Source organism: Lycorma delicatula, chromosome 1, assembly GCF_047948215.1.
Source record: "Lycorma delicatula isolate Av1 chromosome 1, ASM4794821v1, whole genome shotgun sequence".
Lineage (NCBI taxonomy): Eukaryota > Metazoa > Arthropoda > Insecta > Hemiptera > Fulgoridae > Lycorma > Lycorma delicatula.
In genome coordinates, this window is record NC_134455.1 from 261,384,518 (window position 1) to 261,528,696 (window position 144,179).

General features: G+C 31.7%; 1 protein-coding gene across 2 annotated transcripts; it reads right to left on the reverse strand.

Moving 5' to 3' along the window:
• Nucleotides 1–17,650: 17,650 nt before the first annotated feature.
• Nucleotides 17,651–118,700, reverse strand: LOC142330979 (trehalose transporter 1-like protein). Of its 2 annotated transcripts, none has more exons than XM_075376480.1 (7): nt 118,543–118,700; nt 60,950–61,099; nt 56,222–56,472; nt 52,300–52,476; nt 32,304–32,504; nt 29,466–29,609; nt 17,651–19,132 (listed from the first exon to the last, which is right to left on the reverse strand). In XM_075376480.1, exons 2-7 carry the CDS (start codon nt 61,044–61,046, stop codon nt 18,542–18,544), a joined length of 1,461 nt encoding a protein of 486 aa, XP_075232595.1. In that variant the 5' UTR covers nt 61,047–61,099; nt 118,543–118,700; the 3' UTR covers nt 17,651–18,541. The 2 variants fall into 2 exon arrangements, with proteins under 2 accessions (XP_075232595.1, XP_075232586.1); XM_075376471.1 differs by lacking the exon at nt 118,543–118,700 and adding an exon at nt 89,707–90,074.
• Between the last annotated feature and the right edge of the window lie 25,479 nt (nt 118,701–144,179).

Here is a 144,179-nt window from a genome sequence, read left to right on the forward strand (position 1 = left end):
CTAGCGTGTTGCTTCTGTGAAACTCTTGTCCATCTTGGCATCAGTCTCAAGTCCTTCTTACTCGATTCTAGCAGTCCGGTCGAGTTGCAATCAACCCCCATAATTAAACGGAGGGGACCCTTTCAGATACACAATTATTTAGTCGCTCTTCGACGAAAGATAAGCCCAAATTTTAGGCTTTTAGGTCCCTTAGCTTTTGTTTATCTCTAGTTTGGCCATCGTACCATCGGACAGGCGACAGAATGCGGCTATCATGGATACTAGTTTCCGTTATTCCATGAGGAAGACTGGAGTTGGAGCCGAGTATGTTTTGGTTGAGCTGACGGAGGTCATCATCAGTTGCTACTTTTCCCCCAATGTCGACTTCAAGGAGTTCTTGATGAATATTGACGTTCTAGGGAGGACCTTCAGCACTGGAGGGGGCGCTGCGTGATCGTAGCAGGGTATTTCAACTCCAAACATACTATATTTGGTGGAACTATTATAAATCGAAGAGGCCTAGCTCTGGTCGTAATAATGAGTGGGTTCACTAGGCTAAACAGACACGATGCACCTAGTTTTGTCAGAGGAGTTAGTTCCTTATACATAGATGTTACTTTCTTTGAAGAAAATTATCTGCACAGGATCACTGAGTGGAGTGTTATTGACGATATCAGTGATCACGCAGAAATAATAGTAGAGATTGGGGACCGTATTATAAGAGACCTACGTATCAGCCGAAGCCTTTATTCAATCAAGAACCTCTAACCTGCTTTGGAGAAAAAATATTGATGCGTCTTATGTATGAGGTGCTTGTGACACCAGAACTCTTCACTGAGGTAATTAGAGTAACATATGAAGAGGTAGTGGGGGTTATCTACCGTAGTCGTTGGAGAAAGGTCTATTGGTGAACTCTAGAAATTAAGGAGTTGAAGAGTATTTGTCTCAAGGCGAGAAAGAAATACCAGACATGCAGCCAGGACGCGGATAGAAGAGATGAGTTGCGCTTGGCTCACCTTGAAACTACGAAGGTTTTAAAAGTTCCTATTAGGGAGTCCAAGCGTAGCAACTGGAAAGGACTGTGCAGGCGTTAGATGGGAATGTGTGGCACGGCCTATAAAATTGTTATGAAAAAGTTTGGAAGGAAGCCCTCCATCCTGCGTACTGAGATTTTTCAAAGGGTCATTGAGCAATTGTTTCCAGAGGGCCCACCAGTGGTTAACGAGGAAATTGCGGCGGCTGATATCCCGCTTTTCAAACTGGAGTAACTAAGAGTCACATATAGTAGGTGCAGCTTAGGTAAGAGCCCGGGGCCAGATGGTGTCCCTTAGAAGATTGTCGGGGCCGCAATGGATACGGCATCAGAGAGGTTCTGCAGGCATTTAACACCATCTTCCTACAGGAGTGTATCCCGAGAAAGTGGAAAGTGGCGAAGATAGTGTTATTGAGAAAACAAGATAGGCCGCATGACGATGCCTCTGCATACAGGCCAATATGTTTGCTCAGCACTTTGGCGAAACTGTTCGAGCGCATGTTGGTTGGTAGATTGCAGAGGGATTTGGAATGGAGAATGAGGGACTAAGTCCGAATCAGTGTGGTTTAAAGCTGGACTCTCTATGGTAGATGCTATTTATAGTCTAATGACCATAGTAGACAAAGCGGCATGGAGGAGTAGTTATATAAGGAGAATAGTATAGTAGTCATACTCATCGAAGTGAAGAATGCCTTCAACAGCCTGCAATGGTCTGCGGTGAACGAAGAGCTGAAGAGGAGAAATTTTCGTCCTTATCTGAGGAGATTAGTACAGGATTATCTCTCACGTAAGGCGGTAATCGGCTCCACTGAAGATGGTGAACATCGACTTCAGGTTACAATAGGAGTTCCACAGGGATCCTTCCTAGGGCCCCTGTTATGGAAAACGACGTATGACGGGGTCCTGGGTCTAAACTACTTTCTAAGAGTGCATTCAATCGCCTACGCCGATAATTTGGCGTTGGAGATTGCAAAGAGAACTGAGGATGAGATCATTGCCTCAGGGAATGAGTCGCTCGCTATGGTTAGAATTTGAATGGCGGACAAAGAATTCGAGACTGCAGTAGAGCAAACCCAAGCAGTAGTGATGGTTGGTAGGAGGCAAGTTAGGGAAATATTCTTTGTCCTAGATGGAAAAGTAATTACCCCTCCCCAGAGTGAAATATTTGGGAGTCTGGCTCGACCAGAGAAGATCTTTTGTCCCATATTTTGGAGACGGCGAGTAAAGCGGAGAGGGTGGTTAGGACACTGTCCGGCATCATTGCCAGTATATTTGGTCCTAGATATTTTAAAAGAAGAATCTACGCGCACGTAATGAACTCCGTCATCCTATATGCGGTCTTAGTTTGGTCGCGTGGATTGATGGTGAAGCATGCGCGGACCTGGCTGAACAGTATTCAGAGGAGACTGGCAATGCAGGTCTATTGTGGGTATAGGACGATATCCACAGACACAGCGCTAGTAGTTGCGACCATTCCACCATTTGACTTGCTCGCACGACAACGTGTTGAGATGAGAGAGGGGCTGAAAAAGAAGGAGGCTTATAACCAACTGATGCGGAGGTGGCAGGTTATTGGAATCCTTGGCCACAGAGATTACTCCCAAAGTTACATCCGTGGGTTGAAAGGGAATTTGGGGAGACTGGTTTTGAGCTATCCCAATCTCTGACCCGACATGGCTGTTTTAATGCGTATTTGAAGAGATTTAAGAGAGCTGAATAGGATACCTGTCCTTATGTGAAATGGTGGATAATGCAGAACATACAGTCTTTTAGTGCATAAGATTGGAACAAGAAAAGAGAATACGTTACCTGCAACTTGGTATTTTGAGTGGTGATAATATCGTGAAGAAAATGCTCGAATCCAAGAGCAACTGGGCCACGGTCGAGAATATAATTACAGTGATTATTAGGGGGAAGCTGGCGGATGAGTAGTGGGGGATTATCAATACGTGGGAGTGGGACGCGTGGATTCCGTTGGGTCATCGTCTGCCAATAACCCCCGGGGAACGCCTGATCCTCCTGCTTGAAAGCCAGCTAACCTAGAAGTAGCCCACACACACACACACACACACACATACATATTTGTTTCCTTGTACAACAACCCGCCGGTTCTCCGAATCTTTGACACCTAAAGCAGATAGATGTATACAGCAAATTCGCCAATATTCTTCAATCCTAGGATCTTCTGCGACTGTGCATCATTAGTCGTCTCTACATAAAGACCATTATATGTTTTCCTGATCTCTTTAACAGAGCCTCCAGCACATTCACTTATTTCTCCAGCAATAATAAAAGGACTTACTTTCGAAAAATTTCCATCAGTTCTCGTAATTACCAGATATTTTGGCTTTGGTATAGTACTCTTGAATAGAGCTCTCTGCACACTCTTAGCCTCATTTTCAATACTTTTTTCAACATTCCGTAAACTCGGAGTAATTTGTACCAACAAGATTAGGCTTGCTATTGTTAACTAAGTGCCTTCCGGGCAACATAGCAGGTGTCAATTATCACGCTCCTTTGCATTAGCACGTGGGTCTTCCACTGGATCTTCAGTTTTTCAAAACTGCTGTTCAAAGTAATGGTATTATTCGCTGCGCAGATAAAATTATTGGGATTATATAAACTTCTTTTTGATTCCACATTTCTTTAATTTCAAAAGCAAGATCTGTATATTTCTGCAGCTTCTTATTGTGTTTAGTGTTGATTTTAATTGATGGGATGGCTACGTCTATTAGGTAAGTTACTTTTTCCATTTTATCAACTACTACTATATCTGGCATATTACAGTTGGTGGGTTTTCTGTTACAATTCCCTGGTTCCAGAAAATTTTTGCGTTGTTCTCCAAAAAGAAGGCTCGCTCATAAGTATAGTAGAGCCCTTTTTGAAACTTTAACTTGTATCTATTGCAGAGTTCCATGTGTACAATTTTTGCCACGTTGTTGTGCCTCCTGGTGTACTCAGTCGGAGCTAGAATCGGACAGCCAGTGACTATATGGTCTATTGTTCCAATTTGTTGCATACATCGCCTATATTTGTTGTTGATATTTTCTTTAAGAATAAATCTCTTAAAATTTCTTGTTGCTACTACCTGATACTGTATGCTACATATAAGCCCCTCTGTCTCGGAATGTAATTTTTCTTGCACAAGCCAGTTATTTGAAGCTGCTTTGTTGACTCCTTCCTGGCCTAGACGGTGTCTATATCTCCCATGCAGCTCTTTTCTTCCCCAATCTAGAATTTTATCTGCATTGCTCTCTTTCTTGTGTTCTACGTTGTTAGTCCTGTTCGGTAGGTTTAATGGGGTATAGTTTTGGTCTGCCGCTACGATGGCTTGATGGATGTTGCCTACTATGGAAGTAATCCCTTAAGTTTTCGTTCTGGCCATAGCATAGATTTTTAATATCGATTACTCCTCTTCCACCTTCCTTCCTTTCTGGGGAGCGTGAATCTTTCTTTTGACACGGGGATGTGGTGGGACTTTTCTTGGCAGAATATTTTTCTAGTGAGTCTGTTCAACTCGTCTAAATCTGCTTCCCTGTATTTTATTATACCTAACGTATACGTGAGTATTGGTACTGCATATGTGTTCACTGCCTTCACTTTATTTCCCCCATTAATTTCCGATTTTAAAATTAATTTTAATCTCTTTTCATACACTTTCTTAAGTTTTTCCTTAATGGCTCTGTGCTCCAATTTTATCGTTTGATCACATCCTAGGTACTTGTACATGTCCTCTTCTTTCATTGCTTCTATGTTATCCTGGGCCTGCAGGTCGTAATTCTGCGCCTGGTGGAACTTTCCCTTCACAATGGCGTTTATCTTGCATTTACTTATTCCTAGCTCCATTTTAATGTCTTCGCTGAACATTTCGACAAGTTTGAGCAGTTGCTGCAGCTAATGTTCAGTCCCTCCATAAATCTTTAAATTTTCCATATAGAATAGATGTGCCAGTTTGTAATCTCCTGCTCTTGATTTTATATTGTAACCGTATCTTGCCTCCTTTAGCATGCTTAAGAGCAGATTGATAGCCATACAGAACCAGAGCGGGCTTAGGACGTCCCCTTGAAATATTCCTCTACTTACATTTATGGATCCTGTTTGTATTTTTCTTGTTCCACTGTTTGCAATTAGTATTGTGCTCCAAGTACCCATCGCATGCCTCAAGAACCTAATCGTACTTTCATCAACTTGATAGGTTTCTAAGATCTTTGTCAGCCATGAGTACGGCACACTATCGAATGCCTTTTTATAGTCTATATAGGTCATCCACAGATTTCTTTTAGTGTATTGGGCTTGTTGTGTGGTTACCGTATCTATGATTATTTGTGCTTTGCTCCCCCTCGCGGCTTTTCCACATCCCTTCTACTCCAAATGGAGGATTTTGTTGGTTTCCAGGTGCTTGTATATTTTGTTGGCAGTAATTGCTTTCAATAATTTATATGTTGTCTGAAGGCAACATATTTATATATTATAATTGAGCTGGGTTTTTCGTGTTATTACTTTTAGGCAAAAGGAATTTTACCCCCTCTGTTAACCATTAAGGTGTATTCTCTGGACGTTCAGTTATATCATTAGATGCCTTTGCTGATATTGGGTACGCTATATATCAAACATTTTTAACCAAAATTTATGCACTTTATCTGATCCTGGTGACTTCCAATTCTGAATGTGCTTAACTGCTTCCCTCACATCATTGAGTGTGATGTTACTGTAACCCATTAGTGTTGAGGTATTCTTTCGATGCACCAATTTAGGTAATCGTGGTCGTGTAGGGGGTTCCAGGTCATTGTATTCCATTAGGGATCTTTGGAATTCTTTTCTTACTACTTCCACCGTCATTTTGATTTATATTTTTCAATATATTCAGTGGAGACTGCTGACTATCGATCACTTATTGCATTCTCATTATCGCTAGTGTTATCATTGACAGTATTTGGTGTTAGCCTTCCCGGTTCTTGTGCTGTTGGTTGATCTTGCTCACTTCTTTGGTCCAATGATTCTCTGACTTCATTCTTTAATTTCTCTAGCGTGTGCGTCGGGATCCGGTTGTTTTTCTCAATGACCCGCTTTTGGTCTGCAATTCGTTGTTCTGTCAGGTTTGAGTACTGCGGAAATTTATGAATGAACTGCTGATACAATGGCACCTTGTATGCTGTCATGTCGTTTTTCAATCTAGTTATTGTATAGTAACAGCGCATGATGTGCTCGTTCATTTCGTCTGTCCATTTTAAGCGCTATCTCGGTTTTCCAGCAGCAGTGGTCGCAGGCATTGCCTGCGAAGCAGTAGCAGTGGGCTCGGCATGACAATGTTGGGCGCCGTTTTCTTCAAGTTGTGCAGCAGCAGTCGTTCTACGTGGCTCGATGTTACTGACTCCATCAGAGGCCACGGGGGGGCTGTCGCATATAGAATGGACGGGGACCAGCCCGTCCACATCCTTGTTCATCCATATTATCTGAGGCTTTATTATTATTATTTCAGGAAGAATGACTTATAGCTTACTACAGTGTGTATTTTGGTTGAGATACGAATGAGTGTTGGTAGTAATTGATAACCATTATTTTAGCCTGAACACTCTTCCTGAGTTATTGACAGGATATTTTAATGAGCACTGCAGCAAATTTAATTGGAACCAATATAGAATTGCAATCCTAGACAACTTCAATGTGCTGTACCAGAAGTTAAATGAAGTAGTCTCCTTCAAACCTGGAATGCAATATTACACAAGAAAAAAAGCAAAGGCTCTTTTTGAATTTATGGATGTTGACAGTTTAGATCAATGTAATTTTCATCTGCCAAAGGGTCATACTTTGATCTTGGACCTTGTTTTAATCAATGATGTGAGTGTGGACATGGAGACTGATCATTTTGTTTACCCTGATGTTCCTCATGATTCCACTGCAATGAATATCAAGGTAGAGACGATAGTAGACATTAAATCTATCAGGCAAGCTTTCAACTATCTTAAAGGTGATCTTGGTTTGTATAATGATGTAAAAGAGACAGACTCTACTTCTTCAAATATTACTGTTGCTGCTTTTGTTTTTGATGATATTCTATCTACTAAAATTAGTGATTATGTTCCTATGTGGAGAACAAGGTCAAATTCCTGGCTGTGATTTCATAAGCACGCATTGTCTTAAGCATAAGAAAGTAGCACATTGAAACATCAAGATAACCAGGTTGTCTGTTCACAAGGTGAGTGCACTCTGCTAAGAAAACAGAGTAAGAATCTGCTACAGATGGACATCATTGCAGGAAGCAGGAAGCTCTTCCTCTGAAGAGCTTAAAATAAAAATATTTAAATACATGAAATCCTTCACAAAGGAAGCTAGTGGAGTAAATCCAATTAAAATTGGAGACAAAATTATTAACCCTTAACTGGTCAAGTCATCAGTGACCCAAGTAAATTTAGTTTTCGTTTTTATTAACAAAACTACTGCTGTGACCCAACCATACCTTTTGTGTAACTTAGTAGTATTCATAATTCATTAGTGTGTTTTTTTTTAGTAATCATTTATCTATGTTTTAATTGTATAATCATAATTTATCAGTAGTTATTATTAGTGTTACTTCATATTCATCTTTGTTAGTATGTGTGTCAGATTCGTATTTTTACGGGCATTTGCAAACCAAAAACAATAAATGAACAATAAATTCTGAATGCACTGGAAGAAAACTTGTCAGACTCTACCAATGCTCTATCTTATCACTTGGACTGGAATATAGACTCAGAAGTGTGTGCCATTTGCTCAGATGGTATTAGTGATGATGATATAGACATTGACTCTGGCTAAAATCCACTACTAAATCTGAAGATCAAGACGATACTAGATATGACGATAATTTTGAAACAGTTCATGCTGAAGGTGGTGGATTTGCTCCTATTCATGAACACGGGGGAGCACGTAAACGCAGGGGTGTATGAGGTTGAAGGCAAGGTGTTAGCCGCAATCATAATAGTTACATTAAAGAATTTTTTTATGATATGGTGCAACAATCAATGTTAAGGTAGGCAGGGAAAGCACAGATTACTACCATGGCAAACATAAATTTAAATGAGCCAAAAAACTGCCAGCTGCTCGTAGAATTGGAGCCTACCTGGTATAATAAGGAAATGCAAAGAATATTAAACATGTATAGTCATTAGAAGCTTGGCAGCTTCTTATTGTTAAACATGTAAATAAAATAATTGTTGAACACAGAAATTAAAAGATACTAAATTAGTTACTCATTATGGCCAAACTTCTACAGCCTGTCAGTTTGCTGAACACACTGATATAGTGGAAATTGAAGCACTTCAAGGACTTCTGTATTTGAGTAGAATACTTAAATTCTATCATAATGATGTTGAATCTTTATTTACAACAAATAGAACTAGAAGGGATATTTTTCAATGTAGCATGACAATAAAACGATTTCTATTCTTACTTGGAGTCCTTTGTTTTTGACAATAGTAAAAGTCTTAAGAAAAGATTGAAAGATGATCAACTTGCACCGATATCTGATCTCTTTATTAGTTGATAGTGAATAGTAAAGAAAACTATTCCTGTGGAGAATACCTCACAGTTGACAAGGTGCTGCTACCATTCCGAGGGAGGTGTAAGTTTCAAGTTTAGATGAAAAGTAAGCCTGCAAAGTATGGTCTGAAAGTTATATGTCTGAGTGAATCTAGAAATTTTATCTACAAAATACCTATATGTACACAGGAAGAAACTCCGTTCCAAATCTGAAAAACTGCCGATTCCTACGGCATCTGTTCTTCATCTTGCAGAACCCGTTTTTCAATCTAACTGCAATATAACAACAGACAACTGGTTCATATCACTACAACTTGTCAACAAATTGACACTGAAAGGTCTAACTTGTGTAGGATGATTCAAAGCAACAAAAGGGAAATGTCACCAGCCTTCAAAGCAAATAATCAACCAGTTCATTATTCAATTTTTTTGTTTCACCAGAGAAAAAAACAGTTATTTCATACATTTCAAAAAAAGGGAATATCTAAAATGCACCATGATAAGTCAGACACAAAAATGCTGAGAATAAACCTAAAATAATTTAATTTTATAACATTACTAAATCTGGAGTTCAATGTGCTAACTATTCTGTCAGTAGAAGAACTAGAAGGTGGCTCGTAATAGTGTGGTGCAGAATTATGAACATTGTAGGTGTAAGTGCGTATGTCATAAGAAATGCTGCAGACAAAGAAAAAACTATTGATCAATGATTTTTCTTGATCGATCTGAGAATGAATCTGATCCAACAGCAGTTAACATGCAGATCACAGCTAAAGAATATTCCAAAGAGTCTATGTGTGCTTATATGTACATATGCAAAGATGCAACCTCAGGAAGTACAGCCTCAGTGGTTCTAAAACAACACTGGTGTCACTTGTGCAATCATAGTGACAACAATTACTCTACAGAGTATGGAAAATGCAAGAAAGCAGCAGTCTGCAAAGCCCTCAACATTGGAACAGTGACCTGCACCACTATGCTGATGATGATTAGGTAAGGAAAAATTAATCGTAAATGACCTAAGAGTATACCCCTGTTTGGTTAACATTTTTAGTGTCTTTTACAGGTTTTATAACTATTGATATATACAATGTAAACAGCATAACAACTAAAGCTTGATGGAATTTGGAACTGCTATCAGCAACTAAACACTATTTGCCATCTTTACCAAACCACTGTTAGGCCAGTATAAAAATATTGTTCAGTGATTTAAAACTTCAAGAAAAGAGTTCATTAATATGAAGATTAAAGCTACACAAAGGAAATTCCAGAGGAATTTACAGCAGCAAGACCTGAGTGCACATGAACTTTTTTATGTAGCAGAATGTTTAAATTGGAAATTTTATCTTTGGAATCAAAGAGGAAAATGCAGGGTGTTATGCATTAATATAAGGCAATCCATAAACTTACTAATGCAGAAAATTCAGATGTAGGTATCAGGGTTCCTTTCATAAATAATAGGAAGCTTAACATATTTAATATTCAAACCAAACCTCCTGTGACTGTCTTATCCTCAATGACTAGATCTGTTAAAAGTCTAAACTTAGTAGAGTTAAAATCAACAAATTAAACTAATAATAACCAAGTAGACATTTCATCAAAATTTAATTTCATTTAAAATGACAATTAGAAAAATATTTTTGGATGGCTGCTACTTTGAAATTTTTAAAATCACTTTTCTTTTCTGTTTATAACTGTTGGCACAAAAAACTACTAGCATTCAGCAAACATTTGAAACATTTGGACCGACTGAAAACATTGTCAGTTTAATATACATGTTATTTATAGCAAAAAATACATACAATGCTATTTAATTAAAGCTAGTTTAATATCCCAGTTACTATCATTATTTTAAAGTACTTTAAATAATTATTTTTTCTACTCACTTTGTTAGTAGAAAGTTAGTAAAGTGAGTCAGTTTTTATTACTGTAGCTCGCAAATTCCGATGTCGTTGTCGTCAATAGATTCTAAAGAGTTCGAGTCCGATTCTGAATTCACATTTATCACAAAATTGTCGATGTGGGCACATCACACAAACGTTCATCTTCACTGTATTTTTGTTAACGTTGACAACATGCTCGCAGACATTGCTCCATTCAGCTTGAGACAATTTATGAAATTCCTCTTTAGCTAACTTACGAACGTCCGGCATGTTAAAAGTTGTATTTCTTTTAGCTACTTACCCTTTCACGTGACTCCAAATCATTTCAATGGCATTTTAGTCAGAATGATAAGGTGGCAACCGTAGAACTGTGTGACCATATTTTTCGAAAATGTGATCTATTAGAAATTTCTTTTGATTTTCTTTGTGTAATTTTTTAGAAAAATAATGTAATTCAAATAAAATAATAATAATTCATATAATATGATTTTATATAATTCAGCCGTCGTCATAGTAGAACAGTTACTTCGTTGTTCGGCTAACCATTTTATCAAATGGCTTTTTAAAGATTTAGAATTTGGCTGTTTTTGTAGCAGAACGTTGTGATACGATGCGTTATCTAGTACAATGACCGGGAATACACTTCTACCGTAACCATTTAGTGAACTTTTCGGGATCCATCGATTTATGATAACCTCCTTTCTTGTTTGACTCATACATAAGTAAAGCACTGTTAATTGATCCTTTATTACAGTCGACATGAACAATTACTAATAGTGAGCCTTTGGAAACTGGTGTTTCCAGTCCCTCATGAAGGTTTGTTGTGTCTCACTCACGATTTTGATGTCCCATGACTACTTTGAATTTAAATATCACTTGTGTATACAATCGGTCTTCCTTCTTCGCGAAACAGGGAAATTTTTCATAGAAATTTCATTCTTTACGTTTTAATGTCATACAATTCTATCAGTATTTTCCAGTCATCTTCTGTTTTGTTTTTTTTTTCACATAAATCCAATTTTACGAAATATTCTCCTTAAAGATCTTTCACTCCCTTTGAAATTAATTTAATTTTCGCGGGCTTTTTACATAATTCCCTCCACATTAGGAACGCATTTTTCGATTACATAAAATTTATTTATTAAACGCTTGAAAGCATCCGTGTCAAACGAATCTAAATTGTACACAGTATTGGGGCGATTTACACGTTTTTTCGGCGAAATAAACGCGGATGGGTTTTCAATTTTATTTGATTTTCCTTCTGCTATAAATCTTTGGACCGTTCGTTTTGATAATTCTGTCGCTTGAAAACTATTCAGCACTTCTGTTTTCCTCACTATTCCGGTTCCGGCATTGTTTTGTAAAAATAAATTTGAAACACTGAACACAATCCTTTGCCTGACAATGAACTACTGTACCTTTTCCTCCTAACTTGGACATTTTAAAGAAAATAACTATTGAAATATAAAAAATTTAAATGACTGAATTTATGACAAAGCCTTAAATGAAAACAACACAAGAAATAGTAGAAATAAATTCCTAACAGCAATTCACTTCATTAAGTAAAATGTACACCGCAATAAATGTTTCTTCAATAACCACTTCTCTCTTTTCTGTTTAGTCTCGAGAACCACTGTAAGATATTACTTCAGAGGATGAATAAAGGATGATATGTATGAATGTTAAAGAACTGTAGTCTAGTACAGTCTCAGATCGACCATTCGTTGAGTAAAAATCAAGAGGAGCGGCGCCGGGGCTATTAGTACGGAACGGGAGGATAGCCCCAGAGGTGAGGGCGGCGGCATGCCCAGGTGTGTCAGTGCCTATGATCCAGTAAAAGAAAAAAGACCCGGCGCTGTGTTTTGGGCAGATATGTCCGGACACGGCGTCAAGAAAGGGCACAATAAAGACTCATCAAAAGAGCTGACCGGCGAGCCGACCTACCATGCCGGATATACAACCGGTTGGTGGAGTAACCAGACACTCCTCTGGGTGGAGTTATACCCAACAGTCCGGACCGACCTGGAGGAGTGGAGGAAAAAAAAGGTCGACCATTCCTGAGAAGTGTGGTTAATTGAAACCCAACCACCAAAGAACGATTTATTATTCAAATCTGTATAAAAGTAATCAACTACCTTTACTAGGATTTCAATCTTAGAACTCTCGACTTTGAAATCAGCTGATTTGCGATGACGAGTTAACCACTAGACCAGCCTGGTGTGCTATAATAACCACATCTAGAACACAATTGCAAGCGATGCGTGACGTATGATTTTTCAGAGAGCAAGGATTAGAGTAAATTAAAAATAAGTAAATGAAATTCTTATTATTTAATCTATTTCTAGATTAAATGAAATAAGTAAATGTAATGGTTTAAAATAGTTTTAGAATTGTGTGTTGTGTTTACAGCAATTCATAAATAGTACATTAGCCGTGTATGATTAATGATGATTTTACTATTATTAATCGCTATACAACAGGAAGTAGGCCTAGATCACAACATCAATAATATAATTTAGAATAAAACTCAACAATTACATACGCTATAGCAAGTTTGTGTATACAGTACACAGTTTGTGTATACTGTATACAGTTATGTGAAATCTGACTGCAGAAATGAATTCCTGGTAAAATCAATCTGTTTTGATACGTCACATGATGCCCTTCCATTTAAATAAATAGACGGCGATTCAAAATGGTGGCCATTGTTGTGTTATGCCCCAAAGGTGGGTCCTCATACCTAATTCACGTTAGTATATCCTAATGTTTCATTTTCTTTACAACTTTGAAATAATAGGCTGTATACTGCGACTTTTGGACCATTCTGTATATGTATGTATATACAGAAGTAAAGTGATGTATTATATATATTATTGTTATTCTGACAGTTTGAACTCTGTTTTTCGATTTAATTGGGAATGTTATTTTATCATAAAAATTTTATGTCATAATACTGTAGAATCCAGTTATTCCTTATCATTTTCTTTTGTTTTTTTTTTTTCACTTAAGTAAATAAGGAAGGATTAAATTAAATCTAATTACTTTGTCTCTTCCTGTTTTCAGTAAAAACAAAAATGTACAATTCTAATAGATAATTAATGTTAGTGGTCTATGTTATTTGTTTTTTGGTTTTTTTTTTTGCTTCATTTAAGGCATTATTACCAAAATATTTTATCACCTTTTATACTTTGAATCTATCTGATTGTATAGCAGATGTTGGAAGGATTTTTCAACGTTTCGATGACTTTTCCAAAGCTAGTGGCTTTTCTTTTAATCACGACAGTGTTTTGAACTGTTTTTTTTATTAGAGTAAAAAGTAAAAAATTTCACTAGAATACACTCCAAGCATTTATCAGTCCAATTATTGATGACTTAAAAGATTTTGATTTTGGAAGAAACTAATGTCAACGATGAATTTTTGAAGTGCCATTTAGAGGGGTTTACCTTAATTTCCCCTAGGTGAAATGGTGGGGGGATTTCCATTTATCACAGATCAGATTTAAAAACTAAAAAGAAAGTGATATGAGTTTCACTACAGCGGAAGTTCTCTCAATAGAAATTGAAACTGTAGTCAATAAAAAACTGACCATATCTGCTAAGAATAATAAACCACCTGAAACAAGTGAAGTAACTTTTAATATTGAATTGGAGAGATGGTTAGAATCTGAGGCGACTAAGATTGTATTCCTTATTGGGGATTTTGATACATACTTACTGGATCCATCTACACCGCCTCAGAGAACATACATGGACATTCTTAGTTCCAATGGTTGTATTAGTGGAATAACGAGCACTACTCGACAAGAGATTCGTAATAACACTCTTACAAGTTCTTGTATTGATCCAATGCGAAAAGTGATGAAAAAAAGTTAAATTTTTTTACGGTTAGCTCGAAAATAGCAGATCATTATTTATGAGGTTTAGGTATAATAAAAGTTTGAAATCAGAGCAGGATGAACGAAATATAAATTTATGCTTACAGATAAAAAAGTTAATGAGTTAATTCAGAATTTTGGATACCAAAATATCCTTGTGGAATTGAATCCAAATATAATTTATAATAAAATTGTCGAATTTGTAGGATTTACTCAGAATCAATATTAAAAATTAAATTAAAGCATTAAAATTTAAAAAATCCTTGGTATAATAAAGAAATTGAATTTCACGTAAAATAGAAAAATGATTATGGAACCTTCTGAAACGAAACCGTGGAAATCAGTTCCTTAAAGTAAATTACAATAAACAAAGAAATTTTGTAACGGGTTTAATTTTTGTTTTTGCCTTCAGTCATTTGACTGGTTAGATGCATCTCTCCAAGATTCCCTATCTAGTGCTAGTCGTTTCCTTTCGGTATACCCCCTACATCCTACATCCCTAACAGTTTGTTTTACATATTCCAAATGTTGCCTGCCTGCACAATTATTTCCTTCTACCCGACCCTCTAATATTAAAGCGACTATTCCAGGATTCCTTAATATGTGGCCTATAAGCTCTTCATTTGTCACTTTATCCACCCATCTGATTTTTAATATTCTCGTATAGCATCACATTTCAAAAGCTCCTAATCTTTTCTTCTCAGGTACTCCGATCATCCAAGTTTCACTTCCATAAAGCGACGCTCTTAACATATACTTTCAAAAATCTTTTCCTGACATTGAATTTAATTTTTGATGTAAAAAAATTATATTTCTGACTGAAAGGTCGTTTCGCCTGTGCTAGTCGGCATTTTATATCGCTTCTGCTTCGTCCATCTTTAGTAATTCTACTTCCCAAATAACAATATTCTTCTCCATAATCTTTTCTCTTCCTATTTTCACATTCAGTAGTCCATCTTCATTACTTCTACTACATTTCATTACTTTCGTTTTGTTTATTTTCGTACGGTATTTCTTGCATAGGATTTCGTCTATGCCATTCACTGTTTCTTCTAAATCCTTTTTACTCTCAGCTAGAATTACCGTATCATCAACAAATCGTAGCATCTTTATCTTTTCACCTTGTATTGTTACTCCGGATATAAATTGTTCTTTAACACCATTAACTGCTATCTATGTAAAGATTAAAAAGTAACGGGGATAGGGAACATTCTTGTCGGACTCCCTTTCTTATTACGGCTTCTTTTTTATGTTCTTCAATTATTACTGTTGCTGTTTGGCTTCTGTAAATGTTCTTAAATGTTCTTCTATCTTTGTATTTGAACCCGAAGTTTTTTTAAAATTCTGAACATTTTATTCCAGTCTACGTTATCGAATGCCTTTTCTAGGTCTATAAATGCCAAGTATAGTATATAAATATAGCAGCTATAACTTTCTTATTAAATAAAATATCGAATTCTTTTAACGTTCCTAATATTCTTTGGATAAGGGCCTAAAACTTATCTAAGTAAAGTTTTTTGATATCACCAATCATTGGACGAACGGGTGGAAAAATGGGGTTTTCAAGACAAAAAAAAATCATACCTCCCTTAATAGGCACAGTATCGAATCGGTTTAAAGTGGTCATCAGTCCTCTAAATATTACCTAAAACGTTTGTTTGAAACATTTTTTTATATGACCAGCCCTTATGGCAAGGGATGACCAAAATGTTGCTGGAATTGTAAGAAGATGGGGCTTGTTGTACGCTACACATGTAAAAATTTTTCACATGCAACAATTCTCATATTGAGTAAATTTGAAGTTTTTCTTAACATTAAGGTGGAAATTTTTTTATCCCCTACTTAGCACCGGTGAAATCTACCTTCACCTTCTGAGATGTTGAAAGGGATTTTTTTTTTATTAATATTATACAGTAAAAAATCTTCTGTATGTACGTTTTCTTTACGTATATGTAGATTTTCTGTATGTAATTCCTAAAAAAAGATTATTGTAGCTTAGAGGAGATTTTCTTATGATTGTAATACAACAGAATAAATTTTTGAAAAAAAAATTATTTAGAGCTTATGATATTTGAGATTTAAAAATTAAAAATGTGATAAAAAATTAGTTTCATATATGTATGTCATATCATATATCTTCAAACCGATTGATTTCTATGAGTACTTATCATACTTAACGTATTAATTTTTTTTTTTTTTTAAATTATATATGAATAAATTTGGTCGATTTATTATTACTATTATTATGTTTAACTGACTTAAAATAAAAATACTGTATAATTTAATGTTTTAATCCTTTCTAAACAATTAAACTAGTCAGGGGGTGAATAAGTTTATTTTTGTGAAACAGAATCTGTTGTAGAAATTTAGAATTAACAAAGTGATGAATTATTATTATAGGTAAAAAATTTGTTTATCTCTGGACTGAAAACAAAACTACAGTAAATAAGAAGGAAGTTTAGGGAGCTGTTAAATAATTTATAGTTTATAACATTTTAGTTTGAATTCAATTTAGTTGTAATGAAATGCATTATAGAAAAATAACTTTAAAACATGAAATTAAAACATTTACAATATCAAAACATGTATTTATTTCTCCTATGCTTAGTTTTTTTTATTTTATTATTTGTTATGCTGAAGAAAATTTCAGATTAGATAAATAGATCAAGATTATTTCTCAGATTGTATAATTTTATTATTTAAAACTGCTAGCAGTATTAACTTTATTTTCAAAATGGTATTTTTTATTTATGAATCTGTTCATACGTATTAAGAGAATATAAATTATAATGAACAGATTATTGTAATTTTTTACCCATCTTTTAATTGGGTTGTTTATTAATTATATAAAGAATATAGTAAATTGAGTTGAGCTAACTGTTAGAACGGAAATCAGAAAATTTGATCTAATAAGTGACTAGAAATAGAAAGTAAGTTATCCATTTTAAAATTTAACTCAAAATTTCTTACCTTAATTCCTTTTTTGACTTATAATTATCATCATTAATACTTATTAATCTTTGACTTATGACTATAACAAATAATTATTATATTTAATAATGTAGACAAAATAAATTTTGTCTGATTAAGGTGTAAGAGTACAAAGTGTTTTGGGAAAAAAAATTCCTCTCTATGAATAGCATAGATATTTTCTGTGAAGAACTGAATTATTGATTAATTTATTTGATAGTTCCAATAACACTAGAATAATCTTGTCTTTAGATGTCTGAAGTTCACCAACCCAAAATAGCCTGACAACCTCAGTTAAAATTGTGTATCCAATATTGAGTAATTATTTCATTTTATTTTAAATAGAAGAAGCAGAAAAAATGAAAGGATTATATAAAAGAAAATACAAAGAATAATTAGAAGTTATGTATTTATTGTTAACGTCATAGGAAGAAAAATATGGTCCTCAAGACAGCAACAGATATCTTTTACTAATAAAGCATATGTTTAATTACTAGCAAAAAAATAACTTATTTACTTTATACAACATAATTCTAAATGTATATAGGTACTACATAAGTAGTTTATCATGGCACAATCTTTGTAACAAAAGCCATTATTACATTAAAATTATATTTACAATATAATACAAATTTTAATAGACAAACACAAAAATATTAATGAAATTATATTTTTGTGTTCATACTTAAAAATATAATTAAGCAACATACCAGAGTGTAATATCTACATTATTTATTAGACATAAAATATATATTTATGTATTTAATATTTGTACTTTCAAACTGGATCAGTATTAAGATGATTTCAGAATAATATTTCTAAATGCAGCTATTCTTAATTTAACGCAGTTATAAATTATTGGATTACATTTTTTTTTCAATGTTACATCTTTTTTTATTAAAAATGAATGTTTTTAAAAACAAAATTAAATTTAGGAATTTAAGTAAACATAATAAAATACATAGTTTAGTAAATTATGAAAACACTTATTGCCATCAGTATTTTCATAATTTCCAAGTTCTATTTGGATTTAAGAAATATATAAATAATAATTAAAATTAGATAAAGGAATCATGATACTCAACTATTTTTAAGAAGAACATTTAATTTATGTATAGTTTGTATGAAAATATTACCAAGTGATCAGTGTAAACTTTCATATTTTTTTCCATAAATATATAAATACTGTATCCTAGGAGAGATAGTAATTATCAGTAATTACTCTCAGACCTGTATTTTTTTAATGTTCAAATATCATAATTAATATTGTGATTTATTCCATTTCATAACTTAGTTGGCTTTTGATCAGAATTTTTATTAGGTTCCTCTACTGACATTTGAGGAATAGCACCAAGCTCTCTTTGTATTTCCTCCATAGACTTCCCTTTGGTTTCTGGTACCAAATTCCAAACAAAAATTGTTCCAGCTACAGAAATTCCAGCAAATATCCAGAATGTGCAATACGTATTGAATACAGAAACTAAATCATTGTAATATTTTGTCACAAAAAATACACAAAGCCAGTTAAACAAGCAAGCAATAGAACAGGCTGATCCTTTGATTTGAGGTGGAAATATTTCACTCATAAACATCCAAGGAATTGGACCAAATCCCAGTGAGAAGGCAATTACAAAAAGAGACAAGCTAGTAATTGGAATCAACCCAATGGTTTTTGCAGTTTCAGGGCTTATATTTTTTATATAAAAGTATATCCCAAGAACAGCTGAACAAATTGCCATAATTAGTGCTGAAATAAGTAATAATGGCCGTCTTCCAGCTCGATCAATAACTAGACTTGATACCCATGTCATGAAAACCATAATAACTCCAACAATAATTGCTGACAAATTTTCATTCAAATCACTTCCAGCATCCTAAAAAAAAAAAAATTATAAATAATCCATCCAAACAAATTTAAAATAAAATCAAAAACAGAATATTATGCAGAAAGAAATGAAGTATATTTTTAGGCAATATTATATCAACACTATTAATTTATTGTCCAAAAATTAAACTTTACCATACATGTCTAAAATTAAAAACCAATTTGCCATTATTGTATTCTATCATGAATGTTCTTTATTAAATGATATATGATTTCTAAAGATTTCTTTTTTAATTAAAATTGTTCTTAAATTTTATATAACATCAAGTTACAACTTTTAAAATATTGATTTGAAAATAATATTATAGCATATTAACTTAATAGGAATGTATGCAAATTAAAGCAAACTCAGCAGGACATTTGTTTCTTTCTTCATTATGGTCACACTGCTTGACACCCTGTACCCACAGTCTGAAGGTAACATGTAATCTTTATTCTCAGGATAATGTGAATAAAGAGTACAGAGTTATGTACTCTTTATTCTCAGGGTTATGTTTTTTGTTCATCCAGTAAATGGGATATGTTAGATAGTGTTTTGTGGAACTTTATTCACTTTTTTGTTATAAAATCGCACTTTAAATCTAAAGAAGCAGTTACTCGTTTGAAACTCCAAAGAATGTTTCTTCTTCAGATCATATGATTTTGCTGGCAAAGATTATCACACAACTTCATACGTTGTTTCCTCAGAGAAATAGAATGCTACAATAACATTCACACATACTAAACTCCCAGAAAAGTAAAAACATTTTTATAGAACAAATCATCAAAATGATTCAATGAAAGCTAACTAAATCAATATTAATCCAATCAAAAATGAAATTGTAAAAAAAAAAATGGTAAAAATTAAATATACCATAAGATCCATACCACTGATCTCAGTAAATTAATAATACAGGTAAAGTTTTATGATGAAAAGACCAAACATCTAATATGCTCATTGAATCATGAATACACTCACACATACACGAGAATTTTTGTTTTTTGGAAAGAATTTTATTTATTCATCGACATTAATGTTATCCCATTCAAAATCCTTTAAATATTATACACTTATGCTAGCGTTTTTCCAATCCCCAAAACACTTCTAGAACTCGATCTTTGGCTCTTTCAGCTACTCGCTTTTAATCTCATCTATGTTTATAAAACGACGGCCCTTTAAGGTTCTCTTTATTTTTGGGAATAGAAAAAAGTAAGACGGCACCATGTCTGGCGAATGTGGCGGCTGGGTATCATTACAGTGTTGTTTTTGGCTAAAACTTGACGAACAAGCAATGAAGTGTGAGTAGGCGAATTATGGTGGTGCAAAGGCCATGAATTGTTTTGCCACAAAAACGATTATGACACGTTTCAGTAGTTCTGCATCGTTGTTGACATTATTAGCGACTTCTGAACAACTTCCATTCGCCGCTGTTTTTGTTCGAAATTATTATAACGTATACAGCAACATTGTAACATTATAACGAATAATAGCAAAATTCGTTCTAATTTTGGAACAAATTTGCTGTCACACATTTCATACCCAAAACATCCGAAAAAATTTCATGGCATGAGCCAATTGATATCCCAACATCAACAGCGACTTCTCTGATTGTGATTCGGCGATCACTCATAGTCATTTCTTTCACTTTTTCTGTGTTTTCATCGGTTGTTGATGTGCTGGGGCGTCCGAGACGCTCGTCATCTTCCAGGTCTCTACGATCTTCTTGAAAACGCTTATACCACTCGTAAACTTTACTCATAGCAGACTCACAAAAAGCAATATTTAACATTTTTAAAACTCTGCTACACTTTATTCCATACTTATAGCAAAATTTAACACAAATTCTCTGATCCAATATTTATACAAATAAAAAATCGCCGATCGTATCAAAATACAAATACAATGACTAAAAATAAATAATAATTCAGAAGGCATTAATGAAAATCATTTGAGCACATATTTGTGTTCATGTTAAACAGAAATAAAGAAAATTCATGAATTATTTTATTACATTTTAATTATTATTATTTTAAATTGTCAACAGAGTAATATTGTTTTTGTAACAGAATATCTTATCATTTTATTTGAATAAATTGATAGAAAGGTCTTTTTAAGTACAAATATATTATTTCTGATTTAATTGCACATTGTAACTAATCAACATACATTTTGTTATCAATATGTGTATTCCATAATTTATAACTATAATTGAGCTAAAAAAGAATAATAAAAATGGTGGAAAATCGTAATAATTATAATTTTTTATGGTCCTTATATGCCCCCTGCTAGCCACCCCAACCTCCATGAAGATAACAGAAAGTGGTATGACCTACACTAAGTATGTGAAGAAATGCACAGAACAGTAATACCTTAATACGTGCATTTTACCTATCAGGGGACACATAAAAGCAGGATGATCTTTAATACTAAAATTAAAAAATGTATTAAAACCAAACTATGTTAGTAGTGCCATAAACTACACTATGTTTTATTCTAAACATAGTATAAAAGAAAAAAATCAATTAAGATTAAACTTTGGCAGAAGTAAACGTTTGTTAAAAGAATCAAAAGTAATAAAAAATAACACACAAAGGTCACATAATACACAAAAAAATACAAAACATTCCCACAAAAATCAGATTAAGAATACAATTGAAAACTGCTTAATTTCCTTTGACTTCCTCTGAAAAATATTAGTTAAATGATGATACTGATTGAGTCTTATCAATACATTTAGCAAAAAGATTCAGTCTTGTATGGATAGACTGCTAAAACAGATAGTGTTTCCTAGAGTGGCATACAGAACATGAAAATATTGTCAGTGATACAAGGAATAGAACCACTGATAAATTTATAGGGGGAAAAAGCAGTTAATACGAGTATATAATATGCCAAATTTTACAGGTACAAACTTCCCATTTCTTTCATGTATTCTCATAACTGTTACTTGGGTGAGCAAAGCTATGGAAATGTAACGCATGATTTGTCTTTTTTGAGCCTCTTCTGTATTAGACAAGATGTAGTCCTTACAATAGTTCCAAACTACAGCACAATTTCATCAAGATGGACCAAACATACCTTTACATAGATCATTTTAAAAAGGTTTACAAAAGAAGCGACCCAAGGTTTCTTCTAGCTTTAGAGACTATAATAGAAACATGGTCACTGTAACAAACAACACACAAGTACAAAAATATAGCAGGTCTTAAATATATATATGCTACATATTTTTGTACAATTTGCTCCCACAAAGAAAAAATGGTATTTTATTCAGCAGCACTGATTTGACTTCTGAAGTCAATTTCATATTAGAGTTTGTGCCCAAAACTGTTTATTCTATTAAAGAAGGTTATTTTATCTTTATAAATAAACAAATAAATTAAGTACTGTTTTCTTTTACTTTGCAAATATTAACTATGATGTTATTTAGAGCAGAGTGAATTATGAATAATAAAGAAGAAACAAGAAAATGTTTTATAATCTTATGATGCTGCAAGCTCAGGCAAGTTTGAAATCTATATGGTTTTGTGTATCCTTACAGTATTTATAGTAAAATAATTAACAAAAAGAGTTTGTAACATTCCTCATATTACAAGCTAACTTTCTGAAGTGAACAAATTTTGCATTTGAAGGAAAATTAACCCAACTAACTATGTTTATCCACTATAAAGAATAAATCAATTTAGAGCTTCTCTCTTCCATTTTTAACAATTCCTTCTAGTTTACATACAAAAATCACAATGGAAAAAAATTGTTAAAATGTCAGGTTGGGTACCTGTACCAGTCTCATATTCGCCATATACTAACAAAGTATCTAATTATAAAAAGTTACTCTGTGTCTTCAAATACACATGTAGTAAATGTTACAATGGTGTATGAAAGTTAACAATAGGTTTGAAATTATTACCACATTCTTCCATTAAAAACATATGAAAATACTGAAATATAATATATTTTCTATTTGACGAGCTGTTTTAACTAATGAATAATTTAGGTTGGGAATAGTTTATTCAACTTAAGTTTGGTTTATAAACTCAAGTCCTGGCTTTAGTCTAGCTAATTAAAGGAAACAATAGGTTACATATGATTACTAATAAATCACAATATTTTAAATTTAATAATATAAAAAACATTATAAATATGTTAAATTATATTGTGACTGGGTTTTTATATGTTCAAGTCCAGCACCATCTGTTCGACTATATTTAATCAATATCCTGAGTTCTGATGATTCTGAAAAAGATGCTAATTATTATTATGATGAAGATCTGCTAGTGGATTTGCTGTCATCAGAAGAAGATAACCCGCATCCAAAAAAAAAAAATAATTAAAATAAAATAAATAAATAAATAAATAAAATAATTATAATTAAAATAAATAATTAATAATTAAAATAATATTTAATTTTGAAAAAAGTAATAAGGATAAGACAATAGTAGCTTATGAAAAAACCTTACATGAATTTACTGATCAAAATAAAATGCCTAAAGAAGTAAACCTAGACCTAACAGAACGAATACATCTGGACCAAACAGTTCCTGTAATGGAAGAAAGAAACGTTACTGAAGGTGTTGACCAACCAAATCATGATGAAACTAAAAACAAAAAAATTCTAACCAAGAGTGGAACTATAAGAAAAAAGAGATTTACAAGGAGAAAGAAGGAAAACTCAGAAAGAAAGAAAACAAATGAGAAGCAGGGGTCAAGAATATAAAAAAAATGGTACAATTGTAAAAGCAAGGAAGTCTGAAGCTCTTGGACCATGTACGAGCAAGTAACAAGTGTTCAGAGAAAATACTGGTTTTCAAAAACTTGTAAACAAGAAGAATATCTCACAAAAGCAAGGGAATTTCTTAATAAAATTTCAGCATACAAAGGCCACTATTAGCAAAGGGATTGTGGAAAAATATATATTTCTCCTCATTTAACAATAACAGGACTTTCTAAAGAGTACAAAAAAAAATTTTGGGAGAGCAATTCCATCCCTATTTCTTGTCATAAGTTCTGTGATGTTTCACAGATTAGATCTAAAAATAAAAAACCAAAAATAGATAAATGTGCCAAATGTGAAAAATTAGACATACAATAAATATTTCATCTGGAGAAGACAAGGAAAAATTTCTGAAAGAACTTAAGGATCACCATGATGATGCAGAGTATGGTTATGATTAAAAAAAATATGATAAAGAAAATTCAAAAAATGATCAAAAAATTAAAACAATTACTTTTGTTATGCAACAGTCCCTTCCAGTTCCCTTGATACACAATTCAATGGCTTTTTATAAACGCCAACTATGGACTTTTAACCTAACAGTCTAACTGTGATGATGGTAAAACATATATTTTTTTATAGCATGAAGGTCTGGCTGGAAGAGGTGCCAATGAAATTGGCTCATGTGTTTATAAATTTATTTTAGAAGACATCAAACAAGTAAAGTCTCTAATCATGTATTCATATACTTGTGGAGGGCAGAACAAGAATGCACACATAGCTGCTATGTGTATTATAATGTTATAATACTCACCATTTTTAGAAGAAATAAATCTTAAGTTTTTGGTTCCTGGCCAGACTCATATGGAGTGTGACACTTCACATGGACTGATTGAAAATAATTAAAAGCATTTCAGTGGAAACATTCACCGCCCACATGACTGGGCTCAATTGATTCAAAGACTGGTAAAAAAATCCTTTTATAGTCAGGCAAATGACCCAAGAAAATTTCTTTGACTTTGCAATGTTGCTGAAAGGTGAACTTCAGCAATGCAAACAAGCTATCATAGAAAATTCTTTCAGTTGGAGAGAAGTTCAGTGGCTCCTATGTAAAAAAGAAGAGCCTGGATTGATTTACCTCAAGACATCTCTTGATCCTTATCAACCATTCCAATGTATAAATTTTAAAAGAAGAGGAATGAAAATCATTAGTAATATGACACCAAAGTTACGTTACACAGAACCAAACCTTATATCAGAAAAGAAGAAAGCTGATTTACTTGATTTTCCATTTATCTTGCCTGTTTTCCACTCGTTCTACAAAAAACTAAAATCTTCTCAAAAAGCAATAGATATTTACCCAGATCATTGGATCTTAATAGAGGATAAAGACTCAGACAAAATGAATGTAGAAAGAAAAAATCAAAGAACTAAAAAGGGGAAAGAAAGAGAGAAAACTGGAAAAGAAGAAGCAGAGAGCGACAGCGAGCCAGAATCAAAAAGAAAAAGTCATTAAAAAAAATAGGAATAAATTGTTATAATACTTTTTCATTCAGTTAAAACAAGTTTGAATTGTATGATTTTTTTTTAGCATTAATATTACTAAAATTTTTAATTAGAAAAATACCAACAAATTTTGATTCAGTTATTTCGCCTTAAATACATTTGTGTGTAAAAGATGTTATGTCCAATCAAACTTTTTCCAGTTAATTTTTATACTTTTAAACTATTGAGTTTAAACATTTTGAAATCTTTATTCATGAAATTTGAAGTAACAATATACAAATTATTTTGAAATACTAAAACATGTATATAAAATATAAATAATTTTGAAAATATCAAGAAAATGATATTAAAATCAATGCAAATTTTTAATTCCACTTTTCTCAAAAGTATTATTTAGGACTAAGCACCCTTTATGCATCAAGCACAGATTTCACATCTTTCGCAGTCCAATATTTTGAATGCCTTGTTTATAGAACCTCTACAAATTAGACAGTTGATCTGTAAATTTTCCTTTTTCCCTTTTGGATTACTTAATATCAAAAAGGGTACAACTGAATTATATTAATATTTATATTTTAGCTACCTCCATGTACGATTTAACTTATTAAAAAAAAAAATTCAGATCAGAGACAAATTTAATTTCACAATCAGAACTGAAAGTGACTACTTCTAATCTGAATGCATGTTTTTGCACTCTTGATGACATTTGAAGATATTTTCAGAAATGTTGAAATCTCACTTCAGTTTTATTTTTCAGTTCATCATCCAGGTAAAAGAAACATCATAAATATTATAAACATAACCCAGCACCTCAATCCCATTTTCACAAAAGATTAATATCGACAACAGTACTGTAAATGTTTTTCAGGGAGTGATTATTTCAATTCATGAACAATATCAATTCAGTGAGCATGCAATTTTCTCTTTATTGTAGCTCTGAAAGCACTAGCACTAATATTTAACAGTTGATCGATGAGGGTAATTTTCTAGCAAATTTTTGGGTTGACTTAAACACCCTTTCAAATTGTTAAGAACTTCCTGATTCACAGTTTTTTTTTATTTTTTTTTTTTTTTTAGTTCCCAGTCTCTCACAACATCTATTTATGAAACATATTGTTAATAATTAATTTGAACTCCATACCAAAGAAATCTCGACTGAAACTAACAGAAAATGGTAGGTCTGATACAATACAAAGGAACTGGTACATGTAAGGCGAAGATTATTATTGTTGTTTGCACAGTTAACTTTTGAATAGAGTATTGTTATCCAACGAAATGATGAAAAGTTTACCCACATGTACTCATTTCTTAGGGGTGTGTTCATTTTAAACCAGGTGTTACATTAAAATCTAACATTTCTATAAAACTTAACCTAATCTAATTACTCTTTCCTCATGGTATCACTAACAATTTTAAAAATAAGATTACTTCATATTTGTTATTTTCTCCTTTACATTAAATCAAATCAATGTCACATCCAAAAATAAGGATATTAAAACAGTTGCTCTAGAACTAAACAGTTAACACAATTTTAACAGAATAGGATATTTTCCTTATATTCCTCCAACAACAGAAAAGAATTCAATAGAATTTTTAATAGAGTAATGAAATCAACAATAACCATTAGTAAAGGCCAGATGGATTTCAAAATTAGATTTATGTTACTTAACCATTATTCTTTTAATTGTGAAGAATGAATGAACTATTCTAAAACAACTTTGCTCCTGATATGCTGTTACTTTTGTAATACTTTTCAGGTAATTATCTATAAGTAAGTCTTGTAAGTGACATTAAATCTAGACTAGATGCCATAATAGTTGCAGAAACAAATAAATAAATTCCCCATAAAAAAAAATATATAAGGAACTGATAAATGAAAAACTGTATTATAGTTTTTTCCATTATTTTTAGGTTCCAGATTTTATATTAAGCTCATAATGTACACCGAAATAAATCAAAACAGCATTAATGCCCCTCAATGTGTAGCTTTTTTGTACACTACACAACCCATCAACTGAATCCATATAAATTACACAGGGACAGTAGCAGATAGCAGAACATTAATGTTCACTATCCAATCTGCAGTCTTCTTAGCACAATGCAAATATTTATAGTACTTCCTGCTTTCATTGCAAATCATAACAATAACTGATGTTTTTCTTTTAAGAAAAAAAAAGTATAATAACTTTATATTTATACAAATTTCTTAAATGGATATGAACATCTACTATCTTAAAAATGTATCTTATAAGCCTTGTTGAACCGCCTAATAATTTTCTTGAAAAAACTTATTTTCAGTCTACCATTTTCTTATGACTGGTGTTTTCATCTGCAAGCAATCAAATTAGATCCTTTGATTTTCTCTGAATGGTTTTTTAATCTTTAATTAATTCCACCCAGTTACTCTTTCCCAGTGACTTTAAATGCTGCTTCCTATACCTACCTAATGTTGCCTCGTAACATTTAACTGGAAAAAGTTTTTACAACCCATACATACTTTTTTTCATACATAATTCTAAAATGAACTGAATACTTTTTTAATAATTCTTTCTGTTTTGTTTTTTATGATTTTTTAAATGCTTTTGTTTTAATTAGATTCACCTCAACCTCCCTTCTTTTACAGAATTATATAATTATAAAATTATATTCAATTTATCATTAAATTATATTAGACTAGCCAGTCAGGTCCTGCTTCACTCACCTGACCATCTAGCCAGGGGTTGACCCATGGGTTCTCCAGTCCCAGCCCTCCCTGGAGCATTCTGGGGTCCCTGAGGGGCTTCTGAGCCAGTCGGGCGAGCAAAGCAATCCCAATCGGACCCTGGACCCCTGACACCTCATTTTGCTTGCCAGTACCATTTAGCCAACCACTGCAGTGTTGTTACCCTCATGGTTGTAACAATAATACTGATAAATAACAATTGAAGTATTCAGGCTCTTTTACCTTAAAAGAAACTAAATTACAAAAAACAGAGTAATAGTAACTGTGGTAATAAAGTACAGAGACCTTTGATGAGGAAAATTTCACAATTATTTCTGCTGTCATGGTGACAGAAATATAGCAATGAAGAAAATAGATAGTTTTTTTCTTTAATGAATAGTTAAGTCACAACTTCATTTATGGCTTATGATTTATAGCTTAAACCTTCCCCTGGATAACACAAATGTATCCTGAAAATTTGAAAGCAATTGGTCTTGTGAGATGTGATAATAAACAAACTGACAAGCTTTCAGCTTTATATATAAGATCACACAAACAATTTAACTTCTTTTTTTAGTAACCAGTATCACTTACAGTAACATTAAGTAAGATCACCCTTTTACTATTGTTTATAAATTCCCAGTATCCCATACTATGTAACACTATTAAGATTAACAGATAACTTGTTACAGTTTAAGAATATTAAAGAATTAATGCACTATCAAGAATATTTAGTTAAAATTTTTAAAATTTTGCTCCAGTACCAATGTAAAGCATTAACCGTACCAATGTAAAGCAGATTAGTTCAATTTAAATATAAAGTTCACTAGACTATTATTGTATACTTTAACACAACACAAAACATTAATTGCAGACGAATATGCTCCAAATTTTTATCAGAATCATTCCCTAAGCCAAATTTAATTTTATATAATCATTCTTAAAAAAACCACGAATCTCACATTCTTTTAGAAGTTTGCATTTTAATACTCATCTTTGTGCATCTATATACACATAGGCCAAGATTTAGTAGTATAGAGAGATACTAATTTTTTTTTTTTTTTTCTGTAATCATATTTACAACTCAAAGAAAAGACTGTTATGGTCTCATTCTACAACAATATCCAAGGCAAATGATTTATTATCTGAAATGTATCCTCTGTCCAAACCTGCAGGCATTTTGTGTGTGCGTGTGTGTGTGTGTGTGTGTGTGTGTGTGTGTGTATGATCTCGCATACTTGAATGTGCATGCTTGTTCATAAAAATTTTATAAGTATATTGCTAGCTAACAGACAAATAAAATGTACACAAACATACAGAAAAAGAGACAAATGTGTTATGAATTAATCTCTTTAAAAGACAAGAATAATTATTTAAAAATCAAGTTTCTTATGTTAAGGAGACATTAGGTATTAATTAATTACCTTAAATATTTTACTGGCGTAAAAAATAACTGCATTTATACCACTAAACTGTTGGAAGAACATTACTCCTAAACCAATAACCAAACCCCTCTTGGCTGGAGTAGTTGTGAATGCCTGAGTAATTGGTACTTTTTCTGCTTCCATCTGAAAAATTGCAATCATAAGCATAATATTTGTTGTTATTTTTAAACATTAGTGCTTTAAAATTCATAATTGTATCAATGTATGAATAAATAATAAATTCATTTAACAACTTCATATAAAGAGTGAAGCTTGACTGTATGTGTATTAATCAAAGTATATGTCTCAGTAAATCAGAAAATAATATGTTTCCATTTTTTTATATTTAAAAAACAGAAACAAACAAACAGATAGAAAACGATGTGTTTTGAAACTCATGTTTACATGAATTTCTTTTTACACTGATGTAAGGAGCACACTATAAAAAATAATTAATTACCCTTTTTATGCAACCAGAACACACACATAAATCGTAAAAGTGTAATGGAGATCTATCTATCAATTCTTTTTATGATATCTCTCAAAAATTACAATTTTTGTATCAGACTGAATAGTTGCTAAACTCAGTTTAATTTCAAAATAAATTGAAATCACTAAGTCTAAAGTACATCTCCTGTTCATGGTTTCTTTTAACAGATTCCATAATCACTAATTGGTATACTAATATGATTCCACTTCAATCTACTCATTACCATAGCATCTTATTATCTACCTTTTTTTATAATAACAGTATTTAAATTAAATCGTCATTACAGTTAGAAAATAAATGCAAATTATACCTACATAAACATTTTTGAGGTTTTAAGTTCATATATCAAAGTAAAAATAAAACTGATATATGACTTTCTTATTTTGAAAAAAATATTTACAAATTATTTTTATGTTTCTTCTAATATGAATTCATAAACAATTCATAACTGTTTACCATAATTTTTTTTTTCTTAATGAATAAACCATATTCTTGCAGTATACAGTATTTTATTTATGATTCCAGTAAATAATTGTTTTCTAAAGAATTTTCTAGAAAGTTTCATTATCACCTTCTCATGTTCTGAATTTTGACTGTTATTAGCCCACATTACAAGGTTAAATTCTTTAACATGCTAGATTGACAAATATGTTTTAAAAATTCATTTCCATAATGAATATAAATTTGAACAAATTTTATGATTTCATTTATTTTCTGCACATGTTAATTTTTGGTGTAAATAACACTTTTAGTGATAAAATAATGAATAAAACAGCAGGAAAAGTATGTCAATAAAACATGGTGTACCCCACTTAATTGCTAAAATAAAACATAAAGGAGAAATGAATCAACAAAAACCCTAGAACTGTAAAAAGCTAAATAGTCTATGAGAGTTTTCAAAATTTAAGAATTCTAATAAGATAATGCATAAATATTGTATTAAACAATATGTGAATTAAAATGCAGATAATTCACTAAACCGGTACAAAATTTCAGATTAATTTTTAAATCTAAAAAAATTTCATCCACCAGAATTTTTTATCAATTTCCATTTGTCAAAGTCTCAAAAAGTAATAACAAAAAAAATTCTCTTGATTAGTTTACTACCACTTGGTTTCACTATATATTTAGATATCATGACAAATATTTATGAGGTTTATAGTAGAAATTAACATATTGTACAGGATGACAATCTTTTTTAAAGAAAAGATGTCCTTCAGAAAAACAAACTGTCACTAAGAAAAATGTAGTCAGCTTGAGAAATTCTGATTAGTTAAGTCATAATAATTATGACTTAAAACTATAATTTCATCACAGATATGATTAGTAATCAGTATGTTATATTGGTGTAATAATAAAAAAAAAAATTAAGAAGTATGAGAAACATAAATAATTAATTCATTTATTTATGATACCCTGCTATAACATCATATTAACATAATGAACAAACTAACAGCTTTCATTTAATAATGATTGAAGTGCCAGTAAGCAGTGTGAAATAAATAAGATGTAAGTAAATAACTGAAAGCATGAAATCTGGTCTGATCCTTGACTAGAAGGCATACCAAGCAGACCAAAGGTAAAAGCAAGTTACTTTCCCTTCTTTCACAGATAAGAATGTACAATGAATTTATACCTTAATCAATAAAAAAAAATTCTCTGAAGTTATCTTGAAAGCAACATAAAGCATAAAATGTTAAACGTTATCTCCTCAACACATGTAACTGCTTTGTTCATAGAGATTCCAAAGCCAAACACACTCTCTGGACATCACTTCATGCTTTGGCTCAAATGAAGATAATTATTTAATTTATCTTGCTTTATCTGAACAATTACATATAGAAATATATTTTGTAGAATGTAATTTTACATAATATTAACATTTTAATTATTTAAAAATATTTCTATTGTTTTGTTAAATTTAAGAAACTTGTCAGGAGCAGAGTTAATTGTTTATTAAATTTATGAATGTATGTTTCATTCATTTCCCTTTGCACATCCTTAGCAAAGAATTCAATTTTTTTAAAATGGAAATCAAAATTCAGATTTACTTATTAAACAAAAACATTCATTATTCATATCTCTCATTACTGTTGGGAAATGTCTATAAATATTAAACCACTATACATGAATTACCAGTTAAATTTTTAATTAATTAACATAAATTTATAAAAATGAATTTACTTACCACAATAACCAAATTAAATACTGCTGATAAATAATGACTTTTTAAACTAAAAAAGATAATATGGATTAAGAACACTGCTGAAAATAAAACTATACTTTTGTTAAGAAATTATGTTAAATTATGCAACATTCTAAGACAGTTATTACAAGAATCTAAATACCTGATCTAGATTTTGTTTCTTTTCTTGTAGTTCAGGTTCAACATCATAATGGCTTCCCCTAAACCATTGCAATGACCTCCTGGCATCATCTAGTCTAAATTTTTTCAAATAATATATTGGTGATTCTGGCATGAATATCATTGTTGCTGCTAAAATTACTGGCACAATAGCACATACCACAGTCAGCGAGAATATAGTCACCTAAACAAAAACTGATTTTAACTACCATTTACATTTTTCTATTAAAAACACAAATAAAATCTTCTCTGATAAATATTTAATTATAAAAAATCAAAAATTTTGTTAAACCAAATAAATGAGAAGAAAAATTAAGATATATTTAAAATAGTATGTTTCTCCTCATGGCTCAAATGATTCAATTAATAATATCAGCAAAATGTCAGGGTAGCATTCAGAATTTTAAATAGAATGAGATGAGCATAATATACCCATAGCTGATGTAGTATTAGATGAACTGTTTCCTACAAAAAATGGAAAACTTATAACAAAAAATTGTTTTCAGAAAAATCTTTAAAAAATATTTTTGCAAGAAAAATAAATAAATGTTGATATGAAAGAATTATAACAATTTTACTATTTATAACTGTTAATCTATAAATGTAGAAAACAGTCTTGCTATTGAAAAAAATCATAGACAAATTTAGTTAGCTGATGGCTTACATAGTTCATATACTAAGCAGCTGATTACTACAAACCAATATTGGATATTTAAACAGTTTTTTGTGTCTTTATCTTTTCAAGCCAAGAAAACATTTTTACCCATAAATTGACATATATTTTGTATATTAAAGTAAATTTGAAATTCTATTTGTGAAAACAATATACAAATGAGTATCTTATTTCTGTTTCATCGTTAATATGAATGCTTCTGTTAAATTTTTCCGTAACTTTTGGAATAGAAACTAGAGATATACCTTCATTCAGTTTCACCCATTACAGGGCAGTTTAAAGAGGAATCAGAAAAACATTTTAATAGATTTTCTTAATTGCCTTCGTAAAAATATTGGTATTTTCCTTTTCCACTCAAAAAGGATTAAACAGGATAAGCATTGACTAACTAATTCTGTTGATATTTTAAATTATTAAATTGAAAAACTTGGTGAAGAAGGTAGTTTTTCAATTTAATAATTTAAAATATCAAAAGAATTAGTTAGTCAATGCTTATCCTGTTTAATCCATTTTGAGTGGAAAAGGAAAATACCAATTTTTTTAGAGTTAATGGCAATCAGAATTGAACTACAAAATACGTAACTATGAAATTCATCTTGTTTAGTTTCATCCTTTCAAGGGTAGTTAGTTTAAAGCAGAAATCCTGAATTTTTTTAAAAGAATCTATTTAGTTACATCTGTGCTAAATTTCAAATTTCTATCAAAACACTGGGAGCAAAAATTACCTGGTCTTCAGTTACTAAAAAACCTGAAAACCTAGTAATCTTTAGTTTTTTTGTGGGATGGTTGCAATGAAAATTACTTAATTATTTTTTTTGAAAATTACCAATTGAATCAAATTTTTTAAATAAAACTTTTTTAATAAATTTCTTCAAAACATTTTCACTCACCCTTGCAACCATCTCCCAAAGATAAATTGCAACAAGCGACTGAAAACATTTAAGTAAGTTAAAAATAATTGTTTCAATAAAATTTTTTTTGGTTTCATTTAAAAAGTTTGTAGTTTTAAATAAACTGACTTAATTCTATATGGAATGGTTTTAAGGAAACTTCTTAAACTTAAAGTAAATATTACTTTGATTATTGTTGAAGTAAACATTCATGGAAAATTTCAGTGTTTCACATAACTAGAATGAGAGGTGCTAGTTCTGAAAACCTTATTTACATTCTATTATAGATAAAGAGAAAAAATACTTCAGCAGGATTTTATTACCTAAAAGAAACATGAATGTTAGGTCAAGTTTCCAGCTCTTATTTTCAAGTTATTAAAAACATTTTTCAAGCAACTTGCATCCCTTTCCAACTAGATTTAATTTAACCCTTTAAAATCTATTAATCAAAATAATTTTCAATTTTTTCCCTGAAGGCCTCTCACAAACAACTAAACCAAATCTGAAATTTCTAGTTAACCAGAAAATAGGATAATTATTGATGAAAGTGTCAACTGCCAAAGTTTTTCTAGTTTTACTTTTAAAATACCTAACTAAAAGGCAGGTATCAGATTGTACATTTTACTATTACTTATACAATCTATAGCACGTTTGATTTGTTTTTGTTACTGTTACTTTTATTACTTTAAGCATAACCTCTTTAGTGCATAATTTAGCACTTAAAATTCTCATTTTTTAATTATTCCAGTTTATTTCTAGTTGTTTCTATTATAAGGTATCAAATTATTATGAGGTATTTCATTTATGTTCGCAATCATATTCAAAAAAGTGATGCAAATAAAATCACACCCAACATCAGCCACAACATTATTACAGAAGTGGACTCTAATATCAAATGACTTTTCCTTATATTGACATATAAGAGTTACAAGAAGATTGTACATAACTAAATTCTTGGTAAAGGTACTGTTTACGCCGTTTGCGTAAAGTCGTTTTATTCCAATGAATTCAAGGTTATGGTCGAGTCTTGTAGTGTACAGGCTTGGTAATTTTATTTTGCATTTTTTGTAACTCTTATCTACGTGTATTTTTAAATAGGTTGTTTGAGTTTATTTTCGATATCATTTCTCTCAGGCTCCAGCTTGACTGACTGTTGCATCATCATATTGGTGTTAGCTTATTTCTATCACGCATTATTTTATTGCTGTTTAATCTTATTATATATATTATTCTTAAGTGTTTTTTATTCTCAACCAATTTCAATATTGTCATAGTTCCTAGAAGTCTATTTCTCTTTGTCTGCCCTGATGTCATTTCTTCAACTTGCGTATTCAGAAATTTATTTTATCAATCTTACGTAATTCTTTAGTGGTCTGCTTGCTTGTAAATTATTTTTTGTTATGTCTTCGTTCCCGAATTCCACAAGTTTTCTCTAACCGTTCTCATACTAACACTTAGACACTACTCTTGTTGTCAACACAAACACACACACTCTTCTGTCCATTGCTTTGTTCGCTTCCCCTACCTCTCACCACGCCAGCTTTGGTCATTCTAATCCTGACTTTCACACTGTGCGGATCCTGGTCCTCCACTGGAGGACCAGGCTTCGATGTTCTCTTTCGCTCGTATAATGTTAATACTTTCGTCCTCTTCATACTCTTATAAATGTTGCGGTATTTCTCTGTCAAAATATTCTCTAGTTCTACTCGTCAGTTTTTCGTGATTTCACAGTTTTCTATGTTCGTCCAGCCTCGTTTCTTTGTTAAGTTATTCTTAAAATTCACTATATTACGTCTCTATCGAAAGTTTTTCAATCACTACATACTGATGCAGAATCTCTCCAAACTCGTTGCTACATTTTTGAGACGCCACGTCCTGCTCAACCTCTAAACCACGTCTCACCCCTGTATTCCTGATACACGACTGCAGGCTACGCCCAGGTTTACTGTACGTATTCATTTACCTTCATTCACGAGTTCGTCTCTTGCTAATATTTGTGTGCTACAGGCAAGTTCAATTTTCATTATTTATTACGTTAAACAGTTATTTTATCATTAAAATTTGTGGAACATTCAGTTCATCGTACCTTATGCATTTCACTTTCAAGTTTAGTTTAAAAACCATTTATTCACTTAAGTGCATTCACGACAGGTGACTTATATAAGGTTGTGTCATTGTTCAGCTGCAACCTATTTTACGTGTTTAATTATTACAATTTGTTGTTATTGTTATTAACTCTATAATTTAATCTTGTAATTTGTTAATCGTCGAGATTATTCTTTTCTACTCATGAACTGTATTCATAATACTTCTCATAAATTAACCTAAAGCAAATTACTCCTGATGTGCAATTATGTTTGAGGACTTCTTTGCAATTTTATATTTTCAAGAATGCTTATTTACCAAAATGAACTCTACTTATATGTTTACTTATTTCAATTTGATTATTGTAATTAACTTTTTTTATACTAGAATATTATTGTGGCCTTTTTTCTCCACTAAACTAAAATTGCTAGTTTTAATTATTTAATGCTAAGTTTGATGATGTTCATAAATTAGAAAAGTCCAGTGCCAATTAAGATTTACTGTAATTTATTTTTCTAAGTTAATGACATTTGTTCATTGCTAATTTTTTTCAATATTACAGCATATGTCAGTAATGCAATAGTTTTCCAGTCATACTATGTTTATTTACGTTATGTTTTTCTAAGTATATAATTGTAAATAAGGTTTTTTATGTTCTCTTGTTTTCAGGCTTTGTTAAATTGTAGATTTTCAAAATGTGTATTTGAAAAATGTATTTTCTCATTTAATATCATTATTCATATGTTAATTCAGCTGATATTTATTATCATTAAGTTTAGTTAATTTCATAATTTCTTTTTATTTTTTAAGGTTATGATTTAACTTAAGTTCATTTGTTTTCTTTCCAATTAAAGTCCAATTTCTTTTGGCAAATACGAGCTGTGTTTTTTGTTAACTTTACCCAACAGGTACACAAAAAAAATTTTACATGGCAAAACTATTTAATCTTACATCAAGTTTAGAATCCATATAGCTTTCTTCCTAAACAGTTGAAATGCTCGGTATGATTATGGAAAAAAATGAACTAGTGTTATATAACTCTACTCCCCACTATTCCTTGATTAAACTATTCTCCTGAGACTAGATTTTAAGTTTGTACTGTTTTCATTTACACTCCATTCATTAACTTATTTAGGGATGGAAGATCTTTACCATAAAGGGTGCAGTTAAAAAGAGAAATCCATATTACTGTGTTCCTTTCAAAACCACATACAAAATACATAGGTCACACAATATATTGATAAAAATATATTGATAAATACACTGGGCAGTGTATGCAAATTAAATCATAATTGCATTATTACATTGAGTAATCTCAACACACATTCACCTACAGATACACTAACACACAAAATCACTGCATACAACAAAATCAACCTTCGCAAACCACCTGAGAGAAATTGAATACACATAATCACACTGACTACAAAATGAAAATTTTACATATATCATACAAAACCCAAGAACTCAATTTGAACACAATAAAACTAGTAAACTGTATAAATATATATTTTTTTAAAATACAATATTAAACAAAAGACTCAGAACAATGATATTTTTTAACCACCTATTGAACTGTTTTCTATCAATTTCAAGACAAATGCCGTTAATAACTATGTTACCTCAGCACCACTGAAAATGAAACTGCAACATTTTTTTTAAACATCCCCTGAAAGCATACTTCCTTGTATTCAATTAACTTGTTTAACTTTTTTTTTATGAAAGTTTAAACAGTTTGTCACACTGATTTATGAATATAATTTACTTTATTCTAATTAAAATTTATATTAGTATTGTAATGCATTAAAGTAACTTAAATGGAATGAACTAAACCTAAGTTGAAAAATTTAATAAAAATTATCTTAAAATAAATGTGTGTGTGTGTGAAAATGAAAAATAGAAATAAATTTCAACATGAGAATTAAAATGAGCAGCATTTTTGGTTGTAATTTTTCTTTTGAATTGCACAAAATGCTTGTAAAAACAAAACATGGTAAGCATTAAAATATTTAATTTATATTTTTATTTTAAGATTTCTTTCCAGTGCAAAATAAGCATAACTACAGTCCAATATATTGTCAAATCCCACGCCTTTGAATTCTGTAACAGTTCTATTATTACAGTACTATTAAATTGGAATCTTATCGATATTTGGACAGTGAGTAATCATGTTGCTGATACGCCTGGCTGAAGATCAAAAACAGTTTTCAAATCTGTCCATAGAAACTCTTGCCAAGATCTTACATTCTTACAAAAAAAAAAAAGAAAGTAATTGATTAAACAGATATACGACTATTTAGAATTAAAAGGCAAAAATTAAAAATTGCAAATCTGGCATACTTCACATTGTACTGAGATTTAAAAAGTGTTTTTACTTCCTTACATGAGTAATGGAAGTATTGTATCATCGTGACAGGAAGTATTTGTCATCGTGAAAAATTTCGGTTTTCAGATTTAAATAGAAATATCCATTTCAACCATCCCTGAATCCATTTTGGCATGACGTCTGTACGTATGTATTATATGTACATTCATACGTATGTATCCCGCATAACTCAAACATGATTAGACATAGGATGTTGAAATTTTAGATTTAGGATGGTTCTAACATCTTGCTGTAAACCTCCCCTTTTGATTGCAATCGACTGGACTAAAAGTGACCAAAAAATCCAAAATCAAAAAAATTGAATTTTTTAACAGTAATAAGCAACATTGAGAGCTTATTGAGAGTAATAACATTGAGAGCTTTTCAACGATATATTATAAATGGTACTTATTTTTATTGGTTCCAGAGTTATAGCCAAATAAAATTTTAATTAATGAAATATTTGGATCTTACAAGGGGAAGGCACATCGGTTTGAATTAGACTTCATATACTTTTTATTAACTTTCTTTTTTTTTAATTTAAATATATTGATTTATTAATAATTATTAACCTCTGAATGTAAAAAAGTTTTACAATAAATCATAATTGAATAATAACAATAAAAAAAATGAAAAAATATTGGAAGATATTAATGAAATAAAATTTCATTTCAAATTAGATTTTTTAACAAAATTTTATTTGTATTAATCATTATTACATAAAACTGATTTTATTGAATATTTTATTTTAAATTTATATAAAAACATTATTTTTTGTTATTTGTTTATATGAGTCATTTTGATAATGACTCATACTTTTGAGTATTTGCAAATGCTAATAAGGTAGGGACAGAGATGTGATAGGAGTTGTCATTTGTGATCTTAAAGTCTTATAATGCTCTATGAACAAATAACAGTTGATGAATTTTATTTACTAATGTTTGAACAACTGTGTAGTTGTCAACAAATGAATGTGTTTCAGCAATAACTGAAATGAATGAAAAACAGAATTAAATTTTTACATCAAAATTAAAAGTATGATTGTTAAATAACAATAATTTAGAATATTTTCATACTCATGAACACCAAAAATGCTGCTCATGAGCATGAGAAGTAAAATTTAATAATTGATTTTTTTTTTGTTTACAAATGATTTATTAAAATCTAATAAATTTAAACAAAATTTTTAATATTATCAAAATGTATAACACAAACTATCATATTAAATTGTATGCCCATAGACATTGACTTCTACGATCATTACCCTCACTACTTGTTTAAAACTGTGGAAAAATTACCAATAGGATCATCAGATGAAAGAGTGTATAAGGTCTGACATTTAAATAAAAAACAAAATTAAACATAATATTAAATATATTTAAATAGAAAACACAAATTACTAGACAACAGCAAAAAGAAACCCTATATTAAGTGTAAAGGGCCGTCACATAAGGTATTCACAGTCAAACATAACACCAATCTTTATTTCCCTGAAGGCTTACTGCATGTTAGTAGTCTGCTGGCAAAAAGGCCAGCAACTACTGTTTCCTCTTTACCATTTTGCAAATCATTTACAATATCATGCCTTAATCCATACCTCTTTCTGAGATTGTCATACATAGTTCACTCTTCAAGTAGGTGCTTTAGAGTGAGTGGATTGTCGCACACACTACACATTGGTTTTTCTTCACCAGTAAGCATACATAAATTTTTGATTTGTGTATTACCAATTCGCAGTCTTGACAGCAACACTTGTTCCCAGCGAGTGTTATATGGAATAATTTTGATTGTATTTAGTTTGGTGTTTAATCTTCTCCATTCTTTGTTCCAAGCGTTTCTGATAATCTTGGTCAGAGGATTTTTGAAGTCTGACACTCGCACAAGGTTTATATCCATTATTCTCACTTGATACCATTCTGGTGACTTCACCTGAGCTTTCATTTTCTGAGACACCGCCCTGGATTCCATATAAATACACATCACTGTCTCATTGGTATAACACATATAGAATGAGCAGCATGTTTGCGAAAGATCATCCTCAATGTTTTTGTTCCAAATAGCAGTTTAATGAGTCAGAACATACAAGCACTCTTTCTTCACAGAAATTTTCTGTAAAGTTAAACACTTGCTGTATAGAAATGAGTTCTACCATACTTGGCAGTCCCTGCCCATACAGGGCATACCTGGCAGTCTTCAACAATGAGCTTCATCATTACTGTATACTGCAAATCCAAATCACGTTCAGTTTTAAAACCATAGTATAAGTTATTATATATTGTTCATAGCTACTGAGAATTATGAAAACTCCTGTTGGATGATTACTGATTTATTTTTCCTTACAGCAGAATCTCTCTACTACAATATAATAGCAAAATACTAGCTTCAGACATTAGGCCAGTTGCCATGCTTGTTTGAAAAGTGCTTAGGGCATACTTAATTCCATTACTGTTTATAGCATCTAACTTTCTTATATGTGACTTCCTAGAGGATGATTAAGCAATAAATCAGTAACTGTGCTTTGATTGAACCATTGTTTTACATAACTACAATAATGCCTCTTTATCTGAGCCCCAATTGACATATTTATTATATCTACTAAATATTTTATCCAAAATACTGACATAATATTAATTTAATATTAATATTAAATATTATATTAATATTAATATTTTATCTATATTGACATATTTATTATATCTAAGAAAGCTCTCAGCTTTCTTCCATCTAATACTTAAAATTCTATATGTAAAATCCCCAAATAAGGGATTTATTTAATAAGAGACCTATAACTGAACAATAGGTTATCTTTGTACTGAATTAAATTACAATCAATAGTCAAAACAGGACTAGGATATAGGTTTCTCTTTCTACAGAAGTGTACACAGCATGTTTTCTTTGGTGAAAATTTATTCTATTATTGTTTAAAACTTCATTGAGCACGTTTATGGATTTTTACAAATTAAACTTCATCATATTTGTACAGTTACCGCCATATGCAAGATTTTGGAGTTGAACGCTTTTGCTGATTTCTTCTAGAATTGCTAATAATAGTTTATTAGCGACAATTGTGTACAAGTTCCCGCTCAACAGCGAACCATGTGGTATGCCATTTTCTCAGGTTTTTTTCAAACGTATAAGTCTGAAAATAACGTTATAAACTCATACATGAAAAGTACAGTCGTTTATGAAGTTGCCAAGCAATATAACTAAATTCCTACGATTGCTCCATTCATATAGCTGAAGCATTATTCCATGATGCCAAGTCACACAAAAGGCCTTCTGCAGATCGTAGAAGACTGCAACACAGTGTTTCTTGGTGATGATACTGTTATACGTAATATTTACTAAATTAATTATTTGATTAGTAGTTTAATGTTGTCGAAATCTTTCTTAATGTGAGGAGAAAAGATTTTCTCTTTCTAACATCCCCAGTCGATTCATTATCCTTTTCTCAAACAATTTTATAATAATAGCACACTCAAAGAAATAGGAAGGTAACTATTGGGCTCTGTCGGAGTTTTATCCTTTGTGGGATTGAAATATTACATGCTTTCTTCCTGTCGCGGGTACGTTCCGTTCCGCCAGATCTCACTCCACAATTCCAGTTAAGTTTTGCAGCGGAGTTTTAGCTGCAAACGATTATGACGAATTATATTTCGTCTGATACGAATGCAGTACTGCCAATCTTCTCTAATGGTTTCTCAAGTTCGTCTATTTTTAAACATACATTGTACAAAAGATTTATCTCTGTTCCAAAGTTTATGATCTCAAGTTTGTTTTTTTTTCAAGCAATCATAATCAACCGTTTTATTAACTCCTGCAAACTAACTGGATGAAAATTCAGCAATTTCATTTGGTGAATTTATTAGATCATCTTCATATCGAAAGATATGGAAGTAAAGTTTGTACGCTCATAGTGGCCTAAACTTTCTTCCAAACGTCTGACACAGTCGTATTTCTGACGATAGATGGCATGTATTGTTGCCATGATTTTTTTTATTCTAAATATTTTTTCATACGCCTGGGTTTTTAAAGGCAATTAGATTCTGTAACATTTTTGAAAGAATTTTATGCTTTTATCTTCCGTTTCATCGCTTCATTAGTTTCACTGTTCCACCACGGAACAGGTGGTTTTTTGAGTTTCTCGAATGTTGCAGAAATATATTTTGAAACCGAGTTAATTATGACATTAGTTTTTGCATTCAATCGTTTCAGTGACTTCAGTTGTTTCAGAAAGTTCTGTGTCAGTAGTGAAGATTGTCCAATCTGCCGTACAGAACAACCATCTTAAATAGATGAAATAAATTGGCACATTAAATTTTTTAATAATTATTGATTCAATCACAGTAACGAGCATAGGTACGAGGTCGTTCAATAGTTTTCTGAATTGTCTATGATCTACCGGAGTTTGTGGATTCGCTACTGCTTGTACATATGATACAGAAGGCTTCGGAGTTATGATGTTCTCAATCTTCCGAGATTCGAAGTAACTGAACTTTCACTTCTATTGCGACTTCTTTCGTGTAGACTGGACAATTGCGGGATTGAGACAAATGTTTATTGCCACAGTTGACGCGCTTAGATTGATCTCGACAAGGTTCTTCCAGGTGTAGTGAGTCCTCGTAAAAACATATTTGTTGTCGCAATTTGTGGCGATATATTCAAAGCGCTGACATCCCAACCCCGTAGGGGGAAGACACCCACCTTGTGACGTTACCGGTCGCCACACCACCCCCTCCGTTCTAAGCCCTGAGGGGCTTTACCGGAGGTCGTCTTTAGACCCTCTAACTGACTACATCTCACAGTTATCAGCCAGGCCTCGGCCAAGATGCCACCGATGTAAATGCCTCGGCAGACATTAGCATCAGTAAATATATATCAAATTTTGCCTTCATGTAGGCCTCAAACGGACATCTTCACATCCAACCTAACAATATTCTCTCAAACTAACCAACCGAAACCGCGGAAGCGCGGACCCTGCGCCTAGTATATATTTGACAACCGTTTGTGACTGTGAATGCTTCAGAAAAAGAACGAGTTTAAAGTTAAATCAGTGCTACACTTATACCAATCAAAATTATGTCTTACGCAACATAAAAATTCAGACCTACACCCAAATAAGTCGACCAGTTTAGGTTACCTAACAAGGGGAAAGCAACCTCATTTCGGTCCGCGCAGGAGCAGGGGACACCCCCCCCCCCCCCCCCCCGAGACCATCATGGTGTCTCGCGTAGCATTACCAAGTAACGATCAGGGCCGCCACCGGCGGAGGGAACCCACGCCCCCGGTCGCACGGGTACCACACTCCGGCGGCGCGGCCACCCCTACCAGCCGGAGCCCCAAAGTGAATCACAAACAATACCAATATAACCGTGGCACGAAGCCAATGCGTCACCTCCAACCAATCTAATGCCTAAACCGGAACCCTAGCAACCCGGGATCCTACCACAATCGAGTACCTCGATTAAACTCTCTCCGCAGACCTACACATCGCAAGGGCGCGAAGAAAAACAGCCACTGTAGACCATTCCTCGCGGATCATCCAGTTGGTACGGAGATCCAGAAAGGAATGTATTCTCTCAAGTTTCCTAACAGTTCGTGAACGTTTGACCTCGTATCGGGGACAGACGTAGAGGACGTGGTCCACTATATCATCAGTCCCGCAGTCCGGGCATTGACTTGAATCCACCAAACGAAACCTAGCCAAACTCGCTCGAAAGCATCATGCCCGGAGGGAAACTGTGTGATATACCGATTGGGGGACACCCATCTAATCGCACCTAAATTAGACACTATAGGAAATATATCATGTGTGTAGCGACCTGCGGGGGATTCGTCCCACCTGACCTGCTAAGACGCAAAGCCCCGGTCTTCAATCTCCTGCTTTCATTCTGACGTCAATAGGTTATTTATCTTGGAAATGTAACGTTTCTTACGATCATTAGCCAACCAAACGCATTCCTTAAGCTCAAAGCGTTGATAACCAAAGCAGCCCAAAGGTTGAGACACAAAGGGCACAAACATCCAAATGGTGCATACCAGCCCGTATTTTCTCTGGAGTCGGCCTCTTAAATATTATTTATGCATGAGAGCTGAAGATGTTATTTTTAACATTTTGCCTTGTATTCAGTCTTCTGAATTCCAGAATTTATAGTAATTCTAGTTCATCAACTATTCCTTCTTCAGTGCAGTTAAATAAATCTCTGCATACTATGATGCAATGGTTTAAGGTGCCATGAGGACCTAGTTCAACATCTTTGACTCCAATCATCTTCAGTTTCAACAACCTGGTAGACTAGATGTTGTTTATGGTTTCGATGAACAATCTGCAATATAATTTCCCTAACAGAGCCAGCAGCACATTTGGTTAGATCACTTACAATAACAAATGGGCTTACTTTTATAAAATCTCCCTCTCTTGGCTTGCACATTTGATATTTAGCAGTTAGTCTTGGTTTAGGCTTAGGCCTTCTTCCTGAAACAATTTCTGAGTCAGATATTGCATTGCTTTCTTTTCTTTTTCTCAAATTGCGAATTTTCAGAACAGGGATTCTTAATGGCTATCCCCTGAACAGGGAAAAATATTTATAGCAGTATCCATGGATGCATGTTTTAATATTAATGGTGAAGCTCCTGTGTAGTTGTAAGCAATCTTTCCTGGGGGTTGTTATTATTATTATCCAATGGTTGGATTAGAGGAAGGATACTGGAATTTACTATTGAAAATAAAAATGTTTTTTGAATGGATCATTCCAATATGCAATGTATTCATAACGTTATAAATATTAAACTTGAGTATAGTTAGAGGTTTCAATATAATATTCACTTTAAATTATATCAGTTCTATTTGAAGTACCCTTTCGTAAAAGATAATCGTAAATTAATATCATTCAATAGAAAATAAGTTTGACATTATCTACCACTTATTGTTAAAACATGCAATTATGATGTAATTTGTAAATATAGTAGTACTTGCCTTACCATAAAATTATAGTTTTTTTCCACTGAATAATGATACACTATCCTGTTACCATTCTACTACCACCACTTGAGTAGAAATGCCTAAATTCAGATTTTCAGCAAGTTTCATAACAGCATGACTATCAAATATAACAAGATATTAGACCAACTTGTCTATGCTGTTGTAGACTGTAATAACATTAATAAAAACTTTTTTTTTCAGTTTGTGGCAACTGCTATAAAAAAAGAAAGATACCGATCATTATCAGTTCATGAAACTTTATGTATAGATGTTTCTTTCTGTCATTAATTTATATTGTGCTGTGAATTATTATAACCTCCAAATAGTATATGTGAATGGTAAATCTGACAAACTTATAAATTGCTATTATAAGTATCAATTATTATGAAGCTGCATTATTATAATCATACATGATCAGGTTATTTCTAACTAAATTCTATTAGGAACTTTTATTACCTAATTACAGCTACCTGTAAATATTTTAAGTATAGGGTGTCTTAAATCTTCAATTTCATTTTTTTTTTTTTAAATAAGTTTGAAATTTGGAACTAAAAAAAAGGCCTAATAAATTTACTTTTACTAATTACGTTCAATCAAAACAGAACAAACAAAACAAATAAAAACTAAATGATTACTCATAAATACTCCTAGAAACTGCTGTTTTTCTGATACAATATCTTTTGTCAGCAGCCTGGTTCCTTCATGAGTCTTTTAGAAGACTCACATGTTTACTAAATTTAATAAACAACTTTTCATGTAAAACATCGTCCATAATTTTATTATTGGACTGGACTATTTAATTATTTATATTGACATTTAAGTATTTTTAAATTTTTAGCCATTTTAAACTAATGGAGATATGCAGTCATATGGCCCTTAAAATGAATTATTGTACATACAAATGGCTAAAAAGAAAAAATAAAACACTAATATTTATGATAAAATTCTGTCCCAGTTTAATGCAGAATCTACATTTAAAGGCTTTTTTTACTTATTTTAATGGCCAAAAATCATTATTCACATAATTATTATAATGACATGATTGTATTCACAGACTGTAATTACTTCTTACTTCTTTGAATGAGCATCCAACATCAGGTAATGAATGCTAATGGCTCAATATCCACGGTATGCTGCAACGAGTGCCTACAATCGTTTATTTTTCAGAATTGTGTTAAGGTCTCCTGGTCTGTAATGTGATCTCTGAGAGTTTCTTGGCCCCTGTATGCTGCAAGCACCTGAGCAGGATATGCTCTAGTGTTTCATTCTCACTGCAGCCTCCAGAGGCTGAGTATTCCCTGAAGTAGAAGCAGCAGAGATACTGTCCAGTAACAATGTGACCTATGTGAGCACTATCAGTAGGTTTGAATTTCATCTTCACTCTATGAGGCCTAACAGAGACATCTATAACAAAGACCTATATCATCTGTTCTCCACCTATCTATCCAAGTTTATCTGAGTACACTGACAGCTGTCCTCCTGCATCTGGTAAGAAAGTGAGTGAAAAGTTGGACTGAGCACAAGTTTGCTACAGCTTTTACAATTTCATCGGCCATCTCATAACTTAATATTCCACAGTGTGCAAGTGTTCATTGAAAGACTAGTCTTGATTCTTTCTTTTTTATTTGTGTCAAGATGGACTTAATCTCAGCTATTCAGAAAGACTCCTCACACTCCTAAACTCCTCATGCTTATTTAGAGATTCTATGACTGATTTTGAGTCTGAAAAAAAATGCAAATATTCATAGCATTCAATATCAGGCATCTTTTCACGGCAGCATTGATGGCCAGGAGTTCAGTATCCATGCTAGAGGTTGAGTTCCCAAATAAATAATAGTGCTGAACTCTGTTTTCTGTGTAATATCCAGCAACAGATTTTGATTGGGCAAATCCATGGACCCGTCGATCAAATTTTTACAAACCCATTATATCTGCTTACCAACATTTCAATGGTTTCTTGTCTTCCACTGATTTGATCTTAGTCATTTGTGCAAGGATTTTCTGCAATTCCTTTAGTTCCACTACCTTCCAAGCTGGTTCTGGTTAGTAAGTAAGGATTTGTTTAAGGATAACTGCAGCTGTTGTCTAAGACATTGTTTTCACTCTGGTAGTGAAGGATTGTTTTATTCCGATAATCGTCAATGCTGCCAACGAGTAGGTTCTCAGCAAGGTTTGAATACACAGTCGTTCATTCAAAATCTGTCTACTTATGCACATACCCACTAACTCCATCCCAAGTTCAATCTCCATGGCTGTGATCAGTTTGATTTTAGGGGATACTTACAGAAACTCAACGCTGCCAATTGTATTAGTTCCAGCTTATTTATATGCATGGCAATGGCGGACCTCCCAACTTTGCTGCAATAAGTTATGTTGGACTTAATGTACACAGCATAAATTTTTTTAGCGTTCAAGTATCGGCGTCCTTTTGTTTGCTAGTGGTAGCTTTCCACGCACTGAGACACTTAACACACTGATCCATCAAAACTTCTATGTTGCTTTTTCACTGAAGCTTCAAGTCCAGTTTGACTCCCAAGAGTTTTGGTTTATGCTTTAAACTAAGTTAAAGACTAGTTATTACCAGTTATGGATTGCAACACAAACACAATTTTAAGCAAGTTAAAACAAAATTATTTTAAACAATAATTTTTACTTCCTTGCATGAAATAAAGGAAGTATTGTGATCATGAAAAATTTTGGTTTTCAGATTTCAATGGAAATATCCATTTTTATCATCCCTGAATCCATTATAACTAGTTTTGGCATGATATCTGTACGTATATATCCTGCATAACTCAAAAACAATTAGACGTAGGATGTTGAAATTTTGAATTTAGGGCTGTTGTAACATCTTGTTGAGCATCTCACCTTTTAATTGTAATCGACTGGACCAAAATTGTCAAAAAAGACCAAAATCAAAAAAAATGGGATTTTGGACTTTTTCTTAACTGCTATAATAAGCCCTCATTGAATGCTTATCAATGATATATCATAAGTGGTACTTATTTTCATTGTTTCCAGAGTTATAGTCAAATAAAATTTTAATTAATGAAATATTTGGTTCTTAGAGGAAGGCACATTGGTTTGAATCAGGCTGCATCTTGGTTTTTTAACTTTTTTTTTTTAATTTAAATATATTTATTTATTAATAATTAATTATTTACCTCTCAATGCAAAAAAAAAATTACAATAAATAATAATTCAATAATAACAACAAAAAAAATATGAAAAAATTTCAGTTATTAATGAAATAAAATTTTAGTACTTCTCATTTTAAAAAAAATGTGCATATGTAATTTAATAGACATACAAGGAAGTAATGTGCTGTCCACATCAGAATTTTTAATCTGCTATTAGAATTTGATTTTCTTTGCCCTTTAAATATAAATACATACATATTATTTTCAAAACTAAATCAGCAACATTTTTTTCATAACATGTGCAAATAAAACATAATAATCATCATATAGATTTCACAAAATTTAATCTTTAATGACAGACTGAGCCATATTTATCTCAAATGAACAATTTTACATACCTCACGAACAAGATTCACACTAATATGAAATTTAAAAAACACTAAAAATATATATATACACATGACAGCTTGCTACAATGGCAGATGGATGTTCATTCCCTCTGATACAAAGAACATACATACACATTCAGTGCACACAACATGCAAATTTTTAATAAAAAATCATGATCTCAACATAATAGAACATAAAATTTAGAAATACACAAAATTTGGCAAAATAGCTTGCTGAATAAATAAAAAAATCTGTAATGAAATATATTACTTAATTACTTTGAACGGAATTCTTACCACTTAAAGATTAGCACTAATAACACCAGTACTTTCTTCAGCACTACTGAGGAAGGAGCTAAATTGTAGTGTTGATAAGTTCTTAAAGTAATAGATTTCCATATATTTAGAATATTTTTAAAAAATACACTTTTTTAATATTTTATATACAGCTCATATAAAGCGTTTTTGTATTAAATATTTATTTTTGGTGTAATAAACTTATTTAATTACTTTATTTTTGATAGTTACTACTTTTATTTTTTATTTATTTATTTTTTTTTTTTTGAAGAGTATGGCAATTGACTTCTAAGGATAGCTAAGCTCTTATCATATTGTATAAAAAAAATACAACAAAATCATTAATAGAATCGTCAGATGTATGGATGTATAAAGGCCTTACATTTAAATAAAACTCAAAAATAAACAATATTAAAAACAGTTAAATATAACAAACAGATCGCTAAACAATACCAAATAAACAAAGAAACCCTATGCTCAGGAGTAAAGGACCATTATCCAGGGGATCCGTAGTCAAACATAATGCAAAACTTTACTTCACTGAAAGCTTATTACAAACAGGTTAGTAATTCACTGGCATGAAGGTAAGCAGCTATTATTTCTTATTTAATTAATCTTTCAGGAGGAATGACTTACAGCTTACCACAGAATGTATTTGGATTGAGATGCGGATGAAGGATGATATTAACCTCCTTGTTGATAATTATCATTTCAGCTCTGATACTTGTCCTGAAATGCTAACAAGATATTCAGATATGCAACAAATTAAAGTGGGAGTAATATAGAATTGTGATGCTAGGCGACTTCAGTGTGTTAAAGGTTAATTGGAGTAATACAGAATTGTGATGCTAGGTGACTTCAGTCTGTTAGAGGTTAATTGGAATAATATTTCCCTGAAAATCAAATCAAATCTGGAGTTCAATATTGTGAAAGAAAAAAGGCTAAGATCCTTTTCAAGTTTATGGATGATTCTAGACTTGATCAATGTAATTTCCATCTGCTGGAGAGTCATATTTTAATCTTGAACCTTGTTTTATCCAACATTGTAATGAGTGTGAACATGGAGATTGATAATCTTGTTTATCCAGATGTTCCTCATGATGCCATTGCCGTGAATGTCAAGATAGAGAAGATGATAGACAATAAATCTAACAGGCAAGCTTTTCACTATCTTAGAAGTGATTACAGTCTGTATATTGCTGTAAAAGATATGAACTGTGGGGGGGGTGTAGTCTAATCTTCCTCGAATATTAATGATTCTGCCTATTCATTTTGTGAAATTTTATTAACAGAATTAGGTATTATGTTTCTGTGAGGAAAACAAGGTAAAATTCCTTTCCTGGCTGGTTTTCCAGAAAATTCATTCAGTGTACATATATTTAAAATTTAGGACAAAATTATTATGGGTGCCGAAGAATTTAGAGAGGAATTTAGAAAGTATTTCCAGTTGTTTACTGAACAGCAAATAGTAGGCAAATATTGAGACCATTGCATTACAATAGGTGTTCCTCATGTTATATAGCAAAAGGTTTTAGTATATTGAGAGGTCAATAATGAGATCTGCAGCTGGTAACGATGGCATCTCATCTTTCATTTTTAAAACGTATTGTAGAGCTCATCTTTATTAGTATGGATTTTTAATGGCAGACTTGTTTCTAGTGTTTTTTCAGACTGTTGGAAAAATGGACTTTTCATACCTAGAAGGCACTTTTTAAATTGGTTTCAGAAATATTTGAAAGAGTTGTTCATGCCGCCTCTAAATTTTTTTTAATAAATATACTGATCATAGTTTTGTGGTCAAAAGATCTATGGCTACAAACCTAAATGAAATATTATCTTTCATTGAACTGGAGGTTGAAAATCGATGACAGGTTAATACTGTCTACTTTGATTTTAGGAAAGCTTTTGACATGGTTCATTAAGACATCCTGTTGCATAAGATAGATAAATTCCACAAGATAGTTCATGATTCAGAGGTTCTTTGCTGAGATGGATCCATTCATACTTATCTAGTAGAATACTTCAACCAAAAGCATTTGGTGAACTTGTAAATCAGCTGATTTCGAAGTCAAAGTTCTCAGGTTCAAATCCTAATAAAAGTTACTTTTATTCAGATTTAGATACTAGTTTATGGATACCAGTGTTCTTTGGTGGTTGGGTTTCAATTAATCACACATCTTAGGAATAGTCCTGAGTTTGTTCAATACTATATATTTACTGGTACAGTTACATTAAACTGATAAGTCGCCAATGACTTTAATTACCGATGTGACTATAAATAAAAGTATTTTTAAAAAAGAAGAAATTTTTAAATAATGTTTGCTGATATATAAATTCTTCATAATCACCTGTCTTATCTTGTTTACATGGATTTGACATTATTTAATTTTTCTAAGCATTTAGTTATTGTTAGATATATTAAATTATTTACTTTCATACTTGATACTGGAATTAATTTACTTTAGACATAGTTAATTTATGAACAGGCTCGACCAGGTACATTTTCTATACATTTTTTGATTTTATAATTAATTTAGAGCAGGTACACTTTTCATATATAGTTTGATTTGACTACCTGCAGTTTGTGTAGGCTTTTTTTTAAATGATTACGTTAGCTAATTAGTTTCTGTAACTTCCAAAACTCCCAATAGGATTGTGCAGCAAATTAAGGTTTCACATTACAGTTCTGTTTCATTTGTTGTACTTTTCAAGGTCTTCCCCTCTTCTCTAGAAGAGGGAAAGAACCTCTTCTAGTGATATAGGTTTAAAGAGTCACAGAGTCAAATAAAATTATTATTATGGATTCCTGAATTGTGCCTATTATCTACTTCTTTACTAAATATTTTTGTCTATTTTATAATCTGTAATGAAATTTTTTTAATATGTTATTACAAAATCTGATAAAAGTAATACTGTCTTAGCTTATTTTTTATTTTTGCTCAGATAATTATCCAATAACCTTCTAGACTGTACATGAGAAAATGGTGTGGAATTTTTTATCAAATCTCAAATCTAGACAGAATTCGACCCAAGAATATATAGAATTAAAAGCAGAAATCCTACCAATCATAGAAGTCAGCACAATTTTTCATCAACTCTTAATTACTGATGTTGATAAATTTTACTTATACAAAAAAATTAACAATAAAAATACTCACAAAGCTACCAAGAACGTAAGGCAGTAGGATACCAAGAGTAAGCTGTAACTGAAAATATGTTCCAAGTGTGCCTCTTATTTCAGTCTCACTCAGTTCAGATGTATAAAGTGGCACAACAACAGTGAATCCACCTCCAGAGAATCCAGTAATGAATCTGCCAATGTATAGGGCTAAAACCTAAACAAAATCAAATAAGACTAAGATGATATTAAAAGTATGTTTAAGTACATAGCTCTTATTTTTAGATTACATCAGTTTTAAATTGGGTGGGATGCTAGATAATGTTGTTAGCTCACTTAATTTAATGATGATATATTAAATTACATTTTAAAAACCATTATTATTATAACTAAATATCATATTTTAAATTTATATTTATTTTGTTATCCAGCAGTGGTATCATTGACACTTATATTATTATGTCAATTTTTATTTTAAGAATCATAAATGTTGAAAGCGAATGTTTCATAAAATGAGCCGCTATTTCAAAATTGGTGAAATTATCTGTTTAAGGAACTTCTGGTGTATTACTTCCAGCAGTTAATACCAGGCATTCTCCCCACAATAATCCTTCACTGAGCCTAACATTAATGGTAATAATTCTATTATATTCACTAATATTTTCTGTTATTCTAATTACATTTGAGCCTTGCAACAATTTTTAAGAATTTATATTTTATATCTATATTTCATCCATCTAACTGGCCTGTTTTTATCACTGTATTTTTTGATATTGTCAAATACTTCCAAAAAATATTGTCAAGTTCTATAAAAAAAATACATTTGGACCTCATTTTGAGTAACAATTGACCTAAATGTATTTCTCTATTCCCTACCCCACTGAAAATGTATTCCTTCTTTTAAGGTGATTAATAACTTCCTTATGTTAGCATTGATTTAAATATAAATTTAAATAAAGATTTTCTATTAAGTTAACTACATATTATATGAAAAACAGAGCTAATTATATGTAAATATATATGTTTCTCTTTATATATCTTTCAGAGCTAATATTAATGTTGGTGGGTATTATGTTGAAAAGTAGTAAAAGTCTCATTTTGTAAAAATACACAGGTTTTTTCTACATGAATTTGTCTTTAATTATTGAATATCCCTTGTATAATAACTAATGGAAATTTACACAAAATTAAGAAGCAGTTATAACTATGAGATTACAAATGAAAATCAATAATCAACTTTATACAAGAATTATTTACTTCTACAGTTTACGTAAGAAACTAGTTTATACTTTAATCAATGAGTAATAACATTTTATCCTATGTTCTTAAAGAACTCACCAATCATCTTCACATACTTTCAAAACATGGTATATATTCATAACATGCTTAATTTGCTATCACACATCGACTTTGAATATTATTACACATTGTCCCACTTGCTGACACTCAGGAGTAGTTTATACCCTCAGCCCTAGGGTTTTTCAAAACAGAACAGTGGCCCATTCCCTCGTTCACTCAACCATTCAAGTGTAATGGTTTCAAAACATACATTATCTGCACTTTCAATACTATTCTAGAAATTCTTTCCATTGCTCCTCTCATTGTTATTTGTGGATTTGTTTCTTTATAAATTTATATTCTTCATTTCCTGTCTTTTACTCTTGCACATTCCATTACTAGAAGCTTTTCTGTGCTGCACAATGTCATATGAGTGTGTGTAAATAACATGAAAATTGTCAAACACCACTCATATTACAATCATTATTGGTTTTTTACCTACAGATATCTAGCAGAAATCCTTATTATGCTGAAGCCTTATTACAAGTGTGTTAGCAATCTGCTGGCATGAAGTAAATAAAAATTGTTTCCTTTCCACCATTTCTCAAACCAGCAATAATAAAATTTCTTAATTTATACCTCTTTCTGAGATTGTCATACATTGTACATTATTTAAGAAAATGCTTAACAGGGAGCAGTTTATGGCATATTCTACACATTGGTATTTTTTCGGCAATAAGCATGTATGAATTTGTGATTTGTCTGCGACTGATTCTTAGTCTTGTCAAGACCACTTATTCCCGGCGACTCAGTTTCACATCCATTTATGTAGAGTAATTTTGATTGCATTAAATTTTCTGGGTAATCTTCTCCATTCTTTGATCCAAGTGTTTCTGATATTGTTGGTTAGATGAATTTTGACATCTGCCACTTGAATATGGAATATATCAGTATTCTCACTATTTACTGCCATTCTGGCGGCTTCATATGAACTTTCATTTCCTGAAATACAAGCATGCCCTGGATTCCATATAAATACAGATCCCTCCCTCATTTGGTGTAATATATATAGACTAAACAGGATATTTGTGACAAGAGCATCCTCAATGTATTTTTACAAATAGCAGTTAATGCGCTTAAGGTGTTGGAATATATAAGCACACTTTCTTAACAGAAATTCTCTGTGAAGTGAAAAGCTAACTGTGTAGAAATGATCTCTGCCATAAACACAAGCCAAATCTGGTAGTCTCTAAGAATGACCTTCACCATTAACTTATATAGCACATCCAAAACCATATTCAGTTATAGAGCCTTCATTATTAATCTATACTGAAGGCTCTATAACCATCATATCCTTTGTAGTTACTAAAGATTGATAGAAATTCCTATTGGAGGATCACTGTCAGTTTTCTTTTATTTTTCTATAAGAGAGACCTAATTTTGTTGTTATATTTGACAAATGTTATGGAACTATTTCTCTCGTGGATATTACTAATGTATCCTGCAAAATATTTTGTTTAATTGCTAACTCACTGTGCTGTATTCTGGCTTGTTTGGAGTTGATAGCATGGTGTTCACATAAAGCAGCCAATGAATTGTTATTAAAAGATGTATAATTTATACGGGTAGGATAAGCCCATATATTTTCTGCATATCTTAATAGTAGAATCTCCCTTCTATAAGGTAATGGCATACTGCCGATTTCACACATTGGACCAGTCGACAGACTTGTTTGAAAGTGCTTGTACGTACCTAATTCCATTACTGTGTATGACAGTTATTGTGTCTAACTTTCTTAGATGCGACTTTCTAGCGTATGAATATGCAAATACATGTATAATCAAGCTTCTGCACATTAAACCAATTCTTTAACACTGCAGTAACGTCTCTATTTGATCCCTAATTGATATTTTATAAACATTTTTTATGTTTAATTAATTATTATTTGATAAACTATTAAATAATATTATACTAATAAATTATTTGAAACATTTTTTTTTTTTAATCATACGTTAACCACTGTTTGGTGACACAGCTGGTCTTTCTTCATCAACAACTTTCTTCGTCAAGCTATCTAACAATTTCATTGTAGGAATTTTCTATCTATACTACGGATACTGATGATTACACTTTTCTGTAACTCGAAGTTGATCCACAGGTCGAATTGCAACTTTTCGATGTTTGTTAGTAGCTTTTTCGGTATTATCACTGTAGTCGAGAAGATGATCGGCACTATGTGAACACGCTGTTGTTACTACAATTTCCTTTATTTCCCAAGACAGATATATATTTCTTTAGTTTCTCGCTGTGCTTTTTGTCCAAATTATTGCTGTTCGGTATCGAGATTTACCAGGAATGTTTCTTTCATTGCTTTTTCGATTAGTGTGATGTCCAGTTTACTGTGCGCGATAGTTCATCAATCGTTATTTCTCAGTTCCAGTACAACTTTACTCTTTAGTTTCGATTAGCCGATCCAGCTCATATTTCAAGTAATGCGTTTTTAAGTGAGATAGTCCGTACTTCATAACTAGACTAAATTACAATTCCTATCACAGTAGAGCGATAATAAGTTTGATTTTTAATCACAGTTCCCCCGAATTAGAAAATTATTAACTACTGATACTGCAGTTTACTTTTAATATATTAAAAAAATATATTTTACACAAAAATAAAAAATTACTTACATTAGGGCCCCAAATAATCAACAGCCAGGCAAGTGTCATCGGAATAGTGAGAATTATAATAGTTTTTTTCCTACCGAACATATTAGCCATGGCCCCTGTTCCAGCAGAACCAGCCATAGCACCCAATGCCATAAAGGCTCCAATCCATGAAAATTGATCAGAAGAAATGTTAAAATCATACTGGTTTAGCATGGACTGAATTGGTGATGTCCATCCTAATGTTGTCCCGATGGAAAATCCTCCAATTGTTGCTACAAAAATACAAAAATAAAATAATTATTTGAATAGTCAGAAAAGATTTTGTCTTATATCAATATTATTTTAAATCAGTATTATGAGATTTTATTATAAAATATTTGCATGGATGTCAAAAAGACACAATAGAAAATAATAGCTTACATAATAATAAATAGCACTTATAATAATAATGCATAATAGCCCCATAATTCTGACAGGAACCGTTGGTAATAGTAGAGTAGAGCATTTGATTTTAGATGGAAATCTTACAGGAGATGCTTACTGAACTCGTAAGCCAATAGGATTTCATCAAATTATCGGAAAAATTTTGGACAATAATTAAATAATTTTGAAAGTTCAATTTTTAAATAATTATAAAATTAAACATTGTGATAAAAGTAAATATTTATTATCTGAAGTAATGTGAAAAACGGTTCGGGCAGAGACCTGGTAGAAAGGGGAGGGGGTTATAGCCGGTAGTCTGCTGATGGGAATTTGAGAAGACACCAGTGGAAGCTTGGCATTCCATGCGTAAATTCATTTCCACCATATTCTCCAAAAAAAATTATTATTATTATTCATCCAGGACTGAAAGATCCGCGAGGACTGCGTGGCAGCTACCACCAATACATCTAGTTTAGTCCTTCACGGTGCACGGGATAGCCCGGGGCCACCACAACTGATGAAAAAATACAATTTCAATTAAATCGAGGAAAAGAGATTCGAAGAAAAGATCTCCTTAGGGGCGGTAGCCCCTAGGAACATCACAGCCGCTGAACCCGTGATTGCTTCGACCATGCATGTCTCGCCCCATGTCCCACGGAAGCTCACACCGGAAGCAAACCGTCTCCTGGTGGACACCGGAGATTGCGGGATTGCTCCGGGTGTACCATGGGCCGAGAACAACGGCGCAACTTGCAAGGAATCGCATGGACGCGAACACCAGGTTGGCTGAGCAAAAGGCAATGAGGAAGCGGCTCCGTCAGGTCATCAACGTGAGTAAGGCACGCTGCTGGCGAGAACTGACAGAGATCGTGGACGCAGAGACTTGGGAGCTGGGTTACAAGATAATGACCTGGGAACTGGGGGTCTCGGGTCACCAGCTCCTCTGGGCGGAGCTGAAGCGGAGTGGAATACATCCTGACGACGTTGTTCCCCGCCCACTCGGTTCATGCCAAGCGGGACTTCGGCGACTTAACCGACTTCCCGCTGGAGGGAGTCCTCCGGTTGCTGAAAGTCAGAAAAGCCTCTGGTCCAGATGGTATACCGAGCTTAAGCTGGTGAGGCGTTCCTGATCCGTCTGCTTCTAGACATGTACAATGAATGCATGTCTGGAGACTGAATGGAAAAAAAAACCCGGAGTCGCCGTTCTCCAACCACCCATTGTGTATGCTTGACAAAGCTGGGAAGGTATTGGAGAATCTATTAAGGAAGAAAATAGTTGCGGCGATGAATCAGGCAGGGGGCCTGTCGCCCAACCAACACGGTTTCCGGTAGGGTAGACTGCTAATGTCCACGTTGCATTTCGTCCTGTTATACTGGGCGGAAGTGTGGGGCCAGGCGTTAAGATTTGAGAGAAACCGGAAAGACTTGCGTAGGTTGCACCTGCGCAAGACTTGCCTTGGGAGTCACTTCTGCGTAACCGAAGATGTCCAAGCCTGTCGTTCTGGTGGCCGCCGGCGTTATACCCATTGCTCTTTCGGCAAGGGAACGTCAGGTGACCTACAGGAGGCGGGCAGGCGAAAACTGGGAAACCAACGCCGGGGAGTAACGGACTTGCACGTTCCTCGCCTGGCAAGAGACTTGGAACCGTGAGACCAGAGGACGATGAACCGCAAGCGTTATCTCTCTGGTCAGACCGTGGACAGCGTAGAGAAGTGGCGTACCATGTGGTCCAGTTTTTAATGGGTCACGTGTACTTCTACGCTTATTTTCATTCCATACGGAAAGAGTCTTCCCTCTACTGTCTCTGTACTAGATGACGCCGAGCACATCTTTTTCAAGTATACTCAAGACTATTCAGGTTGCCAACAAGAACGACCTGGATAGTCCTAGACCAGGTGGAAACTAGGTAACAACTTTCTCAGGCTAGAGTAGGAGGACTCGGCCTGAAGTAATGTGTAAAACGGATCCGGGCGAAGTCCTGGAAGGAAAGGGGGGGTGTTTTTAGATGGTAGACTGCTGATGGCAATTTGGTAATATCACCAGTGGGTGCCCGGTACTCTGTGAGTAAATGTACTTCCACCTCCTTCCATTCATTCAAACAAAAAATTATTATTATAAGTATTATTTATTATTGTGAAAGCTGTTATTATTAGTGTTTGGATCACTAATTCCAACATTAACCGTTTAAAATTTGTTTTGGATGTAATTCTTAAGGTGATACATAATAAGTTACTAATAAATCATCTCATTTTATTACTACCGCAATTTTTTCATTTTAACAAATTTGATTGCTTATAACTCTAAAACGAAGCATTTGTCGAGAAATGGTAATTTTGTAACTATGTAGATCAACATTTGTTTCTACCTCCTAGTATCCCCACTTTAACATGAAGCTGTTTCCAAACTTTAATATCACTTTGTATAAGTTGAAGTTTAAGAACTCTAAAAAAAAAAAAAAAAAAAAAAAAATTAAGAACAAAGAGAAGCGATAAGGACATCCTTAAAGGGAATGTCAATGTTAAAATTTTAACAAATATAAATTATCCATAGAAGTTATTACAATAGAAGATTCTGTTGAAAACAAGTGGATAAAGTTAAAAAAGGAAATAAGATAGTAGTGGAAACATTAGTAAATAAGTAACCATAAGGCAGAAAACCATGGACAAGAAATATTCTGTCTGTACTAATTATATGAAATATACTAACATGAATAAGATAAATATACTAATAAAATTAATAGGTAAATGCAGAGTATATAAAAACATAACAGATGATGAACACAGAAAATTATACCAACATAAAAAATAAGAAATTAATTGGAATGTAAAATAGCAAAGTATCCAAATATCAAAGGAAAACTTTTTAAACGATATAATAAAGAAGAAAAAAGTATAATTTAATTTTCATGGTTTAAAAAGGTAATACAACAAAATATGAGGTACAATTTATTATTAAGATGTGAACAAAGGTCATATGTTGTCACAATACATTGGGATTTTTTAAACACAATATAAATATGATTTATAACTGTTAATTATAAAATAATATAACCATTAACATTTTTTTAACCATTAATATGATTTGTTTGGTCTGGAAAAAGTAATAAGAGAGAACTTTGGAAAAATGAGTCAAAAATCTATTAATATCAAAGGATCAAATGGATAATCTTTACAGCAGAGAAAAGACACAGTTACCATCTAATAGGGTTGAACAGAGAAGAAAAGTACTAGAGGAAAAAGAAACATATGATGATTTCAAAGGAGATTCTACTCTATGATCTTAATTTGACAGAGCTATGAAAAATTAAAACAAGAATAAATCAATAGAAAACTGTTGATATATCATCTGAATTGAGAAAATCTGAATATTATACACAAAGCATTCAGATTTTGTAATGGAAATGTTACAAATGTAAATTGAGCTGGATGAGAGAAGCAGTACTAAATAAGCTTTATATGTAATATAAACAATTCATGAGAATGGAGAAATACCAAGTTCCAGAAAGTGTAATTATTACCAAACAGAAGATGAATGAGGAAGTAAAGGATTTTTTGACAAAATCTTATAAAGGGAAGATCTAGTTTTTGGGTTTAGTTTTCAGGTTTAGTTTATTTGGTAATACTCATAGAAAGATATGAAGAAGTTAAAAAAGTCAAGGATAGATACTAATGACACTATTGGTCAGAAGTATATCTTTACCATGCAAAAATTAGGATCACCATCAAAGAAAATGTATCTAAACTATGTCTAAAACATAATTCTATACTTTTTTAAATATTTTAATGCATAATTTAAAATGCATATACCCATTATAAACTCATTTTAAATTTATAAATTTATTTTTTAAATAGTATAATAATTTGAATTTTAATTTGGGTTATTTCCTTTCTTTTTCCTGTTTAGCCTCCAGAATTACCGTTCAGGTATTACTTCAGAAGATGAATGAGGATGATTTGTATGAGTGTAAATGAAGTGTAATCTTGTACAGTCTCATCTTGACCATTCCTGAGATATTTGGTTAATTGAAACCCAACCACCAAAGAACACTGATATTCACGATCTAATATTCAAATCCATATAAAAGTAATTGCCTTTACTAGGACTTGAACACTGGAACTCTCAACTTCCAAATCAGCTGATTTGGGAAATTTGGGTTCTGCATCATAACAGAATAACTGTTGTAAATATTATTAGTCCTGATGCTGACCAAGTATCCAACATTACCTATTTCAAAAACAGTGCTTCATGAAATATACTGTTATTCTTTAGGGTTAGATTTCATTCTTTATAAAAATAATTATAAATAACATAAAACATTTCATGTACCTATCAATGCAGCAATGTACTGTGGTAATCTTGCAGCCGGTACTGCGCTCGATACAAGTGTCTGTGAACTAATTCCAATTTTGGTTGTTCCATCCATATTTGTAGTTAATACGACTTACTTTTAGTGGACTTTTTTCGTAGTAGTTCCTCCTGTTAACAAGACAATGTATTTGTATCCAGTACTCTTTAAGAGATAAAAGTATTAACTAATAATAAAAGTATTAACTAAACAGAACATTACTCAAAATTCTACATTATGCAGCTTGATATAACAAAATTTAATTTCTACAAATTGATCATACACTTAAACAAAATTTTATGTACAGTTGAATCAGATGTAAAAATAATTAATTTGTAAATAATAAAATAGATATATCAATAAAAATAGTGATATAATACAATATAAAATAAATACTGCAATTTTAAAACCATGTTACTCTCATAGTTTTCCCACTTTTGTTTTTTTCAGTGATATATTGCATAGATGACAATTTAAAATTTAAAAAATTGTTTTGCTTTATATATATGTTAATAGTTCAATAATCTGAGTTTAAATTTGGGTTCTGCATTATGTCAAAACAATTATTGTAAATATAATAATTGCTAACCAATTTCCTATCGTTACCTACTTCACAAATATTGTCTCATGAAATATATAGTTATACTTTAGGGTTAGATTTCATTCTTTATTTTTTATAAAAATAAATAACAACAAAGTTTCATCTAAATATTAATGCAGCAATATACTGCGGTAATCTTGCAGGCTGGTATTGCACGATACATACATATATATATATATATATATATATATACATCAAAAACTTTAAAACTGTTCCAGGTAGAATACTGTAACTTTCAAGTTAACTTTCAGGATTGTATAAATAAAAAGTTGATACAATTTTTGTATCCAAAATGGCAGCAGGATAAATTCTGGATTTTGAAAAAAAATTACATTAAAAATTTAAAGAACTGTTATTGCAAATAAATAAATTTATAAAAATTTGATTAAATGGATATTATCGAATAAATATATTTATTTTTTTAAATTATTTATCAAGCATAAAGTTTGCTTATTTATTTAATTTCATTTTAATAAATGTCAAAATGTTCTCCTTCGGTTGCTTGACAGTACGCCAGTCGGTTGTAAATGGATGAGACTGAATTATTCAATATTCCCTATGATATTTTGTGCTGATTCTTGAATTCCATTCTGAAAATCATTGATATCTTGGGGCTTATTATGATAAACAATACTATTTAAGTAGCTCTGTAGAAAGTAATCCAATGGTGACAACTCAGATGATCTCGCTGGCCATTTTATTTGGCCCTTTCAGCCATCAGCCAAACCATCTTCTAAGAAAGTGCAATTAAAATTTCATGTACTTGAATACCAAAATGAGGAGGGCCTTCATGTTGAAACCAGATGTTTTGGAAGTTGGGGCCAACAACATTTTGAATGTTTGGAATGATATAGTTGAGTAGCAGAGCATTATATTTCACTGCATTTAAATTTCCATCAATAAATATAGGCCCTATGAATCGTCCACCAATAAATCCTGCCCTTACATTTACTTTGACTGGATACTGTGTATATGCCTCACAACACCAGTGTAGATTAATATCAGTCCATTATCAACAATTATAGCAGTTTTCATTGCCATTTAAAAAAACATGTAGCCTCATCATTATATTGTTTAATATATCAGGAACTACAAAATATTGTTCATCATAATTTCGCAGAACTCAAGTCTTCAGTTGTAGTCATCTTCATTAAGTTCGTGCACCAAACAAATTTTAAAGGATTTGAAATTATCACCTTTTACTGTTCAAATAACTAACTTTGGTTCTCATGCTGCTGTTCAAGTCAAGGAATGAGGATTCTCGATAAATTCTTGCATAATCTCTTAACAATTTGTTATTATTTGTTGCAGATTTAGATCTCACTGGTTTTCTTGTATTATTAATGCTCCCTGTTTCAAATCATTTGATGTTTTTGACACCATACCTTTTGAAATAGGGTTACAATTATTAAATGTTGAATTGAACAATTCACACACTTCATTATATGACCTAACTCTATTACCAAAGTCCCTCATCATTAAAAGTGTGACCCTTTCCAGTTCACTAAGTGACATTTTGATGGGAGTGTTTGCAGGTAGCAGAGAAAAGTTTAATTCAGTAAAAACCAATTACAAGAAAGGTAAAAAAGATGTAAATAACAAAAGTGGCTTACAAATGTGGTAAAGGTAGACAAAATCAATTAGCCAACCGATCACAATTAATTCTCATAAGAAACTAACAGTTTAGTAATGAAACATTCTAAATGGTGTATTACATAACAATGAAGTAAGCTTCATTTTTGCAACAATGCTAAGAAACCATCAATAATCATCTGATGAGCATGATTAGGTGACGACATTTTTATTTACTTTCTCATTAATTTGGAACAAAAATAATTTAAATTTTTTAATTTAAAATTGAAATTTTACTTTTAAAATAAATTTTGAAAAGTACTTTCATGAAAAATTAAGGCAAGATATGTCTTATCTCAACGTGTGTGTGTGTGTGTGTGTGTGTGTGTGTGTGTGTGTGTGTGTGTGTGTGTGTGTGTGTGTGTGTGTGTGTGTGTGAAGCCCAACAGTCTTTTAAAATTATAAAGTGTCAAACATACAGTATATCACTATCTACTGCACACATATATGTATATTATGAAGAGATCATCATGGCTATCATCTACCCAGCCCATCCTCTAAAAAGAATCCTATTAAAAATATGAACTATGGTTATTAGGATCTATTCAATAGGTATTTATAATCTAGGAGAAAAGATATGTATAAATTCACCTAATGTACAAATGTACCTAAAAGTCATCAGCTTAAAGATGGTTTCATCCTCTACAATTCTGACAGATAAAACATAAAGTATTCTAAAACAAGACTCAGCACCATAAAACAATGCATAAAACACCTCTAACAAACATAAAATTCAAAAAAATTTACCTTTCAAGCTAAATATAAGATACCTTTGAAATACATCAGCTGATAATAAACTCAGACACTAGAAGTGGAGTGTCTGGCAAGGCATTGTATTTAATAAACTGGTTTTCTCTCCCTTATAAGCATATGAGATCTGTTCAGAAAATAACTGAACTTTATTTTTTTAATCTTTATTATTAATTTTACCGATTATTGGTCCTTGCTCTCTTCAAAGTACTTCCATTCGCTATTTTCCCAGTGGTGTTTTCACTTTTTGAAGCAATCCTGGATAGCTTCATTAGAAATGGCCTTCAAGGTCCGTGACGAATTTGCTTTAATATCATTAATAGTCTCAAAATGGTGTACTTTCATCACTGATTTTAATTTTGGAAATTAGAAAAAATTGCAAAAAGCCAGATCTGGTGAGTAAGGAGGCTGAGAGAGGACAGCCATCAGATTTTTGGCACAAAACTGACAAATTGACAAAGATGAATGTGCAGGCGAATTGTCGTGGTGAAGAAACCATGTGTCGAATCTGGTCTTTTTTTGCAGATTTTTTCACATAACCAGTGTAAAACACCTTGATAGTACATACGATTCACTGTTTCACCTTGAGGCAAGAATTCAAAATGCATAATTCCATAAAAATCAAAAACAAAAAAAAAAGCATCACTTTGACATTGGATCGAGACTGATGTGCTTTATTGGGGCGTGGAGATCCTTTGCCAATCCATTGTGATGAGTAAACTTTTGTCTCGATGTCATAGTCGTAAACCTAGCTTTCGTCTCTTGTTATGATCCTTTGCATGAATGTTTCATCGTCGTTGGCTTGTTCAAGAAGTTACAAACTTCCATCCACTCGATGTTCTTTCTGCTGTTCAGTCATCAAACAAGGAAGAAACTTTGCTGCAACTCAACGATTTGCACCAGATCGTTGATTTTCTGAACGTGGGTGTCATCAGGTAAAGTCGGAGGCCTTCCTGGTCGAATGTCATCTTTAGTTGACTGACAACCACTTTTAAATCATGAAAACCATTTATAACATTGCCTACAATCCAGAGCATCATCTTGATGCAAGCTTGTTTCAAAAGTTGAAATGTTTCTGTGAAATCTTTCCCAGTTTCACGCAAAATTTTATGTTGTATCATTGCTCCCAAAAATCACAGATTACAAAAATCCCTATTAACACTTAAACTTGTTCCACTCAAATAACAATAGCACGAAAACTAAATGAGATATCAACAATCCAAGAATGTATGGTTACAGAGGAGGTTATGTGGAACACAATGCTGCCAAAATCAGTAAATATCTCCGCTGGCATGTAATTAAAAATGTTCAGTTATTTTCTGAACAGACCTCGTATATTTCTCAGATTACAGCTAAGAAATAAGTTCATTTCAATATTAGTGTATTTGTGTAGAAACTCTCAGTTATTAAAAGTTAGTCAGGATCACCATTTAAGGAAATGTATCTAAGATATGTCTAAAATATAAAGCTGTTAAACTTCTTCAAAAGACATTTGGAACTGATACTGGTTTTACAGTCTAAATCAATTGTTTATAAATATTGCTCAAAATAATGTTTAAAAGAATATACACATTAGAAAAGGCATAATAATATGTAAATGTCACTCAAAGTGTTCAGCAAGAATAAGTAAACTGCATTTAATTGTTGTTATGTAAAATAAATTACATTGTATTTATTCAATTACTTTAAAACTGTGATGTCCCTCATAATTTATTTTGCTTATAATACACTTTTTCAAGGTCTGACAACTGCAATTTGTTATAAAATTAAACAAGATGATTTAAGTAAAACAATAGATAAAATAGAAATTTCTGCACAATTTATATTAGCAAAAGGAATTATCTATTCAACTATCCACTGTTGGATAATATGAAATAATAAAGCAGAAGAATAACAATAATTAACAAACATGAGAAACTAATTAAATGAATACCATTTTACTACAGAAAACATTACCTGTTAAATACGCTGTATTTGTTTTACATATTTTGCATGTCCATGTAAGCAAGCAACAAGGTATTAAAAGAGAAGGAAAATATGAAACACAAGTATCAGGAATTATTTATGAAATCATTTATGAGTTTAAAATAATTTGGTACTTTTCAAAAAACAGATGAATAAGGAGGATATACTCATATATGTATATTCATGTAATCTGTTATGAAGACAACACTGAATGATAATTTTAATTAAAATAAAGTTAAAAAAGAACATCAATCTGTATTGATATTAATAAATTTACATTTAATTATCTTGGCTATATTGTGCTGGTGTCTTGGCATTCTTTAGTAAGTGGACTGAGTGTTACTATGCTGTGAGCTAGTGAAGTTTAATAACAGTAGCATCTTCCAGTCGAAAGCTGTAGTATTTCATTACACTCAATCCATTTACAAAGGATGTAAATTCTACAATAGCTTAAGTTAAGAAGAACTACATATGCGTACACAGTTTGAAGATTTATATTTTTACATGTTTTTTATTGGAACAACAAAACAAAAGGAGTAAAGTGTGGGAATTATATAAGAAAAGATGTGTATTTTTTATAGAAATATTGATACTGATTTAATGACAGCAATTTAATTTTCTTTATTCTAGATATAGAGCCATAACAATAGTTTTTTTTCTTAGTAACATCATTTAACCAACAGAAAAACTGTTCATAAGAGCATGTGTTTTGTTTTATTGATTAAAAGTCTTATTATGTCTTTGAAACTGCAACATAAACTAATTCAATAATTATGCATTAAGGTGCTAAATCACACCACTGCTCAGAATACCAGAAAATTTATAGTCAATTTACATATGCATAACATAAAAGAATTTGTTACTGAGAAATGTTTTACTTATTTTAATATGTAATATTTTCTTTCTACAAATAGAAATATTTTTATTTTACTTATAATTTTAAGATTTCATATAATAAAGATGAGGTTTATTTATTTCTATAGAAAAAAAGTTAGAAACTCCATATTAGAAATTACCTATGCAGTTAGAAAGTTGGCTTTAACTTTGATAAGTTTTGAGAGGTACCCTCTAGTTTATGAATAAAACTCACTAATAATTAATCTCAAACAGTTTGAATGACAGCAACTGAACAAAAATTAACTATTTACCATGTTTCTCTTTCTCAAGAAGAAAATAGATAATTACCAATTTATTTTTTGTGGGATAAAAATAATGAAATTATGAATAAATAATATTTTATAACATGAACAGACTTTTCATTAGCCTGATTAAGATTATATTGCAGATTATTTTGTTTCATTAGCTCAATATAATATTTTTGAAATTGTTTATAAAGGTTTTCAAGAAAAAAGAAATTAAATGCTGTGTAATACCCCTATTAGCAACTATAGAAAGACATCCTTATAGAAGGCTTTCCACTGGATTCTAACATGAGTGGAAGAGAATATATATATATTATTTCTAATTTTATAAATGTTACTGCCAATAACATTATGTAGTCTTTCTTTATCTTTGTCATTATGAGCAATATCGATGTAGACAAATGCGACAAAAAAAAGATTTAATTTTACTAAATTAATTTAAACATATATATATATATTTCTGTGTGTGTGGGTGTGTGTGTGTGTGTGTGTGTGTTTATGCAATTTAATCTTTACAAGAGAGAGGATACATAAATCAACCTCTTGAAAAAACTATTTTATTTGTAAAATGAAATAAAAAATGAGAATATTGACAATACTGTAATTTTGTCATTGCAAAGATGTAATTAGTAAATTTACTGTGCATACAACACACATACAACATAAATTTATATTGTAAACAATTTCAAGTGTTGTAAAAACATAAAATGACAATTGTGACATCAATAAAACATATGATGATTTTTCACTTTTATAAAAGTGTAATTACAGTAGTGAAACTGCAATACACATTCGATAATATCAAACTGATTTCAATATATTTTATAAAAAAAAAATATTTTAAAATAATATTATTGGAGATCATCAAAAAATTTGTTCCACCCCCTGGGCCAACGGTTGGTGATATCAAAAAACTACTTAGATAAGTTTTAGGCTCTTGTTCAAAGAATAGTAGAAACTTTAAACGAATTAGATATTTTACTTAATAAGAAAGTTATAGTGATATTTTGTTTTTTCGAAAAAGCCCCCTCCCATTTCCAACCCCATGGTCGGATCATGGGGTTGGTCCATGATCGGACCACGGGTAAAATCGGACCATGGGGTCCGATTTTACCCATTAACGAACTCAACCCAGATTTTGGTTCGTTATATTTTACGTATCAATTTGAAAGTGATTGGCGCAAATTACGGCAGTTATCGTGTTCAAAAGAAAGTGAAATATATATAAATAAATCTTTAAACTTTTGAACTAACGGTGGTTTTGGAGTCTGGGGGATGAAAAGCACGAAGATATGTCGAAATTTTTTCGACATACCGTTTGAAGTTTACCGTTGAATCACGGTACTCATTACAATAAGTAGCTTTCTATGAAATCTACCTAATAAAAGGAAGGATAGAGATGACAAAAAAGCCTTCTAAGCTAGGGGAGTTAAGGAAGAGGTTAAACCAATTCTACGTATGGATTGTTTTATCGTACGGAAGTGAAGCATAGACAATGAGAAAAAGGAGAAGGACTGGATTGAGGCTTTTGAGATGCGGTTATGGAGAAGGATGCAGAATTTAAGATAGACAGGTAAAGTGAGGAATGGAAAAATAATGAACATTATTAAAGAAGAAAAAGCACTTATGCGGGAAATCCACAAAAGAAAAATACCGATCAGGACTTGTAGCTAGAGAAGAAAGTCGCCAGCTTGACGACTACATCTGAAAAGTCAATAGAAGGAGAAAGGAAGTGAGGAAAAAAAAGAATGAAGTGAAGTTTGGAAACTATAAGGAGAAGAAAGAGAAGGATTAGGAGAGAAACGGATGGAGACAGCAGTGGCATAAGAAACTTACAGCCAGGCATAACACCAGATGATGATGAAGAAGGGATCAATAATCATTGTTCATATTAAAAACCATTAACGGTACTAAAAAAGTGTTTCTAAGAATATTTACGGTAAACCAAAAGTGACGTATTTTAAATTTCGCAACTACCCTTCCAATACATATATTTTAAGGAAAAAATAAAAATAAATTATGATTATTTCAAATAAAAACTTAAGTTTTCATTTGTTCTAATTAAAAAAAAATTTTATACTTATAACTTTTTTCATATTATTAGGTAGCACTTTCATTAAATCACCGCAACTACAAAATCGTCGTTGAATGACGAAAAATCTAGCCCTAACTCGTACTTAAACGCAACAGAATCAATGTAAATCTTAACGTAATTTTAAACAAATAAAAAACTTAATCCGGTGTTTTAACGTATATTTTTATTCGTTTTTTATAAAAAAAATAAAATAAAATAGTTTTATTTTTTTTTCACAAAAAAATCACGTAAAGAACTCAAGAAAATAACGGATCCCGATAATACTCAAGATTATACGTACAGTTGAAAGAATCTCATTATAAGAGCGAGAAACATGAACAAAGTCACTTATTGACCTTGGCACCCTTGGTCGTTGAACATGTTCTCTCTGAGGTAGTAGACATCTACTACCTCAGATACTTCCATAAAATCTCCATTTTATTCCAACGCACATTACCTACGACATTGAAATATAATATATATAAATATAAGCACACAAGTGTGTGAATAAAGAAGATATTTATTCTTAATTTAAAATTTCAGATCTCAGTATTAATTCAAAAAATAATTCGAAAATCGTTTGGAAAACGTTAACCGCTGATCGGTAGTGTTATATTTACGGGTTGAATACATAATCTGCTTAACCCCGTCAAAACAAGATTAAAGGTAAAATAGAAATAGAAAACGGACATAAGAACGATAATTTTAGCTTATGTTTCTTAATATTTTAGAGGTAGCAGTCACGAGGAGCGAATAGAATTTTGATATTTTCTTCCTTCAGTCCGCTAAAAATTCTAATAACGCCGACCGAGGACGCCATGCTGTTTGATTTGATTAACCATATATAAAGTGCGCCGTTCGCTGTATTAGGCCTATTTAACAGAGCCTCGCCTTAAAAAAATATTTTATATCCTTTTGAGAGAACCATCCCTGCGAAACGTAATTTGAAATTCATATAATGGATTCAAAAAGTAATTTGGAAAACTTTAACTGTTGCAAGTTTAATTGTTTAAAGCATTTTATTACAAAAATAAAACTAATTTTTTATAACTATTTCTAATAGTTATTTAACAAATAGCAGAATTTAACTAACGTTAATTCGTATCTCTTAAACACCGTAAAACAACAATTTTGAAATTAAATAAAAAATAGATTGCAGTAGCGGCAAGTAAAGTCAATATACACATTGTCAATGTATATTAGCATCCTCGTCGCCGTCGCGGCTTTGCCAAGCTATATGGTTACTAAGTTTCCCGTTGCATTTTTTATTAACTTATTAGAGAATTTTAAAAAAAATTAAAGCTTATAAATTACAGAAAAAAAAATTATTACATGAAATACGTTAATAAATTAAAAAACTACATATTACAACATATGATAGACACCGCTGACTTACCGGTTTTATCAAGTTCTGTACGAGTATTAATCAGTGTTTCAGTACAGTAGATTCCTGAAATGAGGATTGCCGGTTACTATCTTCTACTGTCACTTTTAACTAAGTAAAAGATTAAAAACGGTTTTTGCTTATCACTGGATTCTCATATACTCATAAAGTCCTATTCAAATACTATACGTCTATAGAATTCCCAGTTGTTTACGTATTTATTTAAGGATCGTTGGCATTTCAAAGTAATAAATAATATATTTAAATTATTTCCTCACGGCAAATTACAAAAACATTACACTCACATTCCGTGAAATAAACTTAAAATTAGTTGTTTTTGATAATAATAAATATAACTATAACAAAGTACCATCGATAAAAAAATAATAACTTAAATTTTATTTAGTTTATTAAATATGTTTAAATATGACAAATTTATTGAATAGAAACAAATTGCACTAGCTGAACTGTTCTTTAATCCTAGAGAAGACCGGACTATAAAAACGCTACATATATATATTATAAACTTGAATCTTCTGCGTTCAGGTTCTCTTGTTTATAAATATGTGCTCCAACTATATTCTTTAGCGCCTTGTGAATCATTACTGCTTTGAATTTATTTTATTTACTTAGTATCATCACATATTTAATTTGCTGTTATTTCATGTGTTTGTGCCGGAGATGATTAAGATCAACTTTTGCGCTACTCCGATCAAGATTTTACCACGGTTTCCTTTGATCCATCGAGGCAAAGGTAAGCACATCTTTTTTATATGTGAAGTAACAAACTTTCCTGACGTGAAGTATATAATGTATTATTGCGTACCGACCAGAATAAATATTTATTTTAATGCTCAGCTCCTCAACAAAATACCTTTCATTTTGATAACACATTTGTATTCTCAGAAATAATAAAAAAATCTAGAATTTTAAGATTACTCGAACCTTTTCGATCGAAAATTTGGCTGCTAAGCTATGAAATATCCCTACTCGTTTGAAAGTTTAATGTATACTGAATAAAAAATTAGATAATAATTAACCTTATAATTTCATTTTTATATACCTAGATAAACTAAGGGTATTTGTATTTTTAATATTAATTAGTTAATATAAAGAAATATTTACACTTGTTACCTGGCAATAATCGATTCTGTCTAAAATTTTACCGAGAAGAGTAACATCAACATGGTACCTCATTCACACGGTAACATGTGAAGTAGTAGCCTACCTAAACTAATTGTAGCAACTATCACCAGCAGTAATGTTGATCGTGCCTTGAATCTGAAGCGCTATAACCTGTGTGTTCGTAGACAACCTGACATGATTGAACAGCTGAATATGATATAGACGTTTTCAATAATAATAATCGATCCGTGCAGGCTTACTACGGGAATGAGAAACGAAGCGATTTCAAGTTTTGATTTCACCGAGCCAAATATGCGGTTGCACATCGTCCTGCTGATCTCATCAAAATTTGGACTATATTCAGTCCTCCAAGTGTTTCCTTCACTCCGCTAATATTAAACAAATTAGTTGTAGAATTAAACATCATTACTCTCAGAGAATGTGATTGTAACATTTACAAGGTTTAATAATACATGGACCCTGTATATTACAACTGTAAGAAAAAAACAGTCTTTCAAGCAGTTGGTGAAATATAACAAACAAATTAACTGACTTTCTCTTGTAAAACATATGTTGTTATGTACACTGCTTCAAATCAGGAGCGGAACTCAATCCTTATAAAAGTAACAGTCAGTACACGCATACAAAAAAGAAAAAACATTTTGTCTGGATAGTCGATTTTCTTCCAATCTCATAACTAATTTTTAAAAAAGTAATGGTTGTAGTTTGAATTCTGTTTCGTTCTAGATCTTAGAGGTCTCGAAAATCGTTTGAAGCCAAGCTCTTCGGTAAGAAGTTAAACGCAGTTATTCAATCAAATTTTCTGCTGGGAATGAAGTAAAAGAACGATAAAATGGCAAAATAGTGAAATTCAAACAGATACTATTAGAAAATATTCAACCAAGGTCTTTTAGAGAACAATATTATGAATAGAAATAGAAAAGTAGGCAAACACAATCTCTCATTAATATTAATAAACAATTTTTATAATGCTACAAAACTATCTTTTGAGACCATAATATCATACAATAAAATATTGTTTTTAATGGTTTTATTTAAGACGAGAATATAATAACATAATAAATTCTTTTTTAATATATTTTCGAAAATTAACTTGTAAAACTTGTAATATTTGCATTCTTCTGTCAAAAAAAAAAATAAATAAATCGAAAAAATATTTAAATAAGTTAAACGTGTTTAATAAATATGTTTTTAAATGCACCAAAAAATTCATTAACGTAGATCAGGTTGGATTACCGATCCGAGTCATTGAAGGTCAATGAAAGCAACTGATGCGGTCATTACGATATCTTCTCTACTTACTACACATTTAATTAAATGGAAAATGAATACATAATATTATAACCAAAGAATTTAATTCCTTGAACCACATTATTTTTAGTTTTGTTGTTGTTATTCTACTGGTTTTATATGGCATTTCTTTTTTCCTTGATGACATGACCTTGCTACGTGAAGAGAATACAAAGTTAAGACAACCGATCCATCTAACTTTTAACAATTTACTTATTGTTAGTGTTTTCTGTCCTATAAATAATGGTAAATGATATTCTATATCATCAACGGCTGTAGGTTAAATAAATTTTTAATTTATATTAAATTTAATCTTGAGAAAGTTAAGAAAAATATAAACTATTTTTACTTTCCCGTCTAGGTAGCATTATAGTTCTAGAAGGGAAAGTATTGTATTCGGTCCAATTTGGGCATATGTAGTTTTCACACCTACTTGACGTTTTGACACCTAAGGAACCCAAAAAACCGGATAGAAATTTTCCGGATGTTTATATTTAAGTCTCTCTCTCTGTGTGTGTGTATATATATATATATATATATATATATATATATGTGTGTGTGTGTGTGTGTGTGTGTGTGTGTGTGTGTGTGTGTGTGTGTGTGTGTGTGTGTGTGTGTGTAAGCCGTGCATGAGAAACAACCCACAGTTGCACACTTTCCCGGAAAGCGGCTTTAGCCGCGTGTGATAGGTAAGTCCTACAACTGTGTTGTTAGCTTTTTTTTATATTTTAATAATTTTAATATGCCAATTATGAATAATTCTTTCATTTAGGTTAAATGAAAAATTACTTTTACCCGAAACTTAAATTAATTATTTACAACAATTGATACGTTTAAAAATTAACACCATGAATGCATTACGGTGAAGAATTATTTAGTGTTGATTTAGTATTTATGTGACATTGCATAAACATATTATGTAAAATAACTGAAATAATATTATTTTGCCAGATTATGGCAAAATAAACCTTTCAATCGATCAACCTCAATGAAGTAAATTGTTAAAAAAATATTTCCACAAAACTGGAAGAACAAATAATACAAGCCTATATACGGAGACTAGATAATATTTCTGAAAGTTTTGAAATAACCTTTTGAAATTGGCATCTGCTCGGTGTCATTGACGTGGACTTAAAGTTTATACATGAAAATTCAAAACTATTTAGATATTCTAAAATCAACATTCTCTCATACCACACTTATTCATTTTTATTTTATAGATTTATAAATTTTTTAATTATTAAATTTGTTTATGTTCTTTTTCTTGAGAATATGACATTTGAAGTTTGTAACGTGTAAAGAATTGCCAAAGCTGACTTCAATTTTACCTGAATTTTATTTTCAATGTAATACTCGCATTTATTAAATGTTAATCTATATTAATATCCGGTACAATAATGTACTTTTTTTAAATTTCAATGCTATTCTTCACGCTAAGTACTAATACGGAACCACTAAAATAAAAACTTTTTGACCCTCCTTTCTAGACTTTGATAGTAGATCCCTTATTGTTAATTTTAAACAATGCGGTCTTTTGGTTTTGAACATATGACACTTGTAATGTCACTACTTTGATTTTCATCAAATCTATATAATTTGCGTCATTCGAGCTATAGAAATGAATCATTTGATATACATTTCAATTAAATCGGAGCAATCATTCTGTAGTTAAAAGGCCACGGACATACGATTTAAACGCGTTATCCTCCTGTAAACCCATTAATCTGGTAAATTTTTTTTTTTTTTGTTCACACACTTTATTTATAGGCTGTTGTTATTAGTTTCATGATCACGATTACAAATTTAATTACCGCACCTATATGGTGAATGGTATTAACGAGCACTGTATTACCAAATTTTAGAAATAAAGGTAATCATTTTTTTATATATAAACTTTATGTTGATGTAGAGTTTCTATACAACCATACCTGTGACATCATACTAATCCGTTCGGCGGCTCGTCAACCGTAAGAGCATACGCATCCGGCCGGTGAGATCGCGCATATTCAATTGAAAATGTAGGCTGCTTTGTCGGTAAGGTTTGTTCCACTAATCGTATACCACAATTAATTTCTGACACATCAATTTATTCTACGGCAGTAGAGGGTATCAAACATGTAACGATCTTGTTTTATCCTATTCTTAAACTTTAAATAGTATGTAATTTATGTATATGTAATATACTGCAAAGTAAAATAATTGTTGATTTATTTACTTTAAGTAGAATATTTTACTCGTCCACTAGTTACAGAAATACAATATTATCGGATAATTAATTAAAAACTTAGCTTTAAAGTTTTCTCTGTTTACTACTTTCCGAAGTACGCTAAGTAATAAAACCGAACACAAGTTAAGTTTGATGCATATACTCCGTACAACATACATTCTTACACCGTCTACTCTCGACTTAGACCTGTTCTGTATCTGGAAAAGAACGGGATATAAAGATATAAACGTTCGAACTTAATAATAATACAAATATTACAGGTCAAAGCAGGACAGATAACTGGTTTTTGCGGCACTGAAATGGCTACGTCATTAACACATTATACTTTCATAGAGATAAACTATTCTTCATAATAACGTAATCGTATTCGTTAACTATTTTTTTGTAAATAATCTTATGATAAAGTAAAAATAAATTATTCATCTTTCTAATGTTTCATTTGTTTAAAAGACAGCTCTGGCTAATGATTAATAAACGAGTTTAAGAGACGACTAATTGATAAACAACGCGTATTATCTGAAAACTATAGTTTACCACTTAAAGCAGGTTAAAGCATACGGACCACTGACGGCCTACAACTGTGTACGAAAGCGGTACCAAAACTGGATTCCTATCGAGTAGAAGATTCATGTCATTGTTCACAGCAGCAGTGTCAGTGACCGGTATCCAACAGTGTTAGTGACCGGTATCTACTGTCGGTCGAATTCCAAATTAATTTTTACACCAAAATTTCGATTTCTGACAAGAGTCTAACATTACAATCAGTGCCAATTATTTAATCCACCTTTCTCTTTAAAATAAGAGTAAAACATACCCGAGGTCTTAATTAATAAAGTAATAAAGATAACAACGATAAACTGTATTACGACAGCGAGTAAAAAATCACCTACACTTTTCGTTCTAAAACCTATTTACACAAAGGTAGAGAGGTTCAACATGTACATCATTTTTATGCATAGTCTCCTCCCTTGTCAATAGAATGGGTCCAGACGTCCACAAGCTTGCGTTTTCTTCCAAAAAGAAGGTTTTTGGTCGGTTGGGAAGACACTTTTGCACCGCTTCCTGCACGTCGAAGTCTGTGGAAAATCGACGAACTCGCAAAGCATCCTTGAGCGGTCCAAACAGATGAAAGTCGGAGGGAGCAAGATCTGGACTGTAGAGAGGGTATTCCAGTACCTCAAAATTCAACTTGTTGATGGTTTGAACGGTGTAGCAAGCCGGATGCTGTACCTGAGCCGTCATTGCGCTCAGACTGCGGAAGCCGAGTTTGTAGCGGATGATTTGATGGGCCAAACTATGACGGATGTTCAAAGAAGACGCTATGTCATCGATGGTAACTCGCCTATTTGCCAGAACCATCTCTCGAGCTTGCTGTATCTTGTCGCCAACGGTGGAATTTGACTTGCGTCCTGCTCCCTCTTCGTGCGTCGCACTCGTCCAGCCATTTTTAAATTTCTCAAACCACGAAAAAGCAATTTTAAATGATAAAACAATTACCTCGTATCGGAATAAAAGTCTACGATAAATTTCAGTCTCTTTCACACCCTCCGACTGGAGAAATGGAGGAATAGTTTTACATATTGTAAACATGTCAACGGGGCGGACATGTTTACACTGTAATAGCCGAAAGCAAATAACGCGATCGGGATCAGATTTCGCACAATTGACTGTCGTACCAATTCTAAACACGCATGCGCAGAAGGCAGTATAACAACCTTGAAGGTATGTGATGATGAAAGTTCAAATAATTTTTGATTCACTCTTGCAATTGCATTTCAATCAGTTAAAAACTAGTAATAAAAATGGCGGAAAATGTGAAGCTGAATAAATATAATTTAATTTATATTGAAACCAGAGTCATTCAAAAACCGCGCAGAATCAATAGTCGTAACAATGTACGTTTTATACTGGTAATCTTGCCAAGACTGTTTTTTATTGGCGGAAATCTTTAAAAGTATTACAGAAAATTCTTCATTCCGGAAACCCGGAAAATAGCATCCAACGTCACAGAGTGATATAAGTAAATACTTCAGTTTATTGTAATCTGTTTACAGATAATTACAAACCTACAAATAAGAAAATATCAAGATCCATTTTCTAGTTAATCAAAGTTTTAAAAAGTATTTTAAACTACTGTTTTTAAAAATCATAGCAGCTTTAATTTTTTTTGTACAATACTGTTTAAAAACACAGAGGCGACCAAGAAATATTTTAAAGATCAATCCATCTTGTGGAAATGCGAAGATTTAAGGAAATAAAATCTTAGCACTATACACTCTCCAGCTACAGAAGTTGCAGCCGATTAAGCTGTTTCGATCCCTAATTACATAAAAGTTCCCTTATAATGTCCACGTAAAATACTTCCAAGTTATTCTTGTAAACGAAAATATGTAAGTACTTTATCGATAAAATTTTAATATATTTCGGAATCTATTACAAGCAATTCCTGCATCTAGTAAATAACTATTTACTAGATGCAGGAATTGCTTTATACTCGTAATCAGTTTATTAATAGTTAATATCATTAAAAATATTGTTTATCTGCACGTATTTTTAGCAGTTTATTAATAGTTAATATCATTAAAAATATTGTTTATCTGCACGTATTTTTAGCACTTTACAACAAATATCACAAAAATAATTGGAAAGAAAATATTATTTATGCATTTTGAAGCGGTTAATTTTATCGACTGTCATTCTAAAAAGTGTTTATTGGTGGAGAAATTTCATTTCAATTTAGACTTCAAAAATCTGTTTATAAAGTTTGTTAAAAATGATGCAAACTAATCACTCATGAGGGATTCATGTGCAGACCTACACAAACAAACATATGGACTCTCTTTATATTATCCATCGGGAATTAACCACCCATCTCAAGAACGGTCGACCTGAGATTGAACAACACTATACTTCGTTTACATTCATACATATCACCCTCATTCATCCTCTGAAGTAATACCTTACGGTGGTTCTGAAGGCTAAACAGAGAAAAAGAGAGATTATCCAACGGGGATTCTGGATCACCAATAATTATTTTGTATTATTTCAAAAATTAACATTTTAAAGAATATTTACTCGGTAACTTTAAGTTCTTTAAATATCTTTATGAAGATAAAATACCTTACCAAAATTGTAGTCGGTCATTTCTAATAATTATTTAACAATTAATATTTAAAATAACAATAAATAATGGTGCGGTACAATATAAACTTGTGGTCTACTAAAAATTCATGTCAGTAAACGGAAATAGTTCTTAAAATGTAAATATTTTTATCCAGAAATATTATATTTGAATAGAACTACAACGTGGTGGATTCATTCATACTTATTTTAGACGAACAACCACAGTATTTTTTTTTTCAATTTTCAATTTTAATCCTTCATTTTCAGTGGTATACAAAACTTATTTAAAAAAGAGAATTCACCAAATATTTCAATAAATTTAAAAAAATGAAAAATGACTTTGCCGTGACTACACAGTCTGCTTCGAAACGTTATTCATCAAGGTCATGGTCTGTTGTAGTCAGCGACCGGCTTAAACACGATCCTGTATGAGACAAGCTAAGCGATAAAACAAGAAAAAAATAAATAAGCTCGAGTAACAATTACAAATAAATTTATTGCGTACATGTCGCTATTAATGCAGAATTTTTTTATTATTAGTTTTTTTTTCTATTTCCAAAACGTTTATCTCATTTAACATAATAAAAATATATTTACAGTGGAAACATGAGGATTAATACTTTAAAATTTCAAAAACAATTCATCTAAAATGGCTTATTTAAAAGATGTTTGAAAATCCAAAGTTAAATTTTTTTACTTATTTTTCCGATCTAAACTTATAAACTCCATATTAAAATGAACAGTACGATTCTAAGGGGTTACTTCACGGTATTATTGTAAATTTATAAAAATAATATCGTATTATCTTTTATTACACTCTTTCAGAACTATCAGTTCAAATTTGATAAAACATTGTAAATTTTTTATCTTTTTACAAATAATTTTCATTATCTTAATGATTTTCCGTTAGGAGGATAATTTAGACTTAATAATCTGGATTCTTGATGTATTAATAAATAGACGGCAGTCTTTCAATAATCCCGCTTACCTTGTATCTTGGAAAAGTTCAACATATTTTATAAAATTATTACTTTATTAAGCGTTCCATTTGTGAACGAACCGCTGGTTTTTTCCATCCCTACCTATTTCGAGTATTAAAATTAACTGAAATTTATGAGTTGAACTGTGTAAGTATTTTATTAAGAAAATAATTTTAAAAGTACTCAGTCAATTTACCAAAATGACCAAATGTAACATATAATAATAATAAAAGTCGGGAAATAAATATCACGCTTTGCTGTACTTTTAGATAAATAAATGTATTTCGCTAACTAAGGTAACTACAACATGAAACAAATAAACACAATAATTTAAGGATCTGAACAACAAGCTCTTAAATGAACTGCAGATGGCATTCTATTCGATTAAAGGTTTATTAATAACTATCGTATCAATCCGTTAATATAATTGTTGTACCTGTTCTATGTTATAAACGACTTTACTGATAAGAAAATCTAAGATAGCCCAATAATCAGTTATCTCAGTATAAGTTTGATATAAAAACGTAACCATCCAATTTTTTTTCTTCAAAATAAAAACAAGCTAAACTCCATTTACACGTAGGTGAATTTCGTAGCCTATGAAACGTACCAAAACTGAACGTAATTCCGACCTAGAACCTTTCGGATGAAAGGGAGAAACACTATAGTTAAGCCTTGCCGGTCAGAAAAGTGTAATAAATTTTATATCTATTAACAAAACCCCAATAGACTTTATTTATAGAATGATGTATAAAAATTAGAGGCTGCCTAAAATAAATTACCTGAGGGGCAGCACTACCGAAACTAGTTCCTGAAAGATTTTTAATTATTTATCTGTTTTATGTTTTTGCGGCTTCTATTCAATCTGTACTCTCTTCGGATTTAACCACAACGAAATACTTAATTTTCATGAAATATTCTATATATTTAAATAATAAATTTCTTTAATTGTCCTTTAATATTAATTTGTTGACATTCATATTTAATCAAAAAGAAATATCGTACAGTATCGCCATAAAATATGTTTTGTGAAATCTGGTCGTCAAAAACAGACATGATTTCGTCTTATATTCTGGATTTAAAAAGAATGTAGTCAGTAGTCTTTTGTTTCTTTTTTGTTAATAACCAAGATAATTTAACTGTTTTCATAAAAAATGACGATTATACGTTTAATTAATATGTTTGAAAGGCTTTTAAATATAGGCCGATAGAGAAAATATTTTTGTAGGATGAATTTAATCCTGTTTGGTTATTTAATCCGCGGTGTAATTCTATAATAAATGTAATTCTCTGATCGGTGCGTCTATAGCTTATGTAACATAACCTTAAAATAACGTTAAATATTATTAAACTTACTCTCTAACTCGAGAATGAAAGCAACCCCTTCCTTCCTTTTATTTCAAAAAGACGTTATTGTTGAGATTTAAATCTTCCTTTGAGAAATTGATTAAATGCACAAATTTTAACGCCATTGACTATGCTATGTTATTACATAGATTACCGTATAAAACACCCAAAAAAATTTATTTTTGGCTTGTTGTACCCCCGGCTTTACCTGGATCTTTCATAATAGCATATTCGTACTTTGTCGGCTATAACAGATAAATTTTAAGCAAAGATCATGACAGTTAACCGAAAGATTCATTATTTTCTTAATTCAAGAGGACATATCGAACAAAATTACTTGGAAAGAGAATTTAAAAAATATATTCTTAAAAAAATACTGGACATGCAGAATATACTATCATACCAAATTGTCACATACCAAATCTAATATCATCTTATATGTAAAAAAAGTAATTACGGTGAATTTTAAATTCAATTAATAAATTAGTAAATCTAAAGGTTAACATGAGAATAATAATAATAATTTTTAAGTTAACTTTAAAAATAATAATTAGTTTTCTTGAAGCCTGTTGAAATTTTTCTGTTTTTACGTGTTGAAATTTTTTCAACTTTTTAAATTCGATTGTAATATTAATGTCCAACTCGATTCCTTAATAATATCTTATTATAGCAGCGGTATAAATAAGGCCGCTATCAGAAATCGTGTGGTTATTAACTCATAGTAGATATTCTATTTGTTCTTTCTAAAAATGTACTTAAGTAATTATGATGGCAGCCAGGGTTGTAGGGCTGTGAACCTTCTACCGTAAGCACAATATCAATAACGGGAAATATTTTTAACGAAAATCGTTTTAGACAAGATTTTATAAACATCTCAATTCTTCAAGGTCGATATCTCGATTCTTTAAGGAATCGGATACTTTTGCTCACTACAAAATTTATTTTTTCATTTAATTCCACGCAATACGTCGAATGAGTTTCGTCTAGACGCTTTGTTTGTACGTGTTATCTTAAAAAAAAGATCTCATATGCATATACTGTTTCTTTAACGAACTCTGGATATTCGCCAACAAAGGCCAGTACGCAGAATTATTTGTACGCTGGTGATTTAAGATTTCTAACATCATGCATCTGGTCAAGGTAATTCAAGGTTAAATAAAAGAGAAGCCAGCGAATACTCGATTTGGACTGATTCTCTACAAATAAGTTCCAACAAGATGCAACACCACTGATTTATATTTGTTAAATTTAATTATATCGTTAAAAACTTATTAATTTTTCTTTTTAAACTTAACTGAACGATCGTTTAATTTAAACTTTTTTCTTATGTAAATAATTAAGAACGCTACATATCTAAATGAATTTACTTCTTCTTTTGTTTGCCTTACAAAACCGTCAACTATTTTAATGTCTTTTCTCCAACCGTATATAATAGAATGTTATCCTCTTGTCTAGGCCCTTATATGTTTCCAGTCATTTTAATTTTCTCTGACTTCAGTCATTTCTAGTTTTATTTGCGGCTGTAGTTTTTCTTACTCTTGATTTAGCATTTCAAATTTTTGGCTAAGAAAAACTATTCGAAAAAGGTTGTCATCAGTGTTAATAAATTTAACGACACCGATGTGCAACTGAAGAATTTAAGGTACTAAAACAACCTCTCAAAAAATGTAATTTATGGAGTTAATTATTCATTCTTCATTCGCTAATCGTAAAACTTCATCGAGATTTAAGGAAATTAAAAATATTGGCTATTGCGTTGCTAAACTTTCCCGATGTACATATTTCTTTATCTCCTTCCATTCTTTACAGCTGCAGTTTGATTTCGAAATAAATTATTATCGTTACGTACGTACAAACAAACTCGCCAAGTTTTAAAATTTAGATTTTTAGGCCTCGAAAATATAAAAATACTAGAATTTTTTATTTAACCCGTTTCAACTGCTTACCGATTGAAACCCGAACTTCAAAATATAATGTCAACAATGATTTAAACATATGTGTACCGAGTTTAAACTAAAAACACCATGTTATGAACATTTAGACAAAAATCGTTATTATTTCATTTGTGAGTTCTTTTGGGAAAAATTGTATAAGACAAAATACTTTATTAAAAATATTTCTAAACTCGTACCAGAAAGGTTTTCTTTATCTCTAATCCCAATCGTCATATTATCTCTACTCCCACCTGTTTCACTACAGCCTAGCATAATCTTGATCAAACTTAAATAGCATCAGTCTTCAGTAATAGTGGTCATCGCGCCAAATTTAATGATTTTTGAAACAGCGAATTCCAAGTTAATAACCAAACGAAATTAAAAACAAGCATATATACGAATGAAAAAAAAATTATCCTATCACCCTTCTTTGTTTCATTTCAGACCATTTCATGACCCATGAGTTCAAAAAATCAAAAATATAAGAAAAGTAGTTTTTGTTACGACTACCATACTTTTCCCTAAAGAAAAAATATAATTAATTTAAAAATGTAAAATTAATATAAAATTACTAGTTAATTTGAATATGTAACATTACATACAAATTGCTCACTGCATATGAGGTGCATTTGTGCAAGCTTACATAAACATTCAGACAGTATTTATATTCCGAGTAAATTCATCTATTTATTCGGACAAAGAATATAATTGAAATGTAAAAATGTTTCCCGCTGCTGATTAGTTTTTTAATTGCGAGGTGAACAGTTTTTTGAATATTAAAATTTGATATTTATAGCCTAACCTCGTTTATTCGTTTTTATTTTTACATCCTTGTACGAAGTAAAGGAATTATTCTGAAAAAATTCGGTTTTCAGATTTCAACGGAAATATCCATTTTGAACATCTCTGAATCCATTTTGACTAGTTTCGGCGTCACGTCTGTACGTACATATATACGTATGTGCGTATGTACGAATATATCTGGCATAACTTAAAAACGATTACTCGTAGAATGTGGAAATTTTGGATTTAGGACTGCTGTAACATCTAGTTGTGCACCTCCCCTTTCGATTGCAATCGACTGGGCCAGAAGTGTCCAAAAAAATCAAAAATAAAAAAATTGGATTTTGGACTTTTTTTTAATTGCAGTAATAAGCCCCGTAGATATATAAATAAAAATATAAATGTATAAAATAATAAATAAATATAAATGTAGAGATATCACGAAGAACAACAATATTGTACTGAAGAAGCAAAACTCAGGAGGAAGGAAACTCACATGTAGATGAAACGTATGTAAGAATACCTGCTTACAAGAAGAAAAAGCTATTACGAGCAAACACAGGAACTTATAGCCAATTAAAACAGTCGTTCATAACCTTAAGGAGGGAGTGTCCAATACACAATACACAAAGATAACGCCTTGTAAAGATTAACAAAGGATTTTTGTACTGTGTAAGATTTCACAAAACGAGAGAATATTTCTGAAGAATATCTCAAACTTAAGTATAAAGAGAAAGCATTCCCTAACAACAAATTGTTCCTCACTACTCAGAACGTGTCAGGGATAATCATACCGAAAATTGGAGACCAGGAAGTAAAAATAAAATATCCACGATCGAAACTGTATTTAATAAATCCGCTCTCATCAATCCGAAGTCAAACAACATTGAATTCGAACAGTGAATTCACCTTGTTTTAGAGAGAGCCTTGGGATTCCAAAAGGAACCACTCAGGTTTCCGTTAAAATTTGCTCTGTTAGAATGTACCAACCTCGGGTGATAGAGAGGACGTTTACATTTAGACTAATCTCTTTCCTTCAAAAACTTGTAATAGTTTTCCTTTCTACAGTAAAAAAATGAGAACGTTGAAGGAATCAGAAAAAGCAGTTAAACAGCCTCGGCAGGATCAATCTTTAACGATGATCTGAGATGTTTTTATACGTTCGTCCATACCATCCTCTACGTAAAAAATACGGGTGAAATTGCGTGTCCAAATTCGATACTTTAAATGAACCATACCTCGATAATAAAATTATCGATAGATGCGATTTTTTATTTAAGAAACTACTTTATAAGAGCTGAAATATCAAGCGGTAAAAGAGCGAATGTAAATTACTAATTTAATGAATTGGTTTATGTTATGAAATGGTTTATTTAAAAAGGAATCAACAAATCGCTTCATTTTCCATTAACGTCAGCATTACGACTAAAAATATATATAAAGTAATATTAATAACTTCAAGAATAACAGTTTTTTGTACGTTTTATAACAACGCATTAAATATGTCGCTCATCAGTAAGGGGAATGTCATTTTTTCTTCCAAAAGTTCCCTGTAGAGAATAATTTTGTCAGATTCGATGCTATAGTAATATAGTATTGTATATTTTTCTCTTTTTTAGAAACTGCACCTCTGAAATTTATTTTGCCATTAATCTTTGGAGAAAGAGAAGTAGAAGTTCAAGTTCAGTAATTGTTCCGTCCTGAGTTATATACTCATTATTATGTAACTCATCATATAAGAGTGATGGCCAACTTAGCATTATCTCCCATGTACCCTACTTTTTACCTGATGAAGATAAATTCTTAATAAGTCTCTTCATAAACTATTTTGTTGTAGGGTAGTTAATAAAGCAAGCTATGAACAACAACTCTCCTTGTAATGAAGAATAAAAAACGAGTCGTAACGTTATCTCCCACACGCTTATTATATATTATTATTATTATTATTATTATTATTATTATTATTATTATTTATATTTATTTATTAAATATATTCATATTTTTATATCTTCATTAGAAGAAAATACTTTTTACATAATTTAATATTAGTCGTGCACACGAGTTTGACGTTTTGCCTCGAGCAAATCATGTTAAAAGTCACCTATCGTCTAAAACTATGATCATACTACAGTGTGTTTATTGGTTGTACGCAGTAGCAAGAGTGACATGAGACTCCGAAGTATATATATTAGTACTAAATTAAAATACGAGATTTACTTTTTCTCCATTTTTATTTCACTAGCAATATTATTCATGACCTTCACTATTTATTTTATTACGACACATAGATTCTTTCGGAGTGCAAATTTAATTAAAATATCTTCCGATGTTCCGATAAGTAAAAAAGAGATCGGTTTAATAAATAATTACATATTTGCCAACCGTTGAGTTCAGTATTTATCAGTTTACTTTAATGTTCCGTATTATAAAAACATATGTGTTTTATAAGGTACGTGTTTCATAAAAACACGTATGTTTTATAATAATTCGATATAAACTTTTTACGTAACCTATTAACATGAACAATTCAGAAAGAATAATCGTTTTTACTGTTTTATCTATGAATGAAAATCGAATTTACTTTATTAAAACAATGTTTTTCATAACTTGTTCAATAAACACAATTTATTTATATTTTCATGTGCAATTTAACGTTTATTATGTTTAACTGAATCTGTACCGAACTTTTTCGCAAAATTAAAAATATCTTAAAATTTTTTTTCATTATCTTAAGGTACAAAAATGAGAAATTCACGTGATGTATCATCTCGTTTTTCACGAGTATAATTGTTTTAGTGAACTGTAATATCGTTTGATCATCACTTGATGTTAAGTACAGATCAACCAGATTGTCCCCGGAAGATAACGACTAAGAAGTAATAAAAATCGTGAAAATTTATTAATTAAAGTAATATAGGTCTTAAATTAAAATAATCTTAAGTTAATAATAGAAGAAAATTTGAACTGAAAATAACTTTTCGGTTGGTTTTTATAACAATCGTTTTTACTTCCTTGTGCGAAGTAAAGGAAATATTATGATCGCTAAAAATTTCAGTTTTCAGATTTCAACAGAAATATCCATTTTGACCATCCCTTAATCCATTTTGACTAGTTTCGGCGTAACGTCTGTACGTATGTATCACGCATAACTTAAAAACGATTAGCCGTAGGATGTTAAAATTTTGAATTTAGGACTGTTATAATCTAATTGTGCACATACCCTTCTGATTTCAATCGACTGAACTAAAAGCGTTCAAGAAATCAAAAATCAAAAAAAGTTGGGATTTTGGACTTTTTCTTAATCTGCAGTAATAAGCCCTCATTGAGAGCTTTTCAACTACGTATCACAAGTGGTAATTATTTTCATCGGTTCCAGAGTTATAGCCAAATAAAATTTTAATTAATGAAATATTTACATCTTAGGGGAAGGCACATCGGTTTGAATCAGACTTCAGCTCCTTTTTTTTAATTTAAATATATTTATTCATTAATAATTATTAACCTCTCATTGTAAAAAAATGTTTACGATGAATAATAATTCAATAACAAAAAAAAAAAAATTATAAAATATCAGAACCTATTAATGAAATAAAATTTTATGTATTTTTCATTTTAAAAAAATGTGTATATTTAATTTAATAGACGTATAAGGAAATCATGTGGTGTCCGCATTAGATTTTTTATATTAATACAAATTACACTCTGCGTTAGCTCATGCTAGATCTTATACAGGCTTAGTTATATTACATATTTTACCAGTTATTGTTTACAAAGTCGATATAACAAAGTCGGGTATAACATTCACAATCACAGTTAATAGATTTTCGTATTGTAAGTTAATATTTTCTTACCGTTAAAAGAAGAATAATCCAAATAAGTAGGCCCTAATATTTTTAATAGCTGTATCGCCTAATATCAGCATCGATTCATTTATTTTTTATAAAGCAATAAAATAAATATTTGCATAAATTTATTTCTGTTTGGTGTAATAATATTACCTAATAATTTGGGCAATTACTTAGTGTGAATTTTTTAAATATTATACTTAAAAAGTTTATTGTAACAAAACATTTATTTCATACAAAAACAAGTACAAATATACAGGATTTTAATTTTTTTTAAAACCGAGATTTTCAATCCCTAATAAAATTTTTAAGGTTATTATTAATGTTTTATCGTGATTCATTCTTCAATTTTATCATAACATCTTTAAATTACGTAATATACCATTCAATAGCGTTCAGAAAATTTACATAAATAAATAAATATTCGTTTATCTTACATTTAATCAGATAAAACAAAACCATTTTACAAAACAAGATTAATTCAAACTGAATCTTTTCAACATATATAAAGGTTTAACAATGTGATGCCCATTACTTATTTATTTAATACATAGCCTATATACATGGTTGTTTTAAATTATACATATTAGTGAACGTTTTTAATATTGATAACAAATATATTAACACAACTGTTTTATATATACTATAAGTCTGTTCACTATTTCACTTACACCGAGAATAACAGCAAAATAGGCCTATTTGCATATTATTCAATATGCTCGTATAATAAATAGCATTGTCTACTTTTGGGCTTAGACAACAGAAAAAACTTAGATTTTTTTTTATTGATTTAAACTGCAAAAACTATTACGTTATGATTTTGATTGATTTTTAGGTATCAAAGACATTACTCAGGGGAAAATGTGCAAAATAAAATTGTCTTTATTGTCCAAAAAATGTTGGCCAAGTTATAACAAAACCAAATTTATATTTACTGTCAGACACAAGGCACTGGTGGGATTGAATTCGCTGTTTGCGCGTGTTTGAATGGAGTTTTCCTCTTATTTATTTATACATATAGTATACTCGTATTTGAAATTCCATAAACAAACAAAAATTAAACACAGAACCTACTTCTCACAATCATTTAGATAATATTCTTTAAGAAAAGTCATTTTTTTCCGAATTCACATCTTTATCACCTAAAGGTTTGCATATTTCAACGATTTAGTAGCATCCTGTAGTCTACTGCAGTTTCAGGTGAAATTTTCTTTTTAAGTTTTTTTTTATGAGGTTAATAATATTAATATTAATTAGAGTACTAGTTCGATTTAAAAGGCACATTTTTAACCATTAATTTTCAATTTTCACACCCCGATCAAATTTCAATTTTTTCTTGCACATTCTATTTCAGTTTTTCTGTAATGAAATTTTTAGTTCCGCTAATATTGTTTTAAAGGATATTTTATTCTCTGAAAGGGAATTGCTAAAGAACTAACATCAATAGAATTTTTCTTCGAACGAGAACAGTTTCTATTTATATTAATAAAATTGGTCTGTGACAGCCTGAATCCGATGAAATTATTATAATGATAAACTTTAATTCACAAATCCCGAAAGTTTAATTTAATTACAGTATGTATATTTATTATCACCTCACTAATCAGAAAAGCGAGAAGAATGAAATATCCAAGGTGTGTTTGTAGATTCCTTTTGGATTTTTGTAACTAGTAGCTAAATAAAGCCAAAAGATATTTTCTTAGAAAAATAATCATTCATAATCTGTATAGACAAAATAATTTCAAAACTAAAAGATCCTTGTCTAACACGATATGAATAACACGACGAGAGACAAAGAGGGTCCGATATCGCGGCAAAAATATAACTGTTAACCCAGGCACTCCTAAGAAAAATGTTCATGAATTCAAAACGTAAGTGACAGTGCTCTTAGACCGACTTTAGGACGAATAATTTTACGAAAATAAAAATATTATAATAATTGCACACAATAATAATGATTAAAACGTAAATAATGTTCAACAGACAATAATAAGATGTCATAGCCTTATATTATACGTAAAGAAAAGTGATTTATCTGTAATTAGAGTAGACGTAAATTCGTGACACGCGTTTAAGGTCATTAAACTTTAATGAGTCACACTCATAGATTAAAATTATCTCATAATAAGGTTTGAAAACAAGACATATATTCCAAGGAGAACAGTTTTAATAAAATATACTAAACGTAACTCGTACTCCATAATTAATTATTATGGACATAGCTCATTTTTTATGATCTTTGTCACCATCAAGGTGTAATATGCCAAATAAAAGAGATATTACAAATAACTCGTTGTAATTACGGTTTATTGTTTATTTGTTACTTATATTTCATTATTTTTAACACCATCATCGAGTTAAAATTCTTATAAAATACTTAACTAGGGCTTTTATAAAGAATAAAGCTGTTAAAAGTAATTTAAATTTTACTGAGAAAAAATTATTTGTAATAAAAACTACAAAAATGAAAGATTATAGTATTTTTTTTAAAGATTTATGAATAGTTAATACGTACTTAAGTCCTAGGAATATTCGGCGTAATTCCTTGCTTTCTTTTTAAAACTTTCGAGTAAAAGTCGTATAATAAAAGAATATCAAGCTCCAAATTAGGATATTAAACTGATAGTATCGAAATTAATAATAAATCTCTTTTAAAAAGCATTTCAAATGGATTGTGTTTATTGATAATACATTTTTATTTGTTAGGTAATCGTTGTCTTTGTTTATTGTTCACTTTCAGTAAGCTAATACGTAACACATTACATTTTTTTTATCACCACATAAAATTTAACACACAATTATATTTATTCACAGATTACTTCAGTTTTTTAAGCAAAAAGCTAGCTTGTCCACGCGCTACTAAAACATACGAACGCGTGGCTTCAAATACTACACGCTGTTATATCCCACCCACATCGGCGTAGAGGGGAGCTTTTCATTGTGATTGTGGTGGGGAAATCCTGTAATTCACTTTAAATTACATATCATGCGACATTCACCCCCCAACTAACAATTGCGTCGATTACCTTTTCTTTCCTCTTAAATTCCTAGTAAGAATAAGGAAAACATCGACGGTTGAATTCGGGTCAGGGGAAAAGGTGAAACGCATTAAGCATTTGCATCCGTATCGTAAGTACAAAAATAAACATGTCGCAAAATGTAAAGTCCTACTTACTTTTATGTTCTCGGATGTGTCTTCTTTGGATATCAGCATTTTTGACTAAATAAGTACAGTATAGTCTTACTTTCTCATATTAAACTTCCTCATATATCTGATTTCTAGAAAACTTCATCAAATTAAACACATTTAATACTTGTACGTAGATCTTAACGTTTTCTCCCAAAGGATTTTGTTTTTTCTTAACTTCAATTTCTTTATACTTTATTTAAAAATCAAATTTTATTAGCAAGATTATAATATTTTTGAACTCGTTCATAAGGAAAAAAACAGTTAATAAGAATCAGAAAAAGACAGATTTTTTTCAATCTTTGGTATATAAATACTAAACAATAAAATAAAAAACGGTAATCCTTATTTTTCCTTATGGTGACCCAGTCTACTCCGACAAAAGATTGAAACAAGGCCAAGTCAAGTATAACATTCAAGTAGTTAAAAGGACTCGTTTGCAATATTATATCCTAAGTTTTATTTCATTAAAGCTTAATAAGTTTCATTTTATGCATTTTAATATATACAGATACACTCAAACATACTTTTTTCTTGTCGAAGGAAAACTTACCGAATTTCCCTCCCTGATTTTAGGCATCTGAGTCACTAACAACAACATTTATAACTCCACCACTGATCATTTTATACCATTCTTGGATGACCTAGACCCTCTTCTTCTCTTGGGCATACAATTAAGCACCTGCTCAGAGGAACTCTTCATCGGTCCATCCTATCTATATATTCGTCTACTGTCATTAATGCTCTTTCACTTTGTCGTTGAGATTTAAAATGCTAATTCTTGATGAATGTAAGAAAGAATATTACTGATGTCTGCATTACGGTATTAATAGTCCTGATAAGGTCATAGTGATAATCATAGTAATGACTATCATTACAGACTTTTATCTAGTACTGTAATTGTACATTCAACATCAGTATGCTTTCAAGCGAAGGCCACTTGTGATTCGTACTTCTGTAACTGTAACTACGTATTGTTATGCATATTAATTTAAATGTACACTCCTTTTCAAATTTATGTTCTCTTTCTGTCTAAAATTCCTTGGATATTGACTTCTCGAAGTTCTTTAGAAATATTTTTCTAATCAACAATACGGGACATAAATGATAAATCTGCCTTCATAGATAATATTTTCTACGTATTCAGCTCATTTGAGAATGTTTTATCCGAAAAATCTTGTAACAGAACGTTAACACGAAAAAGTGTTTAATTCAATCATAATTATTAAAATAATTCGCAACAACATAAGAAGTATGTTCATTGATTGCGTTCATGATTTATTTTATATTTCAGCATTAATCTGGTTATTGATTTAAGCAGAATTTTGTAGTAATGGTGGTAGCACAAAGCGCTTAGTGATAGCATAAAGTGATTGTTATAGCTGACATTTATCACTAACGTACGCAAGTATCACCTAGGACCCTGAATAAGAAATTCTACACGCCTATCATTAAAATACATTTATTTTTTTTAAAGATAAAGTTTAATTTGTTGTTGCTTAAACAGGAAAATACACGCATTACTTTCACTGACTGATTTATTCACGTCAACGTACAAGAACTAGAATTATTTATGATGTAAATTCACAGCAACTCACTTCATGATGTAAATTCACAGCAACGTCACTTCATATTTTAATACTAGAGTTTTAGAATAAAAAATTTCTTAAATTATTCCATTCTAAAACTTTTTTTCTTTCCCGACTCATTATTCGTATTTTTTAATTTTTGGCTTCATCCTTATTTAAAAATGTTAAACCCGTAAACGTTTACCGAATTTATACTTGTAATGATTTACTTTATAGTTTTAAACTAACATAAAACAGGAGATTAATAAAGTAATAAATACATATTTGTTTTAATATTATAAACGTTTATTAGCTTATTATCTAGAATATAAATTGCAAAGCTTTGAAACTGGCTCCGAGGTAATGTTTTATTAACTCGTTAGATAATCCTCTTGCATACTTTACATAACCTACTTTTCCAAAACTTCATATACAGTAATATAAAAAACTAAATTTTCGGAATTAGATTTAATGACGTTACTGATATGTAATTACTGCTTAACTTGATGAGACTTCTTCCAGTTTTCAGTTCGGATAGTTTTTCGATTGTTTTAATTTTTTCAATATTTATTTGTAAAATAGATTATTTGAAAGTAAAGAGAAACCATAAGCTTTGAAAGGAATTCCTAAAGTTTAGTGATATTTTTATTTTATTATCTTTTCTTAACCTCGGACATAATAACAAAGCGAAACTGCAGAAATATTAGCTATGGATCGTTTTACAGACGTCAAAGTCGGAGGACCTCTTACGAGTATAAAATAAAATAAAATTAGGAAAAGATCAGAATTTTTTTATGGGATTAATTTTTTTAATTTTACTCGCTGCAACAAAGAAATTGGAATAATAAACTGACTACCTTATTTCCTCCGATTTTCCCGGTTTTTCGAAGTAACGTTTCACACGTATTTTGTTACACGCAGAAAATATGGTTTCCTTTAGTTTTTTATTCCATTGCATATAAGATTTAAACGCCTTAATACATTTTTTTTGCCAATAAGTTATCGTACTGGAATCTATGTCTATCGTCAAAATTAGGGTTGAAATTAGGAACTACGAGATATAATATATACATACATATTTAAATTATATACACGAAACAACGTTCACAACTAATTTTCATCCAGAGCCCTTTTCATAGGTAGCACATTAAGAAAACAACTATCAACAAATTTTTTTTCAAATCGGGGAAGATTCTACAAAAATTGATATTTTAATATTTCTGTAATGCAAGAAAGTTTTCAGGAATATTATTTTTATTTCATGAAAAGTGATTCCATTATTTCTAAAACTTTCAATACTGAGAGAAGACTAACTTAAAAAGTTTACTGAATAACTGATTGACTGATCCGCTAATTCGTATCCCATTTCCTTACATCTCACCGCCTCCCGATAGAAAAATTCACACTGAACTCGATGTTCGATCCTAAACTAGCAAGAAAAAGATTTTTTGAAAGCTAATATGTAACCAGAGAAACAATAAAAATTTGAAAACAGTAAACTCATGTGAAATTGGCTTAGGGTTTTACATTCGATAACTGGCAATTTACAACGTATCATAATCATCTTTAAATGACTTTGTCTATGAATAAAAGTTATCACGATCGCTTAGATTAAGGAAACATCACAAAAATGCTTACTACATACCAAAAGATCTGAAATGTGTTTATTTTTATCAAACAAAATAAATTAAAAGAGAATATATTTCAATTTTTCGTTTAAGCAGACCCTTAGCAATACGAATAAAAATGTTGTACTGTTAGATTACCAGTTAAAAATTAATCGATAACAGGCAAAAAATTAAAGTGATATTTCATTCTGTTCGACCTTTGTGAAGCAATTATATTTTTTAATAACGAATTATTGAATAATTAGTGATAAGTAGCTTATTACTTTAGATAATGTAATCTACAGTTGTATAAAAATAATCAAACATAAATATTCTGAAATCAATTTGTTATTAAGAACAGGTATTATGGATTATTTATTTATTATTTATTGCGTAACATTTTAAAAAGTAAATTCCCTACTACACGTCACAAATTTTACACGGTTTATGATCCTCATTACAAAAATTTGATGTGAACAGCACGTTACTTCCTTGTACGCCTATTAAATTACATATACACATTTTTTCTACACTTTATTTAAACTTATTTCACATAAAAGTGAGATACGATTCTCCAATTCTTTAACAAAAGTGAACAGTTACACAACTGCTAAAATATTAGTTTTTAACATAAAATATTTATACAATTATTAATTCAACAATCTTACCTGAATAATATTAGGTTAGAGTAAAAGCCTCTTTATTACTTTTTAAATAAATTTAAGTCTTGTATGTATCTAATTCTATGTTATTTAAAATTATTATGATAAACCATCAACAAAATGAAAACAAAAACAAAACAGGAAGGTTATTAAATTTTATAGCGATATATATTTTCAAATAGAAACAAATGCATAAATAAAAATAATGCGATTCTAAATTATAATTTTCAATAATATTAAATAATCAGATGTTTCATCAAATCTAATGTGGACATCACACGACTTCCTTGTACGCCTATTAAATTACATACACACATTTTTAAAAGTACATAAAATTTTATTTCACTAATAACTTCTGACTTTTTTCATAATTTTTTTTTTTTTTTTTTTTTATTGAATTATTTAATTGTTATTTACTGTAATTTTTTTTTACAATCAGAAGTTAATAATTATTAATACATCAATTTAAATTAAAAAAAGTCGGAAATGAAGTCGTATTCGAGCCGATGTGCCTTCTTCTTGTAAGATCCTAATTATTCATTAATTAAAATTTTATTGAGTATACTCTGGAACCAATGAAAATAAGTACCTCTTATCGTTGAATAGCTCTCAATGAGGGCATATTACTGCAGTTAAGAAAAAATCCAAAATCCAATTTTTTTTTTATTTTGGGCTTTTTTGGATTCTTTTGGTCCGGTCGATTGCAATGAAAAGAGGAGGTACACAAATAGATGTTACAGCAGTACTAAATCCAAAATTTCAACATCTAACGGCTAATCATTTTTGGGTTATGCGAGATATATACGTACGTACAGACGTCACGCCGAAACTATTCAAAATAGATTAAGGGATGGTCAAAATGGATATTTTCGTTGAAATCTGAAAACCGAATTTTTTCGCGATTACATTTTCTTTAATTAGTAAAAAGGAAGTAAAAAGGAGCAAAATAATACAAAACAAGTTTATTGCAGTAATTTGTAAAACTGATCCTTATTACATACTTATTACTTAAAATTTACCCTTTTTTCTGTATCATTTTATCGGATTTTTTTATCTACCTACGCCTTTCTTTCTTTTCCTGTTTAGCCTCCGGTAACTACCGTTCAGATAATACTTCAGAGGATGAATGAGGATGATATGTATGAGTGTAAATGAAGTGTAGTCTTGTACATTCTCAGTTCAACCATTCCTGAGATGTGTGGTTAATTGAAACCCAACCACCAAAGAACACCGGTATCCACGATCTAGTATTCAAATCCGAGTAAAAATAACCGGCTTTACTAGGACTTTAACGCTGGAGCTCTCGACTTCCAAATCAGCTGATTTGGGAAGACGCGTTCACCACTAGACCAACCCGGTGGGTTATCTACCTACGCCTACCTTAATGATTCGGTACCAAAGGAAGCACCTTTGCTTTTTTGTTATTTTGAACATATTTAATTATTCCTGTAACGTAAGTTTCAAGTAAAAAACATCGACATTATGAACATCTTCTTCGAACAACCTAAACTGAACAACCTAAAATGATTATTCTCATAAGCAACCTTGAAACAAGGGTAGTAGAGGTATTTTCGCTAAATATGATTATTTTAATCTCTAAAGAATATTCCTAACCTCTCAGTATTGAAATACAGTGATATTAGTTCATATCATTTTATCACGCAAATTATAACTGAGTTTCATTACATTTCCGAACTGATTTTGACCAGATAAAAGGTGAAAGACAATTACTGTGTAACATTTTTCTGTTCAAAGCTTACGTGGGGAAGAATCCAGCAGGTCTTTTTCTTTTCGTTTATGGTTATTTCGATTGTGATTATATTTCTTCATTAAATTCGTTGTTAACAATTGACCAGCCTCTTAACAGTGAAGGCTTAATGTACCCGCTCAAACTTTTATGAACAAAAAAAAAGCCAAGGGATTACTAAAAGTAGAAGAAGGAAATTTTTTGCAGGAAGAATTGTTTTATTTTTTGGAGAAAGAAAAATTAACGATCATCCTTTAGCCGAGCGGTCTAAATGAAAACTTTCAATATAGTTTGTTTTGCCAGAAATTGACATCCAAAAATGCATTTAGACTGCTATATTGCTCTCTTCTAGAGTGTCGGCCTATGTATTATTATTCACTCCGTATTTATAAGGTATTTCGGTGAGTATTCAAATACTGCGCAAAGGATGCCTTTATCGACCATCTTGGAAAATCAGTTCTAACCAAAGATAAACTATTTCGTTTTTCAATGTTTTTATTTTATTTACTACCGTATCATGCATTTATGATAAATTGCAGATGATAAAGCAAAGCTCATGATTTGGTCGTAGAGATTAGTTTACTTTATAATGATGTTTGACACGGACTTTATCATGGAAGAGAATGCAAAACGTTTTAGAAAAAGTGATTGAAAAATCATCAGAAAACTCTGATATTCATTTACATAATTCAAATAACTTTTTATCTAATGGAGTTGCTTTCTTTTAGTATTTCACTTTATATACTTTATATAGTTTAAAAAAAGTATAATTCATTATAAAATAGAAGTATGTTGTCTTTTAAACACAAAGGTAAAATACTTTGAACTCAATTCCAGTTACAACCATTCTTATTTTACTCAGAAAATTACCTGAGGTGAGAAATATCTTTAGTATGATGATATTTCATTTACAAAACATATTTTTCTTCTTACTTAGTCATGAAATGAGTCTTAAAATAAATGATATTTCTTACATTTTTAAGAAATGGTTTCTGAACTTCAAAGATATAACTATACTATTTTCAGACATCAAGAGATAAGATGTATACTTCAGGTTAAACAAAATCAGTTGCAGTTTCCTGTCGGAAAATTTTGTTGATATTAAATACCCTATATAGACAAGATTTCTAGTTTCACTTGGACAAAAGTTGTTCTGTTGCTTTTTGTTCAAAGTCTTTTAGCGATTTAGTAGCCAGTTACCGAAATGTTTAAAATTATTAAAAATTTACCTTCTTGCTACATTTTTTTAAACTATTGAATTGTGTTATTTACCAATTTTACGAACCACGATCAATTTTTAATGTTTTCAATACAGTACATCAGTGGATCCTGAACAAATATTTTTGTGAACGATTCATTTACGGAAAAAAGACAATTTAAGTTAATCATTCACCGTGTTTTTGTAACTTCTGAATAGTTAGTTACTAAAAAAAAAGTTGCTTTAAATTTACGTATGATTATATACGAAGTGTGTGAGAAATGTAATGAGATTGATAACACTGCGAGCGATCTGACAACGCTGTGTCTACCGGTCTGTGCTAGACCGGTTTGTTCATCTCTTCCACATGCTCAGTACGAGTTTCAACTCCGTTCAGCCAACACATTATTTTTGACAGCGCCATCAGTGAAGTTGTGTTTTAGTTGTGTATTACGAAAATGGAGCATCGGAATTTAGAGCAACGTTGTGCAATCAAGTTTTGTATTAAACTTTGGGAATCCACGAGTGTGACCTTTGAAAAGTTGAAACAGGCCAATGGGGAACATTGTTTATCAAGAGCACAAGTTTTTCGCTGGCACAAATCATTTTTGGAAGGCCGAGAACACGTTGAAGATCAACCTCGCTCAGGGAGACCAACTTCAAAGTCTGACGAAAACGTTGAGCGTGTGAGGGTTCTTGTGAGATCAGACCGTCGTTTAACAATAAGGATGATGAGTTAACAGTTAAATGTAAACGCTTTCACCGTTCATCAAATTTTGACAGACGATTTGGATATGCGAAATTGGTGCCAAAAAACCTAACAACGGAAGAGAAGGGCAATCGAAGAAACGTGTGCGTTTCTACGATTGTCCTTCAATCGAAGGTCATTGTCAATCCTCTCAATCTTCTTGAGAGGATTGACAATGACCAAGAATTCTTCAATCGTGTGATCACAGGGTGATGAATCCTGGATATTTGAGTACGATTCGGAAACAAAGCGGCAAAGCAAAGAGTGCCACACTCCGTCATCTCCTCGACCGAAAAAATGTCGATTGAGCAAATCAAAGATCAAAACCATGCTGATTTGCTTTTTTGACAGTAGGGGTATCGTGCATAAAGAATTTGTTCCTCCAGGACAAACTGTCAACCAAGTGTTTTACAAATGTGTCCTTGAAAGGCTCAGGAAAAGAGTGATTCGCGTGAGACCAGACATTACAGACAAGTGGATGCTTCATCATGACAATGCTCCGTGTCACACGGCTATTTCTATCAGGGAATTTTTGATCTCAAAACGCATTCTTACGGTTCCTAAACCCCCCTAGTCACCTGATTTGAGTCCTTGTGACTTTTTCCTTTTCCTGAAATTGAAACATGTCTTAAGAGGACGTCATTTTGAAACTCTGGAGTACATACAAAAGACTGTGACCGACCAGTTAAAAGCCCTACCAGTTGAAGCCTACCAGCGCTGCTACCAGGAGTGGGAACAACGACTCCACCGGTATATAGCTGCCCAAGGGAACTACTTTGAAGGGAATAATATTGTTTGAAAAAAATAAAAACTTCGGTAAGCAAAACGTCAGTCTCATTACTTTTCTCACACACCTCGTGTATATATATATAGTCAGCCAAATTAAGACATAGGACTCTAAAAATGGCATTTTATCCTGATTTACCAAAAACAATCCTTTGAATAAAATGGTCAATCTACAGACGAAAAACTGAATCGGCAAAATTTTTAAATAAACTTCATGAAACTTTACTCCAATTTCGAGATATATGTCAAACTCAAACGCTCATAATTAAATCATTTTGCAGACAGAATAGTTTACTGGTGTCGTACAACTAAGTTTATGGAATTAGAAAAAGTTATATAATTAAAAGGTTTTTTATTATTTGTAACTACATTCTTTTTCCTAAAATAATTCATTGATGAAAGTATAATAAAATATGATGTTCGTAAAAAGTATAATAAATATACAAAAATAACTTGCATAGGTTGATTTTTAACTTGTTAAAAATAACTTAACACACACACATAAATATATATATAAATATATAATTATTATATGGCGATACGTTTTCATGAAAAAATGCAATAGATAACAAAACAAAGTAGTGGCAAAGTGCAATAGATCAGCTTGAGTATTGATAGATAAATTTAAACACTACCAAGAATAGTCGAATTTACAATAACCTGATTGTGGATTTTACGAGTTATTATCAGCGAAAACAAGACATTCAGAATGAAGAATTTAAATAAAACAGTACCTTCTTCGGATTTAGCAAACAAAAACTCTCAAAAGTGTCTGGAAAACTTTTCCTGTGAATAACCTAAAACTTAAAATAAATCTAAGCAAAACTGAAACTAAAAATGTAAAATTAAATAACCAGAATTTTTTATGCATATAAGAGTGTGTGTATGTGGGTCTGTGTGTGAAAAATTTATTGTTTATTTCCACGTAATTCATTCTCCAATTCCACAGCTCATATTTAACGGGTCATTAATAGATAATTGAAGTACTTTTCTCTTATCAAATGTAATCGTAGTAAGTTATTTGGAAGCAGGCATTCAGAGCTTCGATTAATGTTTTTAAATATTTGGTTTAGTATGTACTATTTAATTTGGATAGGAAACCCTTCAGGATACCAAAAAAGTAGCGCTGTTATTAGATAATTAAATTTAAATATAGTAACATAAAAAATAAAAAAAGTACTGCCATCAGAGAATTAAAACGTAGGCAGCGTTTTAACTAACCTGAATAAAAATTCATCAGTGGATATTCTTTCCAGAAAATTAACTGACTAATATAGAAGTTATAAACCGAAGTAAAGTTGTCCTCAACTACAAATTTGACAGTTTTCATTTTACGCATTAAAAAACAAATATAAAATTTTATACAACAAAAAAACCGTGAGGACACAATAATTGTGAATTACTCTTTGTAGATAATATAAAAATAAATATGTCACCTGCATTAAATATTATGTGTTTCAAGCACAAAAACATTCATTAACTCAACAAAAACAATTAAAAAAAAAAAAAAATTTAAAAAATGCACAGTAAGACAATCTGCGATTGCATCCAGTTAACACTTAACATTCCACACTTAAAATTAAACAATAATAAAAATGTATATCTATAATTGTAAATTTTGTTCACTGAAATAATTATTTCATACCTATAATTTAAATGACTGATTTTTACGCATTATTAATTACAAATTTTAAAACATTAGAAAAAATTTATATAATTTACGTGAAACTTAGAATTTATACAAAATCAGAATTACCAGATAAAAAGCGTGATTTTACCCAAAAATAGATACTATACTCATGTATACATTAATAATTATACTTAATGAAAAATATTTCAGAATTTTGTACTGTCTTATTATCACAGTAAGACATTGAAACACGTAGGAGTAATTGCAATTATACTTAAAAATTGTTTAATGTAATCATGGCAAAAAAAGCTTGTTTGAAAAAGGTTTTCTGAATTATTGTTGTGAATCGAAATTTATCTGAAAAACCTTGAAAAAGAATTTTGGATAGTATCCCGATTTTTTAATTGTTGAAATTCGGTTACACCCGTTATAATATAAAATGGTTTTCTTAAATGTACAGAGTACTCAGAAGTTTTTATCTACCTATTTAAATTTTTAAATAATTTCCTGATGGTCTGTTTCAGAATTCCCACCGATAAAAAAAAATACCTACTTTGGCCTGTACAGTTATTTTTCTGTGTATCATTGTTAAGCAACGGTACAAATTCTCTTCTAATAGATAACTAAGATTCTCACCAATGAAGATAGAAAACTCCTTCACAGCCCCTTCTCTTCCCGTTCTTTTATGAAACGAAATGGTTCCTGAGATATGCGGTTAATTTAAACCCAACCTCAAAGTACACCGGTATCCACGATCTAGTAATCAAATTCGTGCAAAAGTAATTGCCTTTACTAGGATTTGAACCTTAAAACTGTTTACTTTGGAATCAGTTGATTTGTGATGATGAGTTTAACCACTAGACCAACCCGGGGTTCCGATGTTTCGATGGTTCCGATGTTGGTACTTCTTTTTCTATTTAGCCTCCGGAACCACCGTAAGGTATTACTTCAGAGGATGAATGAGGATGATATGTATGAATGAACGAGTAAATGAATTGTAGTCTTGTACAGTCTCAGGTCGACCGTTCCTGAGATGTACGGTTAATCGAAACCCAGCCACCAAAGTACACCGGTATCCACTATCTTATATTCAAATCTGTATAAAAGTAACTGGCTTGAAAGGATTTGAACCTTAGAACTCTCGACTTCAAAATCAGCTGATTTTCGATGTCGAGCTTAACCACTAGACCAAACCGGCGGCTTTTGATATTCGTAGTATAATAGTTTTGTTAAAAAACGTTTTTTAGTGCATTAAAAATTCTATGTTTACTTGTATTCGAAATAGCAATATTTTAAAAAATAGTCATTAATTTTATGCCGTATGAAACGATAATAGGCAAATATTTAAATTACTTAAACGATAGATAAGTCTTAATTGTTAAATGGATTTAGACACGAACTTTTTATATATTTCTTAATTAATTTATAAACCTTGACATTACACCAACGATAAAACGACAAGAAAAAAACGAAATTCATTGTATGAATAATTTCCTTAATTCTCAATGGTTTTATTCAAATTAATTACAACCCACAAGAATGATATAAAAAGAAACTTTAACCGTGGTATAAAACTCAGTTTTATCCATCGAGATTTTTGTGATGTTAACGGCTCAAAGCCTACTTTTTTATATCTTAAAGAATTCGATATCAAAACCTTCATTGTAGTCGACTCAAGCGTGCAAAATTAATTCTTGAGTATAAAAATTATCGTAAAGTCATTAGTATGTGAAATTGTTTTAATAAATTCAAGTACCACTTACGTTATGTTAAGAATAAATTTCACAAAGCAAAATATTTAATTAATTTAATGGTTGGTAAGAGGTAATCACAAGTAGTAGAAATACAACTCAGATTCCGTGAATAAGAATGTAATCGAAATAAAGAACGAGGAAAGTTAAAAACAATTTGTAACCTAACAAACCTGTTCTGCATATTTCTGCCGCTCAGGAATTTAAATCGTTTTTAAATCTATATTAAGGAAAATCGTTCAAATAATACGTAGCTCGAGGGTGAACATCTGGTAATGTTATGAGATGAGCGAGGCGGTCGCCTTGGACACCGGGTATAGAGAGGTGCTATGGTAAAGTAGAAAAAACTCATTCAGTCGAAATTAACTTCCCAACTTAATTTTTCAAAATATCCCTGTATAGTTCAAATAAAATATTATGAAGTAGTCCAGCAAATCAGATTAGTTTTCCTTATTAATTTCTTTCAGATATAAAGATAATTTTCGTAAATGATTAAAAATCGCAGTTCCTTTATTCCAGTTACAAATTCCAATGTACTATAATTTAAAAAAAAATATTTTTCGATATAGCGTAACGTAAACTTTTCGGAAAAACACCAAAAATTCATAGTTAATTATCAACCCATATTCTACCACTTTCATTTTCTCCCGCATAATCTTTGTAGGAAAATGGTAAATTTAATAAAACTAAGGTAAGTGGATATGTCTTAGATACAAAAAATTATTAAATTTAAAAATTTTTCTATTAATTATAGTAATACACTTCACATAATTAACGCTTCACGTTCACCTTTTAAACTGTGACAGAATGGATAATTCCAAGAATACAAAGTACGTGAGATATTTTTGAGAGTAGACGTGGTCTATATTGGTCTGTGTTTATTTAGTTTTGGATCGGGTTTTGTGATTTTTCTTTATTGGACTGTACATTGGTAACTGTGGTTGATTATTTGTACGTGTTTTTTTTATATATATTAAGAGTTTGGATAACGGACGACCTTTGTTTATAATGTTTTTGTTTTTTTATAGCTTTATTGTCGGTTGGCAATAAGGTTTAAAATTGCTTGTCATTGGTCTCTGTGTGTTAGTATGTGTGTGTAATGCAGTGGACTATAAGAATTTTATTTCTTATCGTGTAGTTTAAGTATTGTTAAGTGCTATCTACGTTGATTATGTTAAACATTTTAGAAGCACACTAATTTTAATTAATTATAATTTTAGTGATAATGAGAAACAGTTGGTTATCTCCTTGATGACAGACTACTATTATAGAGACTATTAGTAGCTTATATAGGTAAGCTATTATATAGCTGAGTGTAAGCTATTGAGTAAGCAATTGCGTGTAAGCTCTGTTATCGGGAAAAGGATTAAAAGAAGCCAGAGTGTGCAACAGCAGGCGCTTCAGTACGCATGCAGCTCCAGGGGCTCGATGGCAAGTGAATCAACTGAGGCTGCAGCGGAAGGAGAGAAGAAAGAGAAGTCGCTCTGCAAAAAATGAACTAGTTGATCTAGAGATGGAGAAGAGGCTGTAGGACACCTCGCAAGGGGAAATTTATAAATATGTAAAAGAGCTGCATTAATTAATTTTTTGCTGCATTGATTAATTAAGTAAAAGAGCATTAATGTCAGTGGAACCTTAAGCAAGCACGCTGAAAAGAGCCATACGACTAGGGAGCTAAAATAGTCGGCCAAAGATATGACAAGAGTGCTGAAGGCCATGCGGGGGTTCGTAGAGTCCAACCCGTTCGAGAGCAGACGAAGGGGAAGGAGTTGGCGTTCCTGATGAGGAGCGATGTTGAAGATAAGGAGCTACTACGCCAGCTGGAGGAGTTAAAAATGAAGACTTGGACTTTCTGGTGGCATCCAAGTAGAGCATAGAATGGTTTGAGAAGACCGTGGAGCTCCAGGATTCAGTTTTCCTAGAAAGGGAGAAAGACTTAGCGGTCGTTCTTGACCTTGCTAAAATTAAAGGTAGATTCTCGGAATCGATTTTTAAGGCGGCTCCGAGAATTAAAGACTTGGCAATGAAGGATCAATTGAAGGTGGGCCAACTGCTTGCATGTATTGAGAGGGATACAATTTTCCAAGGAAGGCGGAAGGGCCAGAAAAACTAATGAGGAAATTCCAGGAGGGGGTTACCGGAGTGAAGCTTGTCCTGCGTAAAAGAGAGCGAATACAGACAATTAACATAAAAGATATAGACGCTCTTACAACATGAGAAGAAGTAACTAGAGTGGTAGTGGAGGTAATTGATTCGGATGAAGAGAGGAGGCAGTCCACCGTGATGCGGCCTGCTCATTCAAGTACACAGGTGGCTTCTGTGACGGATTCTAGTGGACAGGCTGAAAAGATAACTCGATGAGGGCGTCTCCGGATTGGGCTGGTGTCTTGCCGTGTGGACCTGGCCGTGGAGCAGGAGCGGTGCTACCGCTGCTGGGATTTGGGCCATAAGGCCCAAATCCCGTGAGACCAGGCATCCAAACATCCGTTAGACCAGATAGGTCCAAGTAATGTTATACAGTGCGGCAAGGATGGACACATCAAGGCTGGTTGCCGCGAAAGAGTTGTTTGTAGAAGATGTGGTGCGGAGGGCTATTATAAACGTAACGGACAATGTGCAACAAATTAAAGATAACACAGCTTAATGTAAATAGGAGTAGACGCTCCCATGACCTCCTGTGGACTATTACCAGGGAGGTTGCAGGAGACGTTATGGTGGTTGCTGAGCCAAATTGGGCTGTGGTTTCGGAGGCTGGCTGAACTAGGGATACTGGAGATAGTGCGGCGATAATGGTGGTGAGGCCGGGACTGGCCTATTATCCGACAAGGCCGGGGTGATGGCGTTGTGTGGGTTTGCGTTGAGGGGGGTTGGTTTTTACTTGATATGTCTCTCCTAACAGCGTCATAAGTCGCTATCGTAAGTTTTTAGATGATTTAGCGGCGGCTGTGAGGGTACACACAGGTGCAGTAGCTGTGCTTGGGAACTTTAACGCTAATTAATTAATTGCATGGTTTGACCATGGTGTGCCTCAACGAGTTGGAGGTATCGTCCTTTTCAAGAGGATCAGCGGAATCCGTCCTCGACCTGGCGTTCGTTACGAACCTGATGGCGGGCACTGGGAGCCGGCGGATTCTAGAGGAGGAGACTCTCAGCGACCACCGATGTATTGAGGTGGGGTAGTTGGACATAGAGAGATACATCAAGAAAGACGAGCTGGACAATGGAAGTTTGGGCTCTCGGATTTTCAGCGGTTACAGATGGCGTTTATAGAGTCATTGGCGCAGGCACGACAAGAGAACGGGGAGGAGGTTGATATCGACGAGGACATTCAGAATTCTTGCATTTTGGCCTTGAAAAGAGGAGAGGTGCGGTCGCGTCCAATGCAGATATATTAGTGGTCGGACAAGATTGCTGATCTGCGGATGATATGCGTACGCAAAAGGCGTATTCTCACGAGATTAAGAAAACGAGAGGATCGCCAGGAGACCGAGAGAGCCATGGCAGAATGGAAAGATTCTGCAAGGAGCCTCCGAAGAGCCATCAACAAAGCCACTGTACCCAGATGGAGAAGAACCCCTGGGGCATAGCATACAAATTGGTAACAAAGAGGCTGGGAAGATCACTCCCCAGGCTTCCTGAGGTGCAATTCCGGGAAACAATGCACACCCTGTTTCCGATAGATGAGATGCCAAGATGGAAGGAGTTGGCGGCCACAGAGATACCACGTATCACTTCGGAGGAGTTGTGGTACGCGGTCTCTAGATTCCGTCCTGGAAAGAGCCCAGCGATGGATGGAATGCCTGCGGAGACGATGAGGGCATTGGTGGAGGCCTCCCCGATCACTTTTTTGGAAGTATTTAATGAATTCCTGTTTAAGGAGAGATTCCCAACACCATGCTAGATGGTGAGAGTAGTTCTCCTCCCTAAGGGAGGTGGCGGAGAGGCAGCTTAATGGGTTACGGGACGGTTTGTTTAATTGGTAGCCTGGGATAACTTTTTGAAGTTATTCTGGCAAACAGTCGGCAAGAGGAGTTAGAGAGAACTGGGGGATTCTCGGACAAGCAATATCGCTTCTGGAAAGGAAGAAGCGCAGTGGAACTTAACTCGGCATCAATTCCAACAGGAGCCACCCACACTCATTTAGGGGTTCTTCCCCTAACTCCGAGCTCTTAGCATTAAAGTCCCCAAGCACAACTACCTCACCTGTGTGTACCCCCACAACCGCCGCCAAATAATCTAAAATCTTACGGTAGCGATCCATGCCGCTGTTAGGGGAGACGTAGGCCATCACTGCGGCTCCTGCCTCCTTCGGCAGGAGTGGCCACCGGAAGTACAATTAGTGGCATATGCCGATGATTTGGCGGTAGTAGTGACGGCGAAGGAGCTGAAGAAGGGGGTGGGGATAGCTATGAGGACCATTAAGAAGATTAAGTCATGGCTTCAGAGGCAGGGGCTGCAACTGTCAGCTAAGAAAACTGAAATTATAGCAATGACGGGGAGACGGCGAATACCCCCTTTTGCTGTCCAAGTCGATGGAGAAATGATCGCCCCAAAGGAAGTGGCAAAATGCTTGGGAGTGTGGCTCCATAGGTCCAGGGGTTTCTCACTTCACGTGCAGCAAGAGGCCATGAAGGCGAAAAAATGTCCTCGGCATTACCGAGGCTTATGTCCGATGCCGGGGGTTCTAAGACAATCAAGCGCAGAATGCTGGCGTCTACCGTGGTATCGATGATTTTGTATGCGGCACTGGTATGGTGGGAGGCCTTTGAAGTGGTGAGAAATGCCCGGAGATTGAATGGCATATATAGGAGGCTGGCGATAAGAGTGGCTCTACCGGACGGTATCATTGGATGCCTCACTGGTGGTGGCTGGCATGCCGCCGTTGGACCTGCTGTTCAAAGAAAGAAGAGATAGAGCCACAGATGATAGCGACGGGGCGAGGGGCCACTTGCTGGCTGACTGGCAGGAGAGGTGGCGGAATGCGAAGGAGGGGCACTGCACCTACACCTTGATCCCAGAGATGGTTGCCTGGGTCAATAGACTGCATGGAGAGGTGAACTTCTGGACGGCTCAGTGGTTATCGGGTCATGGGTCATTCGGGGTCTACCTCTGCAGGATCGGAAAGAGGCGCACAGAACTGTGTCAGTATTGTGATGACGTGGATACGGTGGAGCACACCTTCTTTGTGTGCCCCAGATGGAGACAGGAGATACCACCTGACGATTTGAACTCGATTCAAAGTACGTGATTACATCTACAGAACTACTCTCTCTCTTTTTTCTGTTCAGCCTCCGGAACCACCGTAAGGTATTACTTCAGAGGATGATATGAATGAATGTAAATGAAGGTCGACCATTCCTGAGATGTGTGGTTAATTGAAACCCGACCACCAAAGAACACCGGTATCCACGATGTAGTATTCAAATCCGTATAAAAGTAACCGCCTTTACTAAAATTTGAACCTTAAAACTCTCGACTTCGAAATCAGCTGATTTGCGATGACGAGTTCACCATTAGACCAGCCCGGTGGGTTACAGGACGTACAGTATCACAACGTAACAAAAATCTCACAGTCCGTGTTCAGTTGTCATTCATTCGAAAACTAGACTCATTCAAATTAGTTTTTCAGTTTATAAATAAAAAAATAAAAACAAATGCGTTTATAAACTATATGAGTTAATTTAATGTATATATAACTTCAGTTATATTCTACGTTAATAGTTCTCTATTGCTACTTCGAACCAAAAAATAGGTTACAAGAAAAAATTTAGAAATATATAATAAATTTTAATTATTTTTTATTTAAAAATAGCCAGTGATTTATAAATCACTGGCTCAATTTATTTGAATACCTCCGCAGAAGAAAAACAACTACACGCCGGATAGCCAAACCAAAACTGAGATGTTGCTTTTTTTTAGCAAAGACTGAATTGTATCATTACCTGTTTCCAGACGATTTATTTTAATATTAACACATTTCTTAAAAACGTCTTAAAAATTATAAATCGTGTCGAGTTTGTAATATTTTTGGAATTACTCTTCATCATATTTTTATTCAGTAACAGTAAACAATTTTATAAATTAATAAAATCTGTTAGAAAAAAATAAGGTTCAGAGCAGCCTTCGAGTGCACTAGCAGAGTACAATGAAACCAAACTCGTCTACCGTTACCGAAAGAGCTGCCGAGTTTCGCTAACCAAGTTATATTTGTAGTAAACGTAAAAAGGATTACAAACCATAGGCGCAGAAACAATTTTTTTGATGCAAAAACGATCTCAAAACCACTTTTACCTTTTTTACCACTTTACTTTTTAAATGTTCTACTGCAGGGAGAATGAATTATAATAATCATTTATTTATATCATCACCGAAGTACTTCCAAAAAAATAAATATTTTATTAATCGTATCTGTTAATCACCGATTATTTAAAAACTTGCAAAACACACTTAATTTTTTTTATGATTATTACCACAGATATTTTCAAGGTCTTCAATGCATACCAAATAATAAAAATAACAATTCAGCTCATTTTGTAGTATCTTATAAAACGTAACTGGCCATTACACGCTTAGATTTTAATGAAATGCCTTTACTTTTAACTTATTTTTTAGCGGACTATATTTTTCAGCAGATTCATTTTTAAGAATCTATATAAGAATACTTCTTTACACGTAATAATATAATGATTTATGCAGGTTATACAGAGGTGCAGGCGGTAAAATCGTGTTTACCTTTTTCATAAAAGCATTAACAATAGCTTTTGTGGTTCTAATTTTCAATTGTATTCTTTCTGCCTTTAACTTCCGGACTATTATCATTTTATGTGACAGATGAATACAGTTAGGGTGACCGTGTGAAATACAAAAGATAGGATAGGTGTACACAGCAGTCTTTTTATTGGTTCAGATTCCATAATATTAAAAGCGGAAGCTCTTAATAAGAAAATAAGATGCACATTTGATGGCATGACAAATTATTATTTTTTTTTTTTTAATTAATTGCATTCATCTACCTCTCTTATGATGTATATTTTTTTAATACTCAAGGTAAAACGAATTTATTATGTAACAAAAGGTTCGCAGCTTATTTACGACAGAAGTTAAATATGTTCGGTTTAAATTTCATCACCTAAATTCAGATTTTTTAATTATTTATCTAATCGCTAAAGTAAATGCCAAATGCAGCCTTTTTTCTTTGAATGACAGATGATATAAACTACAACACTCTAGCAAGCAATTAAATCAAGGATAGAATGAATGAAAAATCAGTAAGCTAATTAATAGATAGATGAGTCAAATAATAATAACCAAAATTTTAACAACCAAGATCGTATCTAAAACAATTGACAGTTACCGAACATTGAAGCTACAGTTATTTTTTAGACGACGAATTTTAATTATCTAATACTAAAAATTAATATTACATAACATTTACGTCATTAACGAATGAAAGGAACTAGTGTTCCTCTTAACTAATTGCCATTGCGCTCTAACATACTAGCGCTACAACTAGCTGAAAGTCAATGAAAATTGTGTCATGAGCATCCCAAAACATTGTGACCATCAACATCAACTTTCCTACCATTGAGTCGATTTTTACCTTCTTTGGAGCAAGTTGCACTGACTGCAATTCACCACTATTTTGATTGTTCCTCGATTTCAAGTTTTTCGACTTTCATCAATGTTACTGAAACACGCCAAAACGCCCTCACGATTTCTTTGGAACATAATCGGTTCCCTTCAAATTGTGCTTATCTACTCTCGTTCATCCTTTTGATACATTGTGAGCCACCGTGACTACCACCTCGCGGACAGTTTTCGTATATGTAAGTATTCGTGTAAAATATAACGCACCTGTTCGTGTAAGATGCCTACTGACTTAGCGATATCATGGGCTTTCGTCTTCTATTGTCCATCACCGCATCTTGGTTTATCAATATTCTCTACAGCTGTAACCTCAAGAGGCCGCTCTGAACATTCATTCATTCGCTAGTGCTCGTATGACTTCTCTGAAAATAACCAAACCACTCGTAAACTGTTCTAATCGATGGAGCTGACTCACATAATACTTATTGGGCTAGGCTTTAGTTTCCTATGCGGTTTTGCCTTTTAAAATTTGATCATTAAAAATACCGTCTTTCTCTGATTCTTTATTTTTCTGATAATTTATTAGAGTATAACACTTCCAAAAAAAAGTAATAACCAAAAAGCCAAAGAATTACATTTGGTATGTTCTAGTTGCACTTTACGTCATACTAGTAGTGACAATCCATTTTAGCAATTCGCTATAATGTCACTATTAACAAATCTAATAGTGTTTTTTAAAAAAAAACTTCTCAAAATAAAAAATACTTTGTCGCAGTAAGTGCGTCAAAAGAGCGGCTTTCCAGTTTTAGTTAAGAAGAAATAATATTGCATTACTGTAATGAATTTTGAAGTTAATATTGGTTTCGGTGTTTTAGCTAATTTTCGATGTTTTTTTTTTAATTTTATTCCACATTATATTAGTATTATGTGTTCTTTTATAATACTGCGAGGTACAGAGTATTTTTCCATTTAATACATTATACTTGTATATTTTTTTTATTTTTCCTCCTTTTCACATAGTTTTTTAGTTGTAACTGCATAAACTATTTAAACTATTCGCTACTTGCCATCAACCCACTTTGATACTGTTACCCATATTTGAATGGTTTTGGAGCCGTGCTCACGAAAAAGGAAGGGTTCAAACTGACTCAAAACGATTAAAACTACAAAACTGATTTTTTGGACACTAACCCCTTTCCTTCAAACCAGATCGCATTTTGGAGCATTGCGAAACTGAAGTACTACAGTGAAACTAGTTCGCATCTGGCGGTGCTTGCAGAAATCTTATCTTGGCTTCAAACATGATATTTTGAATTTGAATCATTTTAAAATCAGCTCGCACCAGGCGGTGCTCGCAAAAATCTAATTTCGGCTTTTGAACAAGTCACACTTAAAGTTACAACATGAAAACCTTGAAAACGTAACCAAAAACCAGGTTTTTGTCTCATAACTACGGTTCCTGTGAACCGATTCGCTTGAAAATCAATAGGGTTCTATTTCTAATAGGTTTACATCAACCTACAAATTTTTATTAAAATCGATTAAAAATTGCGCCAAATCGAACGAAAAAAGCTGAAAATGTACCCCTACAATCCCGATTTTTTGGCTCTAACTCCGGTTCCTGTGAACTAATTCGCTTAAAAATTAATAGGGCTCTATTCTCAATCGGTTTACATCATCACTCAGCAGTTTCGTCAAAATTGGTAAAATTTGCGTCCGGTGCAGCGGGTGAAAAATTCTTATATATACAGAGTGATTCAAAGAAACGGGAAATTTTGAAAGTTGTGTTGGTAGCCGTGGGCGATTGGTACCACTTGATAAGTGGCGCCAGCCTCTCTAACCTAACCTGCCATTTAGTTGTCATGGATCCTTGGAGTGGTGCGCAACGTGCATTTGCTATCAAAGCGTTTTACAAAAACAATGACAGTGTGGAGGGAGCGCGTAGAGAATTCCGCCGTCATTTTAATCTGGGACGGCATGACCGTGTTCCATCAGCACATGCAATTAAAACATGGATATCATATTTTGAGGAAACTGGTTCGGCAATGAAAAGAAACCTCCAGGCCGAGCGAACCGTCCGTACACCACAGTATGTTCAAGCTTTACAAGATGCTGTCACACGAAGTCCACATCGGTCAATCCGTCGTCTCTCAGCATCTTTACAATTGCATAGTTCAAGTGTTCGAAGAATGTTAGTGAAGGACTTGCAATTCCATCCATACAAGTTGCAGATCGTCCAGGAACTGAAACCGAACGATGCAGTTGTGCGAGCACAATTCAGAAGATAAATGATAACGAAGAGTTTGTTCATGAACTGTGGATGTCAGACTACGCGCATTTCCACCTCAGTGGATTTGTTAACATGCAAAATTTCAGATACTGGGCACAAGAAAATCCTACGCAGCTACACCAGCGTCCGTTGCACAGCCAGAAAGTGACCGTGTGGTGTGCTATGTCATTTTACGATGTTATAAGCCCTTATTTTTTTAAGGATGACAACGGTCTTGCGATTACAGTGACGTGGCTCGTTACGTAGCCGTGCTTGAAACCTTTGTTGTGGAGCAACAAAAGAGGTTTCCACCGATTCTTAACACAGCCTGATTTCAACAAGACGGAGCAACGTCGCATACTGCACGAATATCGATGGCAGCTGTACGCCGATTGTTTGAACAACGTGTCATTTCACGAAATGGTGACATTAGATGGCCCCCCAGATAGGCCTGATCTCTCAGCTTGCGATTACTTTTTGTGGGGTCACCTTAAAAGCAAAGTGTTCCACAGTAGACCTGCTACAACGGAAGAACTGAAGGCAAAGATCCGAGAAGCAATTGCGGAAATTCCAGTTTAGATGTTACGTCAAACCATGAACAATTTAACGAAGAGACTTCGTGAGTGTTTACGTAGAAGAGGAGGTCACCTGGAAGATGTCATCTTTAAAAAATAAACTTAAATGTATGTTTCCTAAAATGGCAACATTTGTACAATTACATGAAATAAAATTTATTTTCTAAAAAAAATGTTTCATTATCGTTATTTAATTTTTAAAATTTCCCGTTTCTTTGAATCATCCTGTACGTAAGTATTGCAAAATCCCTGTTCAAGAGACTTCAAAACGTAAAAAACTTTGGTTCACCTCCCCCCCCCCACCGAAACACCCTTAGAACATGGACTGAGTGCAGTTAAATATATATTTGAATATCCGGAACAATTAAGGTTAAATTTGTGTTTTTAATTAATGAAAACAGAATGTCATTACTTTCATGTCTCAGAATAAATAGGGTTTAGTAGAAATGTAAACAACACATTTTGAATATCTAAATTTTTTGTTAAAAATTCATATTAACTTACCTACTTAAATAATATTTTCTACTTTAATAATAATTTTTCTTTCTTTTAAATGCTCCATGATTTTTAAACGTAAGAATTACAGTGAAAATAATGTTACAAATATTTTAAGTACAGAGTGATTCAAAATTCACGGCAATACTCCGGAAGGTGATTTGGGGGATATTAAATAAAAACATTTTCTATAAACATATATCCGAAAATATTTTATTTTTTAATTGCGGCTAGTGAAATATTCCATTCTGATTTCTGCTCCAAAGTAAAATGAAGTCATACTGAAATTCTTGGGCTTCAATTAGGGGGCAAATTAGATGGATTTATAAACCCATCGGGTTGGCCTAATGGTGAACTCGTCATCGTAAATCAGCTGATTTCGAAGTAGAGAGTTCTAAGATTCAAATCCTAGTAAAGACAGTTTCTTTTATACGAATTTGAATACTAGATCGTGGATAACGGTGTTCTTTGGTTTCAAAATTCACCTTACACACCTCAGGAATGGTAAACCTGAAATTGTGCTAGACTACACTTCATTTACATTCAGTGGCGGCTCGCGTATAGGCACTGTGGAACTGCAGCATCCCCTATTTCCACTTAATATTATCGATAACATTTAATATAATGAGTCCTTTTTACTTTAATTCTTTCTTTATACTTGAACAATATATAATCATTAAGCTTAATGTCAGTAGCCATCCCCCAGTTTATGAAAAAGATACAAAAATCTTTGTATGGAACTATGCGCTTCACAGTTCTAGCGGCGTGGTGTTTAGCTGTTGTGCGCATGCGCACATAGCAAGCTGCACGCGTGACTGCGAGGGAGAGAAAGCACTGTCGCTCCCGCAATACCGACCCTGGCGTGCTGTTGGAAGGTAGGTTTTTTTTTATTCCGCGTATATATGGAACGTTCCTTGATCGTTCCCTTTTCTAGTTTAGTCGGTGGAAGGAATATGAAAGTGGTTTAGTTGTTTTTTCAGTAGTGATCAAAAGATGGCGGAAACCATGGGCTCTTTGACTGCCAAATCTGTCCAAAAACACGCTGGAAGTGCGAAAGAGAAACTAATTAATAAAAACTATGTATTTTTTCTGTGTACATAGAAATTTAAATTAAGCCCCATTGGACTATAGTGTTTTTAGGCGGACATTTTATTAAGTTATTATCTAATAATACTAAAAAATATTATCTGTATTGACATTTTATTATTTATTCGGTTAAACTGAATACGGTTTCTAAACATATTGTGCTTAAAAAACGTGTACCGTATTCTTGAATGTGATAAAGTGTAGAATTAGATTATTATCCTACTTCCAGCTATTCTATTTGATTCATTTTTTCGGTTCTTTTGTTTCATAGAAAACTTTAACCGTGGCCTTGAAAACGACCAGAAAAAGTTTTTCCGGAGCAGCACACCCACTAATTTTAGCTACGAGCCGCCACTGCTTACAGTCGGATATATTCATGAAGATGATATATTCATATCATCTTCATTCATCCTCTGAAATAATACATTACGCTGGTGCCGGAGACTAAACAGAAAAAACAAAAAATAAAAGAGATGCTTTTATAAGTTTTCTACCTAAAAAATTGAATGAGAAGGTCCTAGAACTGTATCTATAATAGTTCCCGATAAAACTGTTGGAAAGCCCAAAACATTAATTCGAAAAAACCGCTTGTTTAAATTTTCCATTAATTAACTTTCTTTATTTTCCAGCAAACAAATAAAAATTTCAAATTTTCAGGTCAAAACCGCTAAAATTTTAACCGTAACTTGAAAACAAGGTGATTCTAACATTTGTTAAACTATTTTACTTATGTTAATGTCTCCACATCTCAACCAAAAATATTCCTTGCAGTATTATATATATACATTCCACTCATTCCTTTCAGCAGAATGGAATGGAGCTTGATAGATTAGGTGAAAACTGTCTGTCACATATCCTTGCAAAGAAACTCCTATCATAATACCAAAAAAAACAGTGAAATTGTTCCAAGCAACTACTTCCATTAAATAAATGCATATGAGAAGGCCAAGCAGGCAGGCTTATAAAAAACACTAAAGAACTAAAAATATTTTGACTGCAGCCACTACTTTGTCTAGTACTTTTTTAAATTATGGAATGCAAGAAAGCTGAAGTAAGTCCAGAATTTCTTGTTCAATATGAAAAAGTAACAAGGGAATAACTACCTCTTTTATACATAAGTTCATAAAACTGATGATCAGCAAAATAATTTAATTTAAAAAAATTATAGATCTCCCTTCTCAAGTCTGGGAAAATAGGTAATGTGACAGAAAAATTTAGGCACTTCTTATTTGTGCCATCAAGGTAATTTCTCCTATCATTATTCTATATCTTTTGTATGTGGGTGTGCGTGACTTTCCCAGATGAGCAGCTTGATGTTTGCTTATGCAAATAACTTAGCGATAGCAACTTAGCCGAGTTTTGGAAGCAACCAAGCAGATTTTTTAACAAAAACTTTGAAATATTGGATACTTAGTTCACAGATTGAGTATGTATCTCCAACTTGAGAAAAATTGAAATGTCTTGTTCCATTTGAATAATTAGAGAAATACAATGATTAGAATCCAATGCACCAGTCACAAACATAAGCAACTTCTTAACTAACATGAATTTACTAGTCAAACACTTTCTTACTTGATAAATATTGCTACAAAGCTTGAAATCAGCAATAAATTTGTTCAAAAGCTTACACTCTCAATATTGGAAGCACATCATGAATTTTACTTTGGGTTTAGTGTATTCAGGCTGAGAATTTTACTCTTGTATTACTAAATAGCAATTATTTAAAATTTATCAATAATAAATTTATCAATAATCTGTTCTTTAATCATAGCTGATCATCAGTAGTCATCAGACATCATCATTAGTAGACATCAGCTATAGCTGGAAACCTGGTAGTCTGATGACTGCCAAACATTAAATTGTTTGCAAAAAATGTAAATCTGCATGTGTGGAGATACTTGGACTCTGCAAGCTTTAATGAGCTCCACAAGAACAAAATGTACATAGTTCAGGAATGTCGACAGAGAAATTATTCTAGGGATGTAGAGAAATGTACTGGATAACCCACAACATAATTAAATAGTTTGAGATGAATATTAATTTTATAATGATGAATTTTTATTTTCTCTATGCCTAATGTTTTAGTTCTTACTGATACTCATAGTACTTTGAAACCAAATCACATGCCAATTTAATCACTTCTTCCATTCTGTTTTCATTTAATTGTGACAATAACTTTTTAAAATACAAAATAATAAGTGATAACAAATTACAGAGGATTAACAGTATCCCCTCCAAGTATAATAGAATATGTGTTTTTGCGTATCTGTATTTAGAATAAGTTAAATACTAAGTCTCCATTGAGTAATGATAATACCTAGAGTGGCAACCTTATCTATAATATAAGAGTTTTGTTTTCTATGTTGTTATTTTATTTTTTCAATTTCAAGTGTTTAGTGATTAATAATATAACAAAGCAAATATTGGGAAACGATAACCATGATGAACATCAGTTGCAATTGTTTCTGATTAATTTATTCTCCATTTATTAGTTAGGACAACTGAATAACAACTAAGAGTACAGAAATAAAATTACTGTAATTGCTTTTTCTGCAAAATTAAATTTAAGTCTATCTTTGTTCTTATTTTAAAAATGCATCTATTGTGAAAAAAAATAAGTTTTTTTTTGTATTGTTTATCAGTATTTAACATGTCAAGTTTTATTTCACTTTACAGACATCCTTTAACACAACAAATTATGCAAGCTGTAATGATTAATGATTTTAATACATAAATTATATTATTCACTATTGAGTCGAGTATAATGCATAATTTCTCATGGAAAAGGACACATTCATTTTTTGTTTATACCTCTGCCAAATTTTCTTATGGCTATGATCATCTGAGGTACAAGAGTTACTAATATAGTGTTTTTATTCTGGGTGTAATAATGTTTACTATTCAATCAGTTTAAGTGGTGAACAGAATGAAATTGTTATTTGCAATGATGAATATCACTTGCATTTTGATGGGGTTGATAGATTGATACGTAACAGAATATTCAGTTCAGTGAAGAAGGCAGTAAGAACCACTTCACCCCTCACTTTTCCCAGTATGCCAACAACATGGAATGTTAATTATTATTGGAAATGATTGTTCCATTTTCAAAATTCCTGATTCTTGATCTAGTGATCTTATGATTGTCTAGTATTTAGTTACTGATGCTTCTGTAAAGCCATCTACAACCATTAGGACTATGGCATTAAAATACACACACAGTTTATAATAGTTCTTATATAGTGAAGTCAGTAACATGATAATCTGAAAACAATCTTTATTTTTTTTTTTATATTAATAGTTTATAATTAATGTTTATTCTAATGTTAATGTTTTTTTACGACAATAGATTTAAAAAAATAATTAGGTTTTTGTGGTCTTTAGCAGTTTTTAAATAGCATAGTAGTCATTAGAATATTTTAGATAACTAAAGTATGTCTTTAGTTGTACTTATTCAACTTTTTTACCAACAGTAACCCAAGAGAAAATGTTTAATTTTAATTTTTCTTCTTCATTTCTTTTTGTCAATAAGCTCCTTTGTTGTCAATAAGTTTTCTATTTAGCCTTCAACAAAGAGTCATTCTTCCCAGTGGTTTGTTTTTTTCATCAGTTGCAAATGTAAGTGGAATGGACTTTAGAACTGTATGATTCACTTTATGTACAATAATAAATTACTAAAACTATTTCATAACCATACTTTTTCTTATCATATTCTTTTCATAAAAGTAGACAGTGAAAATAAATATGATCAACATTAGAAAGAAAGGCTGAAAGCACTTCCATTCTAAAGTTGATTGCATACAGTTGGCAGTTAACACTAAACAGATGCCTAAATCAATGCTACTCAAAAAAGTATGTCAAAGCTAAAACATATGTTGTCAGAATATTAAACTTTATTAATAAAACATACTCATCTATTCATATAAAATATCAGGAAATTTTATCTTTGTAAAATCAGAAATAATTAAAAAAAGAACATTATTTTTGCACTCTTCACTATTTTATTGTCAATTTGTTGTTGTCTTTACAAAAATATTTTTAGAAAGCACATGAAAGGGAAAACTTATGTATTTTCTTTTCAAAAATCCCTCAGTAACAATCATGTAGAGTAGCAAAGTTTTTTTAAAATAAAATTTAATATAACTTCAGCTGAAAGAGAAAATCAGTCATTTTGGGAAAAGGTCACTCAAAGATACTGACTGTTGAAAACACTTACATGAATTTTTATTTTTAAATTATGTATCATAAAGGAACTATGCTTAATTTCTTTGTCATCTAAAGAAATTATATGACAACTTAGAATGTCTTCAAGATATATAACCAAATAGAAACAAATTAAGTTGTATGTAAATGTTGGGAAAATTGTGAATAACTGAACATTAAAAAATGATAAAAAAATTGTGAATTAAAAAATATTATTAATTTTAAAACACATTTTACAAATACAATTAAACTCACCTTTACCACCTAATTAAAAATTTTACATAAATAAAAAAAATTACACTATACTTCAAACAATCCACTGATATTACAGGGTGAATGATTATATCGCCAGTAAAACAATACACTACTTTTGGTTAAGTAATTGAATTGAATACAATAGAGCAATGATAATTTTAAAGAAAACAATTTATATATATGCTTGAAAATAATCAGCTACTTAATAATTAATGCGAAATAAATTTATTACCAATAGTATGTTTTCACTTTTTTTTTAGAATTAAATTATATTATCTTATCTGAAATAAATTATGAAGTGTCATAAAAATCAACATTTCTACAAGCTGTTAGTGAAGCAAACATCATACATATTGTTAATTATTAAAATATTTTTGCCAGATGTTTTAAGAATACTTCAACTTCCTTCTTGAAGATGACTAAATTTTTGAAAAATTTCCACTGGTCCATCCCACTTTTAAATTTGATCAAAATTTCATAAATTTTCTTATGAATTGTACAATGAATCCATTTGTCTTTGAACTCCAAGGTTTTAGACTTCTTATTCCTGTTGTTCAAACCCTCACAAAAATGGTTTAGTAATACCACTACAGTAATTAATAAAGAATTAACTATTGTGACAAAAGAATTTAAGCTAAGCATTTACTATTATTGCTATATTTTGACTTTAAGGAAAATAACAGAATACAGAATATATAAAAAAAAATATTATTTTCTTTAGAATGGTGATAAAAACCCTTAGTAGTGTTTGGGAACTGAAATTTTAAATGGAGTTCATGTGTCACTGTGTTCACAGGATCGATTACACCTGTTGTTTCTGTTAAAATATCCTTAATTATAATAAAATTACCACATAATTATGTACAAACCTATACTGACATTGCAATACTCAAAACTTTAGCCAGATTTTACTCATGTTACAATACTTACAACAGTGTTTAATTTAATAATTTTTCATTTGAAATCTATTTGACTTGCAAGATGATTTAGAATGAGTAATGGTGTTCTATGGTCACTGGAATTCAGGTAATTTAATTTTTTAACATCAAACTGGTTCACCTGAGCATGACATCAAGTAACAAAATGTAATTGAACAAAAAAGCTTGTTAAGAATATATATAAAATCAAAAAAAAAGTGATAAAAATCATAAAATGAAATTTAGTCTGTGAAAATTTAACAAAAAATAATAAATCCAAACTTCAATATTATTCAGTTATAAAATGTTAGTCTTTCATAATGACAGGGTTTAAGCGGTTAAAATTATAATTAAACAAAATTAGAAAAGTGTATTATAAGTAACAAAAGTAGTGGTAAATATCACCAAATTGTCAGTCACAAATTGAAATTCATTAATAATAGTTCAGCAACCATGCTGAAAATAACGCCTTCATAAAAATTCATGGAGTAGTACAAGAAGACAAATCACTTTAACACTTTTTATTCTTTTTTTTTTCATAGAGGTGGAGAAATCCCACTTATGGACAATGTGTCGGGCTCACTAACACGTTCGCAAGATGTTTTTAGAGTGCATATGTATGCCTGCACCCTACCAAACTAAACCTCCACCCCATCATTACCCTCTCAAGTGAGGGTTGGCTTTCCACTGAGGGTTGAATTTCCCTCTAGTCACATGGGAGCCGGACATAACCCATAAAGCATGTACACAGCCCGGGGTTTCCTTGCAAGGTTCACCTTTTTTGCCGCATGCACAAATCTCTTTGCAATTGCATTTGTCGGAGATATGACCAAAACATTGGCATTTGAAACACCTCATTGGTGGCGGGATATAAGCGCGCACATCCAACCAATGGATTCCCACTGTAATTTTTCAGGCAACGACAACTTATTAAAGGTGAGGACGTGAGAGGAAGAAGGCAAGACTTCTCCATTCCTAGTCATATTTAATTGCCTACATGCGATGACGCCTTGCGATCCCATTTAGCTAACAATCTTCTCTTCTCCAATTCTTCTCTTCAAAAATCTTCTACAATTAAATAAGTCACGGCAGACTACTATTCCTTTAGAATAGTTAAGTGTGCTGTGAGCTTCTACAGTAACATCAATGTTTGCCAGTTGTTTAATTTTTTTATAACTTTGCTGATTGTATGTTGTTCAGCCCTTCAATGAATAATCCAGCTTGTGTCTTTTTTGCATCCTTAACTGGTCCCGCCAGCTTTCGTTGCTGCTGTATCTTTCTATTATCGGGCGGATTTCATCGGTTATTTAGTGGCGGTTATAAATTTTAAGTTTTATTTATGGATGGATTTGCTAATTTGCGTTCCTATCCGTATAATTTATTTACTTACATTGTTACATTAATTTAATTACATCGTGTAATTTATTTACTGATTCTGGCCGTGAGAGACTAAGCTTTTGAGCCTAGTAATCCCGGCGTGATTCCGCTTCAGTCCATCCGCTGAATTCCTTTCGCTGCTAGCACCTACGGGCTAGCAGGAGTGCGCCTACCGGAGCCCTAGTTATTTGGAGGGAGAAATGCGCCCCCTTCTCCGGAGGGAGCGCATATGCTAACTAAATGAAATTGTGGCCTCTTTGTGGGACGGTGTGGGGTGTTGTCTAGGTTTTTACAGTTTTAATAAAATTTAATTGTAAAAACGGTCACTTTCGCGGCCGGAATTTTCGCGCGGTTTCCATTTATAGGTTACGCGATATAGAGACTCCTAAGCCTGGTTTTGTCATTTTTTGGCTCTCGTTTGTTTAATACGGCATGAGGCCGTTTTGTTATACCCTATGGAGTACGGTCCTCTCGGCAGATGTTCCGGAGATGACCGTGTTCGGACACAGCCGCTCTCCCGAACAGTCTTCATGCCTACGCCACAACCACCTCGGATACGGTGTGTAGTCCCGCATCGTAGCGAAGAGTGACGTTTCTGACGAACCACGGTGCTCCAAATATCGTCCGCAACGCTATGTTTTGGACGGCTTCTAATTTCTTTTGAAGCGTATTGTTCAACAAAGCTCCCCATGCCGGGTAAGCTATGTTAGAATCGGCAGGACGTATAGCCGAAAAATTAGCAATTTGGTCGCCAGTGGATATGGGTCACATATTTAATATGTTCTCCTAAGGTAAGCCGTTTGTCCAGGACTACTCCCAGGTACTTGACTGTTTTCCTAAAGGGGATTTTTTCTCCTGAGATTTCCAGCTGCCTGGCTGGAGCACGTGTCTTTTATGTGAACATCACTGCCACCGATTTTTCACCGTTGACCTTGATTCTCCAATATCGAGCCACGGCTCTACTAGATCCAATTGCCGTTGGAGTCTCTCGATCGCGTAATCTACACTTCCGGATTCATAATAATATGCCGTGTCGTCTGCGTATAGAGCTATTTTGACTCCTTAAGAACGGGCGAAAGCACTGCTCCTTAGGGGACTCCAGCGGCTACGTCTCTGGTGGAGGAGATTGTTCCCCCTACGCGTACAACAAATTGTCGGTCTAGTAAATAAGACCGTATCAATCTGACATAGCGACAGGGAATCGTGTTCGGCTGCCTTTTTTTTCCTGCGGAGCAGGCTTGTTCGGCTTTTTTTGCCTCCACCTTTCTTGTAACTATTGCCGGTTTAGGCTTTGCTGTGGTGGGGGGGTAGGTGATTCCTCTCTTTCCACCTTCACTGTTGTCGCCGGTAAAACTACCTGCGGCTGAGGGCTCGGTTTTCCCCATCCGGCAACTCGTGCCCAGCTACGTCCGTCAGTAACAGCGGACGTTTTCTGGGTGCCCTTTTGCTTGTTCAGCTGCTCCTTATAATAAGGACAGCCTCTTGGCCGGGTGCGGCCCCTTACAGTTTGCACACGAGGCAGGCTCTTAGCGCTGCTTCAAACACGTCGCCGTATCGTGGTCTCCACCACATTTCACGCAGAGCTGTGCCCTGCGCCAATAGTTCGACGTGTGGCCGAAATTTTGGCATCTGTGGAATTGGTGCGGGCCCCCTCGAGACAATTGAAGTCACCTTAATTCTACAACAGAATAAGTTTTCCCGGTCATAAATGCACCTGGTGGCTGGCATTCGTTTTAAGTCAAATAATAATAAGTTTTAAGTCAAATCAAAATTATTTTATCAAAAAAAATTTTGACTGCAAGCTAAGGATTTGTATCTAATCGAACTGGGTGTAATTATTGTTAAAATTGCTTTTTTTTCATTTTAATTTGATTGATTTATAGTTGTTAACCCACCATTCACACTACTTGTTTACTGTACACACATCATACAAAGAATGTTCTGGTGTAAAACAAATAAATATTTTTTTTTTTTTTTAAAGTTCTAGGCACACTCATCATTTGGTCATTAGCTCCTTTCCACTTCAAAAAAACAGAAAAAAAAGATGGACAAAAATTTTCTTACTCTTGTAAAGAAAGAACAGCTTTTTTAAAAACCTAAAATAAATACATTAAAAAACTTAAAAATTACAAATAGAAATAAGCCTAAAAACAGTCATCTTGGTTTCTAACTTCTCTGTTGTTTATCTCCTGGGTTTAGAAATTACTGTTGCTGTTTTTTTTTGTTTTTTTTTTTAATGTGTGGTCATTGACCCCTAAGTTTATTAGTCCTCATCATATTCAAAATAGAGTTGAGTTTAATTCATCAGCAGGTTCATCAGATGTAAGGTGTAAAGGGCCCTTACATTTTATTTAAAAACACAAAACTAACATAACACAAAACACTAAACACACTTGTAGGTGTAACACTGGCAGATGCAAGTGTATCTAACACTTACAGGTGTACAGGGTCCTAACACTTAAACAAAAACACAAAACATAAAATTAGAAACATTAAAAAATAAATAAAATTCAGAATCTTAACATCATGAAGACTAAGTAAAATTCACGTTCATACAAAACCTACTTCCCATAGAGAATTCTTAAGCAGACATAGTAAAACTGACTTACACACTTGTTAATGGACTGTTAATGGTCTTAGTACACTTTGAGTAGGTGCTTGACTGTAAACTGTTTATCATGTACACTGCACATTAGACTTTCTTCACCAGTTAACAAATATGAATTTTTTATTCATGTGTGACTTTTTATTCACTGCCACTTGTTCTCTGCAAGTCAGTTTCAGGTCGCTTTCCATTTATATGGAGAAGTTTTAATTGCATTTAATTCTGTATTTAGCCTTCTCTATTCATTATTCTACATGTTTCTGATAGTGTTGGTTAGACAAAAATTGTCTAATTAATTAATGAACTATTTTAACATGAACAATTTTTAACCTACCACCCATCATGAATATATTATCATAAATTGTTGCCTTTCTGGCAGCTTTGTCTGTGCTTTCATTTCCTGGGATACCAGCAAGCCCTGGAGTACATACAAATACACATCACTGTCCTCATCCATTTAAAACATATAGAATGGACAGGATGTTTGTAATAAGGATATCCTTAATGTTTTTGTTCCAAATACCAGTTAGTGCGCTTAACAAGTTGAAACATATGAGTTTTATCTCTTTGCAGAAATGTTCTGGATAGCAAAGAGCTTGCTGTATAGAAATGAGCTCTGCTGTATAAACATTTACCATACCTGGCAATTTTCATGAATGGGCTTCTTAAATTATATACTTAAAGTGTCCAACACCGTGTTCAGTTTTAGAAGAATCAGTATAAATTTTCATGTATCCTTAATAGTTACTGTTGGTTGATGAAAATTCTTGTTGAACGATCAGTGATAATTTCTCTTTTATTTTTCCATAAGAGAGATCCAGTCTTGTGCTTACCACTGGTAAAAGCCACGGTGGCATTTCTCTTGTAGAAATTGCTGATGTTTGATAAAGCAATTTCATATTTCCTTGTTAATTCATGATAACATATTCCAGCTAATCTGGAATAGTTAGCATAAATTTCCTATTATGCAGCCAAAGGATGGTTATAAAACATTTTCATTGTTTATATGGGTAGGTAAAGCTACATATCTTAGTATATTTGCTACATATCTTAATAGTAAGTTCTTCCTTCTACAATGTAGTAGCATTATGCCAGTTTCTGATATTAAACTAGTCACTGGACTAGCATGGAAAGCACTTGCAGCATATCTGATTCCGCTGTTATTAATTACATCTAACATTTGCAGATATGACTTTCTAGTGGATGAATATACAATACACCCATAAACTTACACCTGCCTTATCTGATTATATATTTCTAACAATCTAAGTTTTGCAGAGGTGCTTAGCTGTCTGATCATAACGTAATGTATTTCATCCGGACTAGAAGCTGTATATCCAGTTTTTTCTCCAACGCTTTCACAAGTTCTTCTATTTTGAATGGTACATTATATGAAAAATTCACTTTAGTTCTGAAATTTAGCTGACTCTTGAGTTGTGTTTTTTAACTTTTAACAATGCATCAAAATTAGCTGTTTTACTGATTTCTTCAAAATGACTGGCTAGCAATTAAGCAATTTTCTTTGGTGTATCTGTAAGTTCATCTTCATACTGAAGGTAGTTTATGGGAGTAAAATTTGCATGCCTACAAGTAGCCTTCACTGTTTTCCAAACATCTGATACAGTCATGTTTTTGTTAATGGATGAAATGTTTGTTGCTAGGCTCGTTTTTTAGAATCTGTCATAAATATTTTTGCATATGCCCGGTGTTTATTAAAGGCAATCAGATTTTCTATTGTTGGATGTTTCTTGAAAGGGTAGTATGCTTTTTCTTTCTTTTTATAGCTTTACTTATTTCATCATTTCACCACAGAACTGGTAGCTTCTTGAGTTTTTCAGATGTTATAGGAATATGTCTTGATGCCGAGTCAAATATAGCATTCTTTATAGCATCAACATCAGTTTCGATAACTCCACTTGTTTCACGGAGTATTGTATTAGCAATGATACTCATCCTATCTGCCTTAACAAACTGCCATCTTTTGGAGATAAGATATAACTTACTTTTAGCATCAGTTTTATTTGCACCACAAAAAAAAGATCACTTCCATGAAGAACTAGTAACTCTTTAAAACAGTATTTCGGTGCAATCAAAGTACTTATAAAAGTTAAATCTATCCAGGATGTCAATCTGTCATTGGTATTAAAATAAATTCCTAAGCCCAATCATTTAAAATAATAAAATCAAAATTTAAAAGGAACTTTTCTAATTCTCTTCCCCAAAGATCTGCTCAATCCAAACCCTAAGCAGGATTGTGTGTGTTGAAATCAGCCACAAGTAGTACAGTTGGGGGAAGCTGAGCAATTAATCGTGTTATGTCATCTTCCTTCCAATCAAAATTTGGTAAGTATGCAGATTGTGATCTGCAGCGGGTGTTTCATTCTGATTGTGACTGCGTATAGATTCGTGATTATTTAAATTGCTTTGGTGGTAGCTCTAATCAATGTTAATATGGCTACTCCACCTCTTATTCTTATATTTGACAGTTGGTCTCACTGATAAATATTATATCTTCTTGGATCAAAATTTTCATCTTAACAGAAATGTGTTTGTTGCAGACATATACAAATTGGGTCTATATCATGTACCATGATGTAGCTACATATTTATAAGACCATCATGGGAGCTCAGCATTCCATGCATAAATGCATTTCAACTCCCTCCCCAAGAAAAATAAATTATTATTATTATTCACTTTTTAAATGCAAAAGATCTTTTCTGACTTATTTATCTCTGTCACTAGCTAGTACAGTTGTGGTGCTGAAGGTGATCATAGACCCTATTGTGATGGTAAGGAATCCCCTTGGTTTGTGACCAAGGAAATATATTTAATTCTATTTCATTTAATATTGCATTATTTTAGTTCTATTGCATTTACCTGCCTTATCATTATATGTTTCTCAGTTACTTTGTTTCTGTGTTTAACATTGTTCAAGTGTTATTGCTGTTGACTTATGAGTTATACATAGAATTTATGAAATGTTAATAGTGTGTCAAATTCAGTTCATTTGAAATCATTTACAAAGGTTGATTCTACTGCATAAAGTGACTGTATATGTTTTTTTTTCTTTTGAGACAGACACTATTCCAGTATCAGGGAAGCAGTACACATACATATCTTGTTTTCCAGTAGAATTAATATTTCAACAAATAATAATATTTAAACAGTCATTGAAGTTAAATCTGCACAAACCCAAATTGTCTTAATTATAACTGTATGATTAGTTTGTTATATGATCTATAAGAGTATTTTGTTGATCGGTTTATAGTTATGAGAACAACAGAGTAACCTTTTTTCTGAAATTTTTGTCAATCTGTGTGAATCACCAAGCTATGTTGTGATAAAACACCAGATAGATACAAATTAAACCGTAGTGACAGCACTAAATTCAACATTTAGCCAGCTTGATTCCTCATATTCTCAAGATACAAGACACACAAGCAATTAATATATTGCTTTTTATCATAAACAATATTAAAAAAAAAAACAATATGGATTTACAATATTAAAAAAAGTATATTTGTATTTATTAAGCACAAAATGGACACAAATAATTATGTGACTTTATGTCACACTAAAGGTATTTCTTAACCCCCTCAAAAAGAATTTTGCACTTAACAATATTACCTCAACAGTACTAATACTAAAAAAACTGAATTAAGATATGAATTAATTTAGATGCAGATTTCCATGTTATTGGAAATTAAGTTAATTTTTAACTTCTTTTTTTTAAATTATCACATTGATGAACAACCTCAATCATTCCATTGTAAAATATTTTTACATGATTCCAAGACACTTTTGGAATTAATATATAAAAATGCACACAATTATAAAGCAAAGATATATGTATTTCATAAAGCTAACTATAACAAAACTTACAACCATTATAGCTAATGAATAATATGAGAAAAAAATTTGGTTCCATTCAATATTATATCAACAAAATTTCAAAGAAAATAAATAGTTAAAATTTTCATAATATTTTAATATGTATTTGAGTGCTAAAAGTAGTTTTGAGAATGGGGATATTCCAAAACGTCTTAACACGAATGTTAGTGTAAATTTTACTAAATTTGGTTCATCTTACAAATTAACAAAATTTCTTTACAGAAAAATTAACGCTACGCCAATTACAACACTTAATAATAAGTCCTTTACTCTTTAAACAGTCATTAAATAAGAGGCACTATTCTTATCACCAATAAAAGTTATTTTCTTATCGACTTAACTCAAGTAGACTATCAACTTCCAATGGATTCTTATTCAAATTAATAGAAAATATACATTATGCCTTTTATAATTATGAATTTTGTTTTATTTTACCACAGATTTTCATGCACTTACCTCATTAGGTATATTAGCACTTTTAGAAGGTCATAGTTTAATTTTAGGAAAAAGTCAGTTATAAATTATTTCTATTTTTCTTAGAGAAATGATACTTAAAGAAAACTATCAAAATCTAAAATAGGGATCTGTTTGGAGAAGCTGGATTTTTAAGTCACCTCTTGAAGTTCAGAACTACTAGGCTAAAAATGAAAATTACATCAGTATAAAGAATTTCTGTGATATGACCAGCAATACATAATCAACAAAATCTTTTATATTTATAAAAAAAAATGTTTTATTAATTTAAAAATACGTATATTACTCTTATACAGTGAAAAAAAAATTATATATATATGTATGAATATGTAAAATATAAATGTATAGAGCTGCAAGAATCCAAGCTCAAGGTAATATACAATTAAATTAAATTTCCTTCACTCAGCAGAATTGTTTAATTCAGCACATTTTTTGAACAGGTTAATAAAATTTTAAATTTTTTGAACAGATTATGCTTAAAAATTATTAAAAATGTAAAATTACTTTCATATTGCCAGAAAATTGTTCCTTCAAAGAACCATTCAGAGCTAACTGGCAGTATCATCTCAAATAAAGTGGTCACTGTACATTTTAATTTAATGTCCAAGTAACTTGAAGCAAGTCATCTTTAAGTTAATTATTTAATGGATTTTTTTTCTTTTAAAAAAAAGTTCATACAAAAAAAAATATACAAACAAGAGTGCTTTACAAGTTTACACATTTTATGGCATACCTAATTCAACTTCATAAAATATGTCAAAAATGAATTTTTCCACCATTTAGACTAAAGTAGTAACAGATAGTTAGGTTAAATTTGAAAAAGTTATTAAGTAGAAGTTTCACAAATTCAGTTCATGCTTTTACCTAATAATTCAGAATAGGTTTATTGACCTCACCATTAAAGTGACTGTCTATGCCCTTCTGTGACAGAAGTCATATGCTCTAAATTGTGAGGTGGAATTGAATTTTAACACTCTAGTTAATAGTAATCCAAATATTAAATCTAATAATGAGTAATGATAAATACTTTATCATAAAATGTAAAACATATATATTGAAAACCTAATTAGTACCGTTCTAGAAGTAAAAAGAAAAGTTTACAGCAAGTAAGAAGATGGTATTTTACAATACACTGTGTATATTTATTTAATCAATAAGACTGTGTACATTTTTATCCAATTAAATTATTAATTTAATTTTTTGGGACTTTAAAGGGCTCTTCTGAAAAGGATAGAACTATTTAAAATGGGTAAAACATAGGTTGAACAGATGATTAAGTAACCTAATTTTTTTTAAAAATAACAATTATAATATGATTTTCCAGATGTTTTGATTATGTTTGTGTTTGTTTTCACACTGTCACCGACCAGTGCCTATTTTTAATCATTTAAGCTAAATAAGATTCTCAAAGAAAATATAACCAACATATTATAAAAGTAGATATTTTATTCTCACCATAAATTTTGCATTTCTACAAATGACAAGCAGAACAATAGAATTACAACTACTTAAATTCTTTGTACTTGTATCCACAAAGAGTAATCATTTTTTTCATATTCTGATACACATTGAAACATACTACACAATACTGGAAATAGGTACAAAAGTGTTCAAGAAAAGTTTACTTAATATCACTCAGTTCTTTACATAAAATTTTAGCATATAAAACTTGTATTTAAGATGTAATAATGCATGATTACATTTTACATAAAATTTTTTTTACACTTCTTATGTTACTATGATGACTCAAATATCTGTCAGAGTCTATATTTAATAAAAAATGAAAACATAATAAAAGTAAACAATTAAGTTTTTATACATCTTTTTATATGCAATTTCTGAGTTTTTAACTTTTACGAAACAAGCCAATAAAACATGACATCAATACATATTCAAAAAAGGACTATACTTCCTGTTAAGACTCACTATCTTCTTTGTCTTATTAATCTATAAATACATAAACTCTCTCATTCTTCTTACGCTTTTGTAAAAGTAAATAAATTTGTATATTCAGCTAGCCTATTCTATCAGCACATATTTTATATTAGTAATTCATTATTATTATTATTAATACATTGTTCAGTCTAAATTTAGATCTCATTCTGTCCTGTACACCTTCATCACTTTCATTAACAATGTAATCTTCTTTTAATATAACTCAAACTAAAACATTAAACATGTAATGATCATTATAACTTATTAAATTAATATTTAATCAACTGGTCGATGTCTTTTATTTATTAGAAAATATGAACCAGCAAAGTTAATATATCAAGTAATTACACCTGTGGTATTACACCAAAGCAGTTAGTTATTTGAATATATTTTTGGTCCTCTGACCCCGGATGTTGAAGGTTCTACTATTCATACTCTAAAAAATTCAATACTTAATTTATGGTTAATACAAGAAAGGAATTAATGGAACTACAGACATTATACAACTTTGTAAATGGGTTCGCAAATATTCATACGATTATATCAATTAAATTTATTTATATTTCATTTATATGGTTAATGATTTCCATTATTAATTCAATTTATTAGTATCATTATGATCAAAGAGCAATTGCTATACAGAGAGGTACTTTTCATTAACTTTAATTTAATTGTGAAATGAGTGAAGATTGATACTGTAAAACTTAACATTATTTCAATTATTTTATCCAAGAGTTTGAGGTATTGTAGAAATGATATTAATAAACTAGTTTATAACAACAAACGAACAATGCTACCATCAAAGGGATATTTCAAATTAACTGTCCTTTCTATAATAGTAATTTATGCCATCATAATTATTGTCATTTTAGACATTGTAAAAAAGAAACAACTATTTTTTCAGGAGAAAATGTTCTAAGCACAGAAAACAGTAACTCAAAAGAAACTAATAGTAACTTACTGAGACAGGTTTTCTTGCATAAAACAGAAAAGAGCTCACATCTGAATGAAACCAAGTGTATTGAGAATAGACCTAATACAAAGTCCTCAGATATTATTTGCAAACAAGGTTTTCTTCTGACAAGTTCACTTCCTTCAAACATTCCATATTTAATCTTACATCTATATCAGAATTAAAAACATGATTCAAACATTAAATAAACATTAAAATAAAGAGAACATTAAACATTTAAATAAAGAGAATAGTTTAGAATCTAAACATTTTGATCCAGATAAGAATAATTAAACTATGATTTCTAACACGCCTTATGGTACCTTGTAATTGTGGATGAGGTTGGCAATGTTTACCTACAAATATCTACAAACAATCTGACTGACAGTACAATAAAAGATGCTTTTAAAGTTCAAATTAATGAGCTACCTCGAAAGGTAAGGTGCACTGCGGCTGACAACGTATATATGAACGCCAAATATGCTACTGTGTTTTCAAAAATAAAAATGCAATTTATTCACACATGAAGAAACATTCTAATAAATCATAAGGAGCTGTTCAAATTATTTAAATGGTTTATGTGCAAAGGATGATATACAAGACATTGTTTTAAAAATGATTTCTGAAAATGGAATTGATAGCACAAACCTAGGTCAACCATTCATTAATCAGTGTCACTACTCCTTTAAATGTACTCAAACTACAGAATCTAAAATTAATGAAGATTGTGAATGCACATTACTTTATTGATGAATTAAATAATTCTATTAACTTAGAAAATATTGTTCAGATTTCAAATAAAACTGACTGTAAAAGTCTAATTCATTTATCAGCAATAAAATCTCATGTACTGCAAGGATTATCCTCAGAAGGACAAGCTGCATGTTACGGAAAATATTACTCTTATAGAAACTATAAATGATTGTAAAAAATTGAAAGATTTTAGTACTTCAGAACCATGTCAACAAAAAATAAAGCAACAAGAATTTATTCACTAAGTACTGAATTGATGGAATGCTTTGATAGATTTAAATGTAGAATAATCAAAAATAAAAACATAACTACTAATTTATCTGAAACTAATGAAACAGGATCTAGCAGTACAAGTAATTATAAGACAGATAACATCTTTAAAATAGAAGGTGTTACAAACATGATAAAAAGGGAAATCTACATAAAAAATATAAAAAAAAAACTTAACTTAATAAAACAAGATTACAGCTACATAAAAATAACCAAAAAATAAAATTTATTCACAAACCTGATAATTCATGTAAAACGTTAAACATTAATAACTAACTCTATGAAAGAAAATCACAAAAAAACAGAAATCTGTGATCACTTCAAAAAATATGAAATTACATTCAACAATGAAACTTCTCAGAATCAAACATATTCATCCGATTCAATTGAAAATTTACTTTTGTTATTTTCGACTGGATTTTATCATCCATTTTTAAACGTTATCATTACTTCTTTGATGCATCAAAATAATTTATTAAAACTGATATGAAACTTAATTAATCAAATATAATACAATGGGAAACAATATGTAATATTATATGAAAATGTTGAGATTGTAAAATAGTATGCATCCAGTATTTAAACTCTATTTTTAACTGCAAGTGCAGGAACATATTAAATAAAATGAACAGAGAAACATGATATGCCATAAGCTAAACAGATTTAATTGAAATTTAAAATACATATTGTGTATTCAGAACATTTAATTTAACTTTTAGAGTCCAGTTTCCATTATTATATATTTGAACGTTAAATATCAGTGAATAAAAACATATATTTTTAAGTAATTCTGATTCAGATATTATCACTGTATTAGATAAAGAAGGATCATATGAGTATATTAATAATGATAAATTTTTAATTACAACAAAAAAACATCAGATTCAATATACAATGATCTACCAGAATCCAAGAAGAAAATCAAGATATTTCACGTAACATCATTTAGCAAAAACAAAGTTTGTACAGATATTGTGGCAAATTTGCAAAAAAAATTCAAAGGTAAAAGCTCAAATTCCTGATCCACTTCAAGATGATGTCCCTGAGCCAAAAGAGAAAGTTATAATTTCACTCACTAAATCACAGAATACGGCTGTTTCACTTGAATCAACAGAAGAATATCTGTTAAAATGGAAGACGGTGAAAGAACATGTAAAAAGAAAGTTCATAAACCCAAATGGTGAGGAAGGATACCAAAACTGGTCAAATGTGAAAATATCACCTCTTCTTAATGTTGTATCTTTGTTAAACTCAATAAAATTAATTTATTCTAAAATAAATCAGTGGAAAAACAATCATTAATGAATGTGCCTTCATTTTAAAGAAAGTGAAAAATGTTTAGGACTGAGTCTTTTAACTAGGATATTCAAAATGACAAGCAAGAAGCTGCAAAGGAACATCAGGTAAGCCACAAAATAAAATAGTGTTGTCGTGATTCTTAAAAAAAATGTATTTTCTTCAAATATTAAGTATAAATTAATAAAACTCTTTTCATTATTGTTTTACACGTGTATGAATAGAACACTTTTGGAACAAAGTTGCAATTGACTATTAATTCATATCAGCCTCATAAAGGAAAGATTTTTATAATACTCATCTGTGGATGCTTGTTGTGGCAAAGGGTCTCTGGCTGAAAGTCATTCGTTGTAAGTTGGTTTGAACAACTTAAAAACTTATATAACAACTTAATATTTGTTGCTACAGTCTTTTATTCACTGTACTAAGACCACAGTAATTTTTAATGCATTACTATAAAAAAAAAAAAAAAAAATAGTATTAATATGAATAATCAATATTTTAAATAGTTAATAATTTATAAGCACCTAAAACTTTACTTATATCAATAATGTAAAGTTATTTAAAATATTAAATGACTCACAATGGATTTCTTTAAGTCCTTTAACTTGCATAAACAAAAAAAAAATCTGAAATTTACAGAATATTTAAGAAAAGCATTAAATATGCATAGATGGAATTTATTTATTATGTTTTAACTGAATTGTGTAATGCTTCTTACTTTCTGTTTTGTGATTATTTAATCAGTACTCTTAAGCAGATCAGATTAATGCAAAGGTGGCATTTTTAGCTAATTGTGATTTATGTATATATGAAACCCCCTTACTATTAGATCTTTCACTATAAATTTAATAATCTCCTGTGCTGAGAAGTTTTCATTTCACTTAGAATTCTAATGCGGAGAGGTGTTCCTATAATGTTTTACTTATAATGCATTGTCATAGTGGTATAATCATTATTAGCATTACATTTTGAATTCCTGCTAGAAGAAATTTACCTTTGATTCTTGTGCCCATACAATCAAGTCTGACAGGTCTTTACTAACACTACCAGAGTAATTACTTCCCAACCATTCTCTGCTTGTGCAGTAGACTACAGTGGGCCTATTATGATTCATCATGGCAGGCAAAGGTCCAAAACCTTGACTAAATCTTATATAGCACTCTTTATATGTCTCACTACCAAAGCTATTCATGTAGAATTAGTTTTTGACCTGACTTCACAGTTGTTCATCGCAGCATTTAAAAGATTTATATCACACAGAGGTATCCCTAATCAAGTTTCCTGATAATGATTCCAACTTCCATTGAAAGTCAGACATTCAAACATTCTAGTTTGTACAAGGTATAACTTGGTCATTTATACCTCCATCTTATCCCACTTTGATGGTTTATGGGAGAGTACAATTAAAAGTCTCAATTTCCATGCTGTTTTTGCTATTTCTACAGATCACAGAGATCCAGAACCTCTATCACCGGAGCAGTTTTGGATGTCCACTTACCTCTGTACCTGAACCCAATAACGAAAAATTGAAATTACCCACTTCGGCCATTGCACAACTAATCCAAAAATTTGTGCAATCTATTTGGAGACTATGGTCTAAGCACTATTTATATTATCTTCAACAATGCAATAAATGGCATTTTCTTTCCTGTAACCTTTGTGAGAGACTTAGTATTAATTACCAAAGAAAATTCTTCACCCATGCATTAGAAAGATGGAATTGTAACCCAGGTTCTGACACCCTAGTAAGGGTTGTTGATTTAGTTACAGTTAATGGTCAATTAAGAAGACCTGTGCGCAAATTGTGTTTATTACCAATCTCCAATGATTGTGTTAATTATTTCTATACCATATTATTATATTATCATTTGATTTTTTTCACGTAGTATGATTGCTAATATGCACATAAATATTGTATTATTATTTATAATCTAATCTTCATATCTATATTAATTTATTTGTGTCACATTCATATTGCTCTTACTCCTAATATCTACAGAGTAATAATTACTATACTATATACATGTACACATGCAAACAACATATACATTATAAGCTTTATTTATTGATTTATTATTAAGGTGCAATAAGACATCAGAGATTATTTATTGATTCATTTATTTGAGGTATAGATTACCCAAGATTTATATACTCGTTAAATTGTAAAAAGAATGAGTTGCTTGCCATTAGATATATCTTACCAGTAGACTCATGAACAACACATTAGAAGAAATCCTAGATCTATATGATTGTAGGTACAAGTAATTTGTCATTGGTGTGTGTTATACATGAAGCAATGTGTTAAGTACATATAAATTGTCAGTGGCATGAGTTATATATCAGCCATTGGATACATCTTACCAATAAAATCACAAACAACACATTAGAAGAAATTCTAAATCTATATGATTGTAGATATAATCATTAGTACAGTTAAGATCATTGATTTTTATCAATTTATATATTCACTTATAAAATACATAAAATATGCTTGGTAAACCAAATTAAGATGATCATGAGCTTTGTGACTATTATCTATTACATAAATATATGATTATTGTTGATACTATATGAAAAATAAATGTGATAGTTTCAAATTATTTACGAGGTCTGTAAATAAAGTAATGAGACTAGTTTTTTTTTACAACACTGTAAAGTTACTAGTAAACATATAATTATATGAATAGCTGATTTATATTAGGTATTAATATTTTTGGTGTATTGTTGCCAAGACATAAACAAACTTTTCATGAAACGATTTTTTGTGTGCGTTACAAAAATGAGTGATACTAATTATTAGTAAAGTTGTGCAATCAAGTTTTGTGTTAAACTCGGTGAGAATGCTACTGAAACTTTTTCAAAATTTAAAAGGGCGTATTGAGATGACGCTCTGTCACGAGCCCAAGTTTTTAGGTGGTTTGAAGCATTTTCAGATGGCCGGGAATCAGTTGCGAACGATCCATGCTCTGGAAGACGGCTAACGTCAAAAAGACGACAATGTTGGACGAATCAGACTTGATACGGTACGACGGGCGATTAACTGTCAGAATGATTGCAGAACAATTGAATTTGAACCGTACCATAGTCCATCAAATTTTGACAAACGAATTGGTCATGAAAAAAGTTTGTGCAAAGTTGGTCCCAAAAAACTTCACTGTTGAGCAACAGTGAAAAACAACAGGGTTGAAGTGTGCCGCAATCTACTAGGTCGAATTGAAACTGATCCTGATTTTCTAAAAAATTTTATTACTAGTGATGAATCTTGGATATTTCATTACGACCCAAAAACAAAACGCCAGAGCAAAGAGTAGCACATTTCAACTCATCAAGTCCCGAAAAAGTAAAAATGAGCAAATAAAAAATCAAAACCAGGCTAATTTGTTTCTTTCATATTAATGACATTATCATACTGCACTCTCAATTAATGAGTTTTTGGCAAAGAAAAACATTTCTGTAGTTCCTCAATCACCTTATTCACCTGACTTGAGTCCCTGCGACTTTTTCCTGCTCCCGACTTCAAAAAACACTTCAAAGGACACCATTTTGGAACAATAGAGAACATAAAAAAATTAATTTAAGAGTTATTATTAATTAATTGTAAGAGTGGGAAACCCGTTTGAAGCGTTGCGTGGCTTCCCAAAGGAACTATTTCGAATTCGATATAGAGTCCATATATAACTGGATTGTAAATAAAACGTTTTTCTGAACCAGTCTCATTACTTTATTTACAAATCTCGTACGTAATACTTGTATAATTATTGTACTATTATTTACTTAAGCAATATGCATAAGTGAGCATTTGTTAAGATACAACATTTTAGGTTATATTATTTGTATTATCCACTCATTTATAATTCTATTGTTAATTACATGATAATTTATATAACTTACTAGCTCTACACGCCACGCTTCACTGTGGCACATTGTGGTTGCATGGATGAGAAATGAGAAACAAAACAAAGCATACGTTTCATAGAAGTTTAATTTTGCTATACTTTTTGAGATACAATAGTTTTTTGTTTTTCCACTGTCTGCGTAGATATAAAGGCTGTCTGGTTTGCCGACTCGGGAACACGCAACATACAGTTGCCCATGTGAGAAGCAATCCGCTTCTAAATCTAAACCACACAATTCTAAAGATTGACCTTGAGCTTTATTGATTGTGATTGCAAATGCCAATCGAATTGGGAATTACAATCTTTTAAATTAAAATGGTGTATCGGTCGGGATTATGGGTATTCGAGGAATCTTCATCTTTGAAAGGCCCCGTTAAAATCGTTGCTTCCACTACGTTATTCATCAATTTCTTAACTGCAAGTCGCGTGCCGTTGCAGAGTTTTGGCTGATTAATATTCCGCAACAGGATAATTGTCATTTTTTGATCGAACCGTTGCTAGAATCAAGCTAATGAGGAATGTTTTCCCAGTTCCTCCCTGGCGCATCCAAGAAGAAGGTCCCCCCAACTCCGTCATTTATCATTTGCATTATGCGATCATAAATGATCAAAACGGTGGTTTCGGAGCTTAGAAAAAACCGAATACTTAGTTGTGTGATTTCAGTGTTACTATTTGTGAATTTTGTTCTTTGCTTTTACATAGCAAAGAACGCTAAATGACCAAAAAACGATTGTTTGGTCATATATATGTATAAAAATAACCTAACAAAGAATTTTTTGGTCATTATGTAGGGATATTATTTTCTGTGTATTTGGTTATTTCGACTTTTTTTGTTTGCATTGTCTTAAGTCTATCTGGGCTATAAGAAAGTTGGGTGTTTTAATTTATTTACTGTAAGTCATCCTTCTTGGTGGCTTTTCTTTTTGTTTTGGTGTTTTTTTGTTTTTTAAAAATAAAATACAGATGTTTTAGCTGTTAAATATAATTCAAAGAAATTTGTTACTTAATCAGTTGTGATTTTGTTTACAATGGCAACGGCCATACGGGCTCTTTGTGATTGGTCGTTGTGTTTGACAGCGGCCATTACTGAGCCAGTGTAATTATTATTATATATTTATTAAAATAAATGTCCTACTGTTCATGATAACTACATGTAGTAGTTATTAGAAAAACAAAAGTAGTTATATTCTCATTCAGATTCTCAAAAAACAATAAATGTAACTTTTTAGCACTTGCACTAATTACATATTTAAATTTAAGTATCTATTTTAATTTGCCACAAATTAAAATAGATACTTTTATCTATTTTAATACAGATAAATATATATATGTTATAGTAAAACATATATATTGGCATTGATCAACATAATAAGAACATTGTCATAAAATTCCTACTTAATGAATTTTTAGAAATTACATCCTAAAAAAAAATTATTTTTCCAAATGATAGGTGGATTTGCCTCAACAGAAGGCTCCCATTCTATACAATTCACCTATTTTATTTCTTCTTTTCTATAACAACGTTTGGAAACTACATTTTCTTTTTCTGTTTAACCTCTGGAGCCACCGTAAAGTATTACTTCAGAGGATGATATGTATGAACGTAGATAAAGTGTAGTTTTGTACAGTTTCAGGTCGACCGTTCCTGAGATGTGTGGTTAATTGAAACCCAACCACCAAATAACACCGGTATCCACGATCTAGTATTGAAATCCGTATAAAAGTAACTGTTTTTACTAGGATTTGAACCTTAGAACTCTCGACTTTGAATTCAGCTGATTTGGAGTGACGAGTTCATCACTAGACCAACGCAGTGAAAACTACATGAAAATTTTAAAAATATGTTTTTGATTTTCTTGATAAATATTTATTTAATTTCATAACCAACATCATTTTTTAAGTTCTGTAACAAAACTGTAAACTGCAATTAAAAATCACTTTGATAATTGTAATTGGAGATTTTTTTATTTAGATCTATCATTGCCAAAATAATCACTGAAATGGACTGAAATTTCTTGAAGGTAGAAGTAAAAATCTCATTCTAATATATGTTAATAGAATTACTAAAAAACTTATTTAGTGTCTGCAAATGAGCGTAGTAATTACATACACGTAAAAATTATCTTAGTTTTCTTTAAACAGTAGTACTACATTTGTTTCTATGAAAACAAGTTCATATAAAACTATATAAAATAGAACAGCTTCAATTTTATTGAAGCCGGTTCACATTTGCGCGTTTATTACGTTAATTGATATAAAATTGTGTTTATAATAATATATATGATAAAAAAAGGTCTACATTGTTCAGGTAGGAATAGGTGAGGAAAGTGTTAAAATATTTTTAGTCACTGTAAATTAATTTAGATAACGGGTGCTTCAAAAAGATTAAGAAGGTAAAAGTCACGCATATGTAAATTTTATTTCTCCTACATATCATTTGGCAAAACTGCCCTCAAGGTCGTTTTCCAAGGACGAACGTGTTTATTACTGAGACTTATTGCGTGTATAAAACTTACAAACACGTGAAAGACGAGTTTCGGACAAAATTTTCCAATTCATCAGTTCCTAATAAGTCGTCAATATCGCGTTTGATTAATGAATTTCTTGAGACTGGGAATGTACATGATCGGAAAAGCACAGGTCAACCACCACTATTAAAAGTAGAAGTTCTGGAGGATGTGAAAGAACGTTTGACTCGGTCACCCAGAAAATCGCTCAGAAAGTTATCATCACCTGCTGGGCTTTCACTATCTACAGCTTTCAAGGCTACTAAAAAAATACAATCGCATGCTTATCGGTTTTGTTCAATAACTGAAAGAAGTAGACCACGGAAAACGTTTATAGTATTGTCATTGGTTTCGTTTTTTTGTTGAGATGACAGCAGTAGTATAGAAACCTTACATTTCGCATCAATTCGACCTTTGACCTCTGAGGTGAAACATAACATTACATTCTGCATCAAAAACAAGATATACATTAAAGAACGACTACTTTCCTTTTTTTAGATTTTCAACTCCCCCTCTTTCACAATATATTTTTTCTGCAAAGTCACTGTTTTATTAATAAATTTCTCAATAAATACACAGTTTTTTATTTAATGTACTCTTCAATGTATATTTTTGCATTCGTCTCAGCCTCTCTTTGATCGTCATTCATACGAATTAAATAAGATAATAATATTATTATGTTTGATGAATCTATATAACGGTCTGATTCTTGGAATTTTAGAGATTTTTTATATATATATATATAAATGAATGTTTGTCTGACTGTATGTCTCTAATGCCTTCCTAAACCGTTCATCCGATTGCGATGAAACTTTGGTGAATTGTTGTGCGCACGCCCGCGAAGGTTTCTGAATTAGTTTGGACCCGATAGGTGGCGCCGGGGTCGAGATATTTACGAAACAAACAAAAAAATATAAAACAGACTTTCTTCTTCTATATACAGAGTTATCATAAAAGAATGGTGCGGTTTCAGTAATTCATACGAAGATTGTAAGGAAACTTCTAGATGATAATTGGTATCCCTGAAAGCCTCCAACTCAAAAGTTTGTTTATCAGCAGTTGTAACCACAACGACAGTTCTTGTATTGTTGTTGCGGTGAGTTTAGTGAGTTACTATGTTCTCGGATAAAGACAAAGCAAAGTGTGTTTTATTGATGGCTGAATTAAAAACCGTAATTTTAGTTCAACGTGCGTTTCGACGTGAATTCGGAAGAGATCCACCACACAAAAATAACATAACACGTTGGTTCAAACAATTCGAAGAAACTGAATCAGTTAAGAAACAGAAATCAACCGGCAGACCAAGTGTACCAGACGAAACGGTTGAATTAATTAGACAATCGGCAATTAGAAGTCCTGGGAAGTCCATCCCCCGTCGAAGCGTTGAATTAGGTATTCCAAAATCAACAGTTCACAAAGTTTTACATAAAAAACTGAAATTACACGCTTATAAAATCCAGATACTGCAGGAATTGAAACCCGATGATGGTGTAAAACGTTACAATTTCGCTGTTGAAATGTTGGACAGAATAAGTGAAAACGAATCATTTTTAGATGATATAATTTTTACAAACGAAGCTACATTCTAAGTGAATGGATGTGTCAACAGACACAATTCACGAATACGAGGCTCTGAAAACCCACACGCAATTATTGAGAAACAACGCGATTCGCTTAAAGTTAATGTTTGGTGTGGTAAACCAATTATTGCTTTCCTCACCTGGATGAACTCGAAAACATTCATCAACTTCATTTCCAACAAGATGGTGCTCCCCCGCACTTCAATGCATTGATCACGGACGCTTTGAACGAAAAATTTGGAGATCGATGGATAGGCCGGCAAGGCCCATACTTTGGCCTCCAAGGAGTCCAGACCTGCACCTTGCGATTTTTTCTTGTGGGGGGTACATCAAAAGCGTTGTTTATACACGAAAAATTCGCGACCTAAACCACTTAAAAAACAGGATTAATGAAGCAATGACAACCATTAACGAAGAAATGTTAACTAATGCTTGGAGAAAAGTTGAGTATCGTTTGGACATTTGTCGAGCGACTAAGGGCGCACATATTGAAATTTATTAATTATGTAAAAAAATGTTTGAGACGACAAATTTGAAAAATAAAAAACATAAGCTGTAGTAATTCTGTTTTAATTTAAACCATGTTCAAAACCGCACCATTCTTTTATGATAACTCTGTATATATTATGATAATAATAAATATGTGATGATAATAATAAATAGTATAATTGGTTAAGAGTAAATAATTTTGATGTTTTTTATTATTAATTTTTAAACACAAGTATTTTGTTTTTCTCTTTCAAGTACTTTTTATTCAGTATTCGAGTGCTTTGTTAGCTGTATTAAAACTGCATAACTATTAATGGTATTAAACTATTAGTTCATAGCTAATCCCCACTTATATTTATATTTTTCCTTTACATACCTCCTTAAACATAATACATATGTATCAACTATTTAAAAAAAAAAAAAAAAAAAAAAATGGGAATAAATAAATACTTTATTCAGATCATATTTTATATCAATCAAGTCAGAAATATTAGGTGTACTGTTTCAAACAAAAAAAAACTATTTCAGTATTTGTCTTTATCAAGGGAAACCATAGAAAAGCCTTGATTAAAGCAGTATAAGATTAGGTAAAATTAATGAACTAAATAGAGAAGTGGTTAGTTCATATTAATATTTAAATCTGACATAGTGGTGGTATCTGCATCTGTCAAGTTAAGGGTTACAAATCTATCAGTTTTGGGATTTTCATATACAACAAAATTCATCATTAAGAAACTGTAATTGAGCATCAACCCACTGTTTCTGAAGAAAGTGAATAAAATAATTGTTTTTTAAATAATATTGATCAACTACATGAAGTTAGCATAAATAAAATCGATACAAATTAAAAACCAATTTTGAAAGTGTTAATTACTAAGTATTTGATTTATTTTTATTATATCTTTTTTAATAGAAAAACATATTTTCATATTTTTTTGTACTGTATGTCTTGAATATATAATAATGGACATAACTCCAAGAAAGCATTCAAAAATTGTTTCTCTTCTGAGGATACCAGTATGACACACTAACAATTAGCTTCTGAGTGTGGTGTTGGACTAGGGACAGTGAAAAAAAATTTTAAGAAACTCCTTTTCACCTCAAAGGAAAGGCAAATATCGCCGTAAAAAAAGCTACTCCAACACTGGATCATTTTAGTGAGAAAAAGTAAACTTGATCTAAAATTATCTGCTTTGGACATAAATCGAGAATTAGCAGTCAATGGAACAGATTTACACTTGACAACTGTTAGATACTGACATCTTGCAGCTAGATGGAAAGCTTGTCAGCCAGCTGAAAAGCTTCTTTCAACTCCAGCAATGTTTTCTTGTGGTTCAAAGCACATGCTAACTGGACCAAAGAAGATTGGAAAAATGTTATGTTTTCCGAGTCACATTTTTATGTTCAGGGCAAAGAATCCCATACATAAGAAAAGCATCAGATAAAAATAAACCACCAGCTCATATCCAATAATCAGTTAAACATCCTCAGAAAAATTTTTTTGGGTTTGTTTCCCATTTGAAAGCCCTTGTTCATTACTTCCAGTAAGTGGTATGTTGAAAAGTGATGGGTATATCAAGATTCTGAAGGAAAGGAAGGGTTGTGACAACTTCAAAACAAATTCCCACAAGACAACTGAATATTCCAACAAGATTTGGCGCCATACCATGCTGCCAAAATTGTGGAAAAAGTTTTCAAAGAGCGAAACAATAAAGTGCTCTGGTGGATAGGTAACTCTTTAGACTTAAACCCAAATGAACATTTTTGGGCAGTAGTCAAAAAATGTCTCAAAGATGAATTGAACCACAAAAATTGACCTCATTAAGCAATCTATATCAGTATAGTTTCATGATGAAGAATTAAAAAAATCTTAATACACTTGTTGAAATGATGCCAACTTATGTACATGCGTGATTAAGAATAAAGAAGAGCATATTTATTACTAGATGTTTGAAAATTGTACTGGAATGATCTTTCTTCTAAATAAAGTTACTTTATATTAAATAACAATTTAGATTGTTCAGGATTCAGATTAACTTGCAGGCTACTGTATCTACATTTTTTATGAATTCTCTCAACACTGAAACATAATTTTTATTTTGTAAGCATGAAACATGAATTTAGTGGGTCATATTATATTAAAAACAAATCTGAAGTAAAATATTTTCCATCACTCCTTCAATTTTTTTTTAAAATGTCTAAATTTAGGTTTACATATATATATTTAATGGTAGCTTTATGAACTTATCATTTTTATTTTTAGTCACTACTAAGAATTATAAATGAATAATCAATACATGTTCACTGTTTGCAATAATATAAATAAGGTATTTGCTAACTTCATATATCTTTTTTAAGGAAACATCCATGAACAAGTTCAGTTTGTTGCTACTTTGAGTCGAAAGTACTAATTCCAGTGGAATTCAGATTAATAATTGCCAGTGAAAAGTGAAATGTTGCAATGACCAGTAAGTATATAAATGATGTGGATATCTTTAATTACAAATGAAATACATTCACTATAAAATCATATAAAAAATTACACTTTCAATTAAAAACCTTATAAATTGTTCTTTGGTTGAAAGATAAATGACCAAAATAAGAGATATGTTCCTCATACAACATACTCGTACAATAATTGTATATAATGATCTGATAAACTTCAAGCTGTCTAGAAGGGCAGATAAAAGA

Excerpts from the sequence above, each read along its gene's own strand:
- LOC142330979 (XM_075376480.1), bottom strand. The coding sequence starts at position 61,046 with ATGGATGGAACAACCAAAATTGGAATTAGTTCACAGACACTTGTATCG. Across the intron at positions 32,505-52,299 it reads CTTACGTTCTTGGTAGCTTT|GTGACTATATTCTCGCTGAC; the intron begins GTGAGTATTTTT and ends GTTTTTGTTTAG. Across the intron at positions 19,133-29,465 it reads ACGCCAGTAAAATATTTAAG|GATGCTGGAAGTGATTTGAA; the intron begins GTAATTAATTAA and ends TTTTTTTTTTAG.